Source organism: Malaclemys terrapin, chromosome 23, assembly GCF_027887155.1.
Source record: "Malaclemys terrapin pileata isolate rMalTer1 chromosome 23, rMalTer1.hap1, whole genome shotgun sequence".
NCBI classification, from domain to species: domain Eukaryota; kingdom Metazoa; phylum Chordata; order Testudines; family Emydidae; genus Malaclemys; species Malaclemys terrapin.
Window position 1 is genome coordinate 1,839,733 of NC_071527.1, and position 124,198 is coordinate 1,963,930.

At 64.9% G+C, this 124,198-nt stretch overlaps 7 protein-coding genes and 1 long non-coding RNA gene across 17 annotated transcripts; 4 read left to right on the forward strand and 4 right to left on the reverse strand.

Annotated features, from left to right (window-relative positions):
* Positions 1 to 2,450: 2,450 nt before the first annotated feature.
* KCNH3 (potassium voltage-gated channel subfamily H member 3) lies at positions 2,451 to 27,178 on the forward strand. The gene is given in 16 exon segments (XM_054012225.1): positions 2,451 to 2,694; positions 11,318 to 11,551; positions 11,902 to 12,033; positions 12,665 to 12,795; positions 13,038 to 13,287; positions 13,861 to 14,018; positions 14,272 to 14,479; positions 15,586 to 15,867; positions 17,849 to 18,048; positions 18,644 to 18,893; positions 20,484 to 20,695; positions 24,847 to 25,107; positions 25,109 to 25,131; positions 25,470 to 25,576; positions 25,916 to 25,992; positions 26,222 to 27,178. Coding segments are annotated over 16 exon segments (3,201 nt in total). The 5' UTR covers positions 2,451 to 2,615; the 3' UTR covers positions 26,819 to 27,178.
* A 225-nt stretch (positions 27,179 to 27,403) lies between these two features.
* MCRS1 (microspherule protein 1) lies at positions 27,404 to 36,586 on the reverse strand. Its single transcript, XM_054013019.1, has 14 exons — positions 36,501 to 36,586; positions 35,202 to 35,331; positions 34,662 to 34,800; positions 33,694 to 33,852; positions 33,248 to 33,357; positions 31,815 to 31,923; positions 30,290 to 30,428; positions 30,075 to 30,150; positions 29,660 to 29,688; positions 28,916 to 29,008; positions 28,504 to 28,586; positions 28,160 to 28,247; positions 27,783 to 27,910; positions 27,404 to 27,627 (listed from the first exon to the last, which is right to left on the reverse strand). Exons 2-14 carry the CDS (start codon positions 35,309 to 35,311, stop codon positions 27,541 to 27,543), a joined length of 1,350 nt encoding a protein of 449 aa, XP_053868994.1. The 5' UTR covers positions 35,312 to 35,331; positions 36,501 to 36,586; the 3' UTR covers positions 27,404 to 27,540.
* Positions 36,587 to 40,560: 3,974 nt separating this feature from the next.
* Positions 40,561 to 63,910, reverse strand: ITGA7 (integrin subunit alpha 7). Of its 8 annotated transcripts, XM_054012572.1 has the most exons (27): positions 63,607 to 63,910; positions 56,367 to 56,494; positions 55,916 to 55,995; positions 55,209 to 55,464; positions 54,311 to 54,442; positions 53,900 to 54,019; positions 50,328 to 50,535; positions 50,026 to 50,219; positions 49,628 to 49,716; positions 49,309 to 49,436; positions 48,932 to 49,027; positions 48,409 to 48,470; positions 47,827 to 47,996; positions 47,584 to 47,733; positions 45,629 to 45,741; positions 45,179 to 45,383; positions 45,021 to 45,101; positions 44,586 to 44,665; positions 44,313 to 44,390; positions 43,942 to 44,044; positions 43,419 to 43,595; positions 43,050 to 43,157; positions 42,647 to 42,760; positions 42,379 to 42,477; positions 42,163 to 42,288; positions 41,751 to 41,863; positions 41,023 to 41,113 (listed from the first exon to the last, which is right to left on the reverse strand). In XM_054012572.1, the coding sequence occupies exons 1-26, from the start codon at positions 63,774 to 63,776 to the stop codon at positions 41,753 to 41,755; spliced, it is 3,378 nt and encodes a 1,125-aa protein (XP_053868547.1). In that variant the 5' UTR covers positions 63,777 to 63,910; the 3' UTR covers positions 41,023 to 41,113; positions 41,751 to 41,752. The 8 variants fall into 8 exon arrangements, with proteins under 8 accessions (XP_053868546.1, XP_053868550.1, XP_053868551.1 ...); XM_054012571.1 differs by lacking the exon at positions 41,751 to 41,863 and having other exon boundaries at positions 40,561 to 41,113; XM_054012575.1 differs by lacking the exons at positions 41,751 to 41,863; positions 63,607 to 63,910 and adding an exon at positions 63,003 to 63,292 and having other exon boundaries at positions 40,561 to 41,113.
* On the forward strand, positions 63,715 to 68,559 carry LOC128828163 (uncharacterized). The gene is made up of 2 exons (XR_008443167.1): positions 63,715 to 63,795; positions 65,768 to 68,559. It is a non-coding gene; the product is annotated as an uncharacterized LOC128828163 (long non-coding RNA).
* An 8,856-nt stretch (positions 68,560 to 77,415) lies between these two features.
* Positions 77,416 to 84,022, forward strand: BLOC1S1 (biogenesis of lysosomal organelles complex 1 subunit 1). Its single transcript, XM_054012677.1, has 4 exons — positions 77,416 to 77,501; positions 79,274 to 79,346; positions 81,819 to 81,951; positions 83,506 to 84,022. The coding sequence occupies exons 1-4, from the start codon at positions 77,441 to 77,443 to the stop codon at positions 83,614 to 83,616; spliced, it is 378 nt and encodes a 125-aa protein (XP_053868652.1). The 5' UTR covers positions 77,416 to 77,440; the 3' UTR covers positions 83,617 to 84,022.
* Positions 84,023 to 85,151: 1,129 nt separating this feature from the next.
* RDH5 (retinol dehydrogenase 5) lies at positions 85,152 to 90,277 on the forward strand. 2 transcript variants are annotated; one of them, XM_054012847.1, is made up of 5 exons: positions 85,152 to 85,252; positions 87,315 to 87,636; positions 87,795 to 88,053; positions 89,098 to 89,261; positions 89,959 to 90,277. In XM_054012847.1, the coding sequence occupies exons 2-5, from the start codon at positions 87,324 to 87,326 to the stop codon at positions 90,180 to 90,182; spliced, it is 960 nt and encodes a 319-aa protein (XP_053868822.1). In that variant the 5' UTR covers positions 85,152 to 85,252; positions 87,315 to 87,323; the 3' UTR covers positions 90,183 to 90,277. The 2 variants fall into 2 exon arrangements, with proteins under 2 accessions (XP_053868822.1, XP_053868823.1); XM_054012848.1 differs by lacking the exon at positions 85,152 to 85,252 and adding an exon at positions 86,586 to 86,645.
* Positions 90,278 to 92,097: 1,820 nt separating this feature from the next.
* On the reverse strand, positions 92,098 to 99,438 carry CD63 (CD63 molecule). The gene is made up of 8 exons (XM_054012849.1): positions 99,329 to 99,438; positions 98,926 to 99,002; positions 94,256 to 94,444; positions 93,936 to 94,010; positions 93,590 to 93,685; positions 93,218 to 93,367; positions 92,894 to 92,977; positions 92,098 to 92,518 (listed from the first exon to the last, which is right to left on the reverse strand). The coding sequence occupies exons 2-8, from the start codon at positions 98,989 to 98,991 to the stop codon at positions 92,453 to 92,455; spliced, it is 726 nt and encodes a 241-aa protein (XP_053868824.1). The 5' UTR covers positions 98,992 to 99,002; positions 99,329 to 99,438; the 3' UTR covers positions 92,098 to 92,452.
* Positions 99,439 to 104,352: 4,914 nt separating this feature from the next.
* Positions 104,353 to 110,685, reverse strand: LOC128828490 (inositol polyphosphate 1-phosphatase-like). 2 transcript variants are annotated; one of them, XM_054013204.1, is made up of 6 exons: positions 110,597 to 110,685; positions 107,337 to 107,554; positions 107,007 to 107,067; positions 106,592 to 106,792; positions 106,099 to 106,273; positions 104,353 to 105,158 (listed from the first exon to the last, which is right to left on the reverse strand). In XM_054013204.1, the coding sequence occupies exons 2-6, from the start codon at positions 107,538 to 107,540 to the stop codon at positions 104,669 to 104,671; spliced, it is 1,131 nt and encodes a 376-aa protein (XP_053869179.1). In that variant the 5' UTR covers positions 107,541 to 107,554; positions 110,597 to 110,685; the 3' UTR covers positions 104,353 to 104,668. The 2 variants fall into 2 exon arrangements, with proteins under 2 accessions (XP_053869179.1, XP_053869178.1); XM_054013203.1 differs by lacking the exon at positions 110,597 to 110,685 and adding an exon at positions 109,483 to 109,597.
* Between the last annotated feature and the right edge of the window lie 13,513 nt (positions 110,686 to 124,198).

Here is a 124,198-nt window from a genome sequence, read left to right on the forward strand (position 1 = left end):
GCTGGTCCCAGGCACTGGGTTTTGTCCTGCCTTGGTCAGACTCCCGCCTTAGTCCTTGGCTTCTAGCCACGTGCCAGGCTGTTGCACTTTGCAAATAGAGCAAGGCCCTGATCCTGCACATGGATGTGGACCGAGTCGCCCCATCGGCGTACGGGTCTGCAGCGGTCAGCTTGTGGGGGTCAGGGTGTGTGACCTGGTCCCTGGCCTGTGGGGGTCCCAGGGAACGCTGTGGAGGGGGTTGGGGGAGCAGGTTTGAAGGAGAAGAGAAAGGGGGATTGCAGGGTGACAGCGGTGAGGGTCCCTTAACAATTCCAGGGATAGCAACAGTGGAGGCTGCAATTTGGCCTGGAGACAGATCTTTGTTAAAGCAGGAATTGCCAGGCTGCTCTGAGCCAGGCCCATCTTGCCCGGTATCCGGCCTCCCCCAGCTCAGCTGCTCCAGAGACCCTGCCATGGGAAGCCGGGGGCTGACCTGCCCCTGGGGCAGTTCTTCCTACCCCCAGGAGTGACAGGGGAGGGGACAGACGCTCGGCCAGTTCAGTCCTGTCTGATGTCCCAGTGGATGTTCTCTACCCCGAGAGCCGCCCTGCGACCTCGGGCAGAGCTCGGCGGTGGTGAAGGGCGGGGGGTCTAAGCCTGGGCAGGGTGGGCAGCCACTGCGGGGATTACTGGGGCTGTTGCTCATAGACGCCCCGAGCCCCTGGCTCCGTGTGCAGCGTCCCTGGAGCTCTCCAGGGAACAGAGCTTGGCGCCAAGCCCAGGACAGGCACGAGGCTCCTTTCTCCCCGGGATCACCTGGGTAACTTGCTGCCAGGAAACCGCCTTGGGCTTGACTCTGAGCTTCTCTAGGGGAAGCCGCTGGGAGCGTGGGGCTGGCCCCCCAGGTGCGTTAGAGCAGTCCTGGGCCTGCGCTTCCAGTCCCCCCCCGGGCCCTCCCGCCAGGCCCCTACACCAGCTCCCTGCACCGCCAGGGCCCAAGCGTAACAGTGAATCGGGCCTGGTCCCTCGCAGTTCGGCACTGGGACTGGGAGCTCCCAGCACAAAGCCCCCCGAGGCCGGATTTGGTTTGTCCCCAACTTCCCCCTGCAGCCTTGGCAGAGCCAGACCCTGCGCGTCACTCAGCCTGGGCAAACCCCCCCAGTGCCAGCCCCAGCCTGGCCCTGCTAGGAGCTGGCCCGGCCAGGGTAGTGCCCCAGGGAGGGGGGGTGCATGCTGTCGGTCGCACACGAGCACCCCGCTGCGCAGGGAAGGCAGGGTCCTGCCCGCAGGAGTCTGGTCTGCCTGAACCCCAGCCCCAGCTGCGAGAAGGGCCTGGCCTGGCACTGCCCAGCCCCAGCGGGACCCCTTCCCTGCCCCAGGAGTTTGCAATGTCAGTAGCGCAGAGCCCGAGGCTGGGAGACGCATGTTCTGGGCTCAGTGCTGGATTTCCCAGCCCCTTGGCCAGCTGGCCCTGGGGGATGGTGGCTGGCGCTGCCCGTTCTGCCTGCTGCATCTCGGTGTAAGTGCCCTGGGCAGGGGCTGCCTCTCGCTCGGGGCCCTGCTGTCCCCTGGGGTCTGTGCATCCGGCACAGGGGGGCCCTGATCTCACCTGCACCCACCGCCCGAGCCCCGGGGCTGGGCAGGGGGCCTGGAGCTCTGGGGTTTACATAATTCCCGGCCGTGCTGCCAAGTTGCTTTCCAAACCTGCCAGAGCCAAATGCGACCAGAGGAGAGACCCCAGCGGCCGCTGCCCGTGGGGGGGCTGGGCGGGGCCCACCCCCTTTGCAATAAGCGCTGGCTGGGGGTGGGGTGCGGGCCATGGGCCTGGCAGACCCATGCTCTCTAGCTTGCCGGGGGGTTGGCCTGTCTCTGCTCAAGGATGGGAACGAGCCTGGCCCCTCCTGCATCCTGCCGCCAGGGGCAAAGAGGGGTCCCGTGGGGTCAACGCCCCTCCCATGCCCGTCTGTGGCAAAGCCAAGGGAAGAACCCAGGAGTCCTGACTCCAGCCCCCCCCCCCCCCCGAGCCGGGACTGGAACCCAGGAGCCCCTGGCCGAGCCCGGGCCCAGGTAACCGCGGAGCTGGGGGCGGCTCTGCCCCTCCGCCGGTGGCCGCTGCGGGGTGGCCCCGGCCCCGGTCCCTCCCCAGCGCCGAGCGGCCACGCGGAGTAACTTCGGCTGCACGGCGCGCCCCGCCCGGGAGCGTTTCCACGCGGCTCCGGAGCCAGGGCGGCGCGGGGCACTGACCTGCCCGGGGCAGCCGCGCGGGGCACCCCGGGGCCGGGCCGCCGGGGAGCCGGGGAGGGGGCGCGGGGCTGGCCGGGGGCGGCGCCCCGGGCGGGAGCCGACGGGCGGGCTCGGGAGCGCGGCGGAGGCGGGCTGCGCTGAGCTGTGCCCTGGCCGGGGGCTCGGGAAAAGCTCGCTGGGGCCGGGGCTGCGCGCCTGGGCTTCTCCGCTCGCCCCGGCGCTGGGGGCGGCTCTGCGCGGGGCGCTGGGGGACCCCCCGGCTCTGGCAGGACAGGGGCTCGGTCTCCGCCGCTTGGCCGAGGGGGGGTCGGGTTACCTGCAGATTTAATCCGCACCCCCCCGGGGGGGGCGGCTCCGCGGCAGGATGGAGGGAGCCTTCCCCGCGTCCTGACATGCCCGCGGCCATGCGGGGGCTGCTGGCGCCCCAGAACACCTTCCTGGACACCATCGCCACCCGCTTCGACGGGACACGTGAGTGACCCCCGCGCCCATCACCCGCGCGTCCGGGCTCCGCACTTGGGGGCGAGGACTCGCCACCGACCCGGGTCTGATCTCCCACCCCAGCCCCTGGATCGTGCTGGGGGAGCCGCTCGGGACATGAACCGGTTCGGCCCCAGTCACCGCCCGGCCCCTGGGACACGAGGCTCGTTGGGTTGAACCGGGGGGTTGTTTTCAGTGGGACCTTCCGACCCCCAGACTCCTAAACGCTCCCGCAGGCTGGAACTGGGGTCCCGCTGTCCGGGCTGCGCCTGGGGGGCGGGGAGGGGGGCTGGTCGTGGGAGTCTGGTGAAATCCACCGGAGTCATCTGGTTATTTCCAGTGTCTCCTTCGCCCCCCCCAGTGACGTGCGTTACATCGGCCGAGCGGAGCGCAGTGTGGACAGCTGGCGCTCCCCTTGCTGGGCTGTGGGGGGAGAACCCAGGGCAGCGGCTGGCGCCAGGGGAACTTTCAGGCCAATTTCATTTGCTCTGCGGGGTCTAAAACCGCTTTGGCCTGGTAGCCAGGGTCAGGCCCCGCAGGGGGGCCAGGGGCCATCGGTTTCCTGGCTGCTTCGAGAGCCCCGACCACAAGCTCAGGTCTGTCCCCAAGTATTTGGAGTAGCCAAGTCCTGAAGGGGGGGAGAGGAGGGGACCCCAGAGGAGCGATTTAATTCACCCCCGGCTGAGCGGAGTGACAATGTCTTTAGAGCCTGTGTCTTTGAAGGGGCTTTTAAACTGGAGATGCAAACCCCCCCCCCCTGCGATAATCTATAAATACCCCGTCCGCTTGTGTAACACTCGGTAACATCCCAGCAACCGGGCTGATCCGTAAGGTGAGCATTGTCCCAGCCAACCCGGCAGATCTCTCTCTCATAGATAGATATACACACACAGCAACACACACACACACAGAGTGACACACACACAGCGCCACACACACAGAGCACCACAGCGCCACACACACACAGACACAGCGACTGACACACACACAGCGACACACACACACACAGCGACACACACACACACACAGAGACTCACATAGCGACACACGCACAGTCACACAGCAACACACACACACAGCGACAGTGACACACACACAGAATGACACACACACACACAGGAGCTGTTATATTGGGTGCGATCCAAGATGCAGCAGGGAACTTGCAGTGCGAGTTACAAACTTCTGTGAACTGGTTTGGCCCCGGCCTGCTGCGGCCCTTCCAGGAAAATCCCCAGATGTGGCGTTTGCACCCAAAGCAGCTGCTGTTTTCTTGTCTGTTTTGGAAAAGTGAGATCCGGGGGGCAAACAAGCGGCTCTTGGAAAGGGGCAGTGAGTTTAGTCCGTCCCTGGGATCAGACAGGCCAGTCTCGCTGATGGATGCCCAGAGACAGCCGGTGTCACAGATCTCGCTCCTGGGTAGTGGAACTGCACAAACAGCCTTTGCTCCTCTCCTCTGGGACGAAACGAGTGAGACTCTCGTCATGTCGGAGAGAAAACAGAACCCAGCTCTCACAGCGCCCAAGGCTCCAGGGGGTTCTCCAGCCTGGCTGGTTTTCTAGATCTGCTCTGGGGATTACGTTGGGGCAGGAGGACAGACAGACCACGGTGGTTCCTTCGGGCCTTGAAATCTAAACGCAAGGAGCTGCAGTAACAGAATACACACAAACATGCCAAAACATGCACAAACACACGCACATACACACACAAACACAGACAAACATGCACAAACACACACAAACATGCACAAACAGACACACATGCACAGACACACACACAAACATGCACACACACAGGCACAAACACATGCATGCACAAACGCACGCATGCACAAACACACACAGGCACAGGCACAAACACACGCTCACACGCACAAACACACACAAACATACGCAGGCACAAACACGCACACATGGTGCTGTGCAATTACACACCAACCGACTCCACAGTGCTGCTGCTGTCCGTGTCTGTGTGTACAGATCCCACTCGCCTGCGGCAGTGTCACTCTTGGGTGTGCACAGACACAGCCTGTGACTGGGGTGTGTGTGTACAATATGTGATATTCACACTCATGAATAATTCTACAGCTCTGCTGTTGTGCACATGTGCGAATATGGACCATCGCGTACCCACCAGTGTGCTGCTGTATCATAGGTACGGGAGTGAGTGTGTCCGTGTATCCACACACACAATGCAGCACCACTCTTGTGATCGGCAGATACGCACTGAGGGACACTTGTGCATGTAGTTTCTATTTCTACAGTCGGGTTCTGTGTCGGGTGTGCAGTGTTCCCCTGTAGAGGTGTCAAGAGTTGCGTATAGCCACACACAAATGTATGTACAGTCGGATTCCTACTCTGGGCGTACTGGAGTGCCTGTGTAGCGTATACAGAGTGTGTGTGTGCACAGATACACACACACACACAGTATTGATGTGTATATTGGTGAGATATTGGCCAGAGGCCCGTGCAGCCCCCCCCCCCCCCCGGGGGCCCTGGCTCACTCCGTGCGCCGGACGGCCTGTTCCTGGGGGCCACGACGCAGTGAACGGGGCTAGCAGGGCTGCCGTGAATGAAGCCAGGGTCTCGTGGTTAAGGCAGAAGAAAGCTGCCCTGGAGAGCTGGATTCTATCCTGGACTCTGCCACCAAGTCCCTGGGCAGTGCTGGGCATGTCACTGACAGCAAAATTGGTGGTAGGTGGTCCCCGTCCCCTCCCTCCCCGCAGACGTCTCAGGGTCTGGATGTCCAGCATAAGCCAGCTGGAGCCTGAGTGTTGGCCTGGCCTGGCGGAGTGAGCACCGGGTTCGGAGTCAGGCGGCCCTGAGGGTTAATTCTGCTTCTGCCCCGATTCACTTTGTGGCCTGGGGCACGTCTCTGTTTCCCTGGCTCTCCCGGGGGGACCACGGTGCTGTCGGGAGCAGTGAGGGCACCCGAGAAAACCCCGGGAGGAAATGGACGTTTCTGTTCCTTGCAACAATGGCAGGAGTTGCTGACTGAGCAGGATACAAATACTGAACAGTTGCCTCCTTCTCTGGGCCCTGCCCATGGCCTGGGCCACCGGGGCCGTGTGCTGGACAGGGGGCTTGGCAGGAGAGAGCCCAGCTGAGGTCTCCCTCCTCCCCGCAGAAGACGTCCGTTTCCCAGGCCTTTCCCGTGTCCTGTGCTGCTGTTTCAGCCGGGACAAGGGCCCAGCACTGGGGAATAGTCACCTTCAATGAGGATTTTGCCCTGCTGGCGACACAAGCTGGGGCTTACAAAGTTGCTATCTCAGCCAAACCTGGCTGGAATGTCATGAGACAAAGAAAAGGTACTTCCCTGGCCCCAGGGCTCTCTCCCTGCTGCATGTCACCAGCCTGCTGCAAACAGTGGAGGTGGTTTATTAATGGAAGGGGTCAGGCAAACTAAATGCAGGGGTCATGTCCAGCTCCCTCACAGGGTGTGTGTGAGGTCACACCAGCACGGCTGCTGGGCTCTGTGTGTGTGTGCACAGATGGGCCAGGGTCACTGCTGGAGGGGTCTGTGTGCCTGGGGATGGGGGGGGCTCTCTGGGTTAGACAATCCTGTGTTGATGGGCAAGTGATGTCCATTTCTCCAGTGTCCTTGCTGCAGGCTGGGGTGGGTGGATGATCAGGTTTGGGGGAACGTCAGTCAGCCCTTCCCCTTCTGTTATAGTCCTGCAATGGAACCTTGACTGTGCCGATCTCTGCTGGGCATTGGCACCTCACCCGCCAGCGCCTGGCCAGGGCCCCCTGGATTCAAACCCAGCCCCAAAGATCCCACCCCAAGTGTTCCGCAGAGCAGCAAATGAATTCAGCACCTCGGCCAGCTCCCCGAGTTCCTTCCCGCCCCGCAGGGCCAATCCGTGGTGCGGGAGGCCTTGGCCGGGGTCAGGCGCGCCCCAAATCCCCACTAGGAACAGAGCTTCGAGGGAGGGGGGCCCTGGCCTCGGTTTGCCAGAGCTGGGAATGGGCGACGGGATGGTTCACTGGATGATTCCCTGTTCTGTTCATTCCCACGGGGGCCCCCGGCACTGGCCGCTGTCAGCAGACAGGGCACTGGGCTAGACAGACCCCTGGTCTGACCCAGTCTGGCCGTTCTGATGGTCTTAGTTTCTTTGTGGGGCTTGGAGCCCGCCAGACGCGGATCTGGCTTGGAGTTCCTGGGGCCAGCAAACATCCAGCACCGGGACGGCTGGGCTGACGGTTCAGACTTTGAATTGGCCCCTGGTTTTGGTTCCCAGCTCTGCCACGGACACGTCATCGCTCTGTACCTCAGTTTCCCCTCTCTAGGTCTCTTACTCTGTGCCCAGTGGGCTTCGAGGTGCTACCCGTGAGCCATCAAACAATCTCCCTGAAACCAAAGAGGGCAGCTTGGGAGTGAGTGTCGTCCAGAGCGTGGGCCCCTGACACCCACCAGCGAGCGAAGGCAGCCCGTGTCTGGACAGCAAAGCAGATGCCCCGTGGCGTGTAGGCAGCAGTGAGAGCTCAGGGGTGTGGTGCCCGGAGCTCCCCCTCTAGGCTGGGTCAATAGACTTATCTCTGGGGAAACTGAGGCAAAGGGAGGGGATGAGACAGGCCCAAGGTGGCGCTGGGCTCCCCAGGCCTGTGGGTTAGCTGCCAGCCCAGCTCTTCTCACTGGGGCATGGTCCTGAACGTTCAGCTGCAGAAACCTCCGGGCCCATCTCTGCTCATGGAGAGCAGCCCCAAAATACCGGCCCGGCATATGTGCCTCCATCTGTCTGCACAGCAGGTGGCCGGTTCCCCCGTCCTCCTGCTCCGCCTACTGCCCACAGCTCCCTGCTCTCCCGCGGGCAGCGCCGGAGCTGCAGCAGGCGGTGCATGGACGGGGAGCGAGGATCCCCCTGGGCCCCAACCCCACCGCGGGCCAGGCCGGGGGACTGGATGTGTGGCAGCTCCGAGGGCCCCCTGCTCGCTCCAGACAGGGCTGGGCACTAGGGGGCGCTGTGCAGCAGGGAGCGGGGGGGGTCAGCAGGGGGCGCTCTCCCCTGGCAGACAGGGCTGGGCACTAGGGGGCGCTATGCAGCAGGGAGCGGAGGGGGCCAGTAGAGGGCGCTCTCCCCTGGCAGACAGGGCTGGGCATTAGGAGGCGCTGTGGTGCAGGGAGCCGGGGGGGTCAGCAGGGGGCGCTCTCCCCTGGCAGACAGGGCTGGGCACTAGGGGGCGCTGTGCAGCAGGAGGGGGGGCTCAGGAGGGGGCTGACCCCACCAGCCCCCAGCGCTAGGGGGTGCCAACTTGCAGATGAAGCGTGTTTCACGGAGGTGCAGGCTCCCGGCCCCAGCTCCGGTGGTTCCCAGGGCCCATGCAGAGCTATCCCCCCAGGCTGGGGCAGCTCGGTCGTACCCCCACCAGCACCCGCCCTCCGCTGCAGGACGCACGGCCGAGGGGAGCCCAGCCGGCCCCAGCCCTGAGCGAGCGCTCGCCCCGAGTTTGTTCTACAGACAGACTACTTTCCCTGAGTAGGCGGAAGGATACGGTTATAGACAGCAGCACGTGGTGTCCCCGGGTATAAATAGCCTTCGCTGAGAACAGAACAATAGCTCTGCCACCTGTGCTGGGGCCGGGCCCTGGGGAAGCAGGAGCTGGGGGGCGGGGGAGGCTGCATGACTGCCCCCCCGCCCTGCGCCCCCTGCACACGCGTGCTGCTCGCGTGGGATCACATGCCACGGGCCAGATCCCAACCCAGGGCCTCTCCCAGTGGGGCCAAGCGGGTTCATCTGAGCCTGGCTGGGAGCAGCCCAAGCCGGGGGCCTGGGGGGGCCTGGCGTCTGCTGGGGGGGAGGTGTAGGGGAGACAGGTGGGAAAGGGACATGCCCCGGTCTGCTGATTTTGTCCCTGAGGTGAAGCTCTGAGCGGGGGGGAGCTTGGCTGGGAGCCAGGACGCTTGGGGTCTAGGCCCTGCTCGGGCGGGGGCGTTCAGAGCCCTTGGAGCGGGAGACGTGGGGTCCCTTCCCAGCTCTAGCACTGACCCACTGGGTGACTTTGGACAATTCCCATCTGCTCTCTGCCTCAGTTTCCCTGTGCCCCAGACACTGCTTCTCCCCGCGCCCTGCCCGGCTGGCTGGGGAACGGAGGCAATCCTTGCTCCAGGAGCTGATCGCTATAAATACCCGAGCCCCTTCCCCCTCCCCAGCTTGCCGTGAGTAACAGCAGCAGGCAAATTACAGAGCAGGGCCTGGGCGCCCGCGGCACACACCGCGCTGTCAGCCTGGGCTGAGCAGGGGTGTCGCGAGGAGCCGGCTGCGCCCAAATTCCCTTGGAATTGCCAGGGGGTGCAGGGCGCCAAGCCCCGAGACGAGCCTTGGTGGCGATGCGGGGGGCCCTCGGGCTGGGGTCCGATCCCCAGAGGCGGGTTCCTCGGGGAGGCCCAGGGGCCTGGCTGCGAACAGCAGAGACTGAACATGTGGCTCTGGGGTTCGCACAGGCGGCCCTGGCGTGGTGCGGCGGGAGGGGACTCGCTGGGCGTGATGCCAGTCCCTCCGGGCTTTTCCTGTGCCCTTCTCAGCCTGGGTGCCAAGAGGGCGCTTGGCAGGGCTTGTGCAGCGCTGAAATGCAGCTGCCTCTGGGGTGGGATGCAGCAGCTGTTGGGCAGCATGGTTACTGCGCTTCAGGCTGGGGGTGAAATCTCCCTGCTTGGGCCCCTGCTCTCTGCAGCGCCTGGGGTCAGAGCCAGGCTGGGGCGGGGATCGGGGGGGCATGTTAGGGCCTTGAAAGGAACAAGTCTGCTGTTCAGCAGCCCTGACCCCCAGCGGGGGTTGGGCCAGGCCGGAGCCACGGGCTGGGTTAGCCCCTCGGTGGCTGGCGCTGGCTTGGGGCTGGGGGAGGAGATGCAGCCGGCTGGGGTGTGTGGGTAGCTCTCCACCCTGGCGGGCTGGCCCGGCTCCCCGTGGCTGTTTGGCCCCGAGGGGATCGCATCATCTCTGCGCTCCCGGGGAGCCCCGGACACATGGTCCCAGGCACAGGGCGAGGCGCCCCGGCCAAGGCCCCGGTGGTGGCAGGAGATTAATTCGGGGAGATGCCCCAGTGCCCAGCCCCCGACCAACCCACCCCGGCTGTTCCCATTCCCCACAGGGCTGGAGCGTGAGCTGGGCATTAAAATCCTCTTCCTGTGACGGGCCCAAGCCCCAGGCGGAGCCAGTGAGGCCAGCCTGGGCTGGAAAACAACCGCGGACACTGCACAGACACAGCCCCGCGGCCCGAGCCCGGCGAGCCCCCGTCAGCTGGCCCGGGCCAACGCGGGTCTCTGATTGCCGGGGTGTGAGCGCGGCCGAGGCCCGGCTGGTGCCGCGAGCCGGGGCAGGAGGCCAGGCCAAGCGCTCTCAGCTGTGTTGTTGTTTAAGCACCGGGCCCATGTGGGACCCCCCCGGGGCGGCACTTTGCGGCTCAGCCAGGCTGGGGTGCAGCGACGCTGTCTCTCAGGGGAGCCCCTCCTGCAGCTGAGTGCAATTAGCCGGTGGAGCTGCCCCCAGGGGCCGTTACCTGGGGTGATTTACAGCTGCAGCCTGGGGAATGGGAAGCTACTGGGCGCTGGGGGGGGGCTGGGCTCCGGGGGGGGGATGTCCCCTCCCCCCAAAATGCCCTTTAGTTTTGGGAACCCGTGTTACATTCCACAGCGGGGCAGAGCCCCCCCAGCCACCCCCGGCCTGGCCCCCACATGGAGCAAGGTCCCCAGGGCGGGGGGCACGGTGGGGTCAAGCTGGGAGCAGCCGTTCTCTCCCCCCCACCCTGCTTGTGTCCCCCCCTTGCTGCTGTTCAAATGCAAATGTATGCAAATGAGGCAGGGCTGGGAGTGGGCTCCGGCTCTCAGCTGGTGCGAACGAGGCAGGTTCTGTCCAAATGGCGCAGAGATGACTAACCGCGCCGGGAGCCACGGGGTAAAAATAGCCCGAGCGGGGCCTGCAGGTGCAGACACCCCCGGGCACGTGGAAGATGGGGGCTGGGCACCTGGGCTGCCCCTCCCCCCATCCCAACCTTCCAGTCCTGCCCGCTCCCCCACTGACCACAGCAAGACCCACCAGCCTCGCGCTCCCCAAGCCCTGCCCCAGTGCCTTCCTCTATGCCCTGCTCTGTGCCCATCCCCACGCCCTGCTCCGGCGCTGGCCACTCTGCCCTGCTCCGTGCCCGTCCCCACACCCTGCCCCAGCGCTGGCCGCTCTGCCCTGCTCTGTGCCCATCCCCACGCCCTGTCCTGGCGCTGGCCGCTCTGCCCTGCTCTGTGCCCATCCCCACGCCCTGCCCCGGCGCTGGCCGCTCTGCCCTGCTCTGTGCCCATCCCCACGCCCTGCCCCGGCGCTGGCCACCCTGCTCTGTGCCCGTCCCCACGCCGGCTGCTCTGTGCCCATCCCCACGCCCTGTCCCGGCGCTGGCCGCTCTGCCCTGCTCTGTGCCCGTCCCCACACCCTGCCCCAGCGCTGGCCGCTCTGCCCGGCGCTGGGTGCCCGTCCCCACACCCTGCCCCAGCGCTGGTCGCTCTGCCCTGCTCTGTGCCCGTCCCCACACCCTGCCCCGGCGCTGGCCGCTCTGCCCTGCTCTGTGCCCGTCCCCACGCCCTGCCCCGGCGCTGGGTGCCCGTTCCCACGCCGGCGCCTGGTGTCTTGCAGACAGTAACTTCGTGCTGGGCAATGCGCAGGTGCGCAGCACCTTCCCGGTGGTGTACTGTTCCGACGGTTTCTGCGACCTGACGGGTTTCTCGCGGGCCGAGGTCATGCAGCGCTGCTGCGCCTGCACCTTCCTCTACGGGCCCGACACCAGCGAGCTCGTCCGCCAGCAGATCCGCAAGGCGCTGGACGAGCGCCAGGAGTTCAAGGCCGAGCTGGTCCTCTACAGGAAGAGCGGTGAGTGAGCGGGACAGGGCGGGGCGGGGCGGGGGCTCGGTGCCCACCAGGGGCCCATGTGCCACCCACCACCGGGAGCCGGGACGCCTGGGTTTTCTCCCCAGCTCTGGGAGGGGAGGGGGGTCTATTACTTAGAGCAGGGGGACGGGGCTGGCAGCCAGGACTCCTGGGTTCTCTCCCCAGCTCTGCCCTGCTGCACACGCTCAGAGGCAAGTCCCTCCGTGCCTCAGTTTCCCCTTCAGTTCTGGTGGGGAGGGGGGGTTGGGAGGGCTAATCCCCTCGGCGCCCTGGGGGGTAGAGGGAGCGAGCACAGCGCTCTGGGCCGTTAGCAGCTCCCCGCTGTCCCCCAGGTGCCCCCTTCTGGTGCCTCCTGGACGTGGTGCCCATTAAGAACGAGAAGGGCGAGGTGGCGCTTTTCCTGGTCTCCCACAAGGACATCACCGACAGCAAGAGCCGGCCGGGTGCCGAGAGCTGGAAGGAAGGTGTGTGTGTGTGTGGGGGAGCCTGGGGGGCATTGCGGGGGGGGGGGGGTCTGCAGGCAATCTCCATGGCAACTGGGCCTTAGAGACAGCCCCAGACACTCACGCTGGCTGGCCAAGCAAATCGTGGGCCCTTCAGAGGCTGGGTCACGTGCAGGGTAACAGCCTGCTACTGCTGCCATCTGGTGGAGTGACTCCTCTAGCTCCAGCTGCAGCGGCCTGGTCCGCGAGTGGAGAAGGGCCCGGGTTGGATGCGGGGGTCGCATGTTACACAGATGCACACGACACGTGTGCGGAATGGATTTTGCTACGTGCACCAATATGGAGGTGACGTGTGACACATCACAAAATTCATGTGGCGGGGGTGGGGCCGAGGGGTTTGGAGTGTGGCAGGGGGCTCGGGGCTCGGGCAGAGGGTGGGGGTGGGCTCTGGGGTGGGGCCAGGGATGAGGGGTTTGGGGTGCAGGCTGCCCTGGGGCTGCGCCGACCCCCCCCCCCGCTCTCCCCACAGCAGCCCCTGGACTGGGGGGAGGGGTGGTGGCGCAGCTTAGAGGGAACGTAGATGCTGACGCCCCGTCCCATTGCCCCCCCGGGGTGCCCCTAATGTCCGCTGCTCCCCCCCTCTCTCGGGCAGGTGGGAAGCGCCGGTTCAGCCGGGCCGGCGCCACAGGATTCAATGCCAACCGGCGCCGGAGCCGAGCCGTGCTCTATCACCTCTCTGGGCACCTGCAGAAACAGGGCAGGAGCAAACACAAACTCAACAAGGTGCATGGGGGGGCCGGGCTGTGAGTGGGGGGTTGGGGACGAGACCCTGAGTTGGGGCTGGCGGTGGGGGGTCCCTGGGGGAGGGCGGGGGGCTGCCTGGGTCGGAGGGGTCTGGGGACAGGCTAGTGGGGTTCCCTGGGGGAGGGCGGGGGGCTGCCTGGGTCAGACGGGTCCGGGGGCAGGCTGGTGGGGTTCCCTGGGGGAGGGGCTGACCCCGGCGCTGACCCCGGCCCCTTGCCCAGGGCGTGTTCGGGGACAAGCCCTCGCTCCCCGAGTACAAGGTGGCCGCGATCCGGAAGTCTCCCTTCATCCTGCTGCATTACGGCGCCTTCAAGGCCGGCTGGGACGGGCTCATCCTTCTGGCCACGCTCTATGTGGCCGTGACGGTGCCCTACAGCGTCTGTGTCGGCGCCGGCTCCGACGAGGGGCTCCCGGCCGGCCGCGGCCCCCCCAGCGTCTGCGACCTGTGTGTGGAGATCCTCTTCATCCTGGGTAAGGAGTCTGGGTGCCACACCCTGCCCGGCTACCCCAGCTCTGCCGGTGCCCCCAATCCCGACCCACAGCCCCCCACCCGGCTACGACACTGCCAGCTCTGCCGGTGCCCCCAATCCCGACCCACAGCCCCCTGCCCGGCTACCCCACTGCCAGCTCTGCCAGTGCCCCTCACACCCGACCCGCAGCCCCCCGCCCGGCTACCCCACTGCCAGCTCTGCCAGTGCCCCTCACTCCCGACCCGCAGCCCCCCGCCCGGCTACCCCACTGCCAGCTCTGCCAGTGCCCCTCACTCCCGACCCGCAGCCCCCCGCCCGGCTACCCCACTGCCAGCTCTGCCAGTGCCCCTCACTCCCGACCCGCAGCTCCCCGCCCGGCTACCCCACTGCCAGCTCTGCCGGTGCCCCTCACTCCCGACCCGCAGCCCCTGCCGTCCCAGCCCTGGCTCTTTGCTTGGTGCTCTCGCAGGCCAGGACCCCTCCTCCCCACGGGGGCTGCGCTGAGGCCATCGAGCTCAGTTCACTGGTGACTCCGCCCCCCCCGTTAACCCCACGGGCGCTGTGCTCCCCGCAGACATCGTGCTCAATTTCCGCACCACCTTCGTCAGCAAGTCGGGCCAGGTGGTGTTCGACCCGCACTCCATCTTCCTGCACTACCTCAGCACCTGGTTCCTGCTGGACCTGGTCGCCGCCCTGCCCTTCGACCTGCTCTACGCCTTCAAGGTCAACGTGGTGAGTCGGCCCCGGGGGGAGAGGAGGGGAGGGCCCCGGGGCTGGAGCCCCCAAGCACCAGCAAAGCCGGGAATTCAGCTCCCCAGGGACCGTGGGACTGAGCCAGCCCCACTCCAGCCCCCAGCCAATCTCCCCCTTGGGCCCACCAGCTCCAGCCCCATATCGGCCTTTGCCAGCCGCAGCCCAGCCCTGCTGGGTGTCTGGGGGACCCCCCTGCAGTGCCCTTCCCCACGCCCGCGCTCTCTCCCCGCAGTATTTCGGGGCTCACCTGCTGAAGACGGTGCGGCTGCTGCGGCTGCTCCGGCTGCTGCCGAACCTGGACCGGTACTCGCAGTACAGCGCCGTGGTGCTGACGCTGCTCATGATCGTCTTCGCCCTGCTGGCCCACTGGGTCGCCTGCGTCTGGTTCTTCATCGGCCAGCTGGAGATCGAGAGCAGCCGCTCGGAGGTGCCGGAGATCGGTATGTGGGGCACACGCGTGTGCACGGGGCACCCCCGCCGCTCTGCACCACACGTGTGTGATTGCCCAGTCACAACAGGTGTGCACCCGCCGCTCTGCACCACACGTGCAATTGCACACCCAGTCACAACAGGCGCACCGGCCGCTCTGCACCACATGTGTGCGATTGCACACCCAGTCATAACAGGTGTGCACCTGCCACTCTGCACCACACACGTGCAATTGCACACCCAGTCATAACAGGCGTGCACCTGCCGCTCTGCACCAAACGTGCGATTGCACACCCAGTCATAACAGGCGTGCACCTGCCGCTCTGCACCAAACGTGCGATTGCACACGCAGTCATAACAGGTGTGCACCTGCCACTCTGCACCACACACGTGCAATTGCACACCCAGTCATAACAGGCGTGCACCTGCCGCTCTGCACCAAACGTGCGATTGCACACCCAGTCATAACAGGCGTGCACCTGCCGCTCTGCACCAAACGTGCGATTGCACACCCAATCATAACAGGTGTGCACCTGCCACTCTGCACCACACACGTGCAATTGCACACCCAGTCACACCAGGAGGACACCTGCTGCTCTGCTCTACATGTGCGATTGCACACCTAGTCATAACTGGCGTGCACCTGCCGCTCTGCACCAAACGTGCGATTGCACACCCAGTCACAACAGGCATACACCCACCGCTCTGCCCCACGTGTGTGTGCACAAGACACACCCCAACACGTGCACCTGCCACTCTGCACCACACAGGTGCAATCGCATGCTCAGTCACAATAGGCGTACACCTGCTGCTCTGCACGACACGTGTGTGATCGCACACCCACTCACAACACGTGTGCACCTGCCTCTGTGATCCATGTGCCCACACGGGGGAGCATGCATAGCTACAGACATACATGTACACTCCAGTCTGAGGTGCCCCTACTAAGCCCATCCCTCGCCAGTGCGCCCCAGGCTGCCCTGCCCCTGCCCCTGCCCTGGGCTCGCTCACACCGTGGGGCAGGCCCTCCCTCTGGGCCCCTGCCCCAGCTCGTCCCAGCCTGGGGGGCTGCTTGTGCTCTGCCCCGGGGGGGCTTTGACCCATCTCCCCCCCGCAGGTTGGCTCCAGGAGCTGGCGCGGCGTCTCGAGACCCCCTACTACCTGGCGAGGAAGAGTTGCAGATTCCCGGCCAACGGGACGGGCCTGGGGGGGCCCCCCGGAGCCAACTGCAGCTTCAACGGGAGCAACTGGGAGCTGCTGGGGGGCCCGTCTCTGCGCAGCTCCTACCTGACCTCGCTCTACTTCGCCCTCAGCAGCCTGACCAGCGTCGGCTTCGGCAACGTCTCGGCCAACACCGACACCGAGAAAATCTTCTCCATCTGCACCATGCTCATCGGGGGTGAGGGGGTGGGGGGAGCAGGGCACCGGGCAGAGGTGGGGGAGCAGGGCACCGGGCGGGGGGGGCAGGGCACCGGGCAGGGAAATCAGGGCCCCTGGACGGGGGGCACTAGGGGAGTGGGGGGGCTGCAGGACATTGGGTGCGGGGCACCAGGGGAGCAGAGCCCTCAGGGGGAGGCAGACACAGGGCCGGTGGGCAGGGCACTGAGGGTGGGGGACTGAGGGCTTTGAGGCCACGGTGAGGGGCACCAGGGAGCTGGGGGTGCTGGCAGAGGCATGAGGGGCAGAGGGGCGGCCTGGCGGGGAGGGGAACGGGGGCATGGAGGGTGCCCGGGGGGGTTAGGTGCTGGGCGAGGCGGGAGTGGTGTGGGGGTTACTGGGGGTGACCGGCAGGGGAGGATCAGGCTGCCCCCCAATCTCTGTACCAGGACCCCAGTGACCTCGTCTCCTGGGCACTTTGCATCCCGGCCTCCCAACAAGGGATGGGGCTCGGGGAGCCCTGGGGGGGCCTGTGGGGAGATGTAGCCCCCACCCCCAACCGCCTGTGCCCACCCCATCCCACAGTCTCACCCGGGCTCTGGATACGGCAACGGGCAGTTGCCATGGAGACGGGTGAGCGCCTGTCGTGTGAGTGGGCGGGCGGGCGGGGGCTTCGCCCACAGACGCTGCCAAGGGGGATCACTAGCCGCAGGAGGTGGCCCCCTCCCCCACCCGGCACCCAGGCGCCCCCTGCTCTGCCCCCCATGGGTGGCTAATGCCCCTCACTCCCGACCCGCAGCCCCTGCCAGCCCAGCCCTGGGCTCCCCCCTTCCCCGGCTCTGCCGGTGCCCCTCACTCCCGACCCACAGCCTCTGCTTGCCCAGCCCTGCCCCCCCAGCTCTGCCGGTGCCCCTCACTCCCGACCCGCAGTCCCTGCTAGCCCAGCCCTGGGTCCCCCCAGCCCTGCCGGTGCCCCTCACTCCCGACCCACAGCCCCTGCTCCCCACAGCCCTGGGCTCCCCACAGCCCTGCCGGTGCCCCTCACTCCCAACCCACAGCCCCTGCTTGCCCAGCCCTGCCCCCCCAGGTCTGCTGGTGCCCCTCACTCCCGACCCGCAGCCCCCTGCTAGCCCAGCCCTGCCCCCCCCCCAGCTCCGCCGGTGCCCCTCACTCCAGACCCGCAGCCCCTGCTAGCCCAGCCCTGGGCTCCCCCCAGCTCTGCTGGTGCCCCTCACTCCCGACCCACAGCCCCTGCTAGCCCAGCCCTTCCCCCCCCAGCTCTGCCGGTGCCCCTCACTCCCGACCTGCAGCCCCTGCTAGCCCAGCCCTGAGACTCCCCCCCCCCAGCTCTGCCGGTGCCCCTCACTCCTGACCCGCAGCCCCTGAGTGGGTCTTGTCACGGAGTATTGGGGAACTCAGGGCCAGGCACCCCCGGCTTCCTGCGATTCACCATGACTCTCAGCCAGCCAGTAAAGCAGAAGGTTTATTTGGATGACAGGAATACAGTCCAAGACAGGTCTTGCAGGCACAGACAACAGGATCCCCCCACAGTTAAGTCCAGCTTGGGGTCCCAGGGCATCCCAGCCCCCCACTTTGGGAGGTCAGAGCCATCTCTGCCCCCCAGCCATCTCTCCAGCCCGCTTCCAACCCTCTGCCTTCAGCGACCCCTCCCACAGCCTTTGTTCAGTTTCCCGGGCCCCGGAGTCACCTGGCCTCCAACCCCTTCCTGGGTTCTCATGTTACATGCTCAGGTATTCGCCTTCGGGCAGACTCCCATCCCCCGATGCAGACCATCCTAGTCACACTCCCCTGTCAGCATTCACAGACCACAGTAAGAACAGTCCCAGTTCGTCACAGGTCTCTACCAAGCGCTAGGGTGGGAGCGATCGGTTCAGTCTGGCTCTGCTCTGGCGCCATGTTACACGGAGCCTGCCTGGGCCTTGTCCTTCCAAAGCGAACCCAGGCGTCCGGGCTCCCCGACCCCGGTCCTGCTCTCCCCGCAGCGCTGATGCACGCCGTGGTATTCGGGAACGTGACGGCCATTATCCAGCGCATGTACGCCCGGCGCTTCCTCTACCACAGCCGCACCCGCGACCTGCGCGACTTCATCCGCATTCACCGCATCCCCAAGGCACTCAAACAGCGCATGCTGGAATTCTTCCAGACCAGCTGGGCCCTGCACAACGGCATCGACACCCACGAGGTGAGCCCGCCCGCTGGCCCCCACTGGCCCCCCGACCCCTCCCCTGCCGGCCCCCCGCCCACCTACCCCTGGTTTCCAACCCCGCCGGCCTCCGACCCCCCCCACCCTGCCAGCCCCCCCACCTTCCTACCCCTCCCTCACCCACCCCCGCCCGACCCGCCCCCGACCATCTCACCTCCCCCCGCCAGGCTGGCAGGCAGGGCCCGTGCATCACCCTCTGCCGGACTCCTGGGGGAACGGAGCGAGTTGGCGGGGTCTCATGGACTGGGGTGGGGGTGGGGCCTTGGTGCATTGAAAACTGTGTTCACATGACAAGCTCTCACTCTAAGAGCAGGGTGGGGGGGTTTCTGGGCCTGCTGGCAGGCTGGGGGCTCCATAGGGGGCTGGCCTAGAGCAAGGGGGGAAGATGGGCCCCCCACGGAGCAGCCTGTTTTGTCTCTTCTGAGGTTGGGTTCTTGTGTGTGTGTTTTCACTCTGCCATCTCTGGGCGCCCCTCCTGGGCGGGTGGGGGGTGTGGCCTGGCGGGGGGGAGGGGCTGGGCCCCCCGAGCGGGAGCTGGGCTCGTTAATTCTGCGTTCCTCCGGCCCCCGCCCAGCTGCTGCGGAGCCTGCCAGACGAGCTGCGAGCCGACATCGCCATGCACCTGAACAAGGAGCTGCTGCAGCTGCCGGTGTTCGAGGCGGCGAGTCGGGGCTGCCTCCGCGCCCTCTCGCTCAGCATCAAGCCGGCGTTCTGCACCCCGGGCGAGTTCCTCATCCGCCGTGGCGACGCCCTGCAGGCCCTCTACTTCGTGGGCTCCGGCTCCATGGAGGTGCTGCGGGACGACACCGTCCTGGCCATCCTAGGTCTGAGCCCTGCTGGGGCAGGGCGGGGCGGGGCCGGGGAATCAGGCAGGGACGCACCCTCTGCTCGGTCCCGGTGCTGGCTAAGCCAAAGGCTTCACTGAGGATGTGCCCCTCACTCCTGACCCGCAACCCCTGCTAGCCCAGCCCTGCCCCCCCACCCCCAGCTCTGCCATTGCCCCTCACTCCTGACCCGCAACCCCTGCTAGCCCAGCCCTGCCCCCCCACCCCAGCTCTGCCGGTGCCCCTCACTCCTGACCCGCAGCCCCTGCTAGCCCAGCCCTGGGCTCCCCACCCCCTGCTCTGCCGGTGCCCCTCACTCCCGACCTGCAGCCCCTGCTAGCCCAGCCCTGCCCCCCCACCCCAGCTCTGCCGGTGCCCCTCACTCCTGACCCGCAACCCCTGCTAGCCCAGCCCTTCCCTGCCCCCCCAGCTCTGCCAGTGCCCCTCACGCCCGACCCACAGCCCCTGCTAGCCCAGCCCTGCCCCCCCCCACCTCCAGCCCTGCCGGTGCCCCTCACTCCCGACCCACAGCCCCTGCTAGCCCAGCCCTGCCCCCCCCAGCTCTGCCGGTGCCCCTCACTCCCGACCCGCAGCCCCTGCTAGCCCAGCCCTGGGCTCCCCACCCCCTGCTCTGCCGGTGCCCCTCACTCCCGACCCGCAGCCCCTGCTAGCCCAGCCCTGCCCCCCCACCTCCAGCCCTGCCGGTGCCCCTCACTCCCGACCCGCAGCCCCTGCTAGCCCAGCCCTGGGCTCCCCACCCCCTGCTCTGCCGGTGCCCCTCACTCCCGACCCGCAGCCCCTGCTAGCCCAGCCCTGCCCCCCCACCCCAGCTCTGCCGGTGCCCCTCACTCCTGACCCGCAGCCCCTGCTAGCCCAGCCCTGCCCCCCCACCCCAGCTCTGCCGGTGCCCCTCACTCCTGACCCGCAGCCCCTGCTAGCCCAGCCCTGCCCCCCCACCCCAGCTCTGCCGGTGCCCCTCACTCCTGACCCGCAGCCCCTGCTAGCCCAGCCCTGGGCTCCCCACCCCCTGCTCTGCCGGTGCCCCTCACTCCCGACCTGCAGCCCCTGCTAGCCCAGCCCTGCCCCCCCACCCCAGCTCTGCCGGTGCCCCTCACTCCTGACCCGCAGCCCCTGCTAGCCCAGCCCTGCCCCCCCACCCCAGCTCTGCCGGTGCCCCTCACTCCTGACCCGCAGCCCCTGCTAGCCCAGCCCTGCCCCCCCCCCCAGCTCTGCCGGTGCCCCTCACTCCCAACCCGCAGCCCCTGCTAGCCCAGCCCTGGGTCCCCCCAGCTCTGCCAGTGCCCCTCACTCCCGACCCGCAGCCCCTGCTAGCCCAGCCCTTCCCCCCCCAGCTCTGCCGGTGCCCCTCACGCCCGACCCGCAGCCCCTGCTAGCCCAGCCCTGGGGGTCTCTGCTGGTTTTGTGGTATAGGGATGGGGATGAGCTGCCCCTCCCCCCGAACCTCAGCAGGAGCAAAGGCAGCAGCTGTTCCCCCCCCAGGGCCCCAGATGGGCTGTAACGCCTGGGGGGGGGGGGTGTCACTGGGCCTGCTGCATCCCTGGGCCTCAGCGACCCGCCGTTTGCTCCTAGGGAAGGGCGACCTGCTGGGCTGCGACCTCTCGGGCCAGGAGCGCGTGATCAAGGCCAATGCGGACGTCAAGGGCCTGACCTACTGTGACCTGCAGTGCTTGAGTCTGCGGGGGCTGGGCGAGAGCCTGGCGCTGTACCCCGAGTTCGCCCGCAAGTTCCGCCAGGAGATCCGCGCCGAGCTCAGCTACAACCTGGGCAGCGCCGGGGCCCAGGTGAGGGGTGGGGCCGGGGCGGGGCAGCGAGCGCCCCCTAGTGCTTGGCTGGGCACCTGGGGCGGGGATCTGCTCCAGCCCCAGTGCAGCGGGGGGAGGGGGTGCAGGCCCAGTGCAATGCTGGTTGTGACGGTGCTGCCCGTGGGAGCCGGCTGAGGTCACGCAATCAGGGTGAACTGCGAACAGACCGGGGCAGACAGACCCCAACCGCTGGTGGATCTTCCAGTGCTTAGATTTACCAACCAGCTTCTGTAGGACCTCACTGGTTACTCAGAGTCCAGACAACGCAGTTCCCTTAACGTGCCCAGCCTCAGGCCTCCGTCCAGACACACGTCAGATGTGATGATGAATCTGAAAATCTGATCTCATCGTATAAAAGAAAAGGTTCTTCCAATCCCAAAGGATCAGACCCAGACCCAGGTTCAATGATAACTTAGATCCTACCCAAGATACACGCTACAGCCAATTCTTATTAACTAAACTAAAATTGATTAAAAAAGAAAAGAGAGGGTGTTGGTTAAAAGATCAATGTACAGACAGACTTGAATTCAATTCTTGAGATTCAGACACAGCAGAGATGAGCTTGTAGTTGCCAAAAGTCCTTTTAGAAATAGTCCAGAGGTTAGAGTCCAATGTCCATATTCAGGGTGACTCCAGTCAATGACTGGGGATCTCAATCCTTGTGGCTTAAGGTTTCCCCCTCTTGAAACCCAAAGAAGATCTGAGATGAAGCAGGATCGTGTCCCAGGGTTTTTATACATTTCCTGCAGCCTCTTGGCCTGAGAAAACAATAGGCTTAACTCTCCTTCCAAACATCCTGGCAATTAGCACAGGGTAATTTATCCATTAAACAGTTCAGATCCAGGTCACCACAACCTTCAAAGAGACAGAGAGACAATAATACCATTTCCCTCAAGTGTCTTTCTAAATGTTAATATTCCTTTTTCGATCTTTGAATCAAAGCTCTAGCAATAGACAAGACTTGTTTGCTTCCATCACAAGCCCTGAGCAAACATCTCCCCTTCTACCTCTAACAATGCCGGCTGCATTTCAAAGCTCTGTTCATTTACCTAGGTCAGGTCAGTGTGAGTTAATTAACTCTTTCTGGCCCTGTCACCTTTCAATATCACACTCCTAACGTCACACTGGTCTCACCCCGCTCCAGGGCAGGGGTTGGCCCCCCGCCCTACTGAGCCGATGGGGGGCCCCTCCCTTCCTCCCCCAAACCATCACTTAACATTCCTTACACTTAGTCAAATACCCCCACAATAAAAACAAATCGACACCCAAGGAGCTGCAGGAGTGAAACGGGGACGCAGGCAGAGCCCAGCAGCAGAGTGGGGGCGACCCACTTTATTGCACCCAGTGCAGCATGTCTGATCACCTGCCCTATGGGCGGGTGGCGTCTGTGTGCGCTCGGTGCAAGGAGCCGCAGAGACCGCGTCCGGGCTTGGGAGACCAGAGTGGCCGAGCTGGAGGCGCTGAGGGGGACAGAGAGGTACATAGAGGAGACTTTCCGGGACCCAGTAGAACGGTCCCAGCCCCGGTCTGACAGCCTCTGTGCTGTTGAGGAGGATGAAAGTCCCAGGGAAGAACATCCAGCCGGAGCAGAGGGAAACGATCCCATAGTTGGGACCCTCCTTCCAGATGAAGTCGTGGTCTCCTCTCGCACGGAGGATACCTCTCCGGAGGAGGGAACTCCAGGTATTAGGCAGAGACAGGTAATAGTAATGGGCGATTCGATCATTAGAAACATAGAGAGCTGGGTTTGCGATGACCGGGAGAACCGGCCTGGTGCGAAGGTTGCGGATCTCTCGAGACGTCTAGACAGACTGATGTGTAGTGCTGGGGTGGAGCCGGTGGTCGTGGTACACGTTGGTAACAGTGACCTAGGGAAGGGTAGGAGAGATGTCCTGGAGGCCAAGTGTAGGCTGCTAGGTAAGAGATTGAAGACCAGGACTCCATGGCAGCATGGTCTGAGATGCTCCCAGTTCCACGCGCAGGGCCAGTTAGCCAGGCAGAGCTTCAGGGTCTCACTGCGTGGCTGAGACGATGGAGAAGGGGGATAGATTGACTAGGAACTGGGGAAACTTAAGGGCTGGGGGAAAGCCAACAGGTGCAGAGGAACACGTGGTTCGAACAGAGACATCCCTTAGGGGAGGATCTCTTAATGGAGATGGTCTATGTCCTAGTACGGAGGAGAAGATGGAGGATGATAAAATAGAGGTAGGATCTGATGAGAAACAGTCAAATGAATAAAAGTCCCATTCAATTACATCATGTAATGGCAGACAGTTCCAAAGTGACAAGTTTTTAACGTGCTTATATACCAATGCTAGGAGTCTAAGTACTACGCTGGGTGAACTAGAGTGCCTCGTATTCAATGAGGATATTGATCGAATCGGCATCACAGAAGCTTTGGGGAAGGAGGATAATCAATGGGACACACTAATACCAGGGTACAAAGCTATCGGAAGGACAGACCAGGTCGTGGTGGTGGGGGAGTGGCGCTAGATGTGAAAGAAAGCGTCGAATCAAATGAAGTAAAAATAGTAAATGAATCAAACTGGCCCATAGAATCTCTCTGGATAGTAATCCCAGGCGCTAATCATAAGAATACCGTGGTAGGGATATATCACCGACCACCTGACCGGGATGGTGCTAGTGACTGTGAAATGCTCAGGGAGGTCAAAGAGGCTATTCAAATAAATAAAAAACTCAATAATAATGGGGGGTTTCCACTATCCCCATACTGACTGGGTACGTGTCACCTCAGCACGGGATGCAGAGATAAAGTTTCTTGACCACCTTAAATGACTGTTCTTGGAGCAGCTAGTCCTGGAACCCACAAGAGTGGAGGCAATTCTTGATTTAGTCCTAAGTGGAGTACAGGATCTGGTCCAAGCGGTGAATATAGTTGGATCGCTTGGTAATAGTGACCAGAATATAATTAAATGTAACATCCCTGTGGCGGGGAAAACACCACAGCAGCCCAGCACTGTCGCATTTAATTTCAGAAAGGGGGACGACATACAAATGAGGAGGTTAGTGAAACAGAGATTAAAAGGTTTAGCACCAAAAGTGAAATCCTTGCCAGCTGCAGGGGAACTTTTAAAAGACACCATAGTAGAGGGTCAATTTAAATGTCTCCCCCAAATTAAAAAACTTAGTAAGAGAACCAAAAAAGAGTCACTGTGGCTAAACAACCAAGTGAGAGCAGCAGTGAGAGGCAAGGTGGCATCCTTTCAAAAGTGGAAGTTAATTCCTAGTGAGGAAACTAGAAAGGAGCATAAACTCCGCACGAGAAGTGTAAAACTAGAATTAGCAAGGCCAAAAAAGATTTTGAAGAAGCTAGCCAAAGACTCTAATAGCAAAAAAATTGTAAGTACATTAGAAACAGGAAGCCACTAAACAACCAGTGGGGCCACTGGCCGATCAAAATGCAGAGGGAGCACTCAAGGACGATAAGTCCATTGCGGAGAAACTAAATGAATTCTTTGCATCGGTCTTCACGGCTGAGGACGTGCGGGAGAGCCCCACACCTGAGCCGTTCTGTTTAGGTGACAGATCTGAGGAACTGTCCCAGAATTCAGCAATGAGGCACCAGGACCAGATGGGAGTCACCCACGAATTCTGAAGGAACTCAAATGTACGGTGACCAGATGTCCTGATTTTATAGGGACAGTCCCGATTTTGGGGGCTTTTTCTTATATAGGCCCCTACCCCCCACCCCTGTCCCAATTTTGTAGACTATTACAGGGTTCAGAAAAGTGCTAGATAAGTCCCTGGAGAATAGGTCCGTCAATGGCTACTAGCCGGGATGGGCAGGGATGGGGTCCATAGTCTCTGTTTGCCAGAGCTGGGAATGGGCGACGGGATGGATCACTTGGTGATTCCCTGCTCCGTTCATCCCCTCCGGGGCACCCGGCACTGGCCGCAGTCGGCAGACAGGACCCTGGGCTGGACGGACCCTTGGTCTGACCCAGTCTGGCCGTTCTGATGTCAGTGAGAAAAGGCGCCTCGGCCTCGGGCTGGGCGCAGGCATCACTCGAGAACCCCTGAGGCCGGGGGCAGTGACCTGGCTCCGGGCGAGTGGGGCAGATGCCGGGCCAGGGAGCCCCTCCCCTGCACTGACCCCTTCTGCCCCCCAGGCCGACACCAGCTCGCTGAACGGCGACAATACCCTGCTGGAGGAGAAGGCGGCCGAGGCCGCGCAGGACGCCCCGGTGCCCCCGCCCCGCTCGCCAGCCGGCCCAGCCCTGGAGCCCGCCGAGGCACCGTCCAGCCCCCAGCTGCCCCCTGGCTGCCCCCCATCAGCCGTGGGAGCCAAGCTGCTGTCGCCCAGGAGGGGCGGCCTGCCCCGGACGCGGCGCCTGCCACCCGCTGCCGGCCTCCACAGCCTGCCCTGGATGGGGCCCCCCCGACCTCAGCCCCAGGTAAGGTGGTGCCGGGGGGGGGGCTGCTGAGCCAGGCCTGGAGTGAGGCAAACACGGGGTCGGGGTGTTTCCTGCTGGCTACCCCGGGGCTGGGTACACCCAGGCGGCTTCAGGCAATGACCCCCCATGGGGCGGGGGCGGCCCAGGGGTAATGGGAGCGGGTGGGAATGGAGCCCCCATGCTGGGTAGGGCCCCGTGGCTCCCCCAGGGCTGATGCCAGGGGGGGGGGATCCCAGCCTGCTCCCCCTGCCCTGTGCTGGGCGGCCCTGGGGCTGATGGCCGGGGAGGGGGGATGGAGCCTCTGTCCCCCCCCGTGACGGTGCCGCTCTGCACTACAGGGTGGTGGACGGCATCGAGGAAGACGCCTGCGGCTCGGATAAGTCCATGTTCAGCTTCCAGGTCGGCCCCTCGGGCCCCAACTGCAACAGCCCCTCCCCCAGGCCAGGTACTGGCAGCCCCCGGCAGGGGGCGGCTCTGGGTGGGGCTGGGCACTCGGACTCCTGGGTTCTCTCCCCGGCTCTGGGAGGGGCTGGGCACTAGGACTCCTGGGTTCTCTCCCCAGTTCTGGGAGGGGCTGGGCACTCGGACTCCTGGGTTCTTTCCCCTGCTCTGGGTGGGGCTGGGGCTTGGCCTCCTGGGTTCTCTCCCCCACTCTAGAGGGGCTGGGCACTCGGACTCCTGGGTTCTCTCCCCTGCTCTGGGTGGGGTTGGGGCTCGGACTCCTGGGTTCTCTCCCCTGCTCCAGGAGGGCTAGGTGCTAACCTGCCATCTCCCCTTGCCCCAGAGAGCGGGTTGCTCACCATTCCCCTGGGCCCCGCGGAGCTGACGGGCGCCGACGCCATCGAGAAGCTGCGGCAGGCGGTAAGTGCGTGGGGGGGCTCAGCATGTGGGCAGCCAGCGCCCCTGGCATCGTGCCCTGGGTGGGACCCAGGGGGGTGGGGGAGAGCATTGGTACTGGGTACCCGTGCACTGGATTCAGGGAGCCCCAGGCCAGGGGAGGGGGCCTGGGCGTGGTTCCCCCACCCAGCTCGTGGGCCCCTGCCTGGCCCAGGGTGCTGCCCCTGGCACTCACCCCTCTCCCTGCCCCCAGGTGGCCGAGCTGTCGGGGCAGGTCCTGCAGATGCGCGAGGGGCTGCAGTCGCTGCGCCAGGCTCTGCAGCTCTTCCTGCTGTCCCAGCCGCCGGCTCCGCTCGCCCGCCCCGAGGGCACCGCCTCCTACGCGGCCTCGGCCTTCCCCGGCACCACCCTGCTGCAGCCGCTGCGCGTGGAGACGGGCATCCCGGCCTTCTTCCTGCACAGCGCTGCGCCCGGCCCGTGTCTCAACGCAGCCTGCCCCCGCGCCCGGCCGGCGCCCCCCTGGGCCTGGGGCCCACCTGCCTCCCACAGCGCCCCGTGGACCTCAGCAGGGGGGACAGACACGGAGCTCGGCAGCACGTGGCCAGCGGCCGGCCCCAGGGACCTCACTGCTCCCACGGCAGCACCGGCCTCCCCTGGCCCCCATGGACACTACGGGGCCACGCCCCCGCCACAGGCTCCGCCAGCCCCTGAGACGGACCCCCCGGGACCTCCAGCTCCGGCCGCTTTGCCTCTGCCCTGGGACCCGCCCGGCCTGGAGATGGTGCTGCTGGGCTGCCACGGTGCCGTGAGTGCCCCCTGCTGGCCCCGGGAGGAGGGCACAGGCATGTGAAGGCTGCACCCTCACACACAGTGGGATTTTTCTGCCCCCCTGGAGAGCCAGGGGGCCTGGCTGGGCCGCACAGCCCCTGTAGGGAGCCCCCGCCGGCCACGGGCCTCGTTCCCAACCCAGCACTGCCGCTGGGGGCCGCCCCCCATGAGCACTGCCACAAGGGGGCCAGCACAGGAGCTGCCCCCCGGAGCTTGTGGAAGAGCCGGGTTCCACCCGCCCCCGAGGGCACAGCCGGCGGCGAAGGGGCAGGGCCCCGCCTGGCCTGAGGAACGGGGGGGAGGCAGTGGGGGGCAGCCGGGCTTCCAGTCCATAGGGCTTCCCCTCCCCCTCCCTTTTTACATTAAAACAGCTGCATTTTGATCTCTGGTCTTGTGTCGATTTTGGCCCCTGCCCTGGCGCTGTGGGGCAGTGGTGGGCCCAGCCGCAAGCCCCCAGGCACGGGGGGGGGGGGGGGGGGGGCTGCTGTGTTAACCAGGGGAACTCACTGTGGCAGGACCGAGCCTGGTGCCCTTTCTGTGGGCCGGAGCAAAGGGCTGGACTCGCTGCCAGCCACTCCCTGACGCCAGCAGGCCCCGGACCCCAGCAGCAGGTTGGACACATTTATTTGGAAAGGAACAGTGTGCAGCCGGCCCCGGGCCCTGCCCCCAGCCAGAGGGGAGCGGGCGGCCCCAGCCCCAGCCTCCTGCAGTCACCGGACAGTAGCAGGGGCCCGGCCCAGCTCCTCACTGCTGGGGGATCTTGGCAGCTTCGGCTTTGATGAGGGCGATCAGGTCCTGGTTGATGAGGAAGACGAAGCGCAGGCTGGCGATCTGCAGGGGAGAGAGAGGTCAGTGCGGGCAGGGCCCGGGCCTGGCCCAGCTGAGCTCAGGGGAGACCCCACAGTGCCACCACCAGGGGCTCCCCTGGGCACCCAGTCAGGGGGCGTCCGACCCCGTCCCCCCCACGCAGCGGGCCGGGCGCTCACCTCCACCACCGAGTTGTTGTTGAGCTTCCACTTGCTGGCACCCAGCACCGGGCGCCCGTCCACGTAGATGGGGCGCCGGCCCTCGTTGGCGATGAAGAAATCCCCGTTGTTCTTCAGCTTGATGACGCCTGCAAGGCGCAGCGGGGGGGCGGTGAGGGGGGCACAGAGACCCCACCCACAGCCCAGCTACCAGGCAGGGCGTCACCCGTATCCCACACCCAGGGACTGGAGCACTGGGCAGCGCCCCCCTCGCCCCACACCCCAGCAGTGCCATCCTGGAGCCCACACCCAGCGGCCCCGGGGGGTTAGCCCCGCCCCTCCATGGACAGAGCTATGAGCCCCACCCCCCGATGGGCGTGTCAGCCCCGCCCCTGTACCTTGCTTGCGGGAGATTTTCCAGGCGGGGCCCTCCAGCGCCAAGTCCACGTCGATCTGATTGTCCTTCGTGGCTCTGCCCAGTGTGATCTGGAAGGGGGGGGCTGTTAGTGAGGTGCCCCCCACGTGCTCCCCCAGGGTGGCTCTAAGCACCAGCCAGCCCAGCCCCCAGGGAGTCCCCACTGCTCCGCCCACAAGCGCAGCCCCTCCGTGTGTGTGCAGGGGCAGGCTCGGAGCCTGTATGTGGCCACCCGGGAGCCCTCTGGAAACAGGAGGCCGGGGTGACGCCCCGGGGCATCTAGCCGGGACCCCCTGCCCCGGCTGAGCCGGGGCGACCAGGACTCACCTCTCGGGAGCGCATGAGGTAACGCACCATCCTCCCCCGCAGCACGGCCAGCGTCTGGTTGTCAAAGTCCGGGGAGCTAATTCCTGGGCGAGGGAGGGGAGAGATCAGATACTCACCCCCCCCCGGTCACAAGGAGAAACCCCCATCTCTCCCCCACCCCGGGTCACACGGAGAAACCCCCCAGCTTCCCCCTGGGTTACACAGAGAACCGCCCCCACCTCCCCCCATGGGCCTTAGCTGGACAGACCCCTCTCACCCCCACACCCCGGGTCTCAGCCAGGCGGAGACCCCCCCTCTCCCCCAGCATCAGGGCTCCCAGGAGTCCCAGGGAGCCTGCAGCCTGGATGTCAGCTCAGTGCGCTAGAGGATGCTGGGACATTGTCCCCCACCCCCCACCCCTCCCAGCTCTCACCCGTGATGCTGTCCACCAGCACCTGCCACTTGTGCAGCTCCTGCTCCAGCTGTCGGATCTCTCGCTTCTGGCGCCTGTCGGCCACGGTCAGTTCTGCAAGGAGGGAAGTGCAGGGGGCAGCTCGGGCCAGCCCCGGCGCCGGGCACAGGCCCCAGCGAGGGAGAAGGGGCTGGCTCGGGGGAGGGGATATGCAGCCTCTCCCCTCCAGGGGGCACCGGCTCTGATCCGGCCCCAGGACAGGGACTGGCTGGCTCAGGGGGTGAGGAATGGGGCTGGGGCCTCTCCCCTCCAGGGGGCACTGGCTCTGATCCGGCCCCAGGCCAGGGACTGGCTGGCTCAGGGGTGGGGAATGGGGCTGGGGCCTCTCCCCTCCAGGGGGCACTGGCTCTGATCCGGCCCCAGGGCAGGGATGGCTGGCTCAGGGGGTGGGGAATGGGGCTGGGGCCTGTCCCCTCCAGGGGGCACTGGCTCTGATCCGGCCCCAGGCCAGGGACTGGCTGGCTCAGGGGTGGGGAATGGGGCTGGGGCCTGTCCCCTCCAGGGGGCGCTGACCCAGTGTCAGGACAGAAGGGCTGTCAGGCCCAGCTGCAGCAGTGCCTGGCTGGATGGGGCTGTGGTGACGGGTCCGAGGCACAGCGCTAACCAAACCTGCCAGGGGTCAGGGCACCCCCCCACCCCAAGCCCCTCGGCTCCCCCACAAGCGCCCCGGGGCAGGGAGCGGAGTGAAGGCCCTGCCAGACTCACCATGCTCCAGCACCTCGTCCCGCACGTCCCTGCAGGGAAGGGACAGGGGAGGGGTCAGGTAGCTGCCCTTGTACACGCGCCCATGGGGTGCCTCGCAGGCCGGATCCCTAACACGCCAGCCCCTGGACCCAGCCCCAACACGGGCCCTCTGCGGCCATCTGCCGCCATGTCTGCCCCGCAGGGTGCCAAGGGCAGCCGGGCCTGCTCGGCCCTGGGCCACGCTGCAGCCAGCCAGCGAGCCAGCGCCGGAGCCGGGCTCCGGGGGACAGGAAGCACCAGGCAGCGGCTGCAGCAGCTCGGGCCGGATGGTAATCGGCGCGAGGGGCTCCGGGCTGCCCAGGGGATATGGCCCGTGGCACGCGCTGTGCAGCTGGGGCTGCGCCCTGGCGGGAAGGACCCCCCCGCGGACACTCACTTCAGCTTGCTGTCGTCTATCATGTCCTCCGCGTCCGAGAAGTTCAGCACCTGGTCCCCCTTGGGCAGCGGCTGCACTGGAGGGAAGCAGAGGGCGGGGGCAGTGTCAGCACGGCCCCAGCAGCCGCGGGGTGGTGCTGACGCGGGCTCCGGCTCCTGGCTCCTGGGCCCGGCCCAGCCGCGGCGGATGAGCTGCCCGCTCGGGCCAGGCCTCACCTGTCTGGTCGTCCAGGAGGTAGTACTGCTTCATCAGCTGCCAGTAGACCTGCAGGGCCTTGGCCGTGCGCGACGGGTAGAAGGCCTCGGGGTGCTTGTGCAGCAGGTCCTGGAAGGTGTCCAGCGTGGGCTGGCTGGTCTGCGGGACAGACGGGTCAACCACCACTAGGGGGCAGGACAGCCCCCGGCTCCGGGACACCGGCTGGACCCCAAGCCGGCAGCGGGAGCCTGGGGGTTCGAGGCCAGGATCACAGGGCCGGCGGCCAGGGCTCGGCCTGGGGCTACCACTCAGGGGGCCTCGGCTGGGCAGGGCTCAGGGAAGCTGCTGGGCTCTCCATGGGGCAGGGGACATGGCCTGGCGACTCCCCAAGGCTTTCCTAAGGCATAGACCTCTTGGGATTTCGGTGCGGGCAGCAGCCAGAGCCGGGGCACGAGCGTTGGGCAATCGGGCAAGGAGCCAGGAACCACGGCACACGCACCGGGAGCCCCGGGCCAGGCCAGCGCAGCTCCCGCCCGACGGGGCTCCCTGGGGGGCACTGGAACCGTTTGGCTGCAGGGTGCTTTGGCGAAGGACACCCGGCAGGATGCTCTGCGGAGACGGCCCTTCCCCGCCCCGGGCAGAGGGAGCCGCGCGCCTCCCGGGTCCAGACTCTCGCCCCAGCCGGCAGGGACAGAACTCTGGAGTCCCTTTCGCCAGGAGCACGAGTCCGGGAGTCACTGCGGCCTGCACGCAGAGGGAGGCTAAGCAGGTACCGGCTGCCCGGGCCGTTCCGATCCCACCTGGCCCAGCATCCGGCTGTCACCGCGCCCGGCGCGCAGAGGGAGGCTGAGCGGGTACCGGCCATTCCGATCCCACCTGGCCCAGCGTCCGGCTGTCACCGCGCCCGGCGCGCAGAGGGAGGCTGAGCGGGTACCGGCCGTTCCGATCCCACCTGGCCCAGTGTCCGGCTGTCACCGCGCCCGGCGCGCAGAGGGAGGCTGAGCGGGTACCGGCCGTTCCGATCCCACCTGGCCCAGCGTCCGGCTGTCACCGCGCCCGGCGCGCAGAGGGAGGCTGAGCGGGTACCGGCCGTTCCGATCCCACCTGGCCCAGCGTCCGGCTGTCACCGCGCCCGGCGCGCAGAGGGAGGCTGAGCGGGTACCGGCCGTTCCGATCCCACCTGGCCCAGCGTCCGGCTGTCACCGCGCCCGGCGCGCAGAGGGAGGCTGAGCGGGTACCGGCCGTTCCGATCCCACCTGGCCCAGCGTCCGGCTGTCATCGCGCCCGGCGCGCAGAGGGAGGCTGAGCGGGTACCGGCCGTTCCGATCCCACCTGGCCCAGCGTCCGGCTGTCATCGCGCCCGGCGCGCAGAGGGAGGCTGAGCGGGTACCAGCTGTTCCGATCCCACCTGGCCCAGCGTCCGGCTGTCACCGCGCCCGGCGTGCAGAGGGAGGCTGAGCGGGTACCGGCTGTTCCGATCCCACCTGGCCCAGCGTCCGGCTGTCACCGCGCCCGGCGCGCAGAGGGAGGCCGAGCGAGACTTACCGATCCCACCTTGCTCAGCAGCTGCTCCTCGGTTTTGCTGAACAGCACCTTGCTCTGGATGGCGGTGATGGCTTCGGGGTGCAGCTGTCGCATGGCCTGACAGGCCAGCCTGGGGAGGGGACAGTGACCACGTCAGCTCCCGACTCAGATTTCACGTCTCTGACGCCAAGCGAAGGGAGGGGCTCTTCCCCTCGGACTCATTGCTCCCCAGAGCCGCAGCGGGGGTGTGTGTGTGTGTGTGTGACGTTCTGAGTGTAATATAATATCTCATTGGAAGATGACAGGGACAGAAAGAGTTAATTAACTCACAGACCCATCTCACCCATGGCCGAACTTTAGAGACTGGTTAGGAAGATCTGTAAATGAACAGAGCTTTGAAATGCAGTCGGCATTGTTAGAGGTAGAAGGGGAGATGTTTGCTCAGGGCTTGTGATGGAAGCAAACAAGTCTTGTCTATTGCTAGAGCTTTGAGTCAAAGATCAAAAAGGAGTATTAACATTTAGAAAGACACTTGAGGGAAATGGTATTATTGTCTCTCTGAAGGTTGTGGTGACCTGGATCTGAACTGTTCAATGGATAAATGACCCTGTGCAGATTGCCAGGATGTTGAGGAGAAGGAGAGTTAAGCCTATTGTTTTCTCAAGCCAAGAGGCTGCTGGAAATGTATAAAAACCCTGGGACACGATCCTGCTGCATCTCAGATCTGCTTTGGGTTTCAAGAAGGGGAAACCTTAAGCCATAAGGACTGAGATCCCCAGTCATTGACTGGAGTCACCCTGAATATGGACATTGGACTATAACCTCTGGACTATTTCTAAAAGGACTTTTGGCAACTACAAGCTCATCTCTGCTGTGTCTGAACCTCAAGAATTGAATTCAAGTCTGTCTGTACATTGATCTTTTAACCAACTCTCTCTCTCTTTTCTTTTTTAATCAGTTTTAGTTTAGTTAATAAGAATTGGCTGTAGCGTGTATTTTGGGTAGGATCTAAGTTATCATTGGACCTGGGTGTGTGGCTGATCCTTTGGGATTGGAAGAACCTTTTCTTTTATATGATGAGATCAGATTTTCAGTAATCATCATCATATCTGACGTGTGTCTGGCTGGAGGCCTGAGGCTGGGCACTTTAAGGGAACTGTGTTGTTTGGACTCTGAGTAACCAGTGAGATACTATAGAAGCTGTTTTGGGCTGGTTGGTAAATCTAAGTATTGGAAGATCCACCAGCTTTTGGGGTTTGTTTGCCCCGTTCACCCTGATTGAGTGACCTCAGCTGGTTCCCACAGGCAGGATTGTTACAGGGGGTGGGGGACTCTCACACCACCCCCCAGCCACCCCTCTGGGTGAGAGACCAGCTGTGCCTGGAGCAGCAGGGTCTGCCCCACGGGTGGCCGGCCCCGGCAGATCCCAGCTCCCCCGGTGGCCTGACACTCACTTGGAGATGACCGGGTCGTAGAGCAGCGCGTACCACCTCTCCTGGATCTCCCGCAGGGTGAAGCGGCAGCTGAACTTCACGCCCAGGTGGACCGAGGTCAGGTCGTTGGTCTGCAGGGGCCCAAGGAGAGGCCAGACTCAGGGCTGTGTCCCCCCACCCACTGGGAGGGCCGTCGTCACTGAAACAGCCCTCACGGGCAACGCTTCCCAGCCTCACGCACTGGAGCGACCTGAGGGGTCTGGGAAGCAGCCAGGGACTCCGGGACTAGCCCCCCGCCCCCAGGTCTCGGTACAAGGTGCTGGGCAGGTGGCCAGACCTTGACAGAACAGTCCCCCCAGCACCACGGGCCCCACACCAGGAGCTCTGCTGACCTCCCACTCCCTGCTGGGACCTTTCCCACGCACGCCAGCCTGGCCTGGCCCTGCTTAGCAGGATGGCAGCATTACCTGCAGCACGGCATTGATGAGCAGCAGGTCATCCGCAGGCTTCCAGCGGCCCAAGTCCTTCGTCACCTGCAGGGGCTGTTTGCTTTTCTTCATCCGCTTGGGGAGGCTGGGGTTCGGGACTGGGCTCGGGGTGACGGGTGCAGAGACGGATTTGGAGACCTGCACGAGCCGGGAATGGAGCTCAGAGCGCCCTTGTGTCTGGCCAGGGGGGCCCACTGCTGGAGGCCATGATGGGCGGACGGGGGCTGCACATCACACCCCCCCACCCAACCTAGGCAGCCCTCGTCTGGGGGGCAGCACGTGGCCCCGACTCCTCAGCAGGACGTGCCCAGGGAACACGGGCATCTGAGCGCCAACGACACTTTGCGCTTACCCGTCCAAAGCCCAGCCAGCGGGGCCGGAGCCAGGAAGCGAACTGGCTGCAGGCAGCGAATGAAACGGACTGGGTCTGGCTCCACCGTCCACCAGCAGAGGAACCAGGCCCCACAGGGGAGAACGGGAGCTACCGGAGGCTCTGCCCGGCGAGTCACGGCACGGCAGGAAAGGCTGCTGACTGCCATGGTGAGGGTGTCCCTTTGGCATGGTCGCTGAGGGGCTCTGTGGCTCCCAAGTTCTGTCCCAGGCTGGCTGCAGGAGCCTCCCGCCCTCTGCCCTTTCTAGTCCTGCCAGGGGGAGGGGTCTCTGCTGAGCCAGGCCTGTGCCCCCAGGGAGCTGCAGGATCTACTGGCCGACGGCTCTCTCTGTTCCCCTCCCTCTCAGGGATAAAGCCACCCAAGCTCTCCATGCTCAGGCTTCAGGGCTGATCTCCAGCTGGAGGTCAGGAAGAACCCCCCTCCCCACAGCATAGTGTCTCCTCCCCGACATACCCAGCCTTAGGCGCTGTCAGAGAAGAGGGACTAGGGACCTGCTCCGGATCGGACAGGGCACCAGGCCCCGCAGGGCGCTGCCCACCCTCTTTCCCCCCTCACCTTCTTCTTCTCGCTGGAGGAGGGCTCGCTGCCCGAGCAGCGGCCTGGCTCCACCCCACTGGGCCCCTTGGCCCGGCTGGACGACTTGGCGAGGCTGCTTTCTACCAGCTCATCATCAAACTTCTTCCTCTTGATGAACCTAGTGGGACAAACGCAGGCCCCAGGTGAGGCCCCCTCCACCCATGTGCCAGCCCCGCTGCACACCTGGCTACCTGGAACCAGCTCCCCACCCCCCAAACAGCTGCAAGATGGGTGTGGGGCGCCCTCTGGTGGCTCCGAGTCCAACCATCACTGCAGCCAAGGGAGTTTCCCTGGTAGCGGCCGGTGAGCTGGGCTCCAGGCCCGATGCTGCTTTACAGGAATGGTGTTGAGTTAGCAGCACCTGGTTCATCACAGGACATCAGGAATCCCCACGTCTCACCTTCCCATCCCCCTCTCTGGGACTGCACTGGACTAATCCATCCTTACCGCCAGAGGGGGTCCCTGCACGATGCAGGGAACCCCACCCCCTCCTCATTGCCCTGGGCCCTTCCTGGGTACCTGGAGGAGCTCCGCCGTTTGGGGATGGTGCCCGAGACCTGCGATGAGCTCCTTTTCTGTCCCGCCAGCGACTCCTCGTCTTCAGAGCGGCTCGCCGTGCCTGACGCCATCAGTCCGGAGTCCAGCACGTCTGCACGGGGACAGAGGAGACAGAGCCTCACTCCTTCACATCAAAGGGCTCAGACGCCAGGCAGCCACAGAGAACCTGCGCTCCCTTGCGCCAGCCTGCCCAATGCCAGGGAGCAGGTGGCTGTGGGCAAACCTTACATGTTATATGGCAGAAAGCCCTAGAGACTAGAGATCCCAGAAGGCAAACCTCCCCACAACTCCAGAGAGGGAGACCCCCCACATCAGGACTGCAGCGCATGGATCTGATATAGAGATCATGTGACATTCCACTCAAATGCAGCCAACTCTGCGGAGGAACGTGGCGCTGGAGAACAGCTCACAGCAACACTGCACAGAGGTTTATTATCTGCACTGTGGTAGATTTCAATTAGGGTCCCGCCAGACTGGGCCCCGGACACACAGACTCTGCCCGGAAGGTCTCGCGATCCAGGACAGGAAGCGACAGAGATGCCCAGACCCCAGTGGATGCAGGAGACGCTGTCGGCAAAGCAGAAGGTAACTCAGACTGGAGCTGGGCCAGGACGCCAGGGGAACCTGGGTTTATGGCTCCTCTGAAGGACAACGCAGCACCTCCAGCAGGATGGGCGCCCATCCACCCCCAGAGCACCGTGAGGAGACCCCCCGCCCGGCCCTGAGGGGTGGAAATGCCAAGGGAGGACGGGGCTCCCCGGGTTGGGCTCAGGCGGGCGCGTGGGCGTGTGAACAGGCAGGACCAGCCAAGGGGCTGCTTCCCCCTGCGCCCCGCTCGCTCGCTGCACCCGGACGCCGAGCAGGGGCGAGCGGATTTCACAAGGGGCCGGCTCTGTAGCTCCAGGCTGGGTTGCTATGGAGACCCCCCCCAAGGGATAGACCCCTCGCCCCAGTCCCAGCCGCTGCCCCGGGGAGCCACAGGTAGGGAAACTGAGGCACGATGAGACGAGTCGCTCGCCCCCCTCCCCCGATCGCGCATGGAGTCGGCGGCACAGCTGGGGTGGAACCCAGGCGTCCTGGCTGGGCCTGGGGGGAGGGGTTTCTCCCTTGGGGGGGTCTCCATAGCAACCCCATCCTCTCCCTGACAGTGATCAGGCGCATGCGCGCTGAGTCTGGCGCCCCGCTCCAGGCCGCGCATGCGCATTCACCCCCGCCGGCCAGGCGCCCTCTCACCCGGACGCGGCGGCCCCGCGGCCTCACCATTCCCCGGTGCGGCGGCTCCGTCTGCTCCGCGGTGGCGTCCGACGAGCAGGAGCCCCCATCCACAGAGGCGGCTCACTTCCGGAAGAGTTCGGTAACTTCCGGGTGGGGCTAAGCGGAAGAGAGCGATTGCTTCCGGTTCAAACTGCGTGACCCTGCCCGTGGGCGCCGCCATTGCGCTCTGGCGGCTGAATGGGCGGCGCCATCTTGGTGAAGGGTGTCACCATGGCCTGTCCTGCACCACTGCTTGGCTACCCCCCCCAGCCACTCCTGGCACCAGCTCAGCGGACAGGCGGCAACACGGGGCGCCCTGTTGCCATGGCAGCGCACACCCCACCCACATGGCAACAGCCAGGACTGTGGCCTGGCCACAGGCGAGGCGATGAAGCTCGTTGCCATAGCAATGGGGCACCCAATCCCGTCAGCCTCTCTCCCGTTGCCACGGCAGGCTCAGCATCCCCCGGCCCACCCCAGTGCAGCAGCCGTCAGCAGCCCCTGGCCTCCCCGGGGACCTGCCCCGAGCCCCCGCCCCTCCCACCCCGCTGGGGGCTTGGACGTCACCCATCACTCGACACGCACAAGCCCCTGCTGTGGTACCCGGACGGATGGACGGGCCCTGCCCCGGCCTTACTGGGCGACCCGACAATCCCACGCGCTCCAGGTCACCAGAGAACCCAGGAGTCCTGCGGCCCAGCGTCCTCTCTGCTGCAGCATGCTGCCTCTGCCAGGCCTGACCTCAATTCCCACCCCTCCGGCCACACGCCTGGGACACCTTAACCCCCATGGGGGCTGCTAGCCAGGTGATGGTGATCTAGGGGGACCTCTTGGGGACCTGCCTGGCCCTACACTTCTATGATCTGACACCACCACCACCCCTGATCCGGATGACGAGCCTCCTTGCCAGCCCAGAGTCTCCCATCTCTTTCCTGCCCCTGGACACCCCAATCCTCAGTTTCCTCAGGGCGCAGCGATAGCAGCAACCCGGGCCAGGTCCAGCCCCTCTCCTCGCCACTAATGGACTCGGCAGTGGCCAGGGCTCCATTAGAGCCGGTGAAGAGCTTTTTAACGTCTGGGCGGATGCTGAATAATTGAGGCAAGGTCCCCCAGCCGGCACGGCCAGTTGTTAGTGCACAGGGAGATTGTGGAGCAGCCGTGATCCCTCCTCCGCCGATGGAGCCGAGCTGTGGAGCACAGGCAGCTCCGAGAGTCTCTCTGCAGCGCTCCTGCCGCCTGCTGGACATGGCTTCCAGCCTCCGCCAAGGCATGCGAATGGGGCTGGGGAGCCGTGTCCACCTCCCTGGGTGACTCAAGCGATAGGGACAGCACATGGGAGCTGCATGGAACCAAGGGCTCTGTGCATCCCATAATACGCCCCCCCTTTCATGGCAAAGAACCCTGGTTCCTGTGCATCCCATAGTATGCCTGGTCCCACCGAAATGCAGCCACCTCTGGGGAGGAGGGAGCATGCTGGAGAGACAGGATCCCCAGGGGTCCGGAGCAGACAGGAGCTGGGCTGGGTGACCTGCTGGGGTCTGAACCGGCCGCTCCAGGGAGCATGAAGCAGTCCAAGCTCATTTCCCCAGCCCCTTTGGAGCTGGGGGGTGTCGACAGCCGGGAACCCTCCTCTGCCAAAACTGGGGGCCTTCATTTCTCCCCCCCACAGGCACAGCTGGGTGGTGGGACAGAGCAGGCAGCGGGGGTTGCATTGGGGATGGGGGACTTCCCTTAAGGAAGCTACCTGAGCCGGAACCTGAGCCAGGAGGGGGGTTGGGAGAAATAACCCCTTCTGCCCGGGAGCCTGGACAAAGGAGAGGAGGAGCTGGGGGGAGGGGGGAGAGAGGAGCTGCGGGAGGGGTTTGGGTTTGGTTTCGGTTTGGGCTGGGTGGTGCAACGCAGGGAACCCCAAGCTGGGGGCTAAGCTCCCTAAACCCCCCAGGACTTGATTGAGGAGTTCTGGTTGTACCTACACGCTCTGCTTGGGACTGTGTTCCTGTCATCTAATAAACCTTCTGTTTTCCTGGCTGGCTGAGAGTCCCGGTGAATCGCAGGAAGAGAGGGGTGCAGGGCCCTGACTCCCCCTCACTCCGTGACAGGTGGCACGGCCAGGCTTGCCCAGGGAGCCTGCCCCAGTCCTGTCCTCCCCTCAGCACCTGCTCTTTAGTGGGGCTGTGGCTGGCTCCTGGGGAGAGCTGGGAGTGGGGCTTGGGCTGGGTGGCCGTAGTGGTGGAGCCTTGGGCGAGGGGCAGGGTGGGAAGCGGGTTCCTTTCAGATGCAGCCTGGGTCATTGGGGACCAAGGGCCCCTGGGTGAGACGAGCATGGTGGGGCTTGGAGAGGGGGATGGGCGTCCGCGTCACCCAGAGCACCTGCCGTGAACCGGAGCCCTGGGCTGGCAGCGCCAGCCGAGTGCCAGGGAGACCCCCCCCAGCCTGGGCCCCCAGGGCAGGGAAAAGAACAGTGGGGTGGGGGTGGAGGGGGGGGTTCCCTGGCGGATAGAGGCTGCCGCTCTCCAGCCCCACAGCAATCCCACCCCCACTGTGTAAGGACCCCGCTGGTGCCTGCAGATGAGGCTATCATAGGGGTGTGTGTGAAAGGGGCCATGGGATGAGCAGCAGCAGGGTGAGCTTCCCCCCCCCCCGGGCCATAAAGGGTTAATAATGCCCATGGGGGGGTGCGGGGCAGGTCACTGAGCTGGGGGGCAGTGCTCAAGAGCAGCCAAGGGCCCAGCTGTGTTGTGTCCTTGATACCAACCTTTGATGCCCCTCCCCCATCACCCCATTGCACCCCCGCCCAGTCCTTACCCCCTTGTGCCCAGCCCCCAGGCCGGCCCTGGCCCCGGAGCGGGCGCTGCTCTCCACCCTGGCAGTGCTCCACACCTACTGCAGCTGTTGGGCCAGGTGAGCGCCAGCGGCACCGAGGGGCACCCGGCCTGGACCAGGTGCCCACGGTGCAGGAAGGGGAGGGGGGATTGGCTGGGGGCAGCTGATGGAGCTGCCTGGCGGGGGCCCTGGGCAGAGACTGTCCCCCTAGGGAAGTGTGCCCCATTCCCTGCCCCCCAAGCCAGCCCCCCCGCGAGGGGAAAGGCCCGGGGCCCATAAACTCCCTCTCTCTGGGCTGCAGGAGATCCGCCACCCCGAGACCCTGGAGCGGCTCTTCAGGGACCTGGACGCCCACGGCGACCTCCAGATCGACTTCCAGGAATACGCCACGCTGGTTGCCATGGTGACCTCAGCCTGAAGAAAGCTGAGTAGAGGGTGGGGGCCAGAGAAACCGACCCCCCCTGCCCAGACTCACAGTGCGCTTTGTAGACCCCAAGTAACCAGGGGCCCCCCTCCCGAGGAGGTGGGTGAGCCCAGACAGAGCCATTCCATTTCTGGGGAAACCGAGGCACAGAGAGGGGCTGCAATGCCCCCCAGGTCACAAAGCAAGCCAAGGGCAGCACCTAGAACAAAATCCAAGAGTCCTGGCTCCCAGCCCCCCGCTCTACCCACTAGCCCCCACTCCCCTCCCAGAGCCGGGAGAGAACCCCGGAGTCCTGGCTCCCAGCTCCACCATGCGGAATCTCCTCTCTCCTGTGCCCAGGGCCGTGCGGTGAATAAATGCATTGTGACCGTGGTGCCGAGCTGGGGGATCCTTTGCCGGACTCAGCTCAGCGTGTGGGGTTGGGGTGGGGGGTAAATCCAGCCCCTTCTCCCCCAGACTTTGCAGGGCTCAGCTCCCAGGGGCAGGGGTTGGACATAGATGCTGAAAAATTTTCATAGGTTTCTGGTTAGTGTCTCGAGTCTGTTGGGCCCCGTTGGGGGCAGCGGGGGAGCTTGTGGGGCAAAGCGCGGGGAGGGGCAGGGGTAGGCATGGGCAATACGCCATTGTTCTCCCAACAGTGTCCCTTTAATAACAATAAGCAGAGACCCCCAGCCGGAGGGGCCAGCAGCCCCACAGCTGGACCATGGAGTCAATCACACAGGGGAGCCCAGGCTAGGGGGCAGGGTCTACTTGGAGAAAAGCGGGGACACTGCACAAAGGGGCGGGGTTACTACAGAAAGGGGCGGAGTCACTGTGGGGTCACTGCACAAAGGGGCAGGGTCATCCCCTGTACTTTAGTTTATCACCTGAACAAGTCTGGGCCCCGTGGGGCTGGGATCCCCCCAGAGCAGGGAGGTTTGACAGACTTGAGCAGCTCCAGCCCCAGCCAGCAGGAGGCAGCGCTACACCCCCTTGTCCTCGGGGCTCCGTGGGCAGGCTGGGCACAGGTCCCACATCTCGCATCCGGAGTCCGGCAGCCAATGGGAAAAGCAGTCCCCGGCTAACGAGGCAGAGTCACCCCATCTCGGTGTGCTCCTCAGAGACCCCCCTCCCCACAGAACCCCCAGGTCTGAGCCGGCGCCGGCCAGGGGGATCTCGCGTGGGTCGCGGCCCCGGGTGGGACGGGGGATGCCTAGCCGGAGATGGGCACGTGGCTGTCGCCGCCCTCGCTCCAGTTCGTCACCCACTCCTTCCTCTGGATGGTGCCCGTCTTCTCCTCGCGGAACAGCTGGCGCTCCTCCCGCGGGATCTTGATGGCGTGGTACTGCGGCACCACGGCCTGCTGGGGCCGGCTGCGCTTGAAGAAGCCCACCTGGAAAGAAGCCAGAGAAACGGAGTCAGCGCCCGGCCCCCTGGCAAGGCCCAGATGCCCCCGCCCCACAGGGGGCAGCTGGGGCAGGCCTGGGCCCCGGCAGACCGGAAGGGAGCAGGGGCGCCTCCGAGTGGCTGGTGCGTGCATCAAAGGCGGCGATGGGAAGCCAAGGCCAGAGACAGTGTCACCTCCCCTGCAGGCCTGCGCCAGGCTCATCCCCACGCATCAGGGACGGGCACAGCTCATTCAACGCCCCTGGCAACTCCCCAGACACTGGCCTGCCACACACAGGCACGCTCACCATCGGCACCCGCCCCCGCCACACCCAGGCGCTGGCCTGGCACACGCAGGCACGCTCACCATCGGCACCCGCCCCCGCCACACCCAGGCACTGGCCTGGCACACGCAGGCACGCTCACCATCGGCACCCGCCCTGGCACACCCAGGCGCTGGCCTGGCACACGCAGGCACACTCACCATCCCGCCCCCGCCACACCCAGGCGCTGGCCTGGCAGACACCGTGCTCCCCCAATAAGCCTGGCACACCCACACACTCATGCACTGTTGCTTCAGATGCTCTTGCACACCCATGCACGCCCCTTGCCCCCCGTGAACGAGGGGCGGGGCCGGCTGTTACCGCTAGGCCTCCCCAGCTTGTTTCTCCACCTCGGAGGGCTGCACGGCCAGCCGGGCCCGGTAATAGTTGGCGGCGTATGGGGCTGCGCGGCTGCTCCGCTGGAAGAAGCCGCACTGGGGAGGAAGCAAGGCCGAGGTGAGCGCGCGTCAGGCCCGGGCCAGAGAGCTGGACGTCGGGTTACGGACCGGGCAGGAATTCCTGGGGCGGGGGGAGGGGGGGCTAGGTGCCAGGAGGGGGCAGGGGAAGGGGAGTCCCTGCTTGGGGCTCACTCCCCCTGGTGGTGCACAGGAAGGGGGTGTTGCTGGGGGTGGGGAGGGGCAGGGGCCCAATCCCTGGGGGCACATCTGTCCTGGAGCAGGGACCCCCATGCAAGGGGCAGGGTAGCCGGGTCCCCCCGCCCCCCGGCTCTCACCTTCCACAGGACGGAGACCAGCAACCCCAGCACCAGGACCCCGGCCAGCACCGCGATCAGGATGATCCACCAGGGGACGCCCCGGGGCACCGCCGCGCTCGGGTCCAGGTAGATGGTGACGGGGATCTGGGGGGGAAGGCATGAGCAGGATCAGGATCAGGACCAGAGGCGGGGCAGGGGGCGGGGCTGGGCGAAGCGGAGCAGCCAATCAGGTACCTGCGTGGCGGCGTCCTTCAGCACCAGGTTCTGGATGGTGGATTTGACGGTGATGTTGGCGCGGACGAGCAGTTCCACGGAGGTCACGGCCGGGTACTCCTGGGGGCAGGGACATGGCTCAGCCTGGGGCCCCCCCAGCCCCCTGCCCCCCCAAGCTGTCCCAGGCAGAGGCAGGATTCTGCACCCCTTCCTGTCCTTCCGCGCGGTGCAGCATCAACTCAGCCCCTGCGTCCCACCCCAGAGCTGGCTGCCCCGGGCGCCGGCTCACCTCCAGGAAGGTGCTGTTCCACAGGCGCCCCCAGACAGTGAGCACAGCCGAGCGGTCGAAGCTGTGGAGCGGGCACTGGAAGACGAGGCAGCGGGCAGTGCCCCGGGCGCAGTCCTGGAGGGGGGAGACAGCGGGTCAGTGAGGGGGCGGGGGGAGCCTGACCCAGCTGGACAGCGGGGATGTGGCCAGGGTGCTCCACCCCAGAGGGGGTTGCAGGGACGAGCCGTGGGTATCCAGGCTGGAAAGCGCTTCATGGTGTGCGGGGAGGAGAGATTCCCGCCCCCCCCCCCCACACACACACAAATGAGTGATTCCCTCCCCAGGGCCCCCCCCACAGCCCCAGCCGGGATTACCCCAGCCCCCCCGCCCCCCGCCCCAATTTCCAGACCCCGGAGCCACTCACCAACGTGACATTCTTCCTCTCAGCGTGGGCGCGGTGCCACCAGGGCCCCGTGCTGGGCACCTCCGGGCGCTCGGCCTCCCTCCTGCTCCTGTCCTGCCCGTGGCTCTCCTGGGGGCGGCAGGAGAGGTCACAGGGCGGGTGCTGGGGCCCACGCCACCCATAGCCGCCCCCCAGCCCCTCAGTGATGCTGCAGCATGAGCTGTGCCCCCTGATGCCCCCTCCCCCATGCCAGTAGGGCAGGGCCCCAATCCCCATAGCTCCATCCCTGCAGCGGGGGGACCCCAGTCTCCTCCCCCCCCGTGGCCTGAGAGCCGGAGACCCCCCGAGCTGAGCAGCAGCCCCCAGCTCCCCGCCCCCCGTGCCACGTACCAGTGCCAGCCGTAGGGGGTTGGCTGCCGGGCTGCAGGCCACGCGCTGCCCGGGCCTGGCCGCCAGCTCCAGCCGCAGCGGGTAGAGTAGCCACTTGCCGTTGGCGATCTCGTGGGGCCACATGAGGTTGAGGAAGGCCGAGCCCAGAGTGTTGAGCGACTGGCCCCGGTTGGAGACCTGGGGGGGGCAGGGACCCTGAGCCAGGCGCCGCCCGGGGGGACACTCACTAGCCTGAGTCTGTGGGGCAGGGTCAAATGCCACCCACCTGCCCAGATGGGGAAACTGAGGCACTTTAGGGGGAAGAGATCTCCTGACTCCCAGCCGCCCCCCCCCCCCCCGCTCTAACCACTAGACCCAGCTCCCTTGTCCCAGATGGGAATGGACCCCGGCGTTCTGAACCCAGCCCCCCCCATGATCCTCAGCCCTCCCTTGTCCATGCTCAGGGTGGTCGCAGGGGAGGCTCAGGGTGAGGTCTGGTGGGGGGGGCGGGCGTTGCTACCCCTTCCCCGAGCAGGGTACTCACCGTCACCTCGTAGCGCACGGCACTGCCCACCTGGCCCTCAGTGCGAACAGCGCTCTCGCCCCGCACCCGGCCGCCGAAGAACAGCCGCCGCGGGACAGCCACGCTGTGGGGGGGGGGGGGGAGAAAACGGGGTAAGGGAGGGTGTCTGGGAGCCCCGCAGAGCCCCACCCCCAGACGGCTCCCCCGGCCCCCAGACAGCTTGCCTCGTCCCTGGCCCCACCCCAGCCCGCCCCGCCCCCCAGATGGCTCGCCTCGCCCCCGCCCCCCAGACGGCTCCCCCGGCCCCCAAGCTACCTCACCCCTGCAACCACCCCCACGGCTCCTCCCTCCACCCGCCGTGCCCCCCCAGCTGCCCCATCGGGGGCACTCACCCCGTGACGGACAAGGGCAGCTCAATGACCACACGTGCCCGCGCCGTCACAGGCCGCAGCCCCGGCTGCTCGCTGATCCTGGGAGAGAGAGACGGGGGGGGTAGGGGCGTCATGGGGGCTCCCCCCACTGCAACCCGCCAGTGACCAACTGCAATTCCTCCGACCCCCTCCACAGCCAACCCCCACCCCCTGAACATCACCCAGCCCCCATCACCTGTTTGCTCCCCACCCCGGCGTCCCCTGCCCCCACCCTGCCCTGCAGGGGGCGCTCACGTGCTCAGCTCCAGCTCCAGCTCCAGCTCCCGCGTCTCGATGGTGATGCCCGAGGTGCTGACAATGAGATAGAACCGCACCTGGGGGGGGCAGAGAGATCAGGGCCATGGGGGGGGGGCAGAGGCCAGGGGGAGCAAGAGGCAGGTGGTGAGATCTGGGCGCAGTGGGGGGGGCAGTGAGGTCTGGGCGCAGTGCGGGGGGAACAGGGGCACTGGAGGGACAGTGAGATCTGGGCGCAGTGCGGGGGGAACAGGGGCACTGGAGGGACAGTGAGGTCTGGGCGCAGTGCGGGGGGCACTGGAGGGGCAGTGAGGTCTGGGCGCAGTGCGGGGGGAACAGGGGGCACTGGAGGGGCAGTGAGGTCTGGGCGCAGTGCGGGGGGCAGTGAGGTCTGGGCGCAGTGCGGGGGCAGGAATTTAGGGGGCTGATCCCCACCTGAGCTCCGCGCTTCATGGGGTTGCCCAGCTCGCACTGCACTTGCGAGGCGTTCAGATTGGGCAGGCACGGCTGCTTCTCCTGGAAAGGACGAGACGTCAGAGCCCGGGGCCAACAACCCCTACCCCCACCCCCGGCCCCCCCACCCCGTCCTGTACCAGGCCGGGCCCGGCCCACGCGTCATGGGCCCGGACCCCGGAGTAGGGCAGGGCCTCGGGGAAGGTGGCCGTGAGCAGGGCCTCGTGGGCATCGTCCCCGTCCCGCTGCGGCGCCGCTGGGTCCGAGGGCAGGTTGGTGACCTGGATCTCCAAGGCCACGTCCTTCTGGTCGCTCATGGCGAAGACAGCCGTGCCATCGGCACCCCTGCAGTGGAGAGAGGCAGGCCCAGTGCCGCGGTGAGGGGCCCCTGTGGGCATCAGCACAGAGACCCACGGCATCCTGGAGACAGCAGGGGGGCACCATGCAGGGATCTGCCCCCAGACCCGCCCCCTGGATAGATCCCAGCCCCACCCGGCCAGCTGGGGCGAGAGGGCAAGTCTGAGAGGGGCCAGTACGTGTCTCTTACCCCTCCCCCCATCCTGGGCCCGCGGGGCTCAGCCCCCCCTCACCTGGGCAGGGGCAGGAAGTCGGCGTCCCCCACGCGGGAGCAGAACTGGTAGTGCAGCTCGAGGTTGCTCTGGCAGATCTTGTCCTCCCCGCAGCCCTGCTTCAGAAAATTCACCTGGGGACAACCCCCCCGGGGGGGGTTAGCTGGGATGGCCCCCAGGCAGCGCCCCTCCCCATCCGCGCTGCCCCCCTGCACAGCGCCCCGCCCCCCAGCACAGGCTCGCCCGCCGGCTCAGAGCCATCCCCCAGAATATTCCCGCAGACCGCTGCACGTGCTCCAGCCGCGCAGAGCACAGCTACGCCCACAGCACCGACGAACGACGCCCCCCTGGGGCGGGGCCCGGGCGCTGCCCAGCAGGAGACAGCGACACCACGCAGGGTTCACTCATCCAGCACTGACATGCAGCCCCCCCTGGGGTGGGGCCGGGCACTGCCCAGCAGGAGACAGCGACACTGCGCAGGGCTCACACAGCCAGCACTGACATGCAGCCCCCCCTGGGGCGGGGCCGGGCACTGCCCAGCAGGAGACAGCGACACCGCGCAGGGTTCACTCATCCAGCACTGACATGCAGCCTCCTCTGGGGCGGGGCCGGGCACTGGCCAGCAGGAGACAGCGACACCGCGCAGGGTTCACTCATCCAGCACTGACATGCAGCCCCCCCTGGGGCGGGGCCAGGCACTGCCCAGCAGGAGACAGCGACACCGCGCAGGGCTCACACAGCCAGCACTGACATGCAGCCCCCTCTGGGGTGGGGCCGGGCGCTGCCCAGCGGGAGACAGTGACACTGCGCAGGGTTCACTCATCCAGCACTGACATGCAGCCTCCTCTGGGGCGGGGCCCGGGCGCTGCCCAGCAGGAGACAGCGACACCGCGCAGGGTTCACTCATCCAGCACTGACATGCAGCCCCCTCTGGGGCGGGGCCCGGGCGCTGCCCAGCAGGAGACAGCGACACCGCGCAGGGCTCACACAGCCAGCACTGACATGCAGCCCCCTCTGGGGCGGGGCCCGGCGCTGCCCAGCAGGAGACAGCGACACCGCGCAGGGCTCACACAGCCAGCACTGACATGCAGCCTCCTCTGGGGCGGGGCCCGGGCGCTGCCCAGCGGGAGACAGCGACACCGCGCAGGGCTCACACAGCCAGCACTGACATGCAGCCCCCTCTGGGGCGGTGCCCGGCGCTGCCCAGCAGGAGACAGCGACACTGCGCAGGGTTCACTCATCCAGCACTGACATGCAGCCTCCTCTGGGGCGGGGCCTGGGCGCTGGCCAGCAGGAGACAGCGACACTGCGCAGGGTTCACACAGCCAGCACTGACATGCAGCCTCCTCTGGGGCAGGGCCCGGGCGCTGGCCAGCAGGAGACAGCGACACTGCACAGAGCTCACACAGCCAGCACTGACATGCAGCCTCCTCTGGGGTGGGGCCCGGGCGCTGCCCAGCGGGAGACAGCGACACTGCGCAGGGTTCACTCATCCAGCACTGACATGCAGCCCCCTCTGGGGCGGGGCCCGGCGCTGGCCAGCAGGAGACAGCGACCCCCCCAAAGGCTGACACCGCCTGGAGGAACAGAAGAGTCCCCGGTCTGGGCGCTGGCCAGGGCACCCTGACGAAAGGCGTCAGGGGATCGGCACCGCCAGGAGCTCGGATAGGGTGGCCAGATAGCAAGTGTGAAAAACTGGGACAGGAGGTGGGGGGGGTAATAGGAGCCTATATAAGAAAAAGCCCCAAATATCAGGACTGTCCCTATAAAATCGGGACATCTGGTCACCCTAAGCTCGGATCCCACCAGACGAGCTGCTCGCAGGGCAAGGGGCCGGGGGCCGGCAGTGGAGGGGGCAGAGCGCCTCCTGCTGGAGCCTGTTCCTGGCGGGGCTCCCGCCCGTGGGCTGAGCAGGCCTGAGTCTGCTGAATGGGAGCCCACGTCCCCGGGGGCCGTCACCCAGGAACCCGCCTCACCTCTGCCCTCTGGCTGCTGGGCAGCTGGGCGTTCAGCACGGGCATCAGCGGGGGCAGGGCGGCGGCCTGGACCTGGCGCTTGCTCCGGGCGTGCTCGATGCTGTACGTCAGCACCAGGACGATGGGGCGGAGCTTGTCCCGGATGCTGTCCTGTAATGAGGGAGCAGGGGGCTGAGCCCGCGGCAGGCCGGGGGGGCGGGGGCAGGGAGGCGGGGGGGACGGGGCTGGGGCAGCAGGACCCACCTGCAGCTGGAAGGTGGCCTTGACGCAGGCAGGGACGCGCTGGTGGGGCAGCTCCACCACGTCCGAGAACTGGTGTTCGGGGTCCGTGGGCTTCCGGTCCAGGAAGGCGACTCTAGGGGCCTGGCCCAGCTTCCGCCGGTCCACGTCAGCGTCCAAGGTGTACGCGAGCGCTGGGGGCGGAGGGAGGGAGGGCGGGCATGGGCTCTGCTGCGCCTTCCATTCCTGGGGAGATTGCTCACCCCTCAGCAAAATGCAGCCACCTCTGGGGTGGGCACGGCAGCTGTGTATACGGGGATCTGTCACCCAGTGCTGAGATGCAGCCACCTCTGGGGTAGGGCTCCCCAGGTAGCTTAGAGCACCCTCAGGGTTGCTCTGGGTTGTGTCCTGCTTCCCTTAGCATCCTCTGGGCTCTGGGAGACAGAACAGCTGTGGGGCAGCGTGCTCTGGGCATCTCCCTGTGCCGGGTCTGGGAGCAGGGCCGATGCAGGGTGGGTATTCTCAGGTGGTATCCTCCCGCCCCCCCACGCGCAGCACGTCCAGGCCTGGGGAGCGCAGGGCCTGGCCCAGCCCGGCAGTACTCACTGACGCGGGGGCTGTAACTGGCAGGACTGGCCGTGTAGCTGAAGCAGGCTCGTACGTCCACGCTGCACAGGGAAACCACAGAAAGGCTCGGCCTGAGACAGGGCCAACGTCAAACCAGCCGTCCCTCCCGGCTGGGGGGACTCAGCACCCCACCCTCCGAGGAGGAGGAAGAGCAGAACCAGGCTCTGAGCAGCAGCTGGGACCAGGAAATTGCCCCTTTCGTCGGGGTCAGAGCGCGCCGCTGCCCTCGAGATGGGCGGCGCTAACCCCATTGTGCCCCTGGGGAAACTGAGGCAGGGATTGGCCCAAGGCCCAACAGGTCAGTAGCAGTACTGGGCACAGAACCCAGGAGTCCTGGCTCCCTGCCCTACTCCCTACCGGCTCTAACCACTAGACCTCCCTCTCTCCCTGGGTGTGGAAAGTGTGCGTGGCTGGCGGGGGTGATACAGGCACAGCTCTGGATCCCAGGGAGCCTGGGAGTGGGGGCGAGGACGGGCAGCACCCTCCCCAGGCCCGCTCTCACCAGATGCCCAGGTGGTGGGGGCAGTTCCTGCTCTCCAGGTCGATGTTCGGGGGGGAGAGGGAGACGTTCTTGGAGACGTGGATGACGGGCCGGGCTCTGCAAAGCAAGAGGGGAAACCGCTGGCAAAGGCGCCCGGCCGGCCCACGCCCCGGCTGCACCAGGCCTCCAGCTCTGCACGGTGTGCGGGTCCCATCCCCTCCGCACGCCGGGTCCAGGTGGACCAGTCGGCTGCGCCAGCGTCACCCAGGGGGCTGATCCAGCCGGACGCAGTGCAATGCCCAGGGCTGGAGGGGCCAGAGTCCCACCAGGCCGCTCCCTGCCCAGCACACGGCCCCGTCCATCGGCCTGGGGCAGCCGGTGCAGCGGGCAGTGCCCACCTGTACAGCACCACGCTGTCCGAGAGTGAGCCAACGAGCAGGTCCGGGTAGAGATTCCCGTCGATGTCCAGGCCCCCGGACAGGGAGTAGCCGAAAGTCCTCACCCCAACGCCTTCCCCGTCCAGGACCTGCAGGAGGACAGACAGAGAGCTGGGGAAGCAGCAGCTGCCTCTTGGGGGCGGAGCCGTCAGTGTTTAGGACAGGAAGTGAAGGGGGATCCTGGACCCCAGGGGACCAGCAGGGGAGGGGCTTAGGAACCTGTGGACCCCACAGTTCAGTGGCACCCTCCAACTCCCGTGCCCTGTTTACGCCCTCTCACCTGGGCCGGTTTGGTGACGATGCCCAGGTTGCTGCCGTGGTAGATATAGACCTTGCCGGCTCCGTCAAACGGGGCTCCCACGGCGATGTCTGTGGGGGGAGGGGGGCAGGGTTACGGCTGGAGCAGGCCAAAATGGGGCTGGGGCCCCCCAGGCACTAGGGCCAGAGGCAGGGCAGTTCCCCTGCCCAGAGCTGGATACGTGCCACGTGGGGGGGTCCCTCCCTCCTGCAGGGGCAGCTCCGTTCCCCAGACCCCGTAACCCAGCTGAGCAGCCAGCCCCATTGCCCCCACAGCCCATACCCACAGGGGGAGCCCCCCAAGGGACGGCGCCGGGACCCCAGGTCAGCCCCAGCCAGGCTCCCCATGATCTCCCCTCCCCTGGCTGCCCGGCCCCTCACCCTGGAAGCCGTCCTGGTTGAGGTCGCCGAGGGCGGCGAGGCCGATGCCGAACATGGAGCGGGAGGTGCCGTTGAGGCGGATGGGACGGGCGCCCTCCCAGCGCCCCGCCTGGTTGATGTACACGTAGGCGGCCCCGCCGATCTCCTCCTGCCGATCGAAGAAGTGGGGCGCCCCCACCACCAGGTCCATCCAGCTGGGCAGGGGCAGAGGGGAGCAGGGTCAGGCCCAGCCCCTGCCAGCGCCCGCCAGCCCCGGGGCTCCGAGCAGCAGCCACGTCCCGACCCCCCAGCCCCCGGCTCACCCGTCGCTGTTCAGATCCACCACGGCCACGGCGTAGCCGAAGGAGGAGGTGAGCTGCTCCCCGGGCAGGATGGCCTCGGGCACCAGGCGGTTCACGTTGTCCCGGCGCAGGATCAACACGGCCCCCGTGTGGTTGGCCCGCGGCGCCCCCGTGACAAAGCTGAGCTGGTCCTGCCGGGTCAGGCCCTTCCCCGAGTCGACGGAGAAGCCTGGAGCGGGGGGGCAGAGCGACAGGCAGGGTTGGTGCTGCTGGGGGGATGGAAGGGTCCCTTAGGAGCAGGGGGCCAGGGACTGGCCTGGCCCTACTCTCAGCTCGGGTGGGGTGAGGCCAGGCCAATCGCCCCCCCCAACACTTGCTGAGTCCCCCGCTGCTAGATCCCAGGTGGGAGGGAACAGATGGGTTCTGTCCAACGCCGCGCCCTCGGCCAGCGCAGCCCGGGGGTCCGTGGGCACCACACTAGCCAGACACACCGAGACCACTGCCCCCTGCTGGGTGGAATCAGCATGGCTCCTGCGTGTGGCAGAGGCTCTGTACTGCGCAGAGCTAGAGGGGATTCCCGCGCAGCTGCCGCAGCGGGGGCTAGGCTGGAAGGACCTGGCACCTAATCCGTCACACGCTGAGCCAGGACGTGGCCGCCGGAGGCCGGGCCGTGAGCCGGGGCAGGACCCCACACCTGGGGCAATTTGAGGCTGGATGGATGCCCCCCCGCTGGGGAGAGGAGAGGTTTGGCTAACACACACCAAGTCCACACACAGGCTCCCAGGGGCTGGACAGAGCTGGGGGAAGGGGGGGTCTGGGAGGCACCAGATGTGGTCTCCACCCACCCATCCTCAACCCCACAGGGTGGCCTAATGCCAGGCCCCCCACCCCCTTCTCCATATTGGGGAGGGGGCCCAGATCACACTGATCCCCAGCGCCCAGCCCCTCTGCTGCTCCGTGTGTGTCTGTCTGTCTCTCTCTGCTCAGCCCCCCAGCCGGGATACAGCCACGGGGGCGGGAGGATGCGGGGGCCAAGGGGTGTGACCAGGAAGCTGGACACACCTCATATTTCAGATACCAGAGTCCCGGCTGGGTCCCCAGGCCCAGCGTCGGGTGGGGGGCAAGGCCCAGCAAACACCCGGCAGGCGGGGGAGGGGTGACAGTTCTGCAAAGGGGGGCGGGGGGGAGGATTGCCCAAAAACAGCAGCTGAGTGAACCCCCCCCCCCCCACTAACATGTCTCTGCTCTGCCCAGGCCTCCGGCTGCCCCTCGCCGTGCCACAATGTAGATAAATCTCTGATAATTTTCATATGACTTTACATTGTGCCTCTTCATATAACCTTGTGGTGGGTCTATCCACGTGTGACCTCTGTTTTCATGGGACTTTGTATCAAAGCCTCATTTAGAAACTTTGCATTGCCCTTGGTATAATATTATAGCCCCTAAGGATAGAATAAGATAGAAGAAAATTTTCTTTGTGCTAGCAGTAGAACAAGAGCTCCCCCCCCCCACTCTTAATCAATTGCCCTGTTGAATGAATGAGGTGTGGATGAGCAAGGCATGGAAGGCAGCACCTCCAGACAGCCTCAACTGTTGGAGAGGGGCTGGGAGCCAGACCCAAGGACAATAAAACGTGTCAAGTGGGCTCATTAAAGACAAGCAGACATACCGACGGCCTCGGGGGTTAGAAGCAAGCACCTTCTTTTGGAAACACCCTCTTTGCAGCATTGGGACAACACTCAAAAGAAAGCAGCACAAAGGACCAATGGACACAGACACAGAGTTTGAATCTGGTCTAGATTTGCATAAGAGGAAAGCTGCTATAGAAGTGAGGTGTCTTGCAGAGGACCCCGGGTCTCGTCTTGTCAACATGGGAGCATCGATCCGGATCGACAGAAGCCCGGCTCCACCCCCTCCTCCATCTAACTCACCTGGCCAGTGAAGTTAAGGGGAGCAACTAATTGGTAACAACAAGACGGAGTGTGTTTGTGTGTGTGTGTGAGTGTAAGTGTAATATATTATATGCATATGATACAGTGTTAATGAACACATGTATTACTAATAAATGTGGCGTTTTGTCTTATTCCCCCTGAAAAGATCCTGGGCAGTACTTTAAGTACAACCTCAGTTTCCCTGTGGTGCTCTCTAATAGCACATTGGACCACCCTGGAATTTCCAGGAGGGTGGGGGGGTGTCTGGTGGTAGGAGCTGAAAGAGGTGGGGGTGGGGGTCAGGACTCCTGGGTTCTATTCCAGCAGCTCCAGGCATGCTGCCAAGCCAGCGGCTCCCCCGGCTGGTTGCTGAGCGCCCCCCCGGGATGATGCCAGGCAGGGCGTGCCCGTGCGACGGCCGAACCAGGCGCTGCTCCGTGGCGTCCGTCTCTGGGGCCCATGCCAGCAGCGGGTCCGCACGTGGGAGCTCCCTGCAGGCAGGAGTGGGGGCGATGGGGGGGCAGCAGCCAGGGCTCAGCGAGGGGGAGTACATCCTGCTGGCATGCGCTGGGGAGAGCCATGCACCCCCGAGCAGAGCGACACCCCCCCCCACATCCCACAGGACACACCGCATGCAACACACAGCCCAGGCAGCACCTCGGGGACCCTTCCAGGCTCCGCGTCCCTCTCCCAGCAGGGATCCCCAGCCCCCAAACGGCTGCTGACAGAGTGGTGCTGACCCCCCTCCCATCTGCAGCCCCCCACAACACCTCCCGCCCAGGACCCCCCAGCACTGCAGCCAGCCCGGATGGGGTCCAGCACCCGTCCCCGGAGCCTGGAACGTTCCCCGACGGCACGGGCACAAGACGCTCACGCCCAGCAGCAGAGCTGGCCTCCCCCGGCGCTGGGACTGCCCCTGCTCACGGCCTCCCCCGGGCACCCCGGGGGGCAAGGGACGGTGCTAGCACCTAGAGACGTAAGGGGCAGGGGCTGCTCTGAGCAGGTGTCCCCAGGGATCCTCCCCCCTGCTCGGGGCCTGGGGACAGCGGGACGCCCTCTGAGCGGGGCAGGGTTCACGCCCCCTCCCCGGTGCCACAGCCAGCAGAGGGCAGCAGAATCCATGTTCCCCGGGCAATGAGCACCAGGACGTGTAAATCCCTGGGCACTAGCATCCAGCCTGGCACGTGCAACCACAGAGTGGGGGAGCTGCGGGGGAGAACCGCACAGAGACAGCTCCGAAATGGGGAGAGGGAAGGTGGGGGGGGGTGCGTGTGGGGTGTGTGCAGGGTTTGTGTGCTCGTGTGTGTGCACGGGCAGGGACGGAGGTGTCTGTGCAAGGACAGTTTGTGCACACACATGGGGACGTGCCTAGGGAGGGGCAGGGGTAAGTATGAACAGGGGTGTGGGGCTGCGTTCAGGGAGGGGCATCAGTCACCCTTCTCCCCCCCACACGCTATGGGGCAGGACCCGGGCGTGGCGCCCCTCGCTGGCCCAGGAGCAGAAAGGAGTTTTCATTTCCCCTCAGCTCCAAACGCCAAGAGGAGAACGCCGAGCTCGGGGGTGGGGGGCAGGTGGCGTCCCCAGGGGCGGCACAGAGCTGGGGTCCTGGCCGGCTGCTCGCTCGCTGACAGGCGGGCACCACACGCCGCCGCGGTTACAAACCTAAGTTGCTATTCTGGGCCACGTCGCCGACGGTGCCGGGCAGCCGCTCGCCGGGCTCTGCCGTTTTATACACCAGCTGATCGGGGTCTGCGCTATGAACGTTTGTCATAAACAACAGACCTGTGGGGCCGCGCCAGGCCGGGGGGCGGGGGCAGGGAAAGAGAGAGAGAGAGAGAGAGAGAGAGTTAAAGGATGGAGACCCCTCCCCACCCAGGCAGTGGGGAGCCCCGGGCGAGGGAACCGAGGGGTCGGCCCCCCGAGCAGCAGAGACTCTCCGATCGCCCCATTTCCCTCGCTGATTTCCTTCCCCGCGGGCCTGGGGGCCAAAGACTCAAATGGCCACTGCCAATGGCCGGGGGCTGGTTCGGCCCTCATGCCCGGCCCTGCCTGCCGCCTGGCGGCGCTCCCTACCGAAGTAGCTGTTGGCGGGCACGGGGATGAGGGAGGGGTCCTGGTCCTTCTCCCCCCCGGCTTCGTAGGGCCCGTCGTCGTAGGTAACCAGCTCCAGGGAGCTCTGGTTTACCAGCTCCACGCGCAGGTCCCCTGCCAAACCAGAGAGGGGTTAGTGGGGGCAGGGTGGCACAGGGGGGAGGACTGGGGGCAGTAATAGCACAGGGGGGCGGGGATGGCACAGGGGGCAGGGACGGCACAGGGGGGCAGGGATGACACAGGGACATCACGGGGGGCAGGGACGGCATGTGGGGGCAGGGACGGCACGGGGGGGGCAGGGGGCAGGGACGGCATGAGGGAGCAGGGACGGCATGAGGGGCACAGGGATGACACGGGGGGACGGGGGGCAGGGATGGCACAAGGGAGCAGGGACGGCATGGGGGGCACAGGGATGACACGGGAGGACGGGGGGCAGGGATGGCACAAGGGAGCAGGGACGGCATGGGGGGCACAGGGATGGCATGGGGGGGGGGGGGAAGATGAGGACAGTCTTGGATCCTCTGCTGCCTGGCACAGAGGTTGGAGCTTCCAGCGTTGGGTCTGAACTGAAGGTGGCCACACTCCCTAAGGAGAGAAATGGTTCTCCCCTTCCCCCCCCCCCCCCCCCGCCCATGGGCTCCTTCCCCCATCCACACACCCCCCCAGCCATGGGCTCCTTCCCCCATCCTCCCCCCCCACTAGCCAAGGGCCCCTTCCCCCACCTGCCCCCCCAGCCACGGGCCCGTTCCCCACCCCCCCGAGTTACCACCAGTCCCAGGGTAGCTGGGCCCATGCTCCGATCTGGGGGGCGCCCGGTCCCCAGTGTCTGTGGGCCTGGGGTGAGAGGAGGGAACGCCCGCGGGCCCCCGGCCTGGCTCACCCTTCCAGTTGTAGGTGCCGGGCGCCCCGAAGAGTACGTAGTGGTTGTCTGCGGTGAAGCCGGCCGACACCCCCTGCTGGCAGAAGCCGAAGCGCTCGTGGCCCTGGGGGCGCCCCTCGCAGAACTTCCACTCGCCCCCGTCCAGCTCCTCTCGCACCGTCAGGTCCTGGCTCAGCACGTAGCAGCGCCCGATGACGTCCCGCGTCTCCAGCGGCTGGTTCACCCGGTTCCGCGATTCGTAGAGGTGGGCGCAGGTCTGGGATCGAGCCGGGGGATGACAAGCGGGACGGGTTAGAGAGGGTCCCGCCCCCTCTCCCAGGCTCCCCCCATCACTCGTGAAACACGAGGGCCCCCCACACGGGGGTCCTGGCTCTTCGGCTGATGGCTCTGGGGAGCGACTCGCCTCAGGCCACACACCGAGTCAACAGCAGAACCCAGGCGTCCTGGCCCAGCCCCCCAGGTCTAACCACTGGCCCCCCACTCCCTTCACAGCCAGGGAGCGAACCCAGGCGTCCTGGCCCAGCCCCCCCAGGTCTAACCACTGGCCCCCCACTCCCTTCACAGCCAGGGAGCGAACCCAGGCGTCCTGGCCCAGCCCCAGCCTGCCCCCCTCCAGGCTCTAACCCACTAGACCCCCATCCCCCCCCCCCCCCAGAGGGCAGAGCAGTGGGCGTCGCCCCCCCCCCCCCCCCGGCAATGCCACTCACCACGATCTTGCCGCCGGCCCCTTGGCTCTTCACGCTGACCCCCAGCCACTGGTTTTCCTTGCTCTCCTTGTGCAGGTCCACTGGGGGGAGGCGCAATCAGCCGCCAGGCAGACAGCCCCCCCAGGGCCCCTGACAGAGACCCACTGCCAGCCCCCCACCCCTCCCCTTGCAGTGTCCCCCCCGCCCCCAGCAGATCCTTGGCCCAGGATTCCCACCCACTCTCCCATGGGCAGTGCCGGGCACCAGCCCAGAGACAGCTCGGCCAAGGGCCATGCACAAGGAAACGGGGCCAGATCCTGCTCTGGTGGCATAAATCAGGGGTAACCCCCCCCCCCCCATTTCAATGGAGCCACTCTGGATTTGAGGGCAGGGTCACCCCCACTCCCACTGTGGATTTATGCTGATGCCACCAAGGGCAGGTTCCGCCCCCCCCCCCCCGGAGTGCCCGTACCTCCCTCATCGATGGGCACGCGCCAGCAGTCGTTGATCTCGCGTGTCAGGGGGCAGGCGTAGAGGCCACCGGTCCGGTTCGCCCTCTGGCCCGGGAGGCCTGGTGCCTGCGGGGCCCCCACCAGCATCCTGGGGGAGACGGGCGAGCGTCAGTGGAAGGGGGGAGATGGGATCAACCACCGCCGGACGCCCCTCGGGACGGGGCTGCAGTGACGCCGGGCTCCCAGCCTGGGGGGCAGGGGGCACAAGGGGCCCATGTACAATTGCCAGGGGACAGCCCCCTGCCCCCCAGGTCAGTGCCCGCTGCGTGGCCGAAAGGAGCTGCCGGCCCCGGGACAGCAGTGCTGCAGAGACCCCCAGGAGTGGGGCGGTGCCGGAGCCCTGTCCCAGGGAGGGGCCCGGCGGCCCTAGGGCTCCCCTGGCCAGATGTGCTGGGGGATTTGGGGGAGACCGTTGGGCTGAGACCCAGCCCAGTCAATCCATGAGCTGGTGCCCAGGGGCAGGCGGGAGTGACCTTGGGCAGGGGGGGCCCTGCTGCGGGAAGGAGGGTGGGCTGAACAGGGGGAGGGGACCCATGGCTCAGGACAGGGGGGGTCCCGGGGGGCAGGGGGCTCCGCTCTGCGCTGATCAGCCGTGTCCAACAGCTGCAGCCTCGGAGGGGGGCCCCCGCTCCCGCCTGAGAGCTGTTCTCAACCGCCCTGGCCACTCGCTGGGAGGGGGGCAAACCACAGCTGGATCCCCCCGCCCCCAGATGTTAGCCTGCCTCACGCCCCCGGGACCAGCTGCGGGGTCACAGCCAAGGGGTCAGGGGGAAGGGCACTCGCCCAGCGCCAACTACTGCTGCCCGCTTGAGACAGAGAGACGGGGCAAGGCCGGGCTGGCGCCAGCCAAGTGGGGCAGAGAGCCAGGAATGGGGGGACCCCGAGACTGCAGGTGATGGGCGGATCCTAGGCGATGATGGGCGTGTGCACAACACACAGCCCCGCGCAACCACCCACCGAGACAAACACACACACACCCCAAAGCCCCGCACCACACCCTGCACACACACACAGCCCCATGCAACCACCCACTGAGAGACACACACCCAGAGCCCCACGCAGCACCCTGCACAACCACACACAGCCCTGCAAAACCACCCACCGAGACACACCCAGAGCCCCACGCAACACTGCACGCAACCACCCACCGAGACACACACACAAAACACCCTGCAAAAACACCCCCCCACCCCCCCACACACACACACACCCCCACAGAATGGAATGGGTCATGCTCCCCTGGGCACTCACAACCCCCATGTGATTTTGCAGGCACGCGCACACACACACACACACACACGCCCACCCCCACCCCACAGAGCGAAGCACTGAGTTTGCCCTTGCCTGAGGCGAAACCCAAGGTCTGATCTAACACCTGGGGGGTGGGAAGAGGCCAGGCCAGCCCCAGGCCCCATTCCAGGCCCAGCAGCTGCCCCCAGCCTCAACCCCACGGGAAGCTCCTTGGACCCAGCCCGGCCCCGATTCAAGCGAGACGCCTGGAGCGCAGAGCCGCCCCTCTGCTCCCTGACTCCAACCCGGGCGATAGGGGGGGGCACGGCCAGGCCAGGAGAAGAGGGGACCCTCACACCCACAGAGATGGCTGGTGGGGGGGGACAGCTGTGACCCCCCCCCCACCCCAGGCTGCACCCAGAGCAGGGACACAGACAAGGTGAAACTGACCACAGAAATGGGCAAGACCACCCCACCTCTGCAGACTGGGAAGGGGGGGGCTGGATCCGGGGGGGGGGGGGGCAGATTCTGATGGGAACAGCCTGGAGCTATGCCAGGAGCCAATCACCACATACAATAAATAACCAGGACCAGAAGCTGCTGCTTAGTCACCGGGTAATTAATCACCAGGAGCAGGGGCAGGGATGCGGGATTGGGGGAGGGGCGACAGAGCGGGGGGGGGGGGGGGTCTCTGCTCTTGGCCGGGATCAGGACTCAGCCGCGGGGGCCACGCTCCAGTCTCAGGGCTGCCACACCGGACAGACCCGGAGCCAGGGGAGGGGATCGGGCCCCTCGCCCACCGGCCCCCGCCCAACACCGGGGAGGAGCCCCCAGGCCCCCACGGAAAGGGTTTGCCCGAGCCTGGGGCAACGGCAACATTGGATCCTGGACACACGCAGGCTGGAGCCTGAACGCGCCTCGTGCACACTGCTCCCTCGTGCGCCAGCACCCGCTCGCACCAGCACCCGCTCGCACCAGCATGGCATCTGCCCCTCTCCCACAGAGGCCCGTGGCCGTCCCATGCACACCGCTCCCTCGTGCGCCAGCACCCGCTCGCACCAGCACCCGCTCGCACCAGCACGGCATCTGCCCCTCTCCCACAGAGGCCCGTGGCCGTCCCGTGCACACCGCTCCCTCGTGCGCCAGCACCCGCTCGCACCAGCACGGCATCTGCCTCTCTCCCACAGAGGCCCGTGGCTGTCCTGTGCACACTGCTCCCTCGTGCACCAGCACCCGCTCGCACCAGCACCCGCTCGCACCAGCATGGCAGCTGCCCCTCTCCCACAGAGGCCCGTGGCCGTCCCGTGCACAAACCCCCAGGCACGGGCCCTGGCACACAGACAGGCGAGCTCCCATTTCCTGGCAGCCCCAGCCACGCTCACTCTCGCCAAGTGCTCCCCTCGGCACTGCATGCGCCCAGCTCTGCCCCCGGCACACAGACTCGCTCTCGCCCACGACTGGCCGGGACGCCGGGCCCCAGTGGCGAGAGGTGGCAGGGGTGTGCCCGGGACCAAGCAGCAGGGACTGGCCACAGCTTCAGAGCAAGTGGGCTCCTGCAGCCAGCAACTCGGGGTGGCCACCAGCCCCAGGCCTGCCACGCACAGGGACCCTGGGGCTGGGCCTTGGCTTAGTTCCATTGTCGTCGCCAGTCGGCCCCTTCGCTGACTAGCGCCAGGCCAGCAACAGAGCAGCCTATGGACCCTCCACAGCTGGTGCTTCTGCTGTGCCCCCCCAGTGCCCGCCCCCCCCAGCGCCCCCTGCTGGGAGCTCCCTCCCAGGCCAGCGCTCCTGCCCCACCCCTCACGGCCACCCCCCCAGCGCCCACCCCCAGCCAGTGCCCCTGCCCCCCACAGCGCCCCATGCTGGGAGCCCCCCCCCCAGGCCAGCACTCCTGCCCCACCCCTCACAGCCCCCCCAGCGCCCGCCCCCAGCCAGTGCCCCCTGCTGGGAGCCCCCCCAGGCCAGCGCTCCTGTCCCGCCCCTCACAGCCCCCCCAGCGCCCACCCCCAGCCAGTGCCCCTGCCTGCCCCCCACAGCGCTCCCTGCTGGGAGCCCCCGGCCAGCGCTCCTTCCCTGCCCCCCACAGCGCCCCCTGCTGGGAGCCCCCGGCCAGCGCTCCTTCCCTGCCCCCCACAGCGCCCCGTGCTGGGAGACACCCCCCCCCCCCGCCAGCGCTCCTGCCCCGCCCCTCACAGCGCCGCCTGCTGGGAGACCCTCCCCCCGGCCAGCTCTCCTGCTGCTCCCACAGGGAAAGAGAAGCCAAGGAGGCAGGAGAGCTCACAAGAGGAGATAGAGACGGAGCCGGTAAAAATAAACTGGAATTCACTCCAAATAACTCGGCAGCAACATGCCCAAAAAAGGACAGGGCCAGAGAGATCCCATGAGCGTCTGTGCTGGCCCAGGGCACCAGGGCAGCCACCTCGGGGGTCCCAGGGGCTGGGCACGGAGCCACCCTGCACCTTTCCTACGCCCACCCCCAGCACGCACCCCCCTCACCCCTAACTCCCCACTGGGAATGCACCAATGCTGCCTCGGTTTCCCCAGCGCCCCACCCTGCTGCCATCCCCGCTCAGCTCCCACGCTAAGCCCCCCAAGGGATCCCATTGTCCAGACGGGCTGCCCCTGCCTGGCACTTCAATCCACAGCCCAGGGCAGCCGGACCTGGGGCCCCTGCGTCTCATGGAGATTTCGTTTCCTTTGGCATCACTGCTGATCCCAACACGAGGCATGCCAGGCGCATCCCCCTGGGCTGGTGCCACAGGCCGGCTCTGTGCCGTCGTCAGTCAAGACCAAGAACCCCAGAGTCACACCCGGCTAACGCCCTCAGGCGGCGGAATTGGGGCCCAGGACTGGGCAGGATCTTTCCTTCTCCCTCTGGCCTGGGTGGCAGGACACCTGGGTTCTATTCCCAGTTCTGCCACTGACCCGCTGAGTGACCTTGGGTGAGCCCCAGCCCCTCTGTGTGACTCAGTTTCCCCTCCTGCCTCTTGGCTGCCTTATCTAGTTAGGCTGTGAGCTCCTCAGAGCACAGATAGTTTCCAACTCTGCTGGTGCAGCGCCTGGCACGATGGGGCCCCGATCTCAGGTGGGGCCCCTGGGCCCTGTGGCCATATAAACCATACCCCTGCGTTTGCACCCGGCTCCCAGACCAGTGCGCAGCAGTTCGTGCTCCCTTTGCGCTGTGGAAGTGACTGTGCAAGGTGCAGGGCTCGGGGACTCGGCCGGACACAGAGCTGACGCTGAGAAACGAGCCAGATGGACCCCAGAAATACCCCAGTGCCAGGGATGGGACGGACCCGACTCCCACTCCAAAGCCCTCGGCGCCGAGCCTCCTCCTCGGCAGCGCGCAACGGCCCGGCCGGTATTTGCACTAATCCTGCGCTTTGTCCGTGGCGTCGCAATGCAAGAGCGGCAAGAGCAAATCCCCCCGCGGGGAGGAATTCCGGGAACGTTTGACAGGCTTCAGCCTAGAGAACGAGAAACATGACCAAAGCTCCCCCCGGCCCCAAAAAACAGACAGACGCACGTAGGGACCTTTCCTGCGCCAACCAGGGCGTGAGATCCGAGCTCCCCAGCACCTGTTCATTACCCAGACTGACCGGCCTGCGACCCGCCCAGCTGGCATTTGACCAGCTCAGCCCAAAGGGATTTGGTTTTACGAGAGTTTTTATCTTCTCCGGGCAGCGACCTCCCCTCCAGAGACACCCAGGGACAGATCGAATCTAAGTGCATGGTGCCAGCGAGGGCACTGCTCTGAGGACACTCACAGCAGCCAGGCACTGCCGGGGCTCCGAATGGGGCTCCGCTGCCAGGGGCCCAGCCCCGGGAGCTCCCCCAGGAGGTCACGCTGCCAGCGCCCACTGGCAGCTCTGCGGAGAAGCCAGCCGCTGCCCCCGAATCCAAATCAGAGTTGGCAGAAACCGTGACAGGCTGGGAGCCAACAAAGATGGCGCCGGAGGCGTGATAAGGGACAGCACATTCCCCTGGTGCCGCTGCGCCCACGCCAGCCCTGCGTCACCACCAACAGGGGGCACTAGCACCACCAGCCATGACTCACCCGGCTTCGAGCAGCTGCCAGGAGCCCCCAGTCCCCCCCCCCGATGTCTCAAGGGGGGCACTGAAGAGCCCCTGGGGAGCATTATAAGACTACAAGCCTCACCCCCCTTTCTCACCCCATGTTTTGCTGTTGCTCTGTGCACTCGATGCGCCCCACCCCAGAGGTGGCACCATCCCAGGGACGCAGCGCAGGGCAAGTTTGCAAAGGGGCTAGAGAAGCACCATATTCCCACCCCCGTGGAGCAGATGTGGGGCCGATGCTGCTACTGCTGCCGCTGGGGCAGGCCTGGGGGGTTCTCAGCCTCCCACCCCCACGGATCAGAACTATCGATTTCCTCTCCCGGCTCAGGCTCCGATCCCCGCTGAATCATTTACCAGGGAGGGGGGAACCCAGGGATTGGGCCCAGGGCAGCTCGAAGAGTCTGGGCCCCTTGACTAAATGGCCCATTAATGATTCTGAGCAGGGCCCACAGCTCCATTCATATTCATGAGGGCTTTGTTTAACCCTTCGCAGGCTTCCTCGGCAGCAGGGCACACACTGGCCCAGCTAGGAGCTGCCCACGTCCCTTGCCCCAGGGGGCCCTGTCCCTGCACCCAGCGAGAGCCCAGCGGGACACCGCCAGGCTGAGGATCGCAAAGCGCTGACATGGCCACCGTCCATCGCTCCTGTATCACCAGCAACACCATGGCCCTGTCGCCCCGCACGCTGCCAGCCCCAGCGCACGGCCACCGACCTCGCTACACGTACAGACTTCAGCGGGCTAGTGGACAGAGCACAGCATTGGGACCAGGGAGCCCTGCTCCCACCTCTGCCACAGGGTGACCTTGGCCAAGTCCTTTCCTGCCCCGTGCCTCAGTTTCCCCATCTGCACAATAGGGATAATGACACTGTAAAGTGCAGGGGGGGGATTATTACACAGCCCAGCCCAGCTCTGCGCCCCCCCCTGACACGTTCTCCCACCAGCAGGTCTGTGCCCCCCTGAATGGGGGGGGGGGGAGAGGAAGGAATTGCTGTGGTACAAGCTCCCCAGACTGTGTCCTCTCCCACTGCCCCTGGGGATCTGGGCATCTGCTCCTGCATGGGGGGCACCCGGCTTGCTCCAGACAGTGCCCCTCCTCCGCCCCCCCTGGGGCACCACCAGGGCAGGATGCCTGACAAGGACTATCCCCAGCCCAGGCTGGCCAGCCCCGCACCCTGGCTCTGGCCAGCCCTAGCCCCATGGGGTCTGTGTACTGGTCAGAGACACCTCCAGGTACCCCCTGGCTGGGCAGCCCCCACCCCCCTGGAGTGGATAGAGCTGCCCCCTTACCTGACCTGACAGGTGCCGCCCAAGGTCACCCAGAGAGTCAGGAAAAGAACCCAGGAGTCCGGACTCCCGCTCACCACTAACAACACTTAGCTCTTAGGGGTGACTCCGGATTGACCCTGCGGGAACTGAGATCCGAATCCGGCCTGATTCCATTGCGGTGGGGGGTGACTCCGGACTGACCCTGGACAGACTCTGCCCCCGACACCGGGGTCAGTCTGGGTTTCCCACTGGAGGCTGGATCTGGCCCGGGGACCGCACGAGCGGATCGGAGAGAATACAGGGAGCGACCCCCCCCCCCCCCCAGCGGGTCGGTGAAGTTCCGGGGGGGGGGGGACGCAGGGCCAGGCAGCCTCCTGGGGTAACAGACGTGACCGTGCGAACCTCCCCCCCCCCCGCAGAGACCCCTCCCCCGCGAGGAAGTTACTATTTAGAGCCACGGGACGGGGGGGGTCTGAGCTCTCCCCCCCCCCCGGAAACTTGCTAGGAGCAGCGCGGGGGGGGGGTTGTTTTCACAAATCATGCGGAGCGCCCGGGGACCCCCCCCTCACCCCCACGGGAAGGCTCCGGGGGGGGGGAATAAGGCGACCCCCCCCCCCGCACTCACCAGCTGGCGGGCTCGGGCCGGAGCTGCCGGTGCAGGGCCACGGAGAAGCCGAACAAGCTGCCGCCGGCCCCGTCCTTCAGCAGCGGGTCGGTCCCGTCCAGGTTGAAGGCGGCGCCCGCCAGGAGCTGGAGGCCGAGGCCGCAGAGCCAGGCGCCCGGCGCCCCCCGCATGCTGCCGGCCCCGGGACAGGTGCGTGGGAAACCCCCGGCTGAGCAGCGCCCCCCGGGCCGGGCCGGGGCTTCGGGGCCGGGCAGCTGCCGAGGGCGCCGCCCCCCTTCCGAGCATGTGCTTTGCAGGGGGAAGCGCCGCTGAAATGCAGCCACCTCTGGGGGGGAGCCAGGAGCGCGGGCGGGGCGGGGCGGGGGGAGGAGCCGGATCGCCGGGGGGGCTGGCCAGGCCGCCGGACTGCGCATGTTTCACCCCCTTGGGGTCACTGGGCTGCAGGGGGATGGGCTCAGAACAAGCAAACGAGTCACCCACTAAGGGCATGGCCCAGTTCCCGCAGCACCAGGGGCAGCGGGCGGGCCAACCCCGTGTTCTTCGCTGTGAACCAGCTGCCACGTTCCACCCCAGAGGCGGCTGCATGTCAGCAGGCAGGGACTGATCGTTGCCAGCGTCAATCTGCAAAGCACCTTGGGGTGCTGCCTCTGGCTGCCAAAGGCTGGAGCAGCTGGGAAGCCCCTGCCAGCGAGCTCCCTGCCGCTGAGGTCCCCACAGCCAGAGCTCCCCCCCCCCCCAGCCGCAATAGCGCGCCGGCTGGGACTGGGGCAGGTTGGGACCATCTGCAGCCAGCACCCCCTGCTGGGAGAGGCTGGGAAAAGGGGATAGAGCCCCCCCAGCAGCGGGCATGCCTACACGCTGTCCCGTGCTTCGTTACACAATGTGGGCTGGAGGGAGTTTGCAAAAGTGGGTAAGAGTGAAGCCCCGGGGCTCTCCCTTCCTGGGCAGGAAGGGCGGGCAGTGCTGCTCCCACTGCAGGACGGTTGCAAACGGCCGGGCCCTGGAGTACAGGCCTGACCCCAAACGGGAGCACGGTGGGCGTCACATTTTTCCAGCACATTTCCAGCTATTTTTAAACCGCTCCCGCTCCCCACGGGCGTTACAAGATATTTATGAGTTGGCTCCAGCTCGGATGCTGGATGCAGCAGCCCAAGAATCAGGCGACCCTTGACCTTCCTCCCCCAGTTGGTTCACTTCTGCTCCCCAGGGCCGAGGCAGTGCTGGGACAGATGGGGGGACCCCGCCCCTTTGCAGAGCCCCATCTGCCTGATGGCCCCACGAGCTCTTCCTTCGCAGTGGAACCTGGGAACGGGCCCGATTCAAGCCACCGGCCCAAGGGAGCATATGGCGTTAGCCTCCGTTAACTCCCTCCACCTGCACGTCCCCCCCCAAACATTCTGTGCCACACCCGAGACCTGAGATCAGACCCCCAAATTCCCCCCGCCCTCTCGGCAGCATCCGGCGGGAGAAGGCTGGTGTCGCTCAGGTCCGGCGTCCGTGGGGGTCTGGACTCGGAGGCAGTTGTGGGTGGGAAACGAGGAACAGACGGTGTAAATGAAACCGAGCCTCGGGGCGTCCCCTCGGCACGGAGGGGGCACTCGGCCATCTGTCGGCTCGAAACGCGGCCCGACGGCCACGCCCCAAAGCCAGGTCCTGGAGCCTGGTTCGCGAAGCAAGACGCTCTCAGCGTCTCTCGCTCCCTGCTGCTCTTCTGTAGGGTAGGGGTCTCAAACTGGGGGGCGGGACCCCTCAGGGGGTCACGAGGTTATTACATGGGGGTCACGAGCTGGCAGCCTCCACCCCAAACCCGCTTTGCCTCCAGCATTTATAAGGGGGTTAAATATATGAAGTGTTTGAAATGTATAAGGGGGGTCACATGCAGAGGATTGCGGGGTGAAAGGGGGCACCAGAACAGAAGTTTGAGAACCACTGCGGAGGGTTTGTAAAGCTGCCCTGCGCCGGCTACATTCACCCCCTGCCGACCCCCAAGAGCCGGAGGTTAGTTTCAAACCCACGAGATTTTTTAAAACAATGATCTGGGGCTCTCCCCCTTTGGATCCCACTCGGGCCGGGGTGAAGCTTTTCTCTGCAACCACAAAAGCCAGAAAGTTCCTTTGCTTTTGTAGCAAGGGGCCAGGCTGAACGTCTTCTGTCATGGCAGGATTCAAGGACCCGGGGCTTGGAGAACAATCCCGACCGTCAGCAGCACCCGTTGGGATCAACGCCTGCGTTTCTGCCCAGTGGAGCGGGACGAAAAACACCCAATATTGACCAGCAAATGGCCACTTCACAGATCACCTGCCTGCCTCCCGTGTCATAGGCCAGAGACTGTCCCCCATCCCTCCTGCACTAAACCCAGCGTGTCTGGTTAAACCATCTTCCAAAAAGCCCTCCAGCCTGGCTGCGAAGATCCCACGGCCTGAAGGGTGGAAGGGCCAGGCTGCTGGGAGAACGCCATTGGGCCTGCCAGCGTTGGTCAGCATCTGAGATTCTGCTTCACTTCCTGTCCTAAAACTGGAGCCTAGCCCCTCTGTGCCCTGGGACAGAGCTGCCCCGTGCCGCCCGCCGGCTGGCTGCTCTCACCAAGGGCACGTTTGCCGGGATCCTTTGCAATGGGAGGTGTCATGGAATTGGCATTGTGCTGATTCCCTCCCCCTGGAGAGAGCTCCGGCATGTGCGTGTCCCCTCTTGGAATCACGCCGCTGTGCCCCCCCATCGGAGCGTTTCAGCTTCAATACAAGTGCCGACTTCCACAGGCAGCGTCCCTGGGGTAGAAGATTCGGTTGGCTTCGACCCCTCCGCTCCCCCTGGCTTCTGAGAGCCCCTTTCAGTGGCAGCCAAGCGACGTCAGGGGCTGGCAGCGGGGCTGGGTCGGCCCTGGCTCCCCGAGCCGGCTGGATCCAATTCAGGGGGAGCTGAGTCTCGTGAGTGCCTCAGGGGGCGGTGGGTGGGGCTGGCAAAAAGAACTAGGCCAGAGAAGGGAAAAACCTCTGTGGGTGTGGAAACAGCTAGAGCCAAAGAGCATCAGGGGCTGGGAGCGGAGCACTGAGAACAGAACTCTCTGAACCCTGTCCCAGGGCCGAGTCCTTCCGCCCCTCCCGGGAGCATCCTCCCCCCATGGAAGACAGAGGGGAAGAAGCTAGAGAGTAGAGGGAGGAGGGCGGATGGCAACGTGACGACAGGGCACGGAATCAGCTGGTCCGTGCCCATATACCCGCCTGGCACCTCTCTGCAGTGGCCGGCTCGGCCTCCGGAATCTCAGCTTTCATGCCTAGCCGTCAGAGGGGCGAAGGAAACCTCAGAAACGTGACCCACGAGTAACCCAGGCAGCTACGTCTGCCGGAGTCTGCACAGAGCCTGGGCCAATAGCTCAGAGAAGTGTGAACCGTCCCCTTCATCGCGGGGAGGGGTGGACTCAGATTCCCAGTGCCGAGCATGGCTAACGCCTCCAGCCCTCGTGTGGAGAGGGGGGCAGGGTCCCTTTGGGGGCCCCGGCAGGGGGCGGTTGGGAGATGCCGCTGCTCATTTGCCCCCCCCCCCCGCAGAAGGGCCCCGCAGAGCTTAGCGAGTCCACGATGAACCGCGGCCTGGCCCCACTGGATGTCAGGAGGTCGGCGCTCAACACCCCCCCCCCTTATTTCCCCATCTGACCCCACGGAGTGGCTACAGTGCAGGGCTCCTGGGCTCCGTTCCCAGCGCTGCCACCGGCTGCGGGCAACTCCCAACCCTCAGAACCGGGCACTGATGTGGGGGACCCCAACTTGAGCCATCTCAGGCCTGGTTCTCAGAAGATGCCGAGCGCCCGCAGCACGTCCGGCCCGGCTGGGCTCTCTGCCTCCGACACAGGGAACAATTCGATCCCCTCACGCCCCCCCGGCTGCCTGGGCTCCGGAGAACGTGGTTGTGTCGCTGGAGGCAGCAGATCTGTCGCCCAGGCGCGCGGGGAGTCAGCCAGGGCTATTTTTACACGGTCACTGTGCTAACTTTGGGCCAAGCGACTCTGGAAGCTCCAGCCAGAGCGTCTCCTGGTGCGAGCAGCTAAATTCAGCCCTGGAGCTGCGTTGGGAAAGGCGCCGAGTGAGGAGTGGGCGACACGGCTGAGTAGGGGCTGCCCTTCTCCTTAGCAGGGCCCAGCTGTGGACTACGCTGCTAGAGGTGCCATCTTACACTTCAGCCACGGCCACGGATGGCCACATCCGTCACGGGCAATGAAGATCCCATTGGCCTGGTACTTCTTCCACTCCTGTCCCAGGCCGTGGCATAGGGTTACTGCATGCTGGTAAACAGCTGCAACGTTCCACCCCAGAAACAGCTGCACGGCAGCCGGGAGTGAACGATCCCTGCAAACGCCGTCTCTAAAGTGCTCTGGGATCCTGCTAAAGAACCGATATTCAGTATCAAGGAGCCACAGGCCCGGTGCTCTCCGACAGCTCTGGAGCCGTCACACTCTCACTGGGGTCAGCCCTCAGCTGCACCGTCTGCTGGGACTGAACCTCGGAGCCGTCAGACCCCGGTGTCGAGCTGGGAGCTCCCTGGAGCGAGTCCACCTGGACTGAGCACCCAAGGGAGACTTGCACCCCCGGCTTCCGGACTCTGCAGTGACTCTCGGCCAGTGGGGTAACAGCAGGAGGGTTTCTTAGCCATCTGGACACGGCGCAGACAGTCCTTAGTTAACACAGAGAACAATTGAATATTTTTCCCCCCATGTTAAGTTCTCCTCACACCTTCTACGGGTCATCTCGATTCTCACTTCAAAGTTTTTTCTTCTGCTGCCACTGATAGCTCATCTCAGTTGATTGGCCTCTTACAGTTGGTACGCGTACTTCCACCTGTTCACGTTCTCTGTATGGATAAATATCTTCTGTCTGTGTGTTCCATTCTATATGCATCTGAAGAAGTGGGCTGCAGCTCACGAAAGCTTGTGCTGAAATAAATGTGTTAGTCTCTAGGGTGCCACAAGTACTCCTGTTCTTTTTACAGAGAACAAAGTTACAGCAAAGTCCAGGAGCCTGTCTCCTCCCTCTGACAGCCCACCCCTAACAACCCCATGGGGCCCCTCCTCAATCCTCTGTTCTTCACCTGCCCATCCTCCTTAGCCCTTTGTTCTCCACAACCTGCTGGCTTCCTGCGGAGGGGGAACCATCCATGGTCCTTAGTTGCTAGGATCCAAATGTCCGGGGCAACGGAAGGGGCCATTGTCTTCTGGGACTGTCCATGGGCCTGGGGCCCTAGGTCCAGACAGCCCGGCCTCAGTCAGACCTGGATTTCTGGGTCTTTGCCAAGAATAAACAACCTTTTACCCACCACTTAGTTAACCAGGCACCACACAGGGGAAACCGAGGCACGCACAATATTCCTTCCAAATCACTAATCCCCACTCCGTCACACGAGGTCGCCGCAGGGCCCATCTTTGCACATTCTGCACCCAAAACTCCAGCCCTGGGGCTCCAAGTCCCGTCTTTCCCTGCCTGGCGCTGGGCTGAATAACCAAACAGGAGGCTGTCAGCCCCCTGGAGGGAAAGAGGGACTAGAGCAGATTGGGGGCTCGACTGAGTCATGCGTCCCAGACCTCTTCCTTCCCTGGGCTCCCCAACACCCCCAATCCCATATCCAAGGACCAGCCCCCTCCGCCCCCCAGCCTTGCTGTCCCAGTGACTCAGAGCTGGATTACTGAGCTCACCAGACTCAGATCCTGCCTTACGCCAGCTCTAAATCCAGCTCTGACGCCAGCCGACCGCGCTGAGCTCAGACCCCACAGGCTGTTTTGCCGACTCACCCTTCGGGAGCTGGTGCTGCGTCTGGAGTCCACTGCAGGCTAATTTCATCTCCGCAGTGCTCCTGGCTCTCGAGCGCGAAGGCTCAGGGTCCCCGTCTTTGGAGCCCTGCCAGCTCTTTCCCGGTCTGCTGATATTTCACGTACCTGCCGCCTCCCGCATCCATCGTGCCCTGAGATGGAGCCGGGCAGCCGTCCACGCCATCTAAACACCCAGCTGTTTGTGAGACGAGAGCCCCCCACCTCCCACACATCACAGATCCAGAGGGGCCCAGGCGTGACGCTGATGGGGGCCAGATGATATGATCTGTGGCTAGGAGCCCCAGGCAAGGCCTGGGATCCCCACGGCACTAGGCGCTCTACCAAGACGGACAAAGGGGCCCCCAAAGCACTGGCAGTCACAAAGGATCTGATTCTCCTGCCGCTGACACCGGTATAAACCAGAGTAACTCCACCCAAGTCAGCAGTGCGAAGCCCTCTCGGAGAGGAGAATGGGGCTCTGGACAGCTCAAGAACCGTCCATCGTACGTACAGCCCAGGCCACGCCAGGAAACGCAGCCCCAGAGCTGGGACTCGGAAGGATCAAAGCTGGAAGCAGCGAAGAAGGGGAAGGAATGAGAGAGAAGTCAAGGCCCCGCTGCCCATCCCCGGGTGCAGAAGAGGCTGATGAACGGTCCTGGTTCATCCTGGGAAGGGAAATGTGCAGCCAACTGTATTAAAATTGGGACAAGCCTGCAAAATTCAAGAGTGGTGGGGCCCCTCCTTGTCTCCCCCCAAGAGGTAGCTGCACCCTTGGGGCCAGCCCTCCTCCAGAAGATCCGAGTGGATGGTCAGGTCATTCTCAGTTTACATAATGGGTGGGGCCAAGGAGGGAGCACTATCTCCAGAGAGATGAAGGGACTGGCCCAAGTCCTCCCAGGCAGCCGGTGGCAGAGCTAGGAACTGAATCCAGATCTCCAGAGTCCCAGTTCACTGCCTTAATCTTGGCCTTTTTTGTCTTGACCTAATTCCAACCCGGCTAATTCCATTCTGCCTTCCTAACATCCTCCTGAAGAGTCAATCAGATATAGGATTCTCCGCCACTTCCTGTCCTAAACTTGCTGTGTGCTGTTAAACAGCTGATGCATCCTGCCCCAGAGGTGGCTGCATTTCAGTGCTGTTGCTTGGATACAGCCACAAGGCCACCTGGCTCATTCTGATAGGATCTAAACGAAAACAGAAAACAGAGTTAGTATTTTACTTGTCTCTTTTGTCTGGGCTCTATTTTCCTGACACTTATTCTGGGTCCTTTCCCTGTGGCGTGTAACTAATGCTAATCACAAGGTCACTAACTCAGCTCCCACCGGCGGTTTCAGCACAAAGGGAGGACGCTGCATCCACACATTGTCCTGCCGACTCAAATCACAACGTGCCGTGACAAAGCAACACCGGACTGCGGCAGAACTTCACCACCATCCCACAGCGTGGCACAGCTGCCCGGGAAAGTAATGCCACCGAGCCTGGGGATGTTCAAAAGGCAGCTCTGACATCGTCACTGCTTCAGAGGGCAGCGTGGGAAAGACACGTCAGATTCCGTCACCGCGTCCCATCACAATGCGTTAGTGGTGGTGTCAGAAACGTCACCGCTCTGGCAACAGGGTCTCGCATGGCGCTGTGTGTGATGTGCCTTGGCAACACCACCTCCAAACACGTCACTGTATTGCCTCAAAACACTCCGGCTCCATGCCAGCCCCAGGGCCAACCACCACCCTGCTGGGTCAGTCCCCACCCCAGGCACAGAGGAGGCACGCCATGTCCCACCCCCCCCCATGCAAAACGCCCCTGTTACAAAGCGGCCTCTGGCAGGACACTACTGAGAGTATCAATTCAGGACAAATTGCTTAGAGCAGGGCAGTCACCGCCCCTTTGCACACCAAACCAGCCAAACAAAGAGGACTTCGGTTTTACCCCACTGGCTAACCACAGTTTTTTTATGGAGATATCCCATCTCCTAGAACTGGAAGGGACCTTGAAAGGTCATCGAGTCCAGCCCCCTGCCTTCACTAGCAGGACCAAGTACTGATTTTGCCCCAGATCCCTAAGTGGCCCCCTCAAGGATTGAACTCCCAACCCTGGGTTTAGCAGGCCAATGCTCAAACCACTTCACACAAGCAATTCCCTTAGACACTCCAGTTTCCTAATATCACCACCAGTGCCACTCGTCATGGGGACGAATGGTTCTGAAAACCAATACCCCAGTAATAGAAAAAGGTTCTCCTGATTCCAAAGGACCAAGCCCCAGACCCAGGTCAATATACCCAGTTAGATCTTACCCACAAATCATGCTGTTGCCAATCCTTTAGAATCTAAAGGTTTATTCATAAAAAGAAAGAAATAGAGATGAGAGCTAGAATTGGTTAAATGGAATCAATTACATACAGTAATGGCAAAGTTCTTGGTTCAGGCTTGTAGCAGTTATGGAATAAACTGCAGGTTCAAATCAAGTCTTTGGAACACCCACAGCTAGGATGGGTCCTTCAGCTCTTTGTTCAGAGCTTCAGTGTAGCAAAGTCCCTCCAGAGGTCAGAAGCAGGATTGAAAACACAATGGAGATGATGCAGCTCCCTTTAATAGCTATTGTATCCATACAAGCTCTGGCAAATGTTTAGAACCCAATTAACATCAAGTTAATATAGAAATTAATGTTGTCCATAGTACAGGAATTTTGGCATTTAGCCGTGAAAGCAACATGCTAGTGTGCCTCAGTTTCCCTTTTCATACAGCACATCAGGTTTGGAACGTCTTTTCCCCTGTGAAAAGTTCCAGTACTGTTCACAGGCATTAACTGTGGGTATGTCTACACTGGAAACGTCAAAGCGCAATGTGGGCAGTGCTTTGAAGTGCGAGTGTGGTCGCTCACGAGTGCTCTCTACCGGCACTCCTGGTAATCCACCTCCACGAGGGGAACAGCCCCGAGCGCTGGGAGCCTGTCCACACCAGCGCTTTAAAGCGCTCAGACTTGCTGCACTCAGGGGGTGATTTTTCACCCCCCTGAGCCAGCATGTTAGAGCGCTATAAATCGTAAGTGTAGACAAGCCCTGTGAAACATCAGTATCACAAGGTCTTTTAACATACTGTGTTCTTATTCATCACTCTTAATGTGTTCAAGGGATTTTCCAAAAGATTAGGCACATTGTATATTTGTACAATTCTTGATATTAGCAAAACATTCGTTACAAAAATCACCATTAGCAATAACAACAAATCCACTGAAGTGTCCATCTACAATCATGTTTGTCATGCCACACCTTAATACCATTGGGGTTTGGGTCTTTTAGGGTTACCCTGTGGCTTCCCTTTGCAAAATTAAGTTCTCCTTTTTCTTCTTGTCCTGTAAAGCAAGTTTTTCTTCTCTCTGTCAGCCAGGTAATGTGCATCAACACAGACACTAGCTTGTTCACCAGCTTTCAGATCCTTAACTGCTACCAATTCCAAGGCTGGACTCTGGACCACACAAATCCAGAGTCTGAGCGTGAGCGTTTGCTTGCTCTCCCCTGCATCCTTAAGCATTCAGCCAGAAAACTGTTCTGCTCTGAAACCCCTGTCCTCAGACCCTGAAGCACAGACTGTTCGCTCACAGAATCAGCATGGAGACATTCCTGTTCCAACACCATTGTCTTCCCAACAAGCTGGCCAAACCCAGCCACTTGGTTATAGGGCCGTTCCACTTCCTTAGCAGCTCTTACTCCATCTGAGACCTTCTCAAAGCTAATCACACGGGATCTCTCAAAAGGAAAGTCAGTGAATCCATTCACAACAGAACATTTCTGGCTGTTAGGAACTGAAACTTCCTGGATTAAATCACTCCCACAGCCTTCAGTTGCAGCAAACTGCTTGCATAGATCACCCTGAACATTTTCCCATCACTGGTTAACATAAGGCCATTTGCTTGTTCCTCCACCATTCACAGCACCTTTCAAAGAGAGATGAATACCGAGATTGATAGGATCTCCCTTTGACCTCTGAATGATCAGAATACAGCATAGACAGGGACTGTTGATTACCACCCTACTCATACATATGTAAAGACCCAAAACCACATTCTCTCCCCACATGTCTTTTGAGGGTTATTTATTTTGCAGGATGTTTAACCCTTTCCAGCCAGGCGTTGTCACACCCCCAGCGTGAGACTGGTATGGAAGGGCGAAATCAGAGCTCCTAGAGACACTTTAAGGACATTAAGGGTTTACACTGTGTGAGGCCAAATGACTGAGGCGCGCTTGCCAGAAACTCAGTCCAGACTCTGTGAAACGTTTCAGGGACTCCGGGGTCTGGTCTGTGTGTTGACTTAACATAGCCATTAATAAGAAGAACAGGAGTACTTGTGGCACCTTAGAGACTAACACATTTCTTAGAGCATAAGCTTTCGTGGACTACAGCCCACCCACGAAAGCTTATGCTCTAAGAAATGTGTTAGTCTCTAAGGTGCCACAAGTACTCCTGTTCTTTTTGCGGATACAGACTAACACGGCTGCTACTCTGAAAATAGCCATTAATGTTCTTCAGCGAGCGCTGACTCTGGCCACATCACGCTCCCCGCCGTGTCTCCCCCCCCCCAGTGCCAAACGCCCTCCCCCGCATCACACACCCCAGTGCAACCCCCCCCCGGCCACCCTCCCCACTGCATCACACCCCCCCAGAGTCAACCACCCCCCGCCACCTCCCCACTGCATCACACACACACACAGTGCCAACGACCCCCTGCCACCCTCCCACTGCATCACACCCCCCCAGTGCCAACCACCCCCTGCCACATCACCCTCCCGGCCACCCCCCACTGCAACACACATCCCCAGTGCCAACCACCCCCTGCCACCCCCCACTGCATCACACACCCCCAGTGCCAACCACCCCCTGCCACATCACCCCCCCAGTGCCAACCACCCCCCACCACATCACCCTCCCGGCCACCCCCCACTGCAACACACATCCCCAGTGCCAACCACCCCCTGCCACCCCCCACTGCATCACACACCCCCAGTGCCAACCACCCCCTGCCACATCACCCCCCCAGTGCCAACCACCCCCCACCACATCACCCTCCCGGCCACCCCCCACTGCAACACACATCCCCAGTGCCAATCACCCCCTGCCACCCCCCCACTGCATCACACCCCCCCAGTGCCAACCACCCCCTGCCACCTCCCCACTGCATCACACCCCCCCAGTGCTAACCACCCCCCACCACATCACCCCCCCAGTGCCAACCACCCCCCACCACATCACCCTCCCGGCCACCCCCCACTGCATCACACACCCCCAGTGCCAACCACCCCCTGCCACCCCCCACTGCAACACCCCCCCCAGTGCCAACCACCCCCTGCCACCCTCCCACTGCATCACACACACACCCAGTGCCAACCACCCCCCACCACATCACCCTCCCGGCCACCCCCCACTGCAACACACACCCCCAGTGCCAACCACCCCCTGCCACCACCCACTGCAACACACACCCCCAGTGCCAACCACCCCCTGCCACCCCCCACTGCATCACACCCCCCCCAGTGTCAACCACCCCCTGCCACCCTCCCACTGCATCACACACACACCCAGTGCCAACCACCCCCTGCCACCCCCCACTGCATCACACCCCCCCAGTGCCAACCACCCCCTCCCACCTCCCCACTGCATCACACCCCCCCAGTGCTAACCACCCCCCGCCACATCACCCCCCCAGTGCCAACCACCCCCCACCACATCACCCTCCCGGCCACCCCCCACTGCATCACACCCCCCCAGTGCCAACCACCCCCTGCCACCCCCCACTGCAACACACACACACAGTGCCAACCACCCCCTGCCACCCTCCCACTGCATCACACACACCCCCAGTGCCAACCACCCCCTGCCACCCTCCACTGCATCACACACACCCCCAGTGCCAACCACCCCCGACCACCTCCCACTGCATCACACCCCCCTGTGCCAACCCCCTCGCCACCCTCCCACTGCATCACCCCCCCAGTGCCAACCCCCCGCCACTCTCCCACTGCATCACACACCCCCAGTGCCAACCACCCCCCACCACATCACCCTCCCGGCCACCCCCCACTGCAACACACACCCCCAGTGCCAACCACCCCCTGCCACCCCCCACTGCATCACACCCCCCCAGTGCCAACCAACCCCGCCACCTCCCCACTGCATCACACCCCCCCAGTGCCAACCACCCCCTGCCACATGACCCTCCCGGCCACCCCCCACTGCAACACACATCCCCAGTGCCAACCACCCCCTGCCACCCCCCACTGCATCACACTCCCCCAGTGCCAACCCCCCTGCCACATCACCCCCCAGTGCCAACCACCCCCCACCACATCACCCCCCCAGTGCCAACCACCCCCCACCACATCACCCTCCTGGCCACCCCCCACTGCAACACACACCCCCAGTGCCAACCACCCCCCACATCACACCCCCCTGTGCCAACCCCCTCGCCACCCTCCCACTGCATCACCCCCCCCAGTGCCAACCCCCCCGCCACCCTGCCACTGCATCACACACCCCCAGTGCCAACCACCCCCTGCCACATCACACCCCCAGTGCCAACCACCCCCCACCACATCACCCTCCCGGCCACCCCCCACTGCATCACACACCCCCAGTGCCAACCACCCCCTGCCACCCCCCACTGCATCACACACACACCCAGTGCCAACCACCCCCCACCACATCACCCTCCCGGCCACCCCCCACTGCAACACACACCCCCAGTGCCAACCACCCCCCACATCACACCCCCCTGTGCCAACCCCCTCGCCACCCTCCCACTGCATCACCCCCCCAGTGCCAACCCCCCCGCCACCCTGCCACTGCATCACACACCCCCAGTGCCAACCACCCCCTGCCACATCACCCCCCCAGTGCCAACCACCCCCCACCACATCACCCTCCCGGCCACCCCCCACTGCAACACACACCCCCAGTGCCAACCACCCCCTGCCACCCCCCACTGCATCACACCCCCCCCAGTGCCAACCAACCCCCGCCACCTCGCCACTGCATCACACCCCCCCAGTGCCAACCACCCCCTGCCACCCCCCACTGCATCACACACATCCCCAGTGCCAACCACCCCCTGCCACCCCCCACTGCATCACACACCCCCAGTGCCAACCCCCCTGCCACATCACCCCCCAGTGCCAACCACCCCCCGCCACCTCCCCACTGCATCACACACCCCCAGTGCCAACCACCCCCCGCCACCTCCCCACTGCATCACACTCCCCCAGTGCCAACCACCCCCCGCCACCTCCCCACTGCATCACACACCCCCAGTGCCAACCACCCCCCGCCACCTCCCCACTGCATCACACACCCCCAGTGCCAACCACCCCCCACCACATCACCCTCCCGGCCACCCCCCACTGCAACACACACCCCCAGTGCCAACCACCCCCTGCCACCCCCCACTGCATCACACCCCCCCCAGTGCCAACCAACCCCGCCACCTCCCCACTGCATCACACCCCCCCAGTGCCAACCACCCCCCACCACATCACCCCCCCAGTGCCAACCACCCCCCACCACATCACCCTCCCGGCCACCCCCCACTGCAACACACACCCCCAGTGCCAACCACCCCCTGCCACCCCCCACTGCATCACACCCCCCCAGTGCCAACCAACCCCCGCCACCTCCCCACTGCATCACACCCCCCCAGTGCCAACCACCCCCCACCACATCACCCCCCCAGTGCCAACCACCCCCCACCACATCACCCTCCCGGCCACCCCCCACTGCAACACACCCCCCCAGTGCCAACCAACCCCTGCCACCCCCCACTGCATCACCCCCCCCAGTGCCAACCACCCCCTGCCACATCACCCTCCCGGCCACCTCCCCGTTGCATCACCCCCCCCCCCCCCGGTGCCAGGGGGCGACAGCCCCCTCCCGCGCCCCCGCTCTGGCCCCGTAGGCCCCGCCCTCGTCGCGGGGGGCGGGGCCGCGGGGTCACGTGGCGGCGCAGTCACATGACCCCGCGCGGAGCGGAGCGGCGCGGCGCGGCGCGGCCCGGCTATGCTGTCCCGGCTGCTGCGCGAGCACCAGGCCAAACAGAGCGAGCGGCGGGAGCAGCAAGGTGAGAGCCCGGGGGGAGGGCTCCCGGCGTCTCCATGGCAACCTGCTCCCCCCGGGGCCGGATTCCTATTGGCCCGCGCGGCCGTCACTCTGGGGGGCTGGACCTGCCTCTCCGCGTCGCGCCAGGCCTCGGGGTCGCCATGGCGCCGCGTGATGACGTCACGCGCGTGACCTCACCGTTCGGGGGTGACCCCGTTACTCTTCTCGTGGCGTCATCTCGTGACGTCACCCCGCGAGGGCGGCCGTGGCCCCTCTGGTGTCGTGTACCCCCCAGCTGGGGGTGGGGGGCTGGGCCCTGCTTTGCGGTGGGGAAACTGAGGCACGGAGTGGGGGAGCGACTCGGATCAGTGGCAGAGCTGGAGTCGGAACCCAGGTGTCCTGAGCCCGGGCGGCCCTGCTCTGACCCCCCCCCCGAGCCGCTCGCCAGCGGAGACTCCTAGACTGGCAGGGTGGGAAGGGACCTCAGTGGGTATCTAGTCCAACCCCTGCTCAAAGCAGGACCAATTCCCAGCTAAATCATCCCAGCCAGGGCTTGGTCAAGCCGGGCCTTAAACACCTCTAAGGAAGGAGACTCCACCACCTCCCTAGGGAACCCATTCCAGTGCTTCACCACCCTCCTAGTGAAATAGTGTTTCCTAATATCCAACCTAAACCTCCCCCACTGCAACTTGAGACCATTACTCCTTGTTCTGTCATCTGCCACCACTGAGACCAGCCGAGCTCCATCCCCTTTGGAACCCCCCTTCAGGTAGTTGAAGGCTGCTATCAAATCCCCCCTCATTCTTCTCTTCTGCAAACTAAATAACTCCAGTTCCCTCAGCCTCTCCTCATAAGTCATGTGCTCCAGCCCCCTGATCATTTTCATTGCCCTCCGCTGGACTCTCTCCAATTTATCCACATCCTTCTTGTAGTGTGGGGCCCAAAACTGGACACAGTTCTCCAGATGCGGCCTCGCCAGTGCCGAATAATCCCCTCCCTTGATCTGCTGGCAATACTCCTACTAATGCAGCCCAACATGCCATTAGCCTTCTTGGTAACAAGGGCACACTGCTGATTCATATCCAGCTTCTCGTCCACTGTAATCCCCAGGTCCTTTTCTGCAGAACTGCTGCTCAGCCAGTGGGTCCCCAGCCTGTAGCGACTCCAAGGAGTCGTGGTGGGACGCCGACAGACGCCGGTTGGCGGCGGATAGGGTCGAACCAGGGACGTCTGGAGCTTAGTGCTTGATCTAAAAGGCATCTGGCTGTTAGCTACGGCTGGAGAGCAGACTCAATCTCGCTCTCTCGTGGTGTCGGTGCAGAACACCACACCCAGAACACCACACCACACCATACACGCTGGCTCCTGTAACCCCCTAGACCCTGCTGGCCTCCCAGAGCCGGGGGTAGAACCTAGGAATCCTGGCTCTCGTTTCCCTCCCTCCGGCCGGACTAACCACCAGATCCCGCGCCCGCTAGCGCTGTACAAATACCTTCTCATTACCTGAGCTTTGACAGCGTTTCCCAGGCGACGCAGACACCTCGAAGGACGAGCTTGGCCCTTGTCACCCCAGAGCTCCCTGTTCCCGCTGAGCGCCTGGGGTGGGGGACGTGCCGCCGCCGCTCACGGGGATCAGCCCAGCCTCGTCTCCAGGAACTCCTGCCATTGCACAAGCTGGTCTGCGCGGTTGCGACTTCGGGATTAATGCTGGCGGGGCGACGTCTGTAAAGGGGCAGTTGGTTTGGGCCCTCCCCATAGTACAAATACTGAGGCACTTGGGCCTTTCCCTTGCAGAGCGGAGACGGCGAGAGGCCATTGCTGCGGCCACGTGCCTGACTGAGGCCCTGACGGACCACCTGAACGTAGGGTGAGTGGCCGAGCCGCCCGGCAGCATCGGGAAGAGCGTGTCCTGCCCGGCGCACGGTGACGGCATTTCCCCGGGGCCTCCCCAGGGCTGGGCAGGGAGTTCCAGGGAAGCAGTGAGTGGCACTACATGGGCTTGGCGACTGAACTGCCCCTGGCCCCTAGGCATAGTCCCTGTGGGGGCAGGGGGCAGCCTGGCTCTGCAGACGCAGAGGGGAGTCCAGTGTCAGCCCAGCACCTTCCACTGTCCCATTGTCCCACTGCGAGGGAGGCACCGGCACCGGCATGGCCACAACACCGCCTGGTTAAAGGAGAAACGCCCGGGGCCAGGCAGCTTCCCTGCTCTTTCCAGCAGGAGAACCCCGTTCTGGCAGGAGGCGCGCTGCCCTCACAGCCTGGCAATGGGGTACGAAACCTTTCGTCCAGGCCATCCCACCCAGGCAGACAGCAACCCGTTGATGGCTGTTTAGTGGCCTGAGTGTCATGAGTTCGCAGGCCTCAGAGCACAGCAAAGTGGGGATAGCGATGTGCTTTTGGGATGTGGCCCCTTCACGCCACAAAGACCAAGCACTGACTGGGGTCCAGCCCCCGCTGCCACCCAGGGTGGGGGAAGCTGGGTGGGGGCGGGGTACAGCCCTGGGGGTCGTGGGCCTGTGGTCTCCAGGGCTCCGAACGCTGCACCTCTCACTGAAATTCATGCTCTGGATTTGCGGCCCAGGCCAGTGGCAGGGTCCGGCTTTGTGTGTGGCTTCGGGGCCTATCGCCCTGGGCTCTGCCTGGCCCCCCTTGGCGCTAGCTGGGGCTGCGTAATCCTCTGAAAACCGTAGCCCGCAAAGACTCCTCAGCGCCCCCGAACGGGGCAGCTCCCTGCCAGTCCCTGACTGCGGGAAGCGGCTCAGCAGAGGGGACTTTGCGGCCGTGTTCCCAGCAGGGATGTGACTCCGCTCGTCGGGCAGCGAGCTGGCTCATGGGTAGCTGGCTTCTCCCTCCATGGGCACCCGCCCAGGGGCCTCTCCCACAGGGCTGATTATGGCTGGTTCGGTTGCAAAGGCTTTGGTCAGCGTCGTGGTGCGGGTTCCCCGGCGGGCTCCAAGAGAGAGCAGGGCTCTCCCCCTTTGCCGCCAGGCAGGCTGCCCCTTCTCCAAGCACCCGCAGCCTTCCGGGGCAGGCTGGCTGCAGGGCAGGGCTGAGGAGCCGGGGGCCTGCTGCCAGCGCTCCATGCCCTTGGGCTCTGGGCGTTACCTGGCCCCCGGGAGCCTCCTGCCACACAGACACGTCTAAGGTGGGCTCCTCCCCAGGCGTGTCTCTGCAGGGGGCTCTGTCCATTCCGGCTCCCCAGCCGAGCTGGGTCGGGCACACCAGCCGCTGTACCCGTGACGGGCACGCAGCCCCACGCCGGGCCAGACCCTGGGGAAAGTAAGCTCCGTCCCTGGCATGAAACGAACATGCTGGTCTCAGCCCTGTTCCCGGTGGCCCTGCCAGGCACCCCCTGGTGGTGGTCTCAGCAGGGAGGCCAAAGCACCCTGGGGAGGGGCTGGGAGCTTCCGAGGCAGTGGGGCTAGTGGCTAGAGCAGGGCGGCTAGGAGGGCAGGACTCCTGGGTCCCCTCGCTGCTGCCCCACTGTGCGAGTCCCTCTCCTGTGCCTGCATTCCCTGCCTGGCTGCGAGGGTGACTGCCCTGCCACCCATACTGCGCCGTGAGGAAGCTAGCCCGGCCCACATGCCTCCCCCAGCCCGTGGCCCACGGCCCATGCCCCGGAACTCAGTGCCTGGCACACCCCCTCCAGCAGTCGGGCTGGATCCCTTCCCCGCTCCAGGAGCCCTGTTGCATTCTGGGCACACCGGGTGTCCTGCGTGCGGCCTGGCCTGAGGAGAACCCGACGCTCCCAGGGCCTGGTAATGGGTCCCAGATGCTGCCAAGCCGCTAAGCTGCTCCGGCTTGGGAACTTTCCTGGCCAGAGACTCCCAGCGCCTGCCTCCGCCCCCACTCCGGGGCGTGCTCCTCCGGGGCCTGCCCCAGCCTGGGCCTCTGGATCCCGGCCAGCCGCAGCTGGGGCTGCCGGTGCTGAAGGGGGCGATACGGGGGGCAGGGTGTACGTCCCCGTGCGGGGCGGCCGGCGGGGGGGCGATACGGGGGGTGGGGTGTCTGTCCCCGTGCGGGGCGGCCGGCGCTGAAGGGGGCGATACGGGGGGCAGGGTGTACGTCCCCGTGCGGGGCGGCCAGCGGGGGGGCGATACGGGGGGCGGGGTGTATGTCCCCGGGTGGGGCGGCCGGGGGGGGCGATATGGGGGGCGGGGTGTATGTCCCCGGGCGGGGCGGCCGGGGGGGGGGCGATACGGGGGGCGGGGTGTATGTCCCCGGGCGGGGCGGCCGGGGGGGGGCGATACGGGGGGCGGGGTGTATGTCCCTGTGTGGGGGGAGAGAGGGGGCCGTTCCCGGGGCCTGGCTGATCCCCCCTCTCTCCTGCCCTGCCCAGGGTGGCCCAGGCCTATGTGAACCAGAGAAAGTTGGACCATGAGGTGAAGACGCTGCAGATCCAAGCTGCCCAGTTCGCCAAGCAGACGGGCCAGTGGATCAACATGGTGGAGAACTTCAACCAGGCGCTCAAGGTCAGTGTGCCCCGGGACGCCCTTGGGGGGCGGATCTCCTGCCCAGCTGCCCCCCGCCCTGCCCCGAGGGCAGAGAAACCCCCCTCGCCCAGGTGCCCTCCCGCCTCCAGCCCAGGGCTGGGAAAGGGCCCCCAGAGGGTCTCCGGTCAGCTGGCGGGAGGGGGCTCTGATTTCCCTGGGGCGCTCGGCCATTGGGGGTGGGGATGGTGTGGAGCAGGGGAGTGGCACCGTGCTGGGGGAGGCAGCTGGTTGATGCCAGCTTCTGTTGACACCGGCCTGCCCCCCCCCCCAGGGCCTTGGCCTTCTGCCTATGCCCCCATCACGCTGGCATTGGCACCACCGCCGCCCTCTCCCGCCGCTGCCAGATCAGAGCTGTTTGTTCTCCCTCCGGCCTCCCCACAGCACTAGCTCCAGGGCAGAGAATCGGCCCATTGAGCCTGGCTTGGCCTCAGCCCTCAAAGCCGGCATTGTGCCCACCGGGCGTGGGGGACGGCGCTTGTCACCGCACAAAGTCAGAGCCCCCCCCCCCCCCCGCTGGCGCCCGACTCCTCCCCTTCGCCCACCCAGCGGGGCTGGCATGGCCTTGTGCCCAGCACCCCCTCCCCGGCCTCGCCCACCTGCAGCCTCAGCGCCGGACATACCGACATGCCGGGAGTGTTCCCTGCCACCGCGGAGTGGCTGCTTGGCTTCACGCCGCTGGGGGCCAGGTCCTGCCCATGCTGGCTCCGGGGCCCTGCACCACTGGGCACGGGTGCAATGTGTGGAGCAGCGTCAGCTCCCCGGGTGCAAGGAACGGATGGTTCAGCACGACGGGCATTGTGTGCTCAGGAGGCGCTCAGCTGGGCTAGCAGGGGCTGCGGGGCGGGAGTGAGGGGCACCGGCAGAGCTGGGGGGGGGGAGCCCAGGGCTGGGCTAGCAGGGGCTGCGGGTCGGGAGTGAGGGGCACTGGCAGCGCTGGGGGGGGCTACGGGTCGGGAGTGGGGGCCACCGGCAGGGCGGGGGGGGGGGCCTGCGGGTCGGGAGCGAGGGGCACCGGCAGGGCCGGGGGGCTGCGGGTCGGGAGTGTGGGGCACCGGCAGGGCTGGGGGGCTGCGGGTCGGGAGTGAGGGGCACCGGCAGGGCTGCGGGGGGACCCCCGGGTAGCTCCCCCTGCTGGTCACTCAGCTCCTGTGCACGGTGCTGAACGGGGGAAGGGTGCCACCTGCTGGCCAGAGGGGAGAACTGCGCCTGGGCACAGGCAGCCCTGGCGTGTGGGCCCCATGGGCTGGGGGCCGGGGGCCGGCTCCAGCATTTCTGCCACCCCAAGCAAAAAACAAAAACAAAAAAGCCGCGATCGGCGGCGGCAGTTCGGCGGCAGGTCCTTCGCTCCTACAGGGGGTGAGGGACCTGCCGCCCCCGAATTGCCGCAGGTGCCGCCCCTCTCCCTTGGCCGCCCCAAGCACCTGCTTGTTAAGCTGGTACCTGGAGCCGGCCCTCCCAGGCAGGGTGCTGTAGGGTGCCCGAGGCGATGCCCAGCCCCGCAGGCTGGGCCCTGAGGTCTCCTCTGCCCGACAGGAGATTGGCGACGTGGAGAACTGGGCGCGCAGCATTGAGCTGGACATGCGGACCATCGCCACCGCCCTGGAGTACGTCTACAAGGGGCAGCTGCAGCCCTCCGGCTCCTGAGGCCCCGCCCGGCTGGAGCCCCCGCACCCCCTGGCTGCCGGGCTCAGAACCCCCCCCCCTCGCCTGGCACCCGCCCAGTGGGAACGGCCCAGCGGTTTGCCCCCTCGGCTGGGTGGAGGGAGCAAGGAAGAAACGAGCCGTCCTGCATTGCCTGTGTCCCTGCCCGGGGGACGGGCACCGTCCTGCCAGCCAGCGGGGGTGTTGGGAACCCCGGCTGCAGGCACTTTGCTCTGGCCCTGGGGGCTGCTGGCGCGTCTGGTGCCCTGCCCCAGGGGGGAGCCGTTGGGTGTAGGCCCTGGTGCCACCTGGCCTGCAGGTCGCAGAGGGCGGCTGGGTCGGGGAGGGGGGAGACGGGATCTGCCCCCCAGCGCAGTGCTGCAGGGGGCACTGTGGGGGCAGGGCAGGAGCACTGGCTGGGGTGGGGGGGGGCTTTGCTGGGGAATGGAATAAAATGCATCAGTTAAACCGGAGCAGGATGTGTGTCAGAGCCTCTGTAAGGGGGGAGCTGGGCGGTAAGGGGAACCCAGCCTCTCCCAGCAGGGGGTGCTGTGGGGGGCGGGACAGGAGCGATGGCTTGGGGGCTCCCAGCAGGGGGCGCTGTGGGGGCAGGGCGCTGGTCGGGGGGGGGGGAGCTCAGCAGGGGGCGCTGCGAGGGGCGGAGTAGGAGGGCGCTGTGGGGGGGGCGCAGTGGGGGGGGGCAGGAGTGCAGGCTGTACCGTGCCCCGTGCGGGAGGGGGAGTTAATGTCGGATCAGGGCTCCCCCCTCCCCACCCCACCCCCAAATCCTCTTTCACACTTAAATCCGCCTCTGAGTCCCTGACAAAGGAGCCGTGTGACCCGGGCGCTGGCTAATCCTGCCCCACCCCCATGCTCAGCACATGCTCCCTGCTCGGATGCCCCCCCAGCTGGGCCAGGCCTGGGGCCCGGGGGGGGTCCCTGCTCCGTGCAGGGCAGTGTGGGGCCCCTTTCCCACCCCCTCCCCTGCCCAGGCCAGCCCCATGGCCCCGGCCTGCCGAGCGTGTCCTGGTGTCTCTTCGATGTCACCATGCATGGGGGGGAGGGGCAGGGAGCCTGGTTCCCCCCCACCCCCCAAATGCCATGAGGGAATTCACCCTGGGGCACCTATCCTACAGCTGGGGAAACTGAGGCACAGAGCAGTCGTGCACCGCAAGCAGGGTGACTTCACAGACCCCCCCAACATTGTGCGGCTCAGTGGGTCCAACATGGCAGGTTCCTGGCGTCTCCTGCCCCCACCCCCTCCCCGGCCCTCACCCCTTCTGTCGTGCTCCCTTGGTTTGGCCTGGCTGCCCCGGTCCCCTCCAGAGCCCCCGTTACCCCTCGCTGCCAGGCTGTGGGGCATGTGCCCCTGACCATCGCTGGGGGCTTGGGGCTCCCGGGGGCGCGCTCGCTACGTGGGTGCAGGGCCCCATTGCTGCAGAGCCGGCCCTGCCCCCCTCCCTGGCACCGCCCGCTGTGCCCAGCTCCTCCTGGCATGGTGCTGGCAGGGCTTAACGCCGGGCTGGCAGGGCCCGCCCCATGCGGGGGCGGGGGGCAATCGGCTCTTCCCTGGACTTTGGCTGGAGCAGAACTTGTGTGACTGAGCCCCGGCCCCAGCGCCGGTCTGAACAGCAGGAAGGTATGTGAGACGAAGGCAGCGCAGGGGGTATGAGCCGGGGGGTGGCAGCTGGATCAGGGCCCAGCTGCAGGGGTGATGCCAGGCGTGTCGGGGGTGAGGGGCGTAGGGGGCAGAGCTGGTGGCTGGTGGAGCAGGGGTCACGGACGGGGCGAGCGGCTCAGCCACTGACCCCCCCCATACCTGTGGGTCGCCCCAGCTGCCCTGGCGTGGCGAGGCTGCCTGGGGCCGGGCTGGGGGGCACTAGCAGGGCTGCTCTTGGAGACTCACCGCGTGTGGGCTGAAAGCCCAGATGGGGCGTCAGGACGCCTGGGTTCCATTCCCAGCCCTGCGCTAGGTCCGTGGGTCAGCCCCTCCCCTGCTATGTGCCTCAGTTTACCCACCTGAAACACAAAGCGCCTGCCCCCCTTTGGCAGCTGCTGAGGAAGGGCATTTTGCTGCTGTCTGGGGGACCCTCGGGAGCTGTGCCGAGAGGCAGGCAGCTCCCCCCGGCCCAGCCCCAGAGCGTAGCCCTGCTGTGCCCGCCCGGAGCAGTGGTCCAGCCGTTCCTGCATCCCGCTGCCTGTGACCGGTGCCAGGACTGGTGTGGAGCCAGGGCACCCGTGTGGCCCTCTCAAGGCGCCCGCAGGCCGGGGGCACGACCCTGTCGACGGGTCTCAGGCCAGCTGGGCCCCTGGGCGAGGGCAGCCTGCCCCTCCGTTAACCCTTCCAACGCTGGCACCAGCACCTGCTGTGAGGGGGCAGGACTGGGCCTACCAGACAGACCCTGGGGTGGTCCCCAGGCTCCAGCCCCAGCCTCCATCCCAGGCGCCCTGCCCCCCCCCAGGGAGAACTGCAATGGAGGGGCACAGACTCGGGTGCAGCCCCTGGAGGAGGCACGGACTGGCCCAGCCCCACCTGAGCTAGCCCCCGGGGGCCCTCGTGCCCAGCTCCCTCGAGGGTATGAAACCTCCTCCCCGGCCGGGCCTCTCGCTGTTCAGGGGATTCAGGAGCACGGGTCTAATCCCCCTTGGTAATGCCCGTCCCCCCCCAGCCACGGGGCACTGGGCAGCCGGCCCAGCTCTGCCGCTGGGGCCAGGAAACGGGCCCCACCTTCCCCCCTTCCTGCCAGCCACTGCCGGGAGCCCCTCGGTAGAACCCTGGTTCTTGGGGGGGGCGCTGGGTCGCCCCCCCGTGACTCAGCGTGCCCCTCCCCCCCGCAGTGCCTCTAGGTGCAGAGCCCACATATCACCCTGTCCCGTCCCCCCCCCGTGGCCCCTTCCAAGGCCCCAGCTCAAGGCAGGGTTGTTTGGGGGCTCGAGTGGGCGAACTGGATGGCTCCACTCACCCCATCCAGGGGGGGAGCAGGCGACGCAGCGGGCCAGGCACCGACACCCCCGGCCAGGGGGATTAGCAGGTAAGACAGGAAGCTCTCCCCCACGAGCCCCAGGGGGCTTAGAGTGCCCGGGGTGGGGACTGAGCTCTCCCCTCGTGACTGCAGGGGCCAGCGGCCGGGTTTGCTCTGCCCGGCTCCCTGCCCCGAGCCCGGGGTCATGTGGCACCAACCGGGGGGCACCCCGCTCTGTGCCTCAGTTTCTCCATCTCTGTAAGAGGGAAGAAGCCCCATCCCCAGTGCCCCCGGCCCCTCCCCACGGGAGCCTCTGACGCGCTGATCCCGGCTAATCCCCAGCACGCCCAGCCGAGGCCCATGGCCTACTTCGGGCAGGTTGTCGCGGAGACCGGCCGTGGGGGGTAAGGGGGAGCCGTGGCTGTGGGGGGCTCTTGCCCCCCCCGGGAGGGCGGCTGCACAGAGCGAGGGGGTGGGGGTCTCCCTGTGCCACGGAGTTGGCAAGTGGTAAGTGCCTGCCCAGGCCACGGCCACCCACCGACCCGGCACCTGCCCAAAGCCAGTGGGCTGGAGCCTGGGGACCAAACCCCCTGCTCAGGGCACCCTCCTCCCCCTGCCGCAAACCCTGTGAATTACTCCGGGAGGGAAGCGGGTGGGAGGGGGTGGGGGACCCAGGACACCTGGGTTCCTTGCACGATCCCCTCCCCTCCGACTCTGAGGCTGGTGTGTTTGACGCAGGTGCCAGCCATGTGGCTCTACGTGGGCCTGGTGGCCCTGGTGTGGGCGCTGGGCTGGTACCTGCGGGACCGCCAGACCCTGGCCAGTGTCCAGGACAAGCACGTCTTCATCACGGGCTGCGACTCGGGCTTCGGGCACATGCTGGCCAAGCGGCTGGACAGGAAGGGCTTCCGGGTGCTGGCCGGCTGCCTGACCCAGAAGGGAGCCGACAACCTGCAGCGCACCAGCTCGGCCGGCCTGCGGGCCACCCTGCTCGACGTGACCAGCAGCGAGAGCATCCGGCAGGCCGCGGCGTGGGTGCAGGCTGAGGTGGGGGAGAAAGGTGAGCGGGGGGGGGGGGAGCTCCCTGCCTCTTCCAGCAGGGGGCACCGTGGGGAGCAGTGTGGAGGTGCTGGGGGGGGGCACCCAGCCAGGGACAACATGGGGGGCAGAGGCTCTGGCTCGGGGGGGCTCTCAGGGCAGATCCCGGCTCCCTTCCAGGTCTCTTTGGGCTGGTGAACAACGCGGGGGTGGCGAACCCCATCGGCCCCACCGAGTGGATGCGGATCCAGGATTTCCGGCAGGTTCTGGCCGTCAACACCTTCGGCCTCATCGAGGTGACCCTGGCGCTCCTGCCGCTGCTGAAGCGGGCGCGGGGCCGCGTGGTCAACACGTCCAGCGTGCTGGGGCGGCTCTCGGCCAACGGGGGCGGCTACTGCGTCTCCAAGTACACGGTGGAGGCCTTCTCCGACAGCCTGCGGTGAGCCCCCTACATCCGGCCCCCTTCCCGGCCCCCGGCTCCCTTCCCTGTCCCTTCCCCGACAGCCTGCGGTGAGTCCCCCACATCCCGCCCCCTTCCCAGCCCCCTTCCCTGTCCCCTCTCCAACAGCCTGCGGTGAGCCCCCCACATCCTGCCCCCTTCCCCGGCTCTCTGTCACACAGCCCCCTTCCCCGAACCCCTTCCCTGTCCCCTCTCCAACAGCCTGCGGTGAGCCCCCCACATCCTGCCCCCTTCCCGGCCCCCTTCCCTGTCCCTTCCCCGACAGCCTGCGGTGAGCCCCCCACATCCTGCCCCCTTCCCGGCCCCCTTCCCTGTCCCTTCCCCGACCCCCTTCCCTGTCCCCTCTCAGACAGCCTGCAGTGAGTCCCCCACATCCCGCCCCCTTCCCAGCCCCCTTCCCTGTCCCTTCCCCGACAGCCTGCGGTGAGCCCCCCACATCCTGCCCCCTTCCCCGGCTCTCTGTCACACAGCCCCCATCCCCGACCCCCTGCCCTGTCCCCTCTCCGACAGCCTGCGGTGAGCCCCCCACATCCTGCCCCCTTCCCGGCCCCCTTCCCTGTCCCCTCCCCAACAGCCTGCAGTGAGCCCCCCACATCCTGCCCCCTTCCCCGGCTCTCTGTCACACAGCCCCCATCCCCGACCCCCTGCCATGCCGCGCTGGGAGGTAGTGCCCCCTGCCGGGCCCCCTCTCAGAGCAGGCCTGGGTTACCCCCAATCCCTCAACTCTTTGCTGGGGGACAGGCTGGGAGCCAGGACTCCGGGGTTCTCTCCTGGCTCTGGGAGGAGAATGGGGGCTAGTGGTTAGAGGGGGGGGGGGAGAGAAGAGAGCCAGGACTCCTGGGTTCTTGCCCTGCCCCCGCATTGATGTGGCACTACCAGAGTCGGCTCCCTGCTCTGGACACGGAGTTAACGCCTGGGCACCGGCCACTCAGCTCCGTTCCAGATCCGGCCTGTTCCCCGCCCCCCGCCGGCTGTCCTGGGACTGGGGGCACTTCCCCCGCAGCTCACGCCGGTGCCTTGCAGGCGGGACATGTACCACTTCGGGGTGCGCGTGTCCATCGTCGAACCCGGGTTCTTCAAGACGGCCGTGACCAGCCTGGACGCCATCGAGGCCTCGCTGCAGGAGCTGTGGAGTCAGCTGGCGCCCGAGGCCAGGCAGAGCTACGGGGAGGATTTCTTCCAGCAGTGTGAGTGCCGGGACCCGGGCCGGCCAGGGCCAACCCCCAGAGCTGGGCCTCTGGCACTGGGGTGCTCAGGTCACAGGCTGAAGGGAAATGGGGGGCCCCCTTCATCCTGTGAGACCCCCACTCAAGTCACTTACCTGCTACCCTGCCTCAGTTTCCCCAGCTGCAGAACAGGGCTGTGGGGAGACAGTCAGCTGATCCCCTGCATTCCCCACATGGGGCTGCTCTTTGTCCCCCCCCATCCCCGTGTGTCTCAGTCCAGCCCATGGGCACTGAATGGGGAACCCCTCCCAGCTGCTGGGGTGGGGGCTGCGTAACCCAGGTGCTGCAGAAGCAGAGGTGGGGGGCATGGCAGGGGACACAAGAAAAGAATCGCAGCCCTGAGGAGACAGGAAGCACTGTGCCTTCCGCTGGATGCAAGAGCCACCTTCACTTCCTGTCCTAAACTCCACTCCCCTGCCCAGTTGCTGCATGGCTGGATAAACACTGCCCCCGCCCCCAGGTGGTTGAATCTCAGCGCCGGGCAAGGCAAGGGATCCCTGTCTAAACAGCTGCCGTGCTCCACCCCAGAGGTGGCTGCATCTCACTAGTAACACAGAGGTGCCCGGGGCAGGTAGGCAGTGGCCCTGGAGGCAGGAATGGGAGCCATGCATGGGGGGCTGTGCCTGGCCCAGCCTCACCACCCCCCTCCCCTCCCCAGACCTTAAGGTGCAGCGTCTCATCATGAACTTCATCTGCGACCCCGACCTGAGCAAGGTGACCAGCTGCATGGAGCACGCGCTGCAGGCCAAGCACCCGCGCACGCGGTACAGTGCCGGCTGGGACGCCAAGCTGCTCTGGCTACCGGCCTCCTACCTGCCGGCCTTCCTGGTGGATGTTGTGCTGGCCACGATCCTGCCGAAGCCGGCCCGCCGCAGCCGCTAGCCCCAGCGCGGTACGTGGGGTTTAGCCCAAAGAATGTGATTGGGCCCTGGCCCCCCAAAGCCTCTTGGAAATAAACCAGCCCCCAAAGGACGCCAGGCCCGGCCCGCTCGGTTCTGTTCACATTCCCCCGGGCAGGGACTGGGCAATTCCCCTTCCCAGCCCCCTGCTCAGTGTGACAGCAAGGGGCCTCCTGGGTCTTGCTCCGCTGCTGGGAAGGGAGGGGGCCAGTGGAGTGTGTGGGGGGTCAGGACTCCAGGGTTCTCAGCCCAGCTGCTGGGAAGAGAGGGGGCCAGTGGGGGGGGGGGTCAGCTGCGGCGAGTCACAGCTGGTGCCCACGCTGTCCTGGGGCTGTGTCACGGACTCACGGATTGTGCCCACTCTTGGCCCCGTGCGGTCCGTGAGGGGTGCCCCTGTTAGTGAGACAGCCCTTCTCGGGGGTCCACTCCACTTCGTCACAGGCTGCAGGCTCTGCCCCTTTCAAAGGGCCAGGCCCACCCGCCCACAGATCCCATCCTGCTAGCCCCGGGGCCGGGGCTTGAACCTGCAAAGCTGGGGCTGGTTAGGTTCCCCTCCTGCAGCCCCACATGTGACCAGCAGGGGGCCCAGCTGGGAGACAGTAAATGTCAGGTCCCACTAGCCCTCAATGGGGGCAGCCAGGCCTCCTTCGCTATGGGGGATGGGCTGCTCCCTGGGGGGGCACAGCTATGGGGCTGCTCCCTGGGGGCACAGCTGGGCCCCTGCCCAATCCAAGCAGGCGGGAGCAAGCTGCTCCCAGCCGAGGGGTGGCCCCAGGTGAGTCGAGTTACTGGGTCTCAGCTGCACGGCCCATGCACCAGCCTCAAGCAAGGCATGTATGGGTCACGGAGCCCCCCTGCCCGGCCATTGGGGGCCTGGAGATGGAGCGGGGGGGTTCCCCGCGCCCACTGTGGGGGGCAGAGGGGACACCAGGAGGCCACCGGGCGCCAGGGCCGAGCCCCATGTCTGGTCAGCAGGGGGCCCCCGGCCTCACCCCACAACTAGCTGATCCCTGGCCCCAGCCCAGGGGCTCCTGCTGGCTTGGAAGGGGCCAGGCTCTCAGCTGCTCAGCAGCAGCCCCCCCCCCCCCCCCGCCTGTCTCCACCCAGCCCCCGGGGGCCCTGCTGGCTCCCCCCCCCCTTCCTGCTGCAGGAAGCAGGACCCTTCCGGAGGGGAGCGGCCGGACAAGTTTCCATGACAACACTTGCCAGAGACCTTCAGGGGCTGAAAAATATTGAAAGGAGGGGGGGGGGAGATGAACAAGTCCAGCCCCCTCCCACCATGCTTTTGGGGGCGTGTGTGTGTGGGGGGGAAACACCAGCCCAGGCAGGTGAAATTCTTGGTGTGTGGTCACCAGCCCTGGGCTGGAAGGGGGGGGTAACTCAGGGGTCAGAGGGATGGGGGGGGGGAAAATCACACATGCCCCCCCACTGAGCTGGGCACGAGGCTCCCGGTCCCGCCCCCGCTGCAGCAGCAGAGGGGTTAACACTTGGGGGCAGGCCCTGCCCCCCACTCACCACTGACGTGGGGGGGTTGCTCCCCTGGGACCCCCAGCATGGACCCCCCCAGGGCATGTGTGTGGGAATCCCCCCCCCCCCGGCACTACCCAGCCCGGGCTGCCCCAGTAACACCTGCTTTGAGCCCGGCAGATGCCCACACGGGCCCTGGCTGCGGGGAGGGGGTGAGCACAGGGGCATTTTGGAAACTGCCTTAACCACCCCCCACCCCCAAGAGCTGCCCCTCGGGAGCAGAGCCGGGGGAGGCCCCACCACGGCTTGGGCTTTAAATTCTGGGGGGGGGGGGGAAGGGAATGGACACCAGACGGGACGAGGTCAAATCTCCCCCTTGCCCCCAAGCCGGGGCCGAAGGACCCAAGAAGCCCCGAGGCAGAACAGAGCAATCCAGGGAAGCTTTTTATTTTCAAAATATTGTGCCCCCCCCCAAACACATCTTCAAACATATCAACATTCCCCCTCCCCCTAAAGACAGAGAACCCCCCCCAGACTCCCCTCCCCGACACTGGAGAGGTGGGGGGGAGGGGCAGCTAAAGTAAAAAAAGGGGGAGGGGGTTTGGCAAATATTTAAGGCACCTGCTGCCCCTCCATTAGAGGAAATATGGTAACCGCTGCAGGACAGGAGCTGCCCACCAGGGGGCGCTGCGGAAAGAAGGCGGGTCTGACGGCTTAAAGGGGCAGAGACACCCCCAGCCCCCCCCCCCGGAGTCCTGGCTGGGGCAGGACGACCCCGCCCGGCCGCTACATGACCTCGTAGCCGCGCCGGATCCCCCTCATGAGGCAGCAGGCGAAGACGATGCCCAGGAGCTGTAAGAGGGGACGAGGAGTCAGGCGATCACGATGCCAACACCCCCCCGGCTTTAACCCCCCCACCCGCCGGGCACTGCCCGGCCCTGCGACTTTTGCCCTCCAGCCCATTAGACGGAGGTGCACCCCCAGCTCACCCCCCAAAGCTCCCCGATCGGCCCCTCAGGGTCCCAGCTCTGTGCCCAGGCCCAGCCGCGGGATCTAGGGAAATTGTCCAGCACCCTGGATTCCCCCACCCCACTCCCAGCACTGCCCGGTCCATCCGGACTGCCCGTGTCCGGACTCAGGAGCAGGGGCGGGGCATGCCGCGGGGCAGGACCAGGGTCCAGGGGCGGGGCCAGGAGCAGAGGGGACCAGGGGCGGGGCCCTCAGTACCTCGAAGAAGGCGATGCCCAGCGCCACGGCCGCCACGATCACAATATGTTTCTTCAGCCAGGCCTCGATGCTCTCCGCACAGCCCTGCAGCGGGAGCCGATGAGGTAGCTCAGAGACCCAGCTGGGACAGTGCGAACCCCCTTACCCCCGCCCTGCCCACACCCCCCTCCGGCCCCAGCTGGGACAGTGCAAACCCCCCTTTCCCACCAACCCTACCCACACCCGAGCCCTGCCCATCCCCACCAGCTCCAGCTGGGACAGTGTGAACTCCCCTTTCGCCCCAGCCCTGCCCACACATCCCCCCAGCCCCAGGCTGGAACTCACTTGGACGTTGATGGTGTCAGCGGTGGGATTGACGTTGCAGGTGGACAGGGTGGCGTTCGCCTGGCAGCAGGATTTGGGGACGCTGTTGTTCCCTTTGAACGGATCGTAGTTGAACCAGTCTGTGTAGTTCTGGGCTCCGCAGCAGGAATACTGTAAACAAGGAGAGAACCAGGGGTCAGAACAAGCAGGAGCTGTCTGGCCTCAGGGGCGTGAGGTCTAGTGGTTAGAGCAGGTGGCTGGGAGTCAGGACTCCTGGGTTCCCTCCCCAGCTGTGAGAGGGAAATTTGGTCCAGCATTTGGAACTAGGGCCTGCAACACCCCACCTGGTCCCCCAAATGAGGTCAAAGGTCACCCCCCCCCCCCCCCACTCACTTTCTTCTGCAGTTCGTCCATGGTCTCCTCTACCAGCTTGTCCTTGCTGTATTTCTTCATGGCATCCTCCAGGCCGCCCTGGAGCGCGGTGCGGACCTGGGGGGGGAGCAGGGGGGGTCAGAGCAGCCACATGCATCTCCAGAGGCAGCGCCCAGGGGAACAGGGCTGCCGGGGCCGAGCGCCCCCTTGTGGGCTCTCGCGTCACCCACAACCTCGGCTGGAGGGGCCCGGACCCAGGCTGAACCCCACTGGCGATCCCCAGGCAGCCCCAAGAGATGCCTGCGCCGGGGGAGCAGGACCCCCCGCTCCCCCAATCGCGGGAGCCACACGGCAGCGAGGTGCCCACCTTGTCCTTGAAGATGTACCCGGCGATGGCAGCCGCGATCTCCACCAGGAAGATACAGGTGAGCAGGACGGCGAACTGTGGGAGAGAACGGGGTGAGCCGTGCCCCTCAGCCCTGACCCGCAGCCCCCCCACCAGCCCCGGGCTCCCTGCCCCCACATCCGAAACCCTTGTGATGCCCCTGAATCCTGCCCCCCCAGCTCCCCACCAGGCTCCCTGCCCCCCAGCCCTAAACCCTTGTGATGCCCCTCAGTCCTTCCCCGCTGGCCCCCCCGCCCTGGACTCCCTGCCCCCCATCTCTGCCGCTGGCCACACCCCCTCACCGTGGTGACCATGCAGTAGTTCTCCTTTGAGGCCCCACAGCAGCCGAAGAAGGAGACGAAGAAGATGACGACGCCCACCACGATGATGACGATGGGGGCGCCCGAGGCCGAAGGGCTACTCATGATCAGTGTCTTGTTGAGCTCGAGCTGCACTAAGACCCCGATGACGATGAGGGCAATGCCGCAGAGCTGGAGGGGAAACGGGGGCAGGTCAACCCCGCGCAGCGCCTGGTCAGCGCCCCTCCCCCACACTCACCCCTCCCAGCCCCCGGCTGGCCCTGGGCCCCATCAGAGCCAAGAACGTGCTGCCCACGTCCCCTCTGCTGGATAGCACCTGACCTGCTCAGCTGTGTGTCACAGCCCCGTACTGCTGGCAGCTGATGGGGATTCGCCTGTAGCCGGGGTGGCTTTTGGAATGAGGAGGAGGGGGGACGCGAGTGCCAGTCCTGCCATCCTCAGGGAGTTCCTCTATTTGCTACAAGAGCTTAAATGTCCCCCCAGGATCCCGAAGCACATGCCAGGCCATGCTTGAAATGCAGCAACCTCTGGGGCAGGGCATGGCGGCCTCGCAGCAGCAGTGCTGGAGAAAGGAGTTCCCTCCCCATCCCACCAGGTCCTGCCCAGTATCCCCTCCTGGGGGAGGGGTTTGGATAGTTCGGGATACCATCCCCCCCCCAGCCAGGACATCAGGGTTCGCACCCCGAGCAGTGCCAGGGTGATGCCATGCAGACACCAGCCGCCCAGGCAGCATCTCAGACACCAGAATGGGGGGGGCAGAGACACCCCCACCCTAAAGACAATCTGGAGCAAGGGGAGGGGTGAGAACCCCCCCAATAAGGGGGGTAAGTCCCACCTGGCCCCAGAGAGCGACCCACACACAGACCCAGGCCCTGCGGCCTCCTTATCTCCTCATCCCATCTGGGGATCTCAAAGCACAAACTCTACTGAACTTCGCCTCCTCCACACTCCCATGTACAGTACACTCCCCACGTGCTCCCCACCACCACCAGCCTCCACCCCCTTCCCAAACAGCCCCGCCCGGCCCTATTTACCTTTCCCTGCCCAAGGAACACAGACCCACAGGTGCGTGGACGCCACCCACTTGCCAGGGATCAAGGGGCAGAGAGCGCTGCCAGCCCCAGGAGGGGGCAGGGTCATTCCCTGGACACATTGGGGAGGGGGGGCTCACCAGGGGCAGAGGCAGGCAGGGACCAAGACACCCTGGCCCCACTCAGGGGAGGCAGATAGGGTCCGTGGCCCCACTGCCGGGCAAGGGCGCCACTGCTCAGCCGCATCACAGGCCCCTACCCCGCCCCTGGTCCCACCCCACTGAGCGGGGGGTGATTTGGTACCAGCAGGACAGAGCTGGGGGCACCAGACCCTGTGTGGCTGGGGAGTCAGCACCCCCCAGGTCCGAGTACTGTAACCCCATGGGAACTCCCCCCCGCCCCCCACCGGGTATGTGTCCTGTGACTCTGGACCTCCCCTTTCTCCGTCAGCCCCCCGGGAGGGGGGGGTTCCTTGTGCACAGGGGGGTCGGGATCGGCTGGAACCAGCAGGGGGAGGGGCACGGGAAAATGCCACATGGGCGAATAGGCCCCACCCCCGGGTGTGACCGGGCCTGGGGGTCCCCAACGGGGGAATAACGCCCCCCCCTTCATCCTGCCCTCCCTGTTCCCCCCCAGAGCCCAGCCGCCTTTCTCCCCCTCCAGCCCAGCGACATGGCGGGCGGCGGGGGGGGGGTGTTATTAAAGCCAAGCAACTCTGGAGCCTGGGTTTCCGGCCTGGCCTGCTCGCAGGCGGGGTGTGAGTGTGTGTGTGCGTGAGTGTCTGTGTGTGTGTGTGCGTTGTGAGGCCTCGCAGGGGGCAGAGGATTCTGGCACCGGCTCTTCGGCTACAGGGCCCGATGCCAAACGCGACCCTCCCCCCCGCAGGGCCGGGCGGCTGCCACGTTAGCCCAGCCCTGGCTCAACCCCCGCCCCCATCAGCAGGACAAGCTCTCGGTGCACAGCGGGACCCAACCGGCCCTGCAACAAACCGCCTCCTGCTGCTGCCGGCGAGCTGCCCCAGGGGCAGGCCCGGCCCCCTCACCCCCACCTCCCCGGGGTGGGCTACGGGGGGGAGGGGCGGGGAGCCAGGCCTCTGGGGTTCCCGCCCTAGGAGGAGAGCAACATCCAGCAGTTAGAGCAGAAGTGGCTCAGGCCCCCGGGTTCCAGTACCAACTCCGCCATAGTCAGGTCCCGTCCCCGTGCCTCAGTTTCCCCATCTGCCGAATGAGGCCGCTCCACCTTCTGGAGCCTTATTCCCTGGTGGTTTTTTGGGGGGGAGGGGGGGCAGCACAGGGCGCCGGTCAGAGACTCCGAGCCGAAGCCCTTTCAGTGACGTTCCATCCGCCGGGATCCCCACCCCGGGAAAGCCCCATGTTGTCTGCTCAGGTGTGTTTACCTGCCGGGGAGGGTAAACAGAGCGGCCAGCTTGCCGGCCTGTGCAAACACCGGGACGCTCCCCTGAGCTACTCACCGAGGACGGGCTGGGCCGGGCACCACTGACGCTGCCCCACGTCCCTGCCGGGCCGAGGGGAGATACAGACACAGCCACTGGGGTCACAAGGGCCACTGCCGTGCCAGGCTCTCCTCATTCCCCCGGCTCCAGCCCAAGCCCACCACTGAGCCCGACTGCGGGCACCTGGGCCATATCCCTGGCACCACGGGCGCTCCAGCACCGCCCCGGGACTCCCCGGTGCCAACGGGTCGGCGGGGTCCCCGTGCCAACCTCTGTGGGACAGTGGCCAGGGCTGGGCACACGCCCCCTCCCCCGGGACCTCCCTAGCCGGGTGGGGCTGGAACAAGAGGCTCTGGCTTCTGCCCCACCATTGAGCAAGTGAGACCCCCGTGAGAGCCGCTCCTCCCGCCTACGAGGGGTGACTCAGCCCCCCCCGTTCCCAGCAGGACGTGCCCACCCCTCCGGCCAGTTCCGTTGGGCAATCACTGCCCGATTACGATCGACACCCGGAGCCGTTAGGCGCTGCCCGGGTCTTTCCCCACCAGCCACTTCCCCCTGGGCACATGACGCCGGCTGCGATAGCATCTCCCTCGGGGCGGGGGCCCAGCACCGTGACAGGCCCCCTCCGCGCCCAGCTCCCGGGACCACGGCCCCCGAGGTCACTGGGTCACGGACTGGCCGTGGCAGCGTCAGCAGAGGTGTCAAGGGGCGAATGGGCCAGGGAGGCCCAGCTCCCCGGGGGGAGGGGGGGGGGCATCTGTCCAGGGCAGGCGAGGCCAGCCCTGAATATGCTGCCGTGCGGCCTTGGCGGCCCAGCATAAAGTCTCCAGCCGCTCTTGGAAAAAAATGTGTATGACTCACTCACTGCCTCGGGGCGTTACCCCTGAAACCTAATGCTGGCTGGTTATATGTCAACAGTGCAGCTGCTGGGCTATTAGCAACAAGTCACCAGCTGCTCGGGGGGGGGGGGGGGGGGGACACACACCTTCCCTACCTGACTCCTCTTTAGGATTAGCTGCCCACCCCCCCACCCCCCAAATCCACACCCCCAAACAAGTCAGTCGCTGCCAAGCAGGCACCTTCCAGACTTCCTGCCCCGGAGCACCAGAAAAAGCCTCACGGCCCAGTCATCCCTTGTGCCCCACCCCAGCGGAGAGCCGGGAGCAGCCAGGGAAGGCCCCGTCGCCTCACCTGCAATTCTGGGCTGGTTTGCACCCTCCAGACACATTAAACGGAAACTCCTGTAACCCCAGGGCGTGAGCTGGGCGGTGCCATCGCTAGCCAAGGCCTGTACGAGGCGGCGGCACTATGCTCTCTGCCAAGGAAAGTCAGAACCCCAAGCCTGTTGTCATAGACCCCATACTGCAAACAGGCAGGGGAGAGTCCCGTGAGCTGGTCCTGGGCGACCTGGGGTCACTGTGGCCACGAAGGTCTGAGTGGCACCAGATTCATGACAATACTAGCCAACTTCCTCGCCTCCCTGGCCCCAGTGTGAGGCCGATGCTCTGTGTGTTTGTAGAGCCCTTTGGAGGCCCCATTAGCCACCAGAGCTGGGCCGCAGCTAGCCCACGTCCTGCCCCCACAGCAGGGAAAAGGAGCCTCTTTGGGGCTGGGCCAGAACCCGGCTCCGAACCTCAGAGGGGCACAGGGCTGGGAGTCAGAATCTCCCTGGTCTCACTAATGAGCCCAACTGGCCCCTCGGCCCCACACGTCAGCCCCAGACCGGGCCCATCTAGCCCGGCCTCCAGCCTGCCAGCGACGGGGACAACCAGCCCCCGGGGACCTTCCGCCCAGCCCCACCCCAGGTTAGGCCCAGCTCATGCCCTGCCACAGAGGGGGATCAGCCCCCCACATCCTGAGACACCCGAACCCCCCCACCTGCCACAGCCCCTGTCCATGGGGAGCCCCACTCGGTCCAACTCCAGGGATGCAGTTTGCAGCAGGCCCTGGGGAGTCTCCAGCCTGCCCCCCTCACCCCCCGGCAGAGCTGGGCTGGACCCTGGGACCTCCCAGCCATGGCTCGGCCCCCCAGATCCCCGCCAGCAATGGGGCAGGGAGACACGCCCATGGGCGCTGGGGGGGACTTGGGGGTGGGGGTGACGCAGTCAGGAGCCCGCTCGAGGGAACGAGGGGTGCGGGGGGGGGGGGGGGGGCCAGGCCCGACTCACCCAGAACAAGAAGTTGAAGAAGAAAACCAGGAACTTGACGCATTTCATGCCGCCTTCCAACGCCATGGCGCCCGGTGCTGGGGAGGGACAAAGCGCTCAGAGCCGCGGGGGGGGGGGGGGGGGGGTGCGAAGCAGCGCCTCCCCCCCGCCGCCCCCCAGCCCCGTCTCCCGGGGAAAGCCCCCCCCCCCCTCCGCCGCCCCCAGCCCTTCTCCCGGGGAACGCCCCCCCCCCAGCCCGCTGGATCCCCCGCACCCCGCCGCCCCAGCCGAGCCCCCCCCCCGCCGGAATCCCCCCCCAGCCCGGCCCCGCCCGCCGGATCCCCCCCGCCTCGGCCCAGCCGCCCCCCAACTCCCCGGCTCCCCAAAGCGCCCGAGACGAGACGAGACGAGCCCCCCCCCTCACCTCGGTCCCCACGAAAGCCGCGGCCGCTCTGGGCCCCGGGACGCAGCTCCGGTCACTTGACTGCTCGGATCCACGCAGGTAGCGGGAGGGGCCCCGGCACCACGTGACCCCTGTGAGTCAACAGGAAACCCGCGTGGGCGTGGGGCGGCCCCGGCCCCGCCCCTGGGTGGGTCCCAGCCCCGGCTCCAGGGGACCCGGTTACCCCCCCCCCCCCCCCCCGGGCCCAGGGTGACCCCGCCAGCCCCGGGATCTGCCCCCCCCCACGCGCGGCCCCCACGTGACCTGAAATCTCCCCCCCCCCCCGCCGGGGAATTAACAGCAACTTCCTCCAGCTCCAGGGCTGCGGCCCTGGGTCAGACAGTCCCCATCTCGCCCCCGATCCCATCACCCCCCGCAGCCCTCCCCCAGCTTTGGGGGAGACGCCGCGTCCCCTCCCAGCTCCTGGCGGTCAGAGGTTTAGGTCGCCCCGAGGCGGCTGCGGCCCTGCCCGTGAACTGACCCAGTTATACTTTGGGCCTTCACAACATCCCCTGGCGAGGAGTTCCACAGGTTAACCGTGCATTGCATGGAAACGCACTGCCTCTCGCTTGTAGGAAACCTGCTGCCTGTTCACTTCATTGGCGACCCCAGGGAAAGGGCAAATAACCCTCCCTAGTCACTTCCTCCCTTTCACTGCGGCTGGGTCTCTGAAAACACCCAGTGGGCAGCGGCTGTCAAAAAAGGGAACAGAATGTTGGGAATCATTAGGAAAGGGATAGATAAGACAGAAAATATCATCTTGCCTCTATATAAATCCATGGGATGCCCACACCTTGAATACTGGGTGCAGATGTTGCCCCATCTCAAAAACCATACAGTCGAAAAGGTTCAGAAAGGGGCAACAAAAATGACTAGGGGTATGGAACGGCTTCCGTATGAGGAGAGATTAATAAAACTGGGACTTCTCTGCTTGGAAAAGAGACGACTCAGGGGGGATATGATAGAGTCTATACAATCATGACTGGTGTGGAGAAAGTCAAACAGGGAGTGTTATTTACTCATAACACATGAACTAGGGGTCAGCTGATTAAATTAAAAGGCAGCAGGTTTAAAACAAACAAAAGGAAATATTTCACACAACGCACAGTCAACCTGTGGAACTCCTTGCCAGAGGATCTTGTGAAGGCCACGACAATAACAGGGTTCAAAAGAGCTAGATAATTTCATGGAGGATAGGTCCGTCAATGGCTACTAGCAGGGATGGTGGCCCTAGCCTCTGTTTGCCAGAGCTGGGAATGGGTGATGGGGGATGGATCACTTGGTGATTCCCTGCTCTGTTCATCCCCTCCGGGGCACCCGGCACTGGCCGCAGTCGGCAGACAGGACACTGGGCTGGATGGACCCTTGGTCTGACCCAGTCTGGCCGTTCTGATTTCCTCGCCCTCTCTCCTATCCCCCCTCAGTCATCTGTCCTGGGACAGGAGCCGTTCCAGCCCCGGGATCACCCTGCTGCTCTGGGCAGTGTAGCAAGGCCCATCTGGGACGGGACCCAAACCGCCCCGGGCGCTGAGCGCTGGGTTCGAAGGGGCTGGGAGCTGGAAGCCAAACCAGACGAATTAGTTACAAATTAGCCCCAGATTGTTAACGGGGGGGGGGGGATTAGGCCCTGGCCCCACCTCCCCGGGGCAGGGGGAGGAGAACCCCATCGCTGGCAGTGCCCCAGCTGTGCCCAGGGCAGACTAGAGGAGAACCTGGGGTCTCTCCGGCCCCTGCACGGCGGTAGAACAGCGTCCACCCCAAATCGATAGTTCACCCAGGCCCTAGAGTGAGGCTTTTCCTCACCGCCGGCCCCCCTCCCGGGAGGATCACGTCCAGCCCCTCTAGCCTGGCTGGGGGGCTCTGCTCTGGGACCAGGTGATTCTCCCAGGGCTGAGCGGGGCATGGGGCGCAAGGAGCTGGTTTGCCACGCGGCTGCCAGTGCCTCGTGGGGCTGGGCAGCTGCCCAGGGAACGCGGCTCCTCCGGCGTGGAAGCAGGCGGCCTGCGGGAGCGAGAGCTGGTTTCCCTGGCAAATAGCGCCGTCCGGAGCACGACAGCCTGTGGCAGGTGCAGGAGCCGACAGCGCTGGGGGCTGAATCGCCTGCTCCAGGGAGCCTTTGAGCCCCCGCACCGCTGAGCCAGCCAAGTTTAGCCATGTGGGAGGACAGCGGGGGAGCCAGGACTCCTGGGTTCTGTCCCAGGTCTTGGAGGGGGCTGGTGCAGGGGGCTGGGAACCAGGACTTCCAGGCTCCACTGCCAACTCCAACCGCCTCGCTGCGTGACCCTGGGCATGTCACTGGCTTGTTCCGTGCCTCAGTTTCCCCCTCTGGGGAATGCAGACAATGCCGGGCTGTTGTCGAACTGCCTTGTAAAGTGACTTCATTTTACCCAGGAAAGTCCCTGGGTGCTGGGCTGGCGTCAGCCCGGACAGGACAAACCTTCCTTTATGTCCCCGTTGCAATGGCAGGCCCGGTTCAGTCTCGGAGGGGGGGGAGGCTGTCAATTAGGGGCAGGACCTTGGTTTTAAATGTCTCCCTCATACCCTTGTGTTTTATGGCCTCCATCAGGGCATTACAGAGAGACCATCCCACCCACCACCACGATCAGCCACCAGCAGCGTGTGGTCTGAGCCCTCGGGCCACGGGCACTCTGCCTGCTGCCCACGGCACGGGCCGGGCGAGGAGCTGGAGCGTGACTTTAGTATCTGTAGTGTGTAGTGCCTAGCGGTCCCACCCGAGACCAGGGCCCCCCATGCCAGGCCCGGCACAAACACGGAGGAGGAGCCAGCCCCTGCCCAGAGAGCCTGACCCCTAACTCGATAGGTCAGGGGATCAGGGCGCTGAGGCCCAGAGAGATTTGGTGACTTGCTCACGGTGGGTGCAGAGCTCAGAAATGACCCCAGGTGAGGAGTTAGACCTGGAAACAGCGCCCCCTAGAGGGGAAAGGCCCATGCCCCATTCCCAGCCCCACCAGCCAGCCAGGCCCTGCCCTGGGGCTGGATCACCCCCTGGAGAGGTGCGGCCCATCACTCCAGATTAGATAGCAGCAGGGTGAGGTGTACGGAAACTCCTCCCTCCTGCCCTGCCCAGGGACAGCTCAACGCTGCCAGGTCGGGGAGCCCCAGGGCACGGGCTGCCCGGAGCCAGGACTCCTGGGTTCTATTCCTACCTCTGTGCTCACAGACTAGGTCACCCCGGGCAGGTCCCTTTCCCTCCCTGCGCCTCTCTCCCCACCCCCGCTGCTCACCTCTGTACAGCTGGGCCCAGAGGGCAGCCTGCCCGCCTCTGCGTCCAGCTCCCGGCACCCCCCGCTCGGGCCTGAGCCAAGGGGCCTGGAGCAGGACCCCCCCCCCAGCGGGTTCCAAGGGAGCTTGGGTGCCCAGAGGATGCTGGGGGCTGGGACCTGCATGCCAGGGAAGAAGGGAAGAGCCAGCGGCCCCGGCGAGCTCCCTGCCACCCCACTCCCTGGCAGCTCCCAGCACCCTTGGCTCGACTCTGCAGGTCTCGCACACGCCAAGGCTGGGCAGCAGGGCAGGGGTCCGGGGACTCCGCTGCGAGGGTGGGGCAGGGGGCCTGGATAGGACAGTTACCTGTTCCGTAACTGGCGTTCTTCGAGATGCGTTGCTCCTGTCTATTCCACAGTAGGTGTGCGTGCTCGCCCCGTGCACCGGTGCCGGAAGTTTTTCCCTTAGCAGCATCCGTAGTGGGGGAGCCCCGCTGTGACCCCTGGAGTGACGCCGACACATCGTGCCATAAAGGGGGCTGCGTGCTCCCCCCACCCTCAGTTCCTTCTTGCCAGACAACTCCGACAGAGGGGAAGGAGGGCGGGACGTGGAATAGACAGGAGCAACACATCTCGAAGAACGCCAGTTACGGAACAGGTAACTGTCCTTTCTTCTTCGAGTGATTGCTCCTGTGTATTCCACAGTAGGGGACGCCAAGCTATGCCTGACGGAGGTGGGTAGGAGTTTTAAGGGTTACCCGGGCGGAGCACCGCCCGACCAAACCCGGCGTCATCCCGTGCTTGGGAGACGATCGCATAGTGCGATGCAAAAGTGTGGCCAGAGGACCACGGAGCAGCCCTGCAGATGTCCTGAATAGGGACATGAGCCACCTAGGCCGCTGACGAGGCGAGAGCTCGGAGTCAGATCTCACGCTCCTTCTTTGTTCGCGGCTTGAAGGAGTGGCAAATTTTACACTTCTCACTAACGTGAGCCTTGCCCAGACAGCGAAGACACTGAGTGTGTGGATGGCTTCTGGGCATAGAGTTGTGACAAGAGTCGCACGCACGACTTGAAGCCTGGGCCACGGGGCATGCCCCAAGCCCGGCACTAGCGAAAGAAAGTTCAGTGAGACTGGACACCCCTAAGGCTATAAACACTGCAGCCAAGGCTGGAGCACGAAGTTCCGACTACCGTCACTGGCGGCAAGAAGGAACTGAGGGTGGGGGGAGCACGCAGCCCCCTTTATGGCGCGATGTGTCGGCGCCACTCCAGGGGTCGCAGTGGGGCTCCCCCACTACGGATGCTGCTAAGGGAAAAACTTCCGGCACCGGTGCACGTGGCGAGCACGCACACCTACTGTGGAATAGACAGGAGCAATCACTCGAAGAGAAGCCGTACTGCCCCGACCCCCCTGACCAGCCAGCGGGGGCAGCTGGCGGGGCCCTGCTGTGGGCCTGGCCCCCGAGCTCACTGCTCATCCCTGGGCAAAGCACACCCTGGCTCGAGAGGGGGGAACGTTTCCTGCCCAGCAGGGTTTATACAGCCCGGCTGCTCCTGCCCCCTGCTGGCTCCGGCTGGTAGCATAGCATGGGGCCTGCTGCCGTGCCCAGAGGGGTCTGGTGCAGTGTGCCCCGCCCCGCCCCAGTCCCAGAGCGCTCCAGGGCCGGGTTAGAACCGGTGCCCCAGGAGCACCAGCCGGGCAATAGCTCTGGAGATGGGGCGGCCGGGCCAGGGGCCTGGCCCGGGGCGAAGGAGGGAGAACAGATGAAAGGCGAGAGGGCAGGAACAGAAACGCACTGTTTAATGGGGACCAGGCAACACCTCCTGTGGCGGAGACTGGCACAAGTGGGCGCCCGCAGCACTAGCAGAGGGGGGTGGGGCTGGAAGGCTCCGGAGGGGAGGGGAGGTGGCACCTCTCTGGGGCCTTTGCCCCATGCGTAAGGTCTGCGACACCTGCCAGGAGCAGTGGCTGCCTGCAGCCCCCTGCCCCCCCTCCGAATGGTGCTGCCAACCTCACCCCTTCGCGCCCTTGGGGCCAGACTGCCCCCACCCCCACAGGCGGAGCCAGGCCCTCCCCCCGGCAGGGCAGTCCCCTGCGGGTCACAGGGCAGCAGTGATCAGAGTGGCCAGCACCACCTCCAAGTGTTCTCGGTGCATGAAGGCCACCAGGCCGCCCCGGTTGGCCCAGCGCTCGGCCCCCACGGCGCCCGCCGCAGGCTGGTTGTAGGTCAGCTCCGGCAGCGCCCCCCACTGGCCAGCGCGCCAGGCCTGCAGGGCAGCCTCCAGGTCCACCATCCCTCCGCCCAGAGCCCGCAGGATGGCATGGGGGGCACACGAGTCCCACTTGAAGGTGCTGCCCTCCGAGAGGACGTAGGCCTCGGCCAGCCCCAGGATCACACATAGCATCTTGTAGCCGGCGCCCGAGGCGAAGCGCAGCCGCTCCCCGTACAGCGGCCTCAGCGCCCGCTGGATCGCTGGCGTCTCGCTGCTGCTCAGGACGACGCAGGGCTCGGGGCGTAGCGGGGGCCGGTGCAGCGAGGCCAGGCTGGTGCCCTGGTACGAGATGCCCCAGTGATACACACCCTGCCACCTGCAGACAGGAGAACACAACAGGGACAGCACCAGCTGCGACAGGGAGCTGACGGCAGCTGCTCAGGAGAGGAGCTTGGGGGCTGGGGGAGCGGGGAGCCCAGGGCTGGGCTAGCAGGGGGCTGTGGGTCGGGAGTGAGGGGCACCAGCAGAGCTGGGGAAGGAGGGAGCCCAGGGCTGGGCTAGCAGGGGCTGCGGGTCGGGAGTGAGGGGCACCGGCAGAGCTGGGGACGGGGCGAGCCCAGGGCTGGGCTAGCAGGGGGCTGTGGGTCGGGACTGAGGGGCACTAGCCGAGCTGTAGGGTGCAGAACCCAGGGCTGGGCTCGGAGGGGCTGCGGGTCGGGACTGGGGGACACCAGCAGAGCTGGGGAAGGGGGGAGCCCAGGGCTGGGCTCGGAGGGGGCTGCGGGTCGGCAGTGAGGGGCACCGGCAGAGCTGGGGAAGGGGGGAGCCCAGGGCTGGGAGAGCAGGGGGCTGCGGGTCGGGAGTGAGGGGCACCGGCAGAGCTGGGGAAGGGGGACGCCCAGGGCTGGGAGAGCAGGGGGCTGCGGGTCGGGACTGAGGGGCACTAGCCGAGCTGTGGGGTGCAGAACCCAGGGCTGGGCTTGGAGGGGCCTGCGGGGCAGGACTGGGGGACACCAGCAGAGCGTGTGTGGGAGAGGGTCACACACACCCTGGGGGGGTCCCTGCCATGAACTGAAGCTGATCAGAGGTAACCAGGAGCATCAGAGCCAGCAGCCACTGGCAAAGCACCCCCCCACCCCCTTCTCTCTGCCCCAGTCCCTGGGGGAAGGGTGGGGTTGGTGCAGGCCAAGGGCTCCACCGAGTGGCCTGCCCCAGGTGGGTTTCCCCAGCAAGGTCCTGCTGCTGGGGCGCTTGCAGACCCCCCTAGCCCAGGACGTGCCCAGGGCAGGGCTCAGGGGAGATCCGGGGGTGAGTACCTGTGGGTGAGGGGGTCCTCCCGGAAGAACGGCTCGTTGATGACCCCCAGGACCGGGTCCCCCGAGCTGCGGTCGTACGCCCCAATGAGCACCAGCGCCGAGCACAGCCCAGACGGGCAGATGCCATCGATGGGCGCCACGCGGGCCTGGCCGCGGATGTACTGATTGGTGGAGTCTGCCAGAGAGAGGTGACGTCAGAACCAGGCTCCGAGCCCCGCCCGGGGCAGAGCGCAAAGCCCCCCAGCCAACGCCACGTGGCTCACTTTGTCCTCGCCTTGCGGGCCACCGGGCAACAAGTTCTCTGGGTCTCAGCACGACTGGCGCTAACTGGGGGTCTCAGCCCTACAGGGTCCCTCCAGGGCAGGGAGGAGCCACCTTGGGGGTGGGGCCAGGGGTCAGCACCTTTTCCCAGCCCCAGGACACCCTAGTTGGTCAGCTGCTCCCGGCGCCCCCTGGTGTCGTGCTGGGGGATGGCAGCGAGGGCCCCCCTTACCAATGGGGTCGATCCAGATGGCCAGTCTCTCTGGGGGGATTGCCAGCGCCACTGTGTCCAGCGCTGGGTCCTGCAGCGCCACCTCCTGGTGGATGGCGGCTGCCAGCAGCTCGGCCGCCGGCTGGTTCCGGTCCAGGATTGTAAAGAGCAGCGAGGCCGTGTCCTGCTGGGTCGCACACACCTGCACCACCAGGGTCTCTCCTGCGGGCAGACGGGCTTAGCCAGACAGGGCAGGCTCAGGGGCCCCCAGTACAGTGTGAAGTGGGGGGACCCCCCCCCCAGTACAGGACCAGCTCAGAGCCCTCCCCACCCCATGCTGGGGCAGGCTGTGTGGGAGACCAGGAACCCCACTCTGCAGGGTACAGCGCCCCCCGCTGGTAGCTCCGTCCCGTGCCCACACCGCCAAGTCACTCACCCAGGCTGTTCTCAAACTGGTTGGACTCCTCCCCGCCGATGTGGCCACGCAGCTCCGGGAACTGAAAGAGACGGGGAGGCTCAGGGCAGCACAAACGCCTTGTCTCAGACCCATGAGACTCCATCTCCCTTGGTCTAGGGGTGAGGGGATCCTGGAGCGGGGTGTCCATTGATGGGGATCTAGACAGCTCCTTGCCTCAGGACTAAGATGCCCTCCCCATGCCCCCAAGGGGCACCCCCTGCTCCCGCCTAGGCAGCACGCCCACCCCCTGGATGCAGTCGGGCAGGCGGAGAGGAGAGGCCCCCAGCCCCGCAGGGCGCCCACGGGTACCTCCTTGCCCACGTCGTGCTTTATGACCTCCTGGATGAGCACGTCCGCCAGCGTCTTGAAATCCTGCACAAACTTCTTGTTCTTGTCGGTGCCCGTCTTCTCCTCGATGAGCAGCTGGAAGAGCGCCTCCTCCTGGCGGCACAGCTGGGCGATGCGGGCCGACTTCTCCGACGCCCCCACCAGGCTCTTCAGCAGGGCTGCCATGGTGGAGCGGGGGTCTGGAAGGGAGGCAGGGATAGATGGCACCCCGGATCCCCCTACACCTTCCCACAGGCCAAGAGAGACCAGAGCCCACCAGAAGGGGAAAAGGAAAGTCCAGTGGTTAGAGGGCGGGACTGGGGGAGCAGGGCTCCCAGGTGCATGGGGAAGGGAAGCGGGGCTAGTAGGAGAGCAAGGGGCAAGGAGCCAGTTCTGTGCCTGATCTGCTGCATGACTTTGGACAAGTCCTGTCTCCAGGCCTCAGTTTCCCCTCTGAAATGGGGAGAGATGAGCCTTGTCTCCCCCTCTCATGGAGTTGCAGGGCAGGCTGGAGTGGGGCCAGGACCACCACCCAGCATCGTGGTGCCAAAGGGGTTAACAAAACCCGGCTCAGAATAGCGGGTCTAAAGCAGCAGCCGGGGAGTTGCTCTGAGACGGGGGAGCCGCCTGCCAGCCGGGGCAGGGCTCACCCCAGCTCCAAAGGTTTCTGTGAGAGGCACATGCCAAAATTAACCCAAACTGCTACCAGATGTGACAGAGGCCAGGCCAGGCCGAGTGCCAGAAGGCAGGGGAACGCCACAGGGACTCTGGCCCGGCCTGGGGCCGTGCCATGGGGCCGTCGATCAACTCACGGGGACTCTGGCCCGGCCTGGGGCCGTGAATTGACCCATGGGGCCGTGGATCGACCCACGGGGACTCTGGCCCGGCCTGGGGACGTGAATTGACCCATGGGGCCGTGGATCGACCCACGGGGACTCTGGCCCGGCCTGGGGACGTGAATTGACCCATGGGGCCGTGGATCGTCCCACGGGGACTCTGGTCCGGCCTGGGGATGTGAATTGACCCATGGGGCCGTGGATCAACCCACGGGGACTCTGGCCCGGCCTGGGGCCATGCCAAGGGGACGTGGATGGACCCACGGGGACTCTGGCCCGGCCTGGGGCCGTGCCATGGGAACGTGGATGGACCCACGGGGACTCTGGCCCGGCCTGGGGGCGTGAATTGACCCATGGGGCCGTGGATCGACCCATGGGGACTCTGGCCTGGCCTGGGGACGAACCATGGGGCTGTGGCTCGAGCCACAGGGCTCCGGCCCGGCTCGCTCCCCCATGCATTTTCCTTCTGGGGGATGCTGCCTTTGGTGCCAGGGCAGAGCACTGGGCCAAGCTGGCAGCGTGTGGGGGAGGGGAAGGAGACTGGGGCAATTCCCCCGGCCCCTCCTGTTGCCGCCCCAGCCCCCCTCGCTGGCTTGGAGGGGGCGAGGCGGCTGGTGGGGAACAGCCCTGGCAGGTGTCGGCTGGGAGACCCTCCCCCACCGGTGCTATGGGCCTGCCCCATCAGAGCCCTGGGCTCCCCAGGGGGGGCAGCCCCCTCCCCCTGGGCCATACAGGGCCAGCAGTGCATACAGCTCCCTGGCCCGGGCCCCACAGAGACCCCGACCCCTCCCCTCCCCTCCAGGGGCGACCCCACCCTGCCTGAGTCAGGTGCCCACCCGGCCCCACATTAACCCCTTCAGTGCCGAACAGCATCCCAGGCAGGAGCCCAGCGGCAGCAGCCCCCCCCCAGCCTGTCAGCTCCCCCCCAGCCTGGGACCTGCCCCCCCAGGCAATCCGGGCCCCCCAGCCTGTCAGTTCCCCCCCAGCCTGGGACCTGCCCCCCCCAGCCTGTCAGCTCCCCCCCCCCCAGCCTGGGACCTGCCCCCCCCAGCCTGTCAGCTCCCCCACCCCAGCCTGGGACCTGCCCCCCGCAGGCAATCCGGGCCCCCCCAGCCTGTCAGTTCCCCCCCAGCCTGGGACCTGCCCCCCCAGGCAATCCAGGCCCCCCAGCCTGGGACCTGCCCCCCCCAGCCTGTCAGCTCCCCCCCCCCCAGCCTGGGACCTGCCCCCCCCAGGCAATCCGAGCCCCCCTCGGGTACAGCATCGTGCCGCTCCCCCCGGCCCCCCGGTACCCGCCGGGCTCAGGGATGCTGCGGCCGCTCGCGGGCGCTGACGGATCACGGGTGGGATCGTCCCGACACCCCCGCGAGGGGCGGGTCCCCGCCCGGCCATGTGACGCCGCGGGGTTAACCCCTTCGGGGCCGGGCTGCCCCACATCCCCCCGCCCCAGGGGCTTGGGCGTCGAGCCCGGGAGTTCCCGGGTTTGGATCGGAGCCTCCGCTCCAGGCCCTGGCCGTGCCCCCCGCCCCGCCCCGCTAGTCACAGGGGTTATCGCTGGGGAAATCGAGGCACGGAGGGGGGGGTCCGGCCAGTCAGCGCAGAGCCAGGAATAGAACCCAGGAGTCCTGAGTCCAGCCTCCCTCCCAGGACTCCCCCCCCCCCGGCCAGGGCCGGGAACAGAACCCAGGAGTCCGGGGTCCCGCCCCTCCCCCGCCAGAGCTGGGAACAGAACCCAGGAGTCCGGGGTCCCGCCCCTCCCCCGCCAGAGCCGGGAATAGAACCCAGGAGTCCGGGGTCCCGCCCCTCCCCCGCCAGAGCCGGGAATAGAACCCAGGAGTCCGGGGTCCCGCCCCTCCCCCGCCAGAGCCGGGAATAGAACCCAGGAGTCCGGGGTCCCCCTCGCCCCGGCCAGAGCCGGGAACAGAACCCAGGAGTCCGGGGTCCCGCCCCTCCCCCGCCAGAGCCGGGAACAGAACCCAGGAGTCCGGGGTCCCGCCCCTCCCCCGCCAGAGCCGGGAACAGAACCCAGGAGTCCGGGGTCCCGCCCCTCCCCCGCCAGAGCCGGGAACAGAACCCAGGAGTCCGGGGTCCCGCCCCTCCCCCGCCAGAGCCGGGAACAGAACCCAGGAGTCCGGGGTCCCGCCCCTCCCCCGCCAGAGCCGGGAACAGAACCCAGGAGTCCGGGGTCCCGCCCCTCCCCCGCCAGAGCCGGGAACAGAACCCAGGAGTCCGGGGTCCCGCCCCTCCCCCGCCAGAGCCGGGAACAGAACCCAGGAGTCCGGGGTCCCGCCCCTCCCCCGCCCCATTCGCAGGGTCCGGACCCTGCCCTCCCCGGGGCTGGTCGGAGCCGGGAGCGGGGCAGAGTTGGGCCGGATCGGGCCCGCCCGGTAAGTCCCCGTTTCTAACCTGCCAAGACCCGAATTTCGGGTTCTGGGTTTCCCGGGCAACCGCTGGTGACATCAGCACGGCAGAACCGGGCCCACTCTCAGGCCTTGGTGATGTCATCAGCCGTTGCCATGGTGAAACAGCGAGCTCTGAACTCAGGTCCTGACAGGTCAGTAAAAGAGGAACTGGTTTTCCCGCTCTCAAATTATTCTGACACCTTGCACTTTACACACCTTCAGGAACAAGACCCCGGGACCGCCCCCCCCCCGCGCTCAACAGGGGAAACTGAGGCAGGGAGGGGGGAGACTTCAGCCTGGCCACGTAGCAAGGCTGGCATAGCCGGGGATGGAACCCAGGAGTCCTGACCCAGCCCCAACCCCACTCTAACCCCTAAGCTGCCCCCAAAGACCCTCCCTCTGCCCCCAGACACGCCTCAGCCCCTTGCCCCAGACAGGCAGGGGAGGCCCAGCCTCGCCCTGGGGCCTGCTCCCTTCCTGCAGGGGGTCTGGGCCGGATCCCTGGGCCTGGGGGGCTTCTCACCGCCCCCGGGGGGTCAGGCGCCTGGAGCGGGGTCCGGCAGCACTTGAGGGAAGGGAGCTGAGCCCAGAAACGGTCTCACGGGAGCTGCCTTCGGGGCCCGTGCTGGGACGCAGGGGCCCAAGGGAAGCAGGAGTTTTACGGAGAATCAGAAATCCAGGGGGCGCAGGGCCCAGCCCCATCGCAGGAGCAGTTCCCGGGGCCCAGTGCCTTATGCTGCGTTGGGTGTTTTATCCTGGCCCCGTGATGGCCAATGGCTCCGGAACGACCCTTCCTTTGAGGGCCACGGCCCTGCAAGCCCCCGGCTCGGGGCGTGGGCCGGTGTGGGGCTGCCTGGGAGACAAGGGGAGGGGGAGCCAGCCACAACCAGGGAGGGAACCACACTCACTGCCTTCACTCCATTGTGCCAGGGTACCATGATCCCAACCCCCAGACCCTGCTATGGGCTCCCCCCGCCCAGCGCTGCCGGTGCCCCTCACTCCCGACCCGCAGCCCCCTGCTATGGTCTCCCCCCGCCCAGCGCTGCCGGTGCCCCTCACTCCCGACCTGCAGCCCCCTGCTATTCCGGAGCTCCCCACTCCCAGCGCTGCCGGTGCCCCTCACTCCCGACCCGTAGCCCCCTGCTATGGGCTCCCCCCGCCCAGCCCTGCCAGTGCCCCTCACTCCCGACCCGCAGCCCCCTGCTATTCTGGAGCTCCCCCCGCCCAGCGCTGCCGGTGCCCCTCACTCCCGACCCGTAGCCCCCTGCTATGGGCTCCCCCCGCCCAGCTCTGCCGGTGCCCCTCACTCCCGACCCGCAGCTCCCTGATATGGGCTCCCCCTGCCCTGCACTGCTGGTGCCCCTCACTCCCAACCCCCAGACCCTGCTATGGGCTCCCCCCGCCCAGCGCTGCCGGTGCCCCTCACTCCCGACCCGCAGCCCCCTGCTATGGGCTCCCCCCGCCCAGCGCTGCCGGTGCCCCTCACTCCCGACCCGCAGCCCCCTGCTATGGTCTCCCCCCGCCCAGCGCTGCCGGTGCCCCTCACTCCCGACCTGCAGCCCCCTGCTATTCCGGAGCTCCCCACTCCCAGCGCTGCCGGTGCCCCTCACTCCCGACCCGTAGCCCCCTGCTATGGGCTCCCCCCGCCCAGCCCTGCCAGTGCCCCTCACTCCCGACCCGCAGCCCCCTGCTATTCTGGAGCTCCCCCCGCCCAGCGCTGCCGGTGCCCCTCACTCCCGACCCGTAGCCCCCTGCTATGGGCTCCCCCCGCCCAGCTCTGCCGGTGCCCCTCACTCCCGACCCGCAGCTCCCTGATATGGGCTCCCCCTGCCCTGCACTGCTGGTGCCCCTCACTCCCAACCCCCAGACCCTGCTATGGGCTCCCCCCGCCCAGCGCTGCCGGTGCCCCTCACTCCCGACCCCCAGACCCTGCTATGGGCTCCCCCCGCCCAGCGCTGCCGGTGCCCCTCACTCCCGACCCGCAGCCCCTGCTATGGGCTCCCCCCGCCCAGCTCTGCCGGTGCCCCTCACTCCCGACCCGCAGCTCCCTGATATGGGCTCCCCCTGCCCTGCACTGCTGGTGCCCCTCACTCCCAACCCCCAGACCCCGCTATGGGCTCCCCCCGCCCAGCTCTGCCAGTGCCCCTCACTACCGACCCCCAGACCCTGCTATGGGCTCCCCCTGCCCAGCGCTGCCAGTGCCCCTCACTCCCGACCCGCAGCCCCCTGCTATGGGCTCCCCCCGCCCAGCGCTGCCAGTGCCCCTCACTCCCGACCCCCAGACCCTGCTGTGGGCTCCCCCAGACACACACCCATACACCCCCCGGGGCTGGGCTAGGCCAGGCCATTAGCTCCCCGCCTGGCTCTGCTCACTCCAGCCGCAGGACGCCGGGGATGCTGCACGCTCCGCCTCCACTAGGTGGTGCTCTGAACCCTGCTCTAGACAGAGAAGGGGGGGGGGGGGGGGCTCTGATATCAGTGGTTAGGAACTGGGGATCTATTCTGGCACCCAACAGCCCAAGTTGAACCGACCCTGAGTCCACCCAGGCCGCAGCAGGTGCTAAAAGCCCCCCTCCCCCGGAGACTCAGTGACCACGGACCCAGGGGCCCAGGTTCCAGAGCTCTGGGGCACCCGCGGAAACACCCCGGCACCGACAAACCCGTAGCTGCTTTGGAGACGGGTTCTCATTCTTCGTAAGCGGCCCAGAGCCCAGAGCCACGTGCTCATGCCCCCGGCGCAGGGCCAGACGAACCGCAGTGCTCAGCTTGGGAGCTGTTTGGGCCAGGGACCGGTTTCTGGTTCTGTGTTTGTACAGCGCCTGGCGCACTGGGTGCCCGGGCCGGGCCTGGAGCTCCTAGGTAGCACCGCAATGCAAGGGGAATAAGAAGTCACAGGAACTCAGCTGCGGATGTTGGTCCTGCTTTGAGCAGGGGGTTGGACTAGATCCCTCCTGAGGTCCCTTCCCACCCTGATCGTCTATGATGGACATTTTGTAATGCCCTGGACAAGCACCTGCGTTTGAGATCCTGGCATGGGATTTTAAAACAAAACTTTATGTAGGAAAACAAAGTCGAACAGGTGCCTGAGGTGTCACTGGAATTCCGCAGTCGCCTCACTGCCCAGTGGCAAATCCCAGCCACAGAAAAGATAGTAACAAACTCCTCCCGCTCAGAGTAGGGGTCTTCCCAACACACGTGCGCACCCTCTGCCCCCCAGAACTAGCATCTACATTCAAAAATCAAACGGGGGTAAGCTATCACATTCCCAGGCACCATGGCCCCTTCCCGTACAGCTGGTAACGGACACTCAGACCACGCTCTGGCCTGCTGAATGCCCTTGGGCAAGTCACTGCTCTGCTCAGTGCCTCAGTGTCTCCATCTGTACAATGGGGCCATGGGCACTGCCCTGCTCCGTAAAGCACTTTGTGACACTATGAGTCACTAGCTCTCTTGGTTGCAGAGAAAAACTGGACACATGACCAAAGTGGAAACCTAAAAGCTCAGAAACCAGAAGGGGGGAATAGAGAGAAACCCAAATTAATTAATATTTTTTAAAAAAATCATCATTTTTATGCCACTCATGATTTTCGGGGGCCCAGCCATAGGCCTGGAATGCCTGGGACCCCCCCCCCCTTTTGCACTAAATCCAATTGCAAACTCCCCCACTTTAGTGAAACTGATCCCACTCCACGTGCAGACAATCAGCTGCCATGCAACCCCCCCCCTTTACTGCCACCCCCTGGAGCTGGCATGGACCCCCCCAACACCAGCTCACCAGCAGCCGCAGCTAGCTACAAGCGGGGGGGGAGGATGCATGTGGACCTGTACGGCTTTCCTGGGTGTGGGGGGAGCCTTGCCCGATTCTAGCGCAGTGTGGGGAGCTGGGTGGGGTGAGCTGAGCCCTGCAGCGCCTCCCCCTGGTGGCTTCAGGGCTGGGCGTGGGGTTCAGCCCTGTCTTCCTGTGTGTCACGCTATTGGCGCAGGGGTTGCTTCGGTGGCTGCAGGGGGCTAGGCAGGCAGCACCATTGCCCGGCCTTTTTCAGTGCCTGGCCTGCCCCGCGCGAGGCTCCTAAGACTGCCCTCCCCGTGGGGCTCATCGCCCAGTGGGGCAGGTTCTCTGGCCTTTTCGGCACCGATTCAGCTGCTTGCTGACAAGCGCATCAGCAAATGACGGATGGCCCCGGCCCCACGAACGCTGCAGCCCACGCGTAGCTTTAGGCACATTCTGCAGTATCCCCCCGCTGCTGAAATGCAGCCACCTCTGGTGCAGAGCACGCCAGCTGTAAGCACAGCACCTCCCAGGCCTGGAGATTCCATGCCCAGCTGGAACTGCGGCAGGGGGAAGGGCAAAATGTAAATGCATTTGGCCAGGGCACGAGTGACAACCCTGTACGTTGAGGAAACATGCCAGGGCTCTTTCCCGCCCAGGGGCAGCCAGCGGGTTTAACGATCCAGCCCCAAGCTGGCGACACTGGCTACACCCCGGGACGGCTGCAGTTTAAGGGTGTCCAGGTGAGCTCTCTCTGTGTGGGCTGCATGGAGCAATGGTTAGAGCAACCATGTTCCCTGGGGTGGGGGGCTCCCCTCCAAAGAGGCGGGCATCAAAACAAACCCTTTCCATGCATTGATTGTTATCTCCCCGTCTCTGCAGCACAAGCCCCAAGCTGTAGCTACAACTCCTGTCCTCCCGGACACCCCGGCGCAGTGAGACGCAGCCCACAAATAAACGTGTTTTACAACAACGGACCTAAAACAAAACCTCAGCCCAAAACCCCAAACCAAAACCAGCCAATCCAACAAGAATCTGGCTGGGACTTTGCTAAGGGATAAAGAAACTGACCTGACATATACAGAACTGAAACCAGTCCTTTCACAGTCACACTCCGAATAAGGGCATCTGTCCCTTCCTCCCCCGTGTCCCCACGGCCACGGCCACGTCTCACTGAAACTGCACCTGCCTTAGGGCAGGATGGTCCCTCGTATTTGTCTGTAACATGTCCCACTCTGTGAGTGATAATTCCATGAAAGTCAGCGGTAAAGCCCAGACGAGAACCCCGGAGTCCGGATCCCCCAGGCCCGGATGGCTCAGCCATGCACACAAGTTCCAAACCAGTCAAGGCTTTTTGAAATAACTTTCTCCTTGCACCTGAGGCTGGGGAGGAGCGGACAGTCACACGCCTTGCCGTGCATCTCTGCAGGGAAGCCAGTGACCCCAGCCCTGCAGCTCTGCTTTCCCACGCTCTCTCCCACATCCAGGCTCCCCATTCATGGCCTGGGGTTCACTTTTCTGCCGACGGAGAATCCCACGGAGAGTTGGGATGGCAGAGACCGGGCTGGGGGCAGGCCCGCCTCCAAGCTGCTATTACCCGCGTTCAAGGGTGGCTTCAAACCAGGGCCGGCTCCAGCATTTCTGCCGCCCCAAGCAAAAAAAAAAAAAGCCGCGATCGGCGACGGCAGTTCGGCGGCAGGTCCTTCGCTCCTAGAGGGAGTGAGGGACCTGCCGCCCCGAATTGCCGCAGGTGCCGCCCCTCTCCCTTGGCCGCCCCAAGCACCTGCTTGTTAAGCTGGTTCCTGGAGCCGGCCTGGCTTCAAACAGGAAAGAACTCCAGGCATAAAGCAAAGCTTCCGGCCAGCCGGCGAGAAGAACCGAACCAAAGCGGGTGCTGGGTTTGTGGAAATCTGGCCCAGGAGTCGATGTGGTTGGCTAATAAACGGTCCCGGCAGCCTGTGTCGCTCCAGGATTGGCTGGGGCCACCAGGAATATTTTAGGGCACCTGCAAGTCCCGACCTAGCTCTTCCCTTTCCCCTTCCGGAGGTTTCAGGGAGCGTCGTGCTCACGGCTCAACCTCCAGCCCCCGCGTCAGGGCTTGGGGTCGCTCACAGGCATGGCTTCCTTTAGCCTCGCCGTCCCCTGTGAGGGAGGGAGTAGCTCTATTTCCAGCCTACTGGTGGGAAACTGAGGCACGCCGAGGCGCAGGGACCTGGCCCATTGGCGCCCCAGACGAGGCCCGAAGCCTCAGGACAGAGCCAGGGATTCCTGCATCCCCAAGGCGCTGGCCGAGCCGCAGCGCAGTGTGTCTCAAAGGACCGTCTCCGAGTGCGGGAGAACCCGCCCCAGCCCGGCACTGAAAAGAACTGCATCTTATGTCACGCCTCACTTTGCCTTGGAGCCCACGTGGCCTCACTGGGAGACCAAGTGCCAGCGCCTCAGGACCCAGCCTTGCACAAAGGAACCGGGCCGCGCTCGCCTGCTGCTGAGGGAGGCTGCTCCGTGCGGAGCCTGTTCCCACTTTCGCCACGTCCAGTTCTCAGGCCCCTGCATGCAGCCACTGATCTTAGCCCTGCCCCACAGTCCCGCTCGTGGCTTCCAGCCGCTGCGGTCTGTCTCCGTCTGGCCACCACACGCTGCTCCTGGTGGCCACCCAGCAGCCGCCTTGCTGACGCGGAGTCCGCTAACGCTGCACCAAGGTCCCGCCCTGCCTGGCACACCCCTGGCTCCCAAAGACCCGCGGGGACGAGGCTGGTGGGGCTGGCTCATGTGGGGTCCTCATTTCTCAAGCCTTGAGCATGCCTAAGTCTCCGCATCTGCCCCAGCCTGCAGGTTCCTTGCCAAGGCAGGGCCGCGGGTGCAGCACGAGGGACGGGGGCGGGGAGGGGATCTGGGGGGGGCGTTACACGAGATTCCCAGAGGTTAGAGCTGGACAAGAGCTTTTGGGGTCAAATCATCCGTCCTTGGCCAGTGCTGGTCTGGGTGCCTGTCTCCAGGCCAGTTGGGAGTGTCTCAAGAGACAGGACAGAATAGAGTTCAGCATGTCAGCTGATCTAATCTGTCCGTCTATCCATCTCCATGCACCCCCATCTATCTATCTATCCCCACACACACCCCATCTATCCATATCTCCATGCACCCCCATCTATCTATCCATCCCCATACTCCCCATCTATCCATCTCCATGCACCCCCGCATCTATCTATCTATCCCCATGCACCCCCATCTATCCATCCCCATGCACCCCCCATCTATCTATCCCCACACACACCCCATCTATCCATCTCCATGCACCCCCATCTATCTATCCATCCCCATACTCCCCATCTATCCATCTCCATGCACCCCCGCATCTATCTATCTATCCACACACACACACACACCATCTATCCATCTCCATGCACCTCCGCATCTAATCTATCTATCCCCATGCACCCCATCTATCTATCCATCCCCATACCCCCATCTATCCATCCCCATGCACCCCTCATCTATCTAATCTATCTATCTATCTATCTATCCCCATACATCCCCTCTATCTATCCCCCCCACCCCCTCTATCTATCTATCTATCTATCTATCCCCACACCCCCTCTATCTATCTATCTATCTATCTATCTATCTATCTATCTATCCCCACACCCCCTCTATCTATCTATCCCCATACATCCCCTCTATCTATCCCCCCACACACCCTCTATCTATCCCCACACCCCCTCTATCTATCTATCTATCTATCTATCCCCACACCCCCTCTATCTATCTATCCCCACACACCCCCTATATCTATCTATCCCATCCACCCCATCCACCCCATCTATCTATCTATCCCCACACCCCCCCTATATCTATCTATCCCATCCACCCCATCCACCCCATCTATCTATCTATCTATCTATCTATCTATCTATCCCCACACCCCCTCTATCTATCTATCTATCTATCTATCTATCCCCACACCCCCTCTATCTATCTATCTATCTATCTATCTATCCCCACACCCCCTCTATCTATCTATCTATCTATCTATCCCCATACATCTCCTCTATCTATCCCCCCCACACCCTCTATCTATCCCCACACCCCCTCTATCTATCTATCTATCTATCTATCTATCTATCCCCACACCCCCTCTATCTATCTATCTATCTATCTATCCCCACACCCCCATCTATCTATCTATCTATCTATCTATCTATCTATCTATCGCCACACCCTCCCTCCATCTATCTATCCCCACACACCCCCATATCTATCTATCTATCTATCTATCTATCTATCCCCACACACCCCCTATATCTATCTATCCCATCCACCCCATCTATCTATCTATCTATCTATCTATCCCCATACATCTCCTCTATCTATCCCCCCCACACCCTCTATCTATCCCCACACCCCCTCTATCTATCTATCTATCTATCTATCTATCTATCTATCTATCCCCACACCCCCTCTATCTATCTATCCCCACACACCCCCTATATCTATCTATCCCATCCACCCCATCTATCTATCTATCTATCTATCTATCTATCCCCACACCCCCATCTATCTATCTATCTATCGCCACACCCTCCCTCCATCTATCTATCCCCACACACCCCCATATCTATCTATCTATCTATCTATCCCCACACCCCCTTTATCTATCTATCTATCTATCCCCACACCCCCTCTATCTATCCCCACACACCCCCTATATCTATCTATCCCATCCACCCCATCTATCTATCTATCTATCTATCCCCACACCCCCTCCATCTATCTATCTATCCCCGTACACCCCATCTATCTATCTATCGATCTATCCCCACACCCCCTCTATCTATCTATCTACACACACTCTCTCTCGCTCTCCCCTTTTATGCTTCTGTCTATGTAGATCCAGCTGCTTGACCCCTGTGCTAAGCCAGTGCAGAGCAAAGGGCTTTGCCACCCCCAAGCCGATGAGGGACCCTGCGTCTGTGGCATTGGAGTAAGAACAGCCAGATGCTAACATCTGTCTTATGGGACCGGCTGCCTGGGAAGCAGCCAGGGGCAGGGCCTAGGAGGTGAGATGACAAGACAGACCCATCTCAGCAGGGACGGTCCATTCGGCCAGGTGGGATCTTTCCTGCTGCGGAAGTTCTTTGTGGCTACTGAAATTGGTCACCAGCTCTGGCCCCCCGGCTCCACAACGCATCGGCCCGCAGGATGGGTGATGCTGGTGCCAGGCAGCTCAGGGCACTGGGAGCTGAAAGGCAGCTGGGTTGAAGATACTGTAAGGCCTTAGGTCAGACAGAGCTTCCCCTCCCGAAGGGCTTAGCAGACTATGGGACAGGCCCAGGCTCCCTTGGGCAGGCAGAGCCCTCGGGGAGACCAGGCTGAGCGAGGACTTGGCCCCAGATTCATTCCACCCAGCACTGAAATGCCAGCTGGCTGCACACCATGGGATATTTTCACAGAATCACAGAATCTCAGGGTGGGAAGGGACCTCAGGAGGTATCTAGTCCAACCCCTGCTCAAAGCAGGGCCAATCCCCAACTAAATCATCCCAGCCAGGGCTTTGTCAAGCTGGACCTTAAAAACCTCTAAGGATGGAGATTCCACCACCTCCCTAGGTAACCCATTCCAGTGCTGCACCACCTCCTAGGGAAATAGTGTTTCCTGATATCCAACCTAGACCTCCCCCACTGTAACTTGAGACCATTGCTCCTTGTTCTGTCATCTGCCACCACTGAGAACAGCCGAGCTCCATCCTCTTTGGAACCCCCCTTCAGGTAGTTGAAGGCTGCTATCAAATCCCCCATCACTCTTCTCTTCTGGAGACTAAATAACCCCAGTGCCCTCAGCCTCTCCTCGTAAGTCATGTGCCCCAGCCCCCTGATCATTTTTGTTGCCCTCCGCTGGACTCTCTCCAATTTGTCCACATCCCTTCTGCAGTGGGGGGACCAAAACTGGAGGCAATACTCCAGGTGTGGCCTCACAGTGCCGAATAGAGGGAAATAAGCACCTCCCTCGATCTGCTGGCAATGCCCCTACTTATACAGCCCAATATGCCATTAGCCTTCTTGGCAACAAGGGCACACTGCTGACTCATATCCAGCTTCTTGTCCACTGTAATCTCCAGGTCCTTTTCTGCAGAACTGCTGCCTAGCCATTCGGTCCCTCGTCTGTAACAATGAATGGGATTCTTCCATCCTAAGTGCAGGACTCTGCCCTTGTCCTTGTTGAACCTCATCAGATTTCTTTTGGCCCAATCCTCCAATTTGTCTAGGTCACTCTGGACCCTATCTCTACCCTCCAGCGTATCTACTTCTCCCCCCAGTTTAGTGTCATCTGCGAACTTGCTGAGGGTGCAATCCTTCCCATCATCAAGATCATTGATAAAGATGTTGAACAAAACCGGCCCCAGGACTGACCCTTGGGGCACTCCGCTTGATACCGGCTGCCAACTAGGCATGGGGCCATTGATCACTACCTGGTGAGCCCGACAATCTAGTCAGCTTTCTAGCCACCTTATCGTCCATTCATCCAATCCATACGTTTTTAATTTTTTTACCCAGAGATGCCCGGAAGGAGCCACTCAAACAAACTCCCAGGGAAGGGGCAGATTCTCCAGGTCTGGATGGCTTCAGCTCCAGGCTGGAGGCCTTGTAGCCAATCCCAGGCCCCTGGGCTCAGCGCGGGAGAATGGGGCAGAGGTTAATGGGTCCGTGTTGCACATCAGGCTGGATGAACGAATGGGCCCTTCTGGCCTTAAGACTAGACTGCAGCCTCCACCCTCTGCTCTGATCTGGAACGGCCCCAGCCTGGGCCTTGGTTTGTGTGGACTCCTCTGAATGGCTTCCATGCACCAAGCTGCAGGGTGCTCAGCTGGTCTCTGTAGCGGGCTGGTCCATGGCCCCAGTGCTGAGCTGCTGCCCTCGCACGACCAGGGCCAGGGGCTGAGTCGCTCCAGATGGGCTTGGAATTCGTGTCTCCAGGGAGCGGAGCTGTCGGATGGCCCCTTGCACACCTCACGCACCCTGACTCCAGGTAGGCCTGCCTAGCCGGGGCCATGTTGCAGGCCACGCTGCTCCCTGTTGTTTCACTCTCCATGGTTCTGATGACAAGGGGGGGACAGGAAATGGGGTGGGGACATAGCTGGTGTTCCCAGCCCCGTTGCGATTTCCAGCTGGGCTGCGCCATGTGGATAAAAACAATGCTAATAATCCAGGCCACGAGTCAGTTTGCCCTGGGGTCCTAGAGCATGGCTCTGGTTTGTACATTTCTTAGCACACATTCGAGGGGAGCGGAATCCTTTTTCCTTGAACAGATGTGCTGAAACATCTGGCAAGACCTCTCCTGCTAGTGGCTTTTCCGCTGGCTCTCTCCACGCAGCGGATAAGCTATGCGCCGCGGCGGGGGGGACTTGTTACAACAATCAATAAACTACACCGAACGAACAGGGGTTTTCCCCACCTTGCTGCCCCCAGACAGGGGGGCTGGAACAATTCATACAGTGGGGGGCTGAGAGCCAATAAACCAAACTGGAAACCCTGGATATGATAAGACAGGGGGTGCAACAGCCCCCCAACACCTCCAGTTCCAGCCCCTCTGCCCCCAGACGGTTTATTACTAATAATAATGACAAATAAATGAGCACAAGTTGGGGGCGGGTCAGCGCACAGAGCTACCTGGCCGGGCCTCTACGTAGGAGCTGGAGGGGGGACATGCTGCTGTTCCTGGGAGCTGCTTGAGGTAAGCGCCACCCGGAACCTGCACCCCTGACCTCCTCCTGGCCCCAACCCCCTGCCCCAGCCCTGATCCCCCTCCTGCCTCCCAAACCCCTCAGTCCCAGCCCGGAGCACCCTCCTCTACCCCCAACCCCTCACCCCCATCCCACCCCAGAGCCCACCCCCCGCAGCCAGAGCCCGCATCCCCAGTCAGGGCCCTCACTCTCTCCTGCACCCCAACCCCGATTTTGCGATCATCCATGGCCTGCCATACAATTTCCATACCCAGATGTGGCCCTTGGGCCAAAACCTTTGCCCACCCTTGGTCTACACCCCCTATATCTATCCATCCCATCCACCCCATCTATCTATCTATCTATCTATCTAGCCCCACACACACCCTCAATCTATTTAACCCCACCCCATCCACCCCATCTATCTATCTATCTATCCCCACACCCTCCCTCCATCTATCTATCCCCACACACTCCCTATATCTATCTATCCCATCCACCCCATCCACCCTATCTATCTAGCTATCTATCCCATCCACCCCATCTATCTAGCTATCTATCCCCATCCACCCCATCTATCTATCCCCACACCCTCCCTCCATCTATCTATCCCCATATACCCCCTCTATCTATCTAACCCCACACCCTCCCTCCCTCTATTCCCACACCCTCCCACAATCTATCTATCCCCACACACCCCCTCTATCTATCTATCCCCACACCCTCCCTCCATCTATCTATCCCCACACACACCCTAAATCTATCTATCCCATCCACCCCATCTATCTATCTAACCCCACACCCTCCCTCCCTCTATCCCCACACACCCCTCTATCTATCTATCTATCTATCTATCTATCTATCTATCCCCATACATCTCCTCTATCTATCCCCCCCACACCCTCTATCTATCCCCACACCCCCTCTATCTATCTATCTATCTATCCCCATACACCCCTCTATCTATCTATCCCCATACACCCCATATCCCCACACCCTCCCTCTATCTACCTATCCCCCCCCACACCCTTTATCTATCTATCCCCACACACCTTCTATATATCCATCCCCACACAGCCTCTATCTATCTATCGATCTCCCCACACACCCTCCCTCTATCTACCTATCCCCCCACACACCCTCTATTTACCTGTCCCCACACACCCTCCCTCTATCTACCTATCCCCACACATACCCTCTATCTATCTATTCCCACACACCCCATCATCTATCTATCTATCTATCTATCCCTACACACCCCGTCTATCCCCACACCACCTCTATCTATCTATCCATCCCCACACGGCCTCTATCTATCTATTGATCGATCCCCACACACACCCTCCCTCTATCTACCTGTCCCGACACACACCTTCTATCTATCCATCTATCCATCCCCATACACCCCCATCTAATCTATGTATCTCCACACACCCTCTATCTATCTCCACACCCCCTCTACCTATCTATCCCCATACATCCCCTCTATCTATCTATGGATCCCCCCCCCCCACACACACACCCATCTCTCTCGCTCTCCCTCCTTTTAGAAAAGAGCAGGACAGGGAGACTTGGGGATTTTCACTGGATGATTCGCTAGTTGCACTTTGGGCCCCTCCGCCTGCGTCGCCCCGGGCCTGTCACCCGTGACAGCGGCTCCAGCGCCCCGTCCCACGTGGCCGGCTCCGCCCGTGGGCAGCGGAGCAAGGCGAGGGGCGATTCCCGGCCCCCTGGCTGGGAGCGGGAGTGCGGGGGGCACCGGCGCAGAGGCGGGGAATGGCCGGAGCGGTGGGACCCGGGCCGGGCAGCGCCCAGGTGCCAAGCCGGACGCTGCGCCGCAGTGAGCGCAGGGCAGCGGAGGCGCGGGGGGGGGGGGGGGTGACAGCTGGGCACGGACCCCCCCCCCGGGGATATGCGGGGGGGCTCAGCCGGGGCCGCTGGAGACACTCGCTGCTTTGGCTTCCCCCAGACACGGGTTCGCGCTCCCGGCTCCAGAAGTTCCCCGGGGCGGGTTCAGGCAGCAGCTCCCCCGGCCCTGCCCCGGGGGTCCGTGTTTCTTTAAGGGGCTGCCGGGGCCGCCCCCTCCCCCGGGCCGGGCGCGGAGCGGAGCAGGGCCCCCCTCG

Coding starts and splice junctions, on each gene's coding strand:
- LOC128828490 (XM_054013203.1), bottom strand. CDS start 109,582: ATGGCCGGGCGGGGACCCGCCCCTCGCGGGGGTGTCGGGACGATCCCA. Junction 107,555..109,482: donor AGCATCCCTGAGCCCGGCGG/GTACCGGGGGGC, acceptor CCTCCCTTCCAG/ACCCCCGCTCCACCATGGCA. Junction 106,274..106,591: donor CATCTGGATCGACCCCATTG/GTAAGGGGGGCC, acceptor TCTCTCTGGCAG/ACTCCACCAATCAGTACATC.
- MCRS1 (XM_054013019.1), bottom strand. CDS start 35,311: ATGGCGTCAGGCACGGCGAGCCGCTCTGAAGACGAGGAGTCGCTGGCG. Junction 30,429..31,814: donor TGCTGAGCAAGGTGGGATCG/GTAAGTCTCGCT, acceptor TCTGTCCCGCAG/ACCAGCCAGCCCACGCTGGA. Junction 29,689..30,074: donor ATAGACGACAGCAAGCTGAA/GTGAGTGTCCGC, acceptor CCTTCCCTGCAG/GGACGTGCGGGACGAGGTGC.
- BLOC1S1 (XM_054012677.1), top strand. CDS start 77,441: ATGCTGTCCCGGCTGCTGCGCGAGCACCAGGCCAAACAGAGCGAGCGG. Junction 77,502..79,273: donor CGAGCGGCGGGAGCAGCAAG/GTGAGAGCCCGG, acceptor TTTCCCTTGCAG/AGCGGAGACGGCGAGAGGCC. Junction 79,347..81,818: donor ACGGACCACCTGAACGTAGG/GTGAGTGGCCGA, acceptor TGCCCTGCCCAG/GGTGGCCCAGGCCTATGTGA.
- RDH5 (XM_054012847.1), top strand. CDS start 87,324: ATGTGGCTCTACGTGGGCCTGGTGGCCCTGGTGTGGGCGCTGGGCTGG. Junction 87,637..87,794: donor GGCTGAGGTGGGGGAGAAAG/GTGAGCGGGGGG, acceptor GCTCCCTTCCAG/GTCTCTTTGGGCTGGTGAAC. Junction 88,054..89,097: donor GCCTTCTCCGACAGCCTGCG/GTGAGCCCCCTA, acceptor GGTGCCTTGCAG/GCGGGACATGTACCACTTCG.
- CD63 (XM_054012849.1), bottom strand. CDS start 98,991: ATGGCGTTGGAAGGCGGCATGAAATGCGTCAAGTTCCTGGTTTTCTTC. Junction 94,011..94,255: donor ACTACTGCATGGTCACCACG/GTGAGGGGGTGT, acceptor TCTCTCCCACAG/TTCGCCGTCCTGCTCACCTG. Junction 92,978..93,217: donor CTGACACCATCAACGTCCAA/GTGAGTTCCAGC, acceptor CTCCCGCTGCAG/GGCTGTGCGGAGAGCATCGA.
- ITGA7 (XM_054012571.1), bottom strand. CDS start 63,776: ATGCGGGGGGCGCCGGGCGCCTGGCTCTGCGGCCTCGGCCTCCAGCTC. Junction 50,220..50,327: donor GTGGATCTGAACAGCGACGG/GTGAGCCGGGGG, acceptor GCCCCTGCCCAG/CTGGATGGACCTGGTGGTGG. Junction 41,114..42,162: donor TGGTCTCCGTCCTGTGGAAG/GTGAGAGCCGGG, acceptor GCTTCTTTCCAG/GTGGGCTTCTTCAAGCGCAG.